Raw genomic sequence first — 107149 nt, forward strand, 5'->3', positions numbered from 1 at the left:
TTTGGGTTTCCCTGGTGGCTTAGTGGTAAAGAATCTGCCTGCCAGTGCAGAAGATGTGGGTTCAATTCCTAGGTCGGGAGGACACCCTGGAGAAGGAAATGGCGGCCCACTCCAGCATCCTTGCCTGGGAAATCTCATGGGTAGAGGAGCCTGGAAGGCTATAGTTCACGGGATCGCAAAGGAATTGGACATGACTTAGTGACTAAACAGCAAAATGGTCTTTGTAAGAGAATTTATGAAGTCTTATGTGAATGAAAGAAGACAGACTGCTTCTGTCTTTGATATGTGAAGGCCACTACCCTTTATTTCTCCATCAGTTCAGTTCAGCCGCTCAGTTGTGTCCGACTCTTTGCAACCCCATGAATCGCAGCACGCCAGGCCTCCCTGTCCATCACCAACTCCCGGAGTTTACACAAACTCATGTCCATCGAGTCGGTGATGCCATTTAGCCATCTCATTCTCTGTCGTCCCCTTCTCCTCCTGCCCCCAATCCTTCCCAGCATCAGGGTCTTTTCCAATGAGTCAACTCTTAGCATGAGTTGGCCAAAGTATTGGAGTTTCAGCTTCAACATCAGTCCTTCCAATGAACACTTAGGACTGATCTCCTTTAGGATGGACTGGTTGGATCTCCTTGCAGTCCAAACGACTCTCAAGAGTCTTCTCCAACACCACAGTTCAAAAGCATCAATTCTTCGGCGCTCAGCTTTCTTCACAGTCCAACTCTCGCATTCATATGTGACTACTGGAAAAACCATAGCCTTGACTAGACAGACCTTTGTTGGCAAAGTAATGTCTCTGCTTTTTAATATGCTATCTATCACAGTATGTTCTTTACTATTATTATTTCTCCATGGATAATGGTAAAGAACATACTGTGATAGAAGAACTACAAACAGCCAACAGATTGTGAAAATCTGTTTAGCCGCACTTAAAATCAAAGAGACACAACACTGAGGTTCTTTTTATTTTTCTATCATGTTAAGCAAAGATAATAAAGCCTGATGAAATCTAGGGTTAGCTGAAGGAGAAACATACTCGGTTGAGTGTCAGTTTAACTGTCCCCTTGGCCAGCGCATTTAGAAATATCAGCACTTACAACATGCCCTCTGAGCCAGCAATACAATTTCTGAGCATTAATCTTAAAGAATTAATAAGACAATGTGCTGATTAATATGGCCACAGCAGTGCTACTCCTTCCATTGAGAGGTAGGGGTCTACTTTCCCCTTCCCTGGAGTCTGGGTTGGCCCCAGGGACTCACTTGACCAACAGAATGTGGTGAGGTGTTGTCTGGGGATGACCCAGGTGAGGTCACAGAGTCTGGCAGCTTCCATCAGAGCCTAGAACTCTCTAGAAGCTCTGGGCTGGAGAGGCCACACTCTAGGTGCTCTGATGCAGGTACCAGTCGAATGCCACCTTCCAGCCGCTCTGGAGATCTCTATTGTATCGCACAGAACAAAACAATAACCCAACTGAGCCTTGCTGGGATGCCTGACTCATAAAAGTCGTGAGCTCCAATAAAATGTTTCTTTTAAACAACTAAATTTACAGGTATATTATGTAGCGGTAGAAAACTAGAACAGACAAATACATACAACTGTATGAACAAATGCTCACCAGAGCATCATTTATGGTAACGAGAAACTGGAAACCATCGAAATATTGTTCCTCTATAGGGAGTCTCTTAAAGTATGGTATAGTAACCCAGTGAAGTATGTCTAGTCACCAGGATGACATAAAACTGAGTAAAACACGAGATGGCTGGATGGCATCACTGACTCAATGGACGTGAGTTTGGGTGAACTCTGGGAGTTGGTGATGGACAGGGTGGCCTGGCATGCTGCAGTCCATGGGGTCACAGAGTCGGACACGACTGAGAGACTGAACTGAACTGAACTGGCCAGAATTTGCGAAGAATATAAAGTTAAAAATGTAAATGGTAGAAAAGTGGACAGTATGACTCACCAGTTAAGAAACCCAACAGCTCAATTTTAAAACTGGGCAGAAAATCTGAACAGACGCCTCACCAAAGAGACATACAGGTGGCAATATGCATGTGAAAAGGTTCCTAACACCGCATGTCATTGTTCAGTCGCTAAATCGTGTCCAACTCTTTGTGACCCCATGGACTGCAGCACGCTAGGCTTTCCAGAATTGGAAATAAAAGGAGATACCACTGCACGTCTTTTGGCATGGCCCAAAACCAAAACACTAACAACACAAAATGCTGGTGAGGATGGGCAGCCACAGGAACTCTCATTCATTGCTGGTGGAAATACAAAATGGTACAGCTCATTCTGGAAGACCGTTTGGCAGTTTCTTACAAGGCTAAACATTACAGTCTGATCCAGCAATTCTAGTTCTTGGTATTTATCCAAAGGAATTGAATTGTGTGCACACAAAAACCTCAACACGTATGATTATAACAGCTTTTTTCCCAACTGACAGAATTTGGACAGACCAGTAGGTGAAGAATAAACTTTGGTACAGACGATGAAATATTCTTTAGCGTTAAGAAATGAGCACGACTTCCCTGGTGGTCCAATGGTTGACAATCTGCCTTGCAATACAAGGGATCTGGGTTCAATCCCTGGTCAAGGAACTAAGATCCCACCTGCTGTGGAGCAACAAAGTCTGCTTCCTGCAACTGCTGAGCCCAAGAGACACAACTAGAGTCTGTGCACCACAACGAAAGGTCACATACGCCGCGACGAAGATTCCGAGTACTGCGATACTTGACACAGTCAAATAAAGACATATTTTAAAAAAAAGTGGCAGCAGCTGTCCGGCCATGAGAAGAAAGGGAGGAAGCTTAAAATGCATATTACTAGGTGAAAGAAGCTAATCTGAAAGGGCTACACATTCTGTGATTTCAACTGTATGACATTCTGGGAAAGCCAGAACTAGAGACAGTGAAAGGATTAGCGTTTGCCAGGGGTTCCAAGGTAGGGAGAAGGGAGACGCAGGTAATTTTTAGGGCAGAGCAACGATTACATTTGATACTGTAATGGGTGCCACTTAACATAAATGTACAACACAGAATGAACCCTAATGTAAACCATGGACTTCTTTTTGTTGTTGTTTAATCGCTGAGTTGCATCCGACTCCTTTGTGACCCTAAGCACTGTAGCCCACCAGGCTCCTCTGTCCATGGGACTTCCCATGGCAAGAATACTGAAGTGGGTTGCCATTTCCTTCTCCAGGGGATCTTCCCGACCCAGGGATCGAAACGGAGTCTCCTGCATTGGCAGGCAGGTTCTTTACCAGAGCCAGCAGGGAAGCCTTAATAATAATGAACCAATACTGTTTCATCAATTGTAGTTAATGTGCCCCTGCCATGGAAAATGTTCATAAGGAAAACTGTTTGTATTCGTGGAAGGGATGTATAAGAACTCCTGTATTTTCTCGTCAATTTTTGTGAAAGCCAAAAACTGTTCTAAAAACACTCGATTAATAAAAACACTTGTCTACTGGAAACAATAGGGGTAGTGTGCAACAGTGCACGCGAGCGTGCGTGTGAATTTTCACACCAAGCATTACATGGAGCGGGGATGTTGCACAGGCACTGGTATCGCTCGGATCAGACGCTCGCAGGCCCGGCCTCCGGGGGTGGGGAAGCTGTGCGCCTCCGCACAGCCTGAGTTTGTATAACGCAGGTAAAGCTTGCAAACCAGTGAACGCGTTTCCCCTTTTACATGTCCGCCCGGGGTTCAGAGCAGGGCTCTCAAGAGGCGGCACGCCTTCAAGCCCGCCTCTTCGGCGACGGAACGCCGGCCCCCGCCCGGCGGCCCCGGGAATCGCAGGCTCTGGGCCCGCGGGCCCCGGAAGTCGCCCCTCCAGGCGCTCGGCGCGCTCCCGGGCCCCCGGCCGAGCCCCTGACCCGCCCGCCTGCCGAGGCCGCCCAGCCCGCCCAGCCCCCGCGCGAGGCCGCGCGCGGCCCGGCCGGAAGCCGAGGCGGGGGCCCCGCCCGGTCGGCGCCCAATCAGCGCGCGCTGCTCATTAATAGTGACTAGCCGGCCCCGCCCCCGGCCCTCGCGGCGCCGCCGCCCGCGCAGACCCGGAGCGCGGCCGCAGACGAAGATGGCGACCGCCATGTACTTGGAGCACTACCTGGACAGTAAGCGCCCCGCGCGCCGCCCCGACCCGCCGCCCGCGCCCCGTCGCCCCCGCCGCTCTTCCCCGAGCGCCGGGCTCCGCGAGCGGGCCCCAGGGCACGCGGGGGCGGCGGGGCGGCCGGGGGGCGGCGGGGGCGGCGGGGGCGCGCGGGGCGGGCGGGGCGGCGAGGGAGGGGCGCGGGGCGGGCGGCGCGGGCCCCCGCCGGCACGGCCGCGCCAATTCCAGGTGCGTCACGGCGGGGCGGGGCCGGCGCCGCGGGGCGGGGCCAGCGCGGCCCGGCCCCGCCCTCCAGGCGGGCACGCCCACCTCCCCTGCAGGCCCCGCCCGCCCCGCCTTGAACCGGGCTTCCTGGGCGGGGCCCCGCCCCTTATCGGCTGGGCTCCGCTCACCTCCCTGTCGGGCCCGCCCTCTCTGGCCAGGCCCCGCCCCTCCGAGCCCCGCCCCGCCCTTCCCGCCCTGTGAGCGGGACTGGCCCACCAAGATGGTTGAGTTCCCATCGCCTGGGACTCTGGGTCGGGTTTGGGGGGCCCAGGGCTTCGGGGTTCTGGGTTTTGTGCCTTCTTATGCTGTGACCTAGCTTGTGCCTCACTTCCAGTCCTCAGTTCGTGCATCTGCAAGGCATGCAGGCGCAGAGGGTCACTGAGGGTACCGGTCCGGGCCCAGGGGCTGGGGGCGCTACTTACTGGCCTGGGTTAGGGTGTTCAAGGCAGGGGTCTTCGTCGTGGGCCGATGTCCCGACGCGTTGCACATGTTGCCCTCTCTGGAGGACTCCTGAGCAGGTGGCTTTTTTCCTCCACATTTCACAGAGCAGGTGATGCTGCCTGCAGAAGCCACGTAGCTTGTTAAGGTCGCTTGCTAGAGAGTGGCCATCCCGCGTTGGAGTCCTGCGTTCTGACTCCAGTCTGGCCCCTCTGGGGCATGGCCTGGGGAGGGTGGGGCTGGTGGGGGTTGGGCCGCATGGCTCTAGAGCACTGTGCTGTACTGGGGATTTTCACAGCCCCCAGACCGCCACGCCACCTGAGATTGTTGAGAGTAGGGATTGAACCTCTGCTCGGGGGAAGACTGTGGGGATCCACAGGGGATCACCCAGTCCTGGCCCAGCCTGAGCACAGATCCTAGGTGGGAGAGCACCCAGGTGCCTGTGGGGGGCACTGCGTTTTACCCTCCTCTTTCCTGGTGCCTGCCTGGTGGGCCCCACGAGGAGAGTCTGAGGAATATGATTCCTGGCCTTTGCAGGGCACCCGCGTGAAGGCTTGGGGATGGAAGCCCCTGCTCACTCCCTAAGCACCTGCTGTGTACCAGGAATTTTGCTGGGATATGCTATCAGATGGGGCAGATGGAGTTTTTAAACGTTCACAGGAGTTTAAAGGTCATGAAGGAGCCTAGCACGTCTGAGAGTGCAGGGGTAGTGCTGCTGTAGGACCCAGGAAGAGGCTGTGAGGGGTCCACTCGCTCTCTGCTGAGCCGGGGAGCCCTGGGGCTTCAGCAGCAGCTTTGTTTGATGAGAGGGGTCCATCCTGGCTGCAGGCAGGGGGCAAGCTTGCCCTGGGCCAGGAGCCTGGCAGTGGGGACAGCAGAGCAGTGTGGTGCAGGGTCATCACTGTGGTGTCCCTCCTGGTCTGTTTGATTTTAAATAAACTCATAAAATGAGAAACTCAGTCCCTCTGTGGTACTGGCCCCATTTCAGGTGCTCAGTAGCTCCACATGGCCAGTGCCGCTGTGTTGGGCAGCTCTGTCTTTGCATCACATTCCCCTACACAGCCTTGGTTGGCACTTCCCGATGCCCCAAGTTCAGAGTAAAGGTGGAAGAGGACCCTGGGGTTTGGGCTTGTTCGTTTGACGGGGTGTCTGCAAGGGAGGAGTGGCCTGGGGTCTGGGGTGGGAGGGTTGCATGGGCGCCCTGTGTCCTCTGTTTGACTCTGACTTCTTGAGTTTCTGACAAGTGCTCAAGCATGTCAGCCTGTACCAGGGTGTGTTCAGTGTTTGGAGCACGTCCCTGGTAAAAGATACCCTGATCCTTCTTGTTTCCGAACCCTAACAAACAGAAGCTGGAGTAGGCTTATCTCCTGTAGTCTTGAGGTGTGAAGCTTGGAAGGTGAGTTTTTGTCCTGCTGTTGAGAAGCACGTTTCTGTGTTTCAGGTATCGAGAACCTTCCCTGTGAGCTTCAGAGGAACTTCCAGCTGATGCGAGAGCTGGACCAGAGGACGGAAGGTGGGTGCTGGCTTTTCAGTGCAGCCAGGGTGGGGAGAGCAGCTCCCCAAGGCAGGACCCTGGGGGTGGTGCTGAGATTTCAGGGACCTGGGGCAGAGGGGCTGCGGGCGTGGGGTGGTGTCTCAGAGAGAGTGCCGGGTCTGTGCAATCAAACTTAGTTCCTGGTGCTCCTACGTTTCATCTTTATAACCCTCATCCGCTCCTTGCAGTTAAAGTGTTTGTTACCTTTTCTTTAAAAGATTTCCTCTTTTCACACTCTGTGTGTAGTTTATACAGTGCTTTTGGATCTTTTGGTATTTAACTCCTTATTTCTAAGCAGCTCATTTTTGCTGCATTTCTTACTTTATTTCCTTTTGGTTTTAGACTTTAGCTGTTCAGTTATTATAGAAAGTGATGATTCACGTCTCTGGTTGCGCCCAGCCAGCTCATGTGCACACAGCCTTCCCTCCATCTCCTGGGCGTTGTGGGCTAGAATTCACATTTACTGATGCTGTGTCCGTCGGGGCCACTGTGTTGGACCATGTGCTGTGCTCGTGTGCCCTCTTTGGACTAACTTTTTCTGGGGGTTCTTAACTGCTTTACTGGTTGCTTTGTTTCCCATGCTTCTTTGTGCGCTGCACCAGGTTGCCTGCCAGTCCTCTGTGTGCTCCCCGTGGAGACCCCTGGAGCTCCCCTGCGGGTCTGCTGGGCGCACCTGACCCTGGGCCTGCCTCTCCCTTCGTGCTCTTCGGGGTGGAGCCCTGTTTGCTAGGTTGTTAAGCATGCCGCATCTTGATTTGCCCCTTTGTTTCAGGGGAGCCTTTTCTCTGGGATCTTCTGGAAAAAAGGGTAGACAGGAAGGTAAATTTGTTGTAATGTTGCATGTCTGAAAACGCAGCAGTGAATAGTTGGCTGGGTATAGAATTCCAGATTGGCAGGCATTTCCCCCAGAACGTGAAAAGTGTTGCTGTGTTGTCTCCCAGTTTCTGCGTTGCTACTGAAAAGGTCAGTGTCGTTTGGATTCCTGATCCTTTGAAAATCGGATCTTTATTTTCACTTTCTTATTTAGAAGCTTTTAGGCTTTTCTCTTTATCTGTGAGGTTTTACATTTGATGATGATGTACTTGGACTTGGACACTTTTTTCACACATCGTGTTAGGCACATATTTTGTGAAATTGGAATAGCTGTGGTTTTTGACTGAGGTACAGCTTTCTGACTAGTGAATACAGAGACTTCTTCTATTGTGAGATACAACACTTAGGTTCAGAAATAAGTGTTCAGTTCAGTCACTCAGTCGTGTCTGACTATTTATGACTCCATGGACTGCAGCATGCCGGGCCTCCCTGTCCATCACCAACTCCTGGAGTTTACTCAAATTCATGTCCATTGAGTCGGTGATGCCATCCAACCATCTCATACTGTGTCGTCCCCTTTTCCTCCCGCCTTCAATCTTTCCCAGCTTCAGGGTCTTTTCCAATGAATCAGTTCTTTGCATCAGGTGGCCAACGTATTGGAGCTTCACCTTCAGCATCAATCCTTCCAATGAACACTCAGGACTGATCTCCTTTAGGACGGACTGGTTGGATCTCCTTGCAGTTCAAGGAACTCTCAAAAGTCTTCTCTAACACCACAGTTGAAAAGCATCAATTCTTTGGCACTCAGCTTTCTTTCTAGTCCAACTCTCACATCCATACATGACTACTGGAAAAACCATAGCCTTGACTAGATGGACCTTTGTTGGCAAAGTAATGTCTCTGCTTTTTAATATGATGTCTAGGTTGGTCATGACTTTTCTTCCAAGGAGTAACCATCTTTTAATTTCATGGCTGCAGTCACCATCCACAGTGATTTTGGAGCCCCCAAGAAATAAAGTCTGCCACTGTTTCCACTGTTTCTCCATCTATTTGCCATGAATTGATGGGACCAGATGCCATGATCTTAGTTTTCTGAATGTTGAGCTTTAAGGCAAATTTTTCACTCTCCTCTTTCACTTTCATCAAGAGGCTCTTTAGTTCTTCTTCACTCTCTGCCATAAGGGTGGTGTCATCTGCATATCTGAGGTTATTGATATTTCTCCCGGCAATCTTGATTCCAGCTTGCAATTCATCCAGCCCAGCATTTCTCATGATGTGCTCTGCATATAAGTTAAATAAGCAGGGTGACAGTATATAGCCTTAATGTACTCCTTTTCCTATTTGGAACCAGTCTGTTGTTCCATGTCCAGTTCTAACTGTTGCTTCCTGACCTGAATACAGGTTTCTCAAGAGGCAGGTCACGTAGTCTGGTATTCCCATCTCTTTAAGAATTTCCAGCTTCTGGTGATCCACACAGTCAAAGGCTTTGGCATAGTCAATAAAGTAGAAATAGATGTTTTTCTGGAACTCTCTTGCTTTTTTGATGATCCGTCGGATGTTGGCAAGTTAATCTCTGTTCCTCTGCCTTTTCTAAATCCAGCTTGAACATCTGGAAGTTCATGGTTCATGTATTGTTGAAGCCTGGCTTGGAGAATTTTGAGCATTACTTTACTAGCATGTGAGATGAGTGCAATTTTGCGGTAGTTTGAGCATTCTTCGGCATTGCCTTTCTTTGGGATTGGAATGAAAATTGACCTTTTCCAGTCCTGTGGCCACTGCTGAGTTTTCCAAATTTGCTGGCATATCGAGTGCAGCACTTGCACAGCATCATCTTTTAGGATGTGAAATAGCTCAACTGGAATTCCATCACCTCCGCTAGCTTTGTTCGTAGTGATGCTTTCTAAGGCCCACTTGACTTCCCATTCCAGGATGTCTGGCTCTAGGTAAGTGATCACACCATTGTGATTATCTGGGTCGTGAAGATCTTTTTTGTACAGTTCTTCTGTGTATTCTTGCCACCTCTTCTTAATATCTTTTGCTTCTATTAGGTCCATACCATTTCTGTCCTTTATTGAGCCCATCTTTGCATGAAATGTGCCCTTGGTATCTCTAATTTTCTTGAAGAGATCTCTAGTCTTTCCCATTCTATTGTTTTCCTCTGTTTCTTTGCATTGATAGCTGAGGAAGGCTTTCTTATCTCTCCCTGCTATTCTTTGGAACTCTGCATTCAAATGGGTATATCTTTCCTTTTCTCCTTTGCTTTTCACTTCTTTTCACAGCTATTTGTAAGGCCTCCTCAGACAGCCATTTTGCTTTTTTGCTTTTCTTTTTCTTGGGGATGGTCTTGATCCCTGTCTCCTGTACAGTGTCACGAACCTCCGTCCATAGTTCATCAGGCACTCTTGTCTATCAGATCTAGTCCCTTAAATCTATTTCTCACTTCCACCTTATAATTGTAAGGGATTTGATTTAGATCATACGTGAATGGTCTAGTGGTTTTCCCTACTTTCTTCAGTTTAAATTTGAATTTGGCAATAAGGAGTTCATGATCTGAGCCACAGTCTGCTCCCGGTCTTGTTTTTGCTGACTGTATAGAGCTTCTCCATCTTTGGCTGCAAAGAATATAATCAATCTGATTTCGGTGTCGACCATCTGGTGATGTCCATGTATAGAGTCTTCTCTTGTGTTATTGGAAGAGGGGGTTTGCTATGACCAGTGTGTTCTCTTGGCAGAACTCGATTAGCGTTTGCCCTGCTTCATTTTGTACTCCAAGGCCAAATTTGCCTGTTACTCCAGGTGTTTCTTGACCTCCTACTTTTGCATTTCAGTCCCCTATAATAAAAAGGATATCTTTTTGGGGTGTTAGTTCTAGAAGGTCTTGTAGGTCTTCATAGAACCGTTCTACTTTAGCTTCTTCGGCATTACTGGTCAGGGCATAGACTTGGATTACCATGATATTGAATGGTTTGCCTTGGAAACAAACAGAGATCGTTCTGTCATTCTTGAGATTGCATCCAAGTACTGCATTTCGGACTCTTGTTGACTATGATGGCTACTCCATTTCTTCTAAGGGATTCCTGCCCACAGTAGTAGACATAATGGTCATCTGAGTTAAATTCACCCATTCCAGTCCATTTTAGTTTACTGATTCCTAGAATGTCGATGTTCACTCTTGCCATCTCCTGTTTGACCACTTCCAGTTTGCCTTGATTCATGGACCTAACATTCGAAGTTCCTGTGCAATATTGCTCTTTACAGCATTGTACCATGCTTCCATCACCAGTCACATCCACAACTGGGTGTTATTTTTGCTTTGGCTCCGTCTCTTCATTCTTTGTGGAGTTATTTCTTCACTGATCTCTGGTAGCATACTGGGCACCTACCGACCTGGGGAGTTCATCTTTCAGTGTCCTATCTTTTTGCCTTTTCATACTGTTCATGGGGTTCTTAAGGCAAGAATACTGAAGTGGTTTAAACATTTATAAATTGCTTAGCAAATAACACCCAGAGACCCTTTCCCCAGAGGGAGAAATACAGCCCCTGTGCTCAGGGCCTGTGAGACTCCTGAGCAGGCCCCCTCCCCCAAGGAGTGCACCCTGAGTATCACCTGCAAGGATGGTCTTTTCGTCTCCCTTAACGGAAGCATTAGCAGCTGCGACTGTTTCCACCATTAATGTCAATGGAATCATCACATTGTGTGTGTTTTCCTTTGCATCGTGCTTTTCTTGGTCAGTGGGATTGAGCGATGTTGTCATGTCTTTTTACTGCTGCAACCCACTCCAGTACTCTTGCCTGGAAAATCCCATGGACGGAGGAGCCTGGTAGGCTGCAGTCCATGGGGTCGCAAAGAGTCGGACACGACTGAGCGACTTCACTTTCACTTTTCACTTTCATGCATTGGAGAAGGAAATGGCAACCCACTCCAGTGTTCTTGCCTGGAGAATCGCAGGGATAGGGGAGCCTGGTGGGCTGCCGTCTATGGGGTCGGACATGACTGAAGCGACTTAGCAGCAGCAGCAGCAGCAGCAGCTTTCTATCCTGTGAATGGACCGCAACTTATTTATCTGTTTTATCCTAGATTGGACGTTTGAGTTGTTCCCTGTTATCTGTAGTTATGAATGTTTTCCCATGTGTATCCTGGCCTCTAAATCTTTAGGGTATGTCCCTGAGAGTAGCATGCCAGGTCATAGGTGAGGTGAGCACGTCATTTATTCAAACAGGGACTCTTGAGAGCCCAGGGAGGCACAGTGAGCCCTTGCCGGGCAGCATCATACCCTGGGTTGTCCTGGGCACACTGCCCCGGTCGGGGTGTCTTGCCTGTGGCCCTGATCCACAGTGTCTGGGAAAGCCGTTCCCCTGCTACCACGGGTGGCCAGCTTGAGCCAACCCCTTCTTTGCCGGAACCTGGCATCATCACGCTTTATTGGTTGCCAGTCTGGTGAGCTTGTCCTGGATCGCACGCAGGAAGTAGCTCTTCACCCATTTCTCTCTCAGATAAGAAAGCTGAGATTGACATCCTGGCTGCGGAGTACATCTCCACCGTGAAGACGCTTTCCTCGGAGCAGCGAGTGCAGCAGCTGCAGAAGATCCAGGGCGCCTACAGCAAGTGCAGGGAGTACAGCGACGACAAGGTGCAGCTGGCCATGCAGACCTACGAGATGGTGAGTGGGGGCGGCCGCAGGGCACGCTGCGCCCCACGCGGCGCGAGATGGTGAGTGGGGGCGGCCCCAGGGCACGCTGCGCCCCACGCGGCGCGAGATGGTGAGTGGGGGCGGCCGCAGGGCACGCTGCGCCCCACGCGGCGCGAGATGGTGAGTGGGGGCGGCCCCAGGGCACGCTGCGCCCCACGCGGCGCGAGATGGTGAGTGGGGGCGGCCCCAGGGCACGCTGCGCCCCACGCGGCGGGGAAGGCTGCCCGGGAACGGCAGGTCAGGTGGAGGTCGGGCTGGGACGGAACGATGCGGTAGAGAAGGTGCGCCGTGGAGGGCTCCTCCTCCTGGGAGCGTTGGTGCAGTCTTGTGTTCTGGCTCTTTCAGCTTGTTCAGTTACATATATATATATATATAATTTTTTTTTTTGTTTTTTTGATGCTTGTTTTTATCAGCTTCACGTGAGGCCCTAGCGCCTGTTCTGTCCACCTCCTTCTCAGGTCGGCCTCCCGTGAGGCTCACGAAGTGTCACACACGGGATCGTGTCGTGAGGTGCCCCATCCTCACCTTCCCCAGTAAAACAACAGTGATTTCTTAAGGCCCGAATTTGGTTGTGTTTGAGAAAGAAGCCTCTCGAAGGACAGCTTGATGCTTTTGTTTGGGATTTTGATACTCTAAAGCACTAAGTCCTTTGAGTAAGCAGCCTGTCTCCCCAAGAGCTAGGTGCGATCAACATCCTTAAGACAGTCCCACTTTCTCTCTGATGTATAACGAAGCTGAGGACTCGGGTTCACTTCCAGACGGGGCCGTGTGGCTCCCGCTTGGGAAGCTGCCACAGGGGGCGTTGGGCGGCTGTCACTACCAGCAGGCGCTTTTCTCGTGATGTCCCTGCAGCTGCTCAGCAGGAGTGTCCCCTCCTGTGTTGTCCTGTGTGGTCACGGGTTGCTGTTGCCACCTCTTACTTCTTCCAGCTCCATCCGGAACCTAAAACTGAAGTCATTTTCTTCTTCATGACCTGTGCGCTCTTCGCATTTTACATTAAGATGCGTTATCTCGCGTCCCCAGCCCTTTCTCCATCACGTCTCACAGCTGTTTCTCATCCCTGCATGGTTTTCTCCCCAGTAGGCTTTATTCTGTTGATGGGTCATATGTGGGGGAAAAAGACCTTTGCATCAACTAGGAAATAGTGGGCCTTGTTCTAGCAGAACTTCGTCAATTCAGGACTCAGCAAAGGGCCAGACAGCGCTTTCTGGCTGACGCTGGGAGCATGTGTGATTCCCGGGGTGTTTTGGTCTGAGAACCACACGGATTGTGTGAGCGTCCTTTCATGCAGGTGGATAAGCACATCCGGAGGCTGGATGCAGACCTGGCTCGCTTTGAGGCAGACCTGAAGGACAAGCTGGAGGGCAGCGACTTCGAGAGCTCTGGAGGACGGGGGCTAAAAAGCAAGTCTGTTAATTTTTCTTCATTCTGTTACCATTAACCATGGAGTTTTGAAGACTTTTGTCTGATAAGTGTATTAGGAATATTACGGTAAATGCCATATTTGGGTAAACCTTGTCCTGCCTCAGGAATTCTGTGAACAAAGTAGGGGTCTTTATTGTTTCAGAAGGTCGAGGTCAGAAAGAAAAGAGGGGCTCCAGGGGTCGCGGCAGGAGGACCTCAGAAGACGACACCCCGAAGAAGAAGAAGCACAAAGGAGGGTGAGAGGTGCTTTTTTCCTTTTTCCCCAGAGAACAGCGTTGGTGTTGGCTCGGGGCGGCAACACCCGTCTCCGCGGAGGCTGCAGACGCGCTCACCTGTGCAGGTGCGCCGAGGCTCCTCCCCCTCACCTGTGCAGGTGCGCCGAGGCTCCTCCCCCTCACCTGTGCAGGTGCGCCGAGGCTCCTCCCCCTCACCTGTGCAGGTGCGCTGAGGCTCCTCCCCCTCACCTGTGCAGGTGCGCCGAGGCTCCTCCCCCCTCACCTGTGCAGGTGCGCCGAGGAGGCTCCTCCCCCTCACCTGTGCAGGTGCGCCGAGGAGGCTCCTCCCCCCTCACCTGTGCAGGTGCGCCGAGGCTCCTCCCCCTCACCTGTGCAGGTGCGCCGAGGAGGCTCCTCCCCCTCACCTGTGCAGGTGCGCCGAGGAGGCTCCTCCCCCCTCACCTGTGCAGGTGCGCCGAGGCTCCTCCCCCTCACCTGTGCAGGTGCGCCGAGGAGGCTCCTCCCCCTCACCTGTGCAGGTGCGCCGAGGCTCCTCCCCCTCACCTGTGCAGGTGCGCCGAGGCTCCTCCCCCTCACCTGTGCAGGTGCGCCGAGGCTCCTCCCCCCTCACCTGTGCAGGTGCGCCGAGGAGGCTCCTCCCCCTCACCTGTGCAGGTGCGCCGAGGAGGCTCCTCCCCCCTCACCTGTGCAGGTGCGCCGAGGCTCCTCCCCCCTCACCTGTGCAGGTGCGCCGACCCGATAGCCCTGTGAGTCTGAGGTTCCACAGCCAAGGGTCACATAATACTGTAGCACATATTTACTGAAAAAAATCGACATATGTAAGTGGAATCACACAGTTCAAACCCATGTTGTTCAAGGGTCAGCTGTTAACTTCATATATTGTCATTTTTGTTCTGGAACATCCATTTGACTCCTGTTTTTACAGATTTAGTTCTGTTTTGAAAAGCTTGCATACATGCATCTCTTACTTAGACTTTCTTCATAACATGTATTTAAAGCCCTTCTTTGTTCCTCTAAACACCTGGTCTTTCTGTGCATCTGCTGCTTTTTGCACACGTTCTTCCTGGTTGGTGGTGGTGGGTTAGTCCCTAAGTCGTGTCTGACTCTCTGCAACCCCATGGACTGTAGCCCGCCAGGCTCTTCTGTTCATGGGATTTCCCAGGCAAGAACCTGCTGACCAGGGATCAAACTTGTGTCTGCTGTGTTGGCAGGCAGATTCTTTACCACTGACCCAGCAGAAAAGCTTTCCTGTTTACCACTCCTGTTTTCTTGCTCTGTTAGGGCACACGGTTTTCTGCTTGTCTGAACTTGCAGGCGCACAGAGATCGTGGAGAGGGCATCACCTGCGCTTCCCAGAGGGCTCGCCCTTGCGCGGTGCAGGTGGACGGAGCCGGGTGGGAGCTGGTGGGAAGGTGGTGAGGCGGTGAGGCCAGAGCACCTGTTTTGCCAGCTGTGGGTGAGGCTCTCCTGCTGCTCCCCCGGTTGGTCATGGGCCTGGGAGCGGCTGGCTGGTTGGAGTCCAGGGGCTGGGCTCTGCAGCCTCTGTGTGGCAGGGTTCAGGAGATGGACCGTGGGTTTGGCTGTGTGCGGGTCCTACAGTGTCAGAGTGGTCCCTGTGGGCAGCGAGGCCTCCGCTGCACCCCCGCCCTCGGGCGCCCGGCCCCGGCCCTCCACAGCCCTCCCGCGTCTGTACCTGTGACTGCAGCCGTGTGCGGGGTTGCTTTCCCCCGTGGCGGCAGGTCTTCCTGCTCAGGGCCTGGGGTCGGGCAGGTGTCCTCTCGTGTCCCTTCGTCTCCACGAGGCCCCTTAGAGGGATGAGGCCCCGGCTTCCTAGTGCAGGGCGCCTCCCTGGGGGCCACGTGCCTGACGGTGCTCAGAGCCCGGGTGACCCCCGTGGCCTCAGCCCCCCTCTGAGGGGCCGCAGCGTTCCCTCGGCCGCTGTCTGCGTCATGGGCCAAAGCGGCAGGTGAGCCGGGGCCGCTCGGGGGTGACGTGGCCGGAGCCCTTGGTGAGCAGGCTGGGCCCGGCAACCCGCCTGAACCGTTTCCTCCCCGCGGCTGCCTGGCCGAGCAGAGGACCACGTGGGCAGGGGAGAGAGCCCCCTGGCCAGCGGGCCTGCCCGAGGCCGTGCTCGAAGCAGTTTGAAAGCACCGGGTTGAAGATACGTTTCTGTAACGTTTACAAGGAGGAAATGCTTCCTCAGAGGCGGAGACAGAGTCCTCACGGAGGCAGGGCCTCAGAGTGGCCCCCGCAGGCACGGGCTGTGCGGGCGTGTCGGGGGGCCGGGTTGCAGCTGACTGAGCGCAGGGCGCGTCTAGGCAGCTGCCCGAGGAAGAGGTGAGCAGTCAGTCCCTCAGGGACCTGGATCCCTTCCATTCACCCGGCCGGTGCGTTCACCTCGCCCGGTCGGCCACTGCCTGTTGGTTTTCCCTGTGCTGCGCTCCTTGCGTAACGTGCTCCTTGTGTAACGTGCTGTTTCTTTGTGTGCTTAGTCGCTCAGTCACGTCTGACTCTTTGCAACCCCGTGGACTGTAGCCCGCCAGGCTGCTCCATCCATGGGATTCCTCAGGCAAGAGTACTGGAGTGGGGTGCCATGCCCTCCTCCAGGGCATGTTCCCAACCCAGGGATTGAACCCAGGTCTCCTGCACTGCATTCACATTCTTTACTGTCTGAGCCACCAGGGAAGCCTGTGTTTCTTTAGCAAATGTAAATTTGAACATGCCTGTAGTTTTCACTTGAGGGGTCGGGGAGGGAGAGTTTCCTCTCTGTACTGGTGGGAAGGCACTGTTCTCCCGAGCCTGAGCTCATGGGGTTTTTTTAGACGACAAACCCATGTGAGTCGATTTCCCCCCGAGCCCCTTCCCTTCCCGCAGCTGCGGCGCCGTGGGCAGCGGTCTTGGGGGTGGTCTGGGTGCTGTGGGGCCTGGGGGTGGTGCAGGGGGCCCTGGTCTGGCGGGGCTGCTCGGGGGGCCCCGCAGCAGCTGCTGGGTGCAGGGTGGTGGGCTGCTTCCCGGGGCAGGTGACGTGGCCCCGCGGACGGGGGTGGCTGTGGTGCTGCTTGGTTCCCAAGAGTCAGAGCCCAGGGGAGGCTAGGGCGCCTGGGACGCCTGCGGTTCTGGGGTGAAGGTGCCAGTGGCATCGGATGGTGGGCAGAGCTGCAGGGCGGGCAGGGCTGCGCAGACACCGGGCTTCCGAGTGGGCTCCGGGTGCTCTCAGGTGTACCGGGTGCCCACTGGCGGGGGTGCCATCTGCCTTGGGGCAGGGGAGGGGCTGCAGCCAGTCCACTCGGGTGGGGGACTGCTCTGGGCACGTGGTGAATGCCTGCCCCACATCAGCCCTCGCCTTTGTGCTGTGTCCTTGCCGGGCGCCCTCGGGGGCAGCTTGTCCCCAACCCCCATGCCTGTCGTCCCCGCAGGTCGGAGTTCACCGACACTATCCTGTCCGTGCACCCCTCCGACGTGCTGGACATGCCCGTGGACCCGAACGAGCCCACCTACTGCCTGTGCCACCAGGTGTCCTACGGGGAGATGATCGGCTGCGACAACCCGGACGTGAGTGTAGGCCGCAAGGCGGGCTGGGTGGCAGGCAGGCGGCACTGACCGCCTCCTCCTCTGGGCGTGAGTGCGGGCCGCGGGGCCGGGTGGACGGTGGGCGGGCAGCACTGACCGCCTCCTCCTCTGGGCGTGAGTGCAGGCCGTGGGGCCGGGTGGACGGCGGGCGGGTGGCACTGACTGCCTCTTCCCTCTCCTTGCAGTGCCCCATCGAGTGGTTTCACTTTGCCTGTGTGGACCTGACCACGAAGCCCAAAGGAAAATGGTCAGTATGGCACCGCTGGCCTTGCTCGTGGGCTGGGCGGGGGGCCTGCTGCTGCGCCAGTCCTCGTGCCCGGGGCTGAGCTGCAGAGGGAACCTGCCCGCCTCACCCAGGGCCGTGGCTTTCATCACCCCTGCGTAACAGTGACCTCGAGTAACGTGGGTTTGAACCACTTACATGCAGGTGTTTCTCAGTGGTAAACGCTACAATACCACGAGCTCCCTGGAGGGCTGAAGCCGCGGAGGCGGAACCCGGGTGTGAGGAACCGTGGGTGGGGACGGCTGGCTGTAAGTCACGTGTGACTTTCGACTGGAAAGTGCCGGCGCCCCCACCCCTGCCTTGTTCAGGGTGCCCTCACCCCGACAGCAGCCGCTCTGGCTCTCGAGGGAGGCAGAGGTGACTGTGGGTCTAGACGAGGCACGAAGGACTCTGCGGGAAAGCTCTGATGGAAGCTGACAGCCAGGCCCAGTCTGGGCGCCCCTGGAGCCGAGGGCGGCCACAGCTTTGCTGTGCCTGAGAACCTGGCCTTGCTGACTGTGCCGAGTGAAGGCTTGGGGACACTGCCCTCCGTGTCTCCACATGCACCCGGTTCCTTCTGGTGACACCGTGTGTGGACACAGGGAGAGCGGGCAGTTCGAGGGACCGTCCGCGTCGTCTGCCTCCAGTGGACGGCAGGGTAGGGGGTGCGTGCGTGTCTCGGAGCCACGTGTCGTCTCCACCCGGCCGGGCCCTGGCAGGCAGAGCCGGTGGAAGCTGGTGGCCAGGAGCAGGCTCAGCGTGGGATGGTGTGGGGTCCTGGGCTGAGCCCCCTGGGAAGAAGGGGCGTGTGGGTGGGCCCTGGGGCGGGAGGCAGGGAGGGCGACTTGGGTTTCATTTTGGACGTGGTGGGTTTGGTTTTGCAGGATTTTTCTGGTAGGTGCTAGAAGATTGTTTCCTTCTGTGTAGACGAGGGCGCGTCCACCACGTGCAGGGAGCAGGGCAGGGTGCGCGGAGGCTGGGCGTCCCCACCCACCTGCCGCTTGACCCCCGGCCTCCCTGTCTCCCTTCGGAGGTGGCAGAGTGCAGGCTGCTTCCCACCTGGTCTGCATCCTGGGCCTGTGTCCAGAGCCTGTGCTCCGCGACCCTAGGTGCAGCGAGGCTCCTGGCCCCCCACCCTAGGGCCCAGCGGGCTGCACTCAGGCCCTGGACCAGGTGCTGGGAGCCGGGGGCCCAGGCGGCTGAGTCGTAGCGCATCAGCCATTCCCGGGAGGGGTCTCGGGAAGCTGCTTGCCCAGGGTCATGAGGCTGCTGAGCCCCCCAGGGCAGGGCAGGGTCTGCGCCTGCCTGCTCAGGCTGCCTGGCACCTCCAGCGCGCCCCCTCGAGTGGTCACTTCCTGTGTGGTCCCAGGGGCCCTGTCCTCGCACAGGGAGTGCCGATGAGCTTGGGCGACAGGAATGCTTGTGTGTATGCGCCGCTCTGCTCGCTGACTCAGGTCTCCCCCAGCCTTAGCACAGACGTCGGGCAGACCTTTCTCCACGGCAGGGCTGCGCTGTCTGCCTCTGGGTCTCCGAGCCGGCGTTGTGGCCGCAGCGTCCCGCTGTCCCAGGAGACTGGAAGTGGGGCCTGGCCTCCTGCCTTTGGGGGCCCCTGACGGCGTCTTTCTCATTGCAGGTTCTGTCCGCGCTGTGTTCAGGAGAGGAGGAAGAAGAAGTAAGGCTGGGGCGGACACTGGACCAGAAGAGCAAGTTAATATATTCCCTCATTCATGTTGCAATATTTTACATTCATTTTAAAACTACCTTGTTCCCGATGATATTTAATAACTCGACGGCCAATTGTCACTCTGGATGTTCCCTGAACACACGAGAAGCCGCCTGAGCCCTCTTGCACAGAGGAGCAATCGTAGGGGACTTGCCACAGCGACTCCATTCTCGTGACTTTCGTATAGACCCCTGGCCTTGAGTGTGGCGGTCCCTCCCTGTGGCCCCAGACTCCGTGGGGTGCGTGGCTGGTGCACTGCCGTCGCGTTGCATCCGGAGCCGTGAGCCCTGGCATCCGGCTGGCTTCCTGGGGCTGCTCACCGAGGTCCCAGTGCCACCGCGGGCACCTCAGCCTTGCCAGGAGTGGGGGCCTATGGGGCCCGGACGTGCCTGGAAGGGCCAGCTCCCCGGGCGGGGGCTCCACCTCGCTGTGCACTGCCTTCGCATTTGGACTGCCTGTTCCCTCCGTGAGGGATTTTCTTTCTGGAGTAAACGACTCGCCACTAGCAAACGGGCTGTCGGTGCCGTGACCGGTACGGATAAGAGACGGCCCAGCGGATGGGCTGATGTTCTGTTTGTCCGGGAATTCCTGACTGTACTGTGAAGATGAGTTACCGTGGCAGCATGAAGATAGTGGTCTGTGAACATGAAGCGAGCCAGGCTGCCGGGAGCTGGTCTGAGCCCTGTTTACTTGCACAGCAGGTCAGCCGCTTAGACTGAGGGGTGACAATTATGTGATGTGATTTGTGAGTCTCTCGTGCCACAGGAGCAGTTCTGCGTGAAGCGAGGAAGCCCGTGTGTCTTTCTGAGCACGCAGCCTTGGACCCACCTTGGCGGTCACAGTTGGGGGTGGTCCAGGCGTGGACCCCCCGCATGACTTCTGCAGGCACCGTCTCCCCTGAGGCCATCCAGGCGCATGTTCGGAAGACGGTGGGCATGGCGGCTCTGCCTCGGGCCCAGAATCCGCGACACAGACTGGAGGCCCAGCTTCCCGGCATGGACGAAGCGCGTTCTGTCTGTGAGGAGGGCCGTCGACCGGGACCCGCCTGCTTTCCCCTGACGGCCGCCCCTCCTGTGCGCTCCCGAGAGGGCAGAGATGGCGGGCAGGAGCTGCAGAGGCTGCGTCCTGTGCGGGAGGTGCCCGCGGGGCAGCTACTGTCTGGCAGGCGATGGGGCGGCCCGCATCCAAGCGTCCCGGCGGGGTGTGGCCTGCGCTGTGTCTGACCCAGTCCTCGCCAGAGGGAGCTGGCGGCGGGGACTTGCTCCGTGGAGACTGCGGGCGGGCTGTGCAGCACGTGTGACCCTCGGGGCTCCCGTGGGGGGGCGCGGGGTCTGGCCGCCGCTGCCCCTCGGCCCCAGGGGTCGTCCTGGCCACACGGCGTTCCTGAGGAAGGGCCCGCTGGCACCCTCAGCCTCTGCCGCAGCCGGAAACCCGGGGGAGTTGGTGTTTAGTAACTTAGGTTTTTGTTAGCACGGATGTTTAAAGATTACGGGGAGTAAATTGTGGGAAAGTTTTTTTTTTTCACTTTTACCAGTTTCTGTGGAGAAGATAGGTAAGTACAGGACGTTTGTGGTGATTCTTCAGAAGCTCATTTCATCTTTGCCCCATTCACACCGCTGTTGCCACGGGAAGGGGGTGATTTGTGGACACAGGTTACAGCCAGCCTGAGCCTCAGCGGGGTGCCCGCAGCCCCAGCTGTTTCGCAGGAGGGTGACTGACTGCCCTGCCGGAAGCTTCTGTTTACAGCTGGATGGTGTTCGCCCCGCTTGTCACCATGTGACGCGCCGCCTCGGGACCTTTTTTGGAAAGTTTCTGTGCTTACGTGTTTTCAGTGTTGACTTTTGCTGGTCACAGTAATGTCACCGAAATAACACGCACACAGCTTTGGAGAAACTGGAAAACACGGGCAGAACAGAGTCCCCGGAACGCTGTTTGGGCCCCAGCTGAACGCGTCCTGACCACGCCGCTGCCCGCGAGGCCGAAGGCGCTGGGGAGGCCCTGTGGTCGGGAGCGGCCCGGCTCGCAGGCCCCCCAGCCCCGTCAGGACGTTCGCTGGTCTCAGGCGCTGGTGCCGGGGGCAGGCCGGCCACTGCCGCAGCATCCCTGAGCCAGCGAGGGCGCAGGCCCCCCAGGGTCCTCAGGGTCTGCTCGTGAGGGCAGAGGTTTCTCGCGCAGAGAGGCAGCGCCGTCCGTTTCCAGTGCTGGCCGTATCGTCGGCGCTGGTTGAAGCAGCCTCTCTGGTTTCCCTCAGGACAGCTCACGCCGCACTAGTAGGAGCAGATGTTAAGCTGGGCCCCCGCCTCTGCGGCTGAGCTCGAGGGGCTCACGGCTGGCACGCAGACGCGAGGCCTGTGTGACTGTCCCTGCCGCGGGCTGGGCCCCTGAGCAGGCGGACGCAATCCTGGTGCCGGCAGGGCCACCTGAGCGGGGTGGCCTCCCGTCTGCCCCGAGGCGGCAGATGCCTGGACGCGGCCCCCAGGCAGTTGCGGGGGCGTGTGGGACACTGGCCGGCTGTGTGTCAGTCCTGCCCCTTGACCCGTCACCTGCAGCCCTCGGCGAGGACTGCTTCGAGCAATAACACTGTCCAGAGAGCAGCTTTCCTGTGGTCACAGCCGGGCACGGCCCTGTGTGGGGCTGGGACCTCTAGGGTTTCAGGCTTTCCTCAGCTTTTTGTGAACAGTGTGGTTGGTCTTCGTTACCTGTGCCGAGAGGAATTTTAAAGTGGGAAGTCTAAGAAAAGTGTTCTCATTCAGGAGAGAGTTCCGTGGAGTTTCCTCCCTGCTAGTATGTCTTTGTGGTTTTCATCTTACCACAGCTCATCCAAAAAGATGATGCAGCTTTAACCTGAATGTTACATTGTGTTTTCAAGGAATAATTATTGATGTTCTCTTTGTAAAAGAAATATTGTAAATCTTTTTATTAAATAATGTAAAGATGTATATCTGTATTTTTGGATCATGTTATAGATGATGGATATATTGTTTAACGAATAAAGTATTTTTTGGAACAAACATTTGAGAATGGATCATTTCTGGAAATAAGACTTCAGCGTTGTGTTGAGAGCTGGGACCGGATCCCATGTGGACTCTTCAAGGGGACATGTGGTGGGCAGAGTGGGTGAGTCACCGCCAGGGCCCTAGGCGGGATCCTGGGCCTCACCTTGGGCCTCAGCTGTGGCATGGCATCAAAAGTCGGTCCCAAGCTCACAAGAAAGACTTGTTAGTGAGGGCACTGGGGGTCGCTTCCTAAGGGCATAAGGTGCCTCCTCTGGACAAGAAGCTTGGCCTTCTAGACCTGCTTGGGTGCCAAGGCCCTGTGGGAACTAAACCTCTCTGAGGACATTTCCTTGACGAGTGCTAACAGTCAGGGTCCAGAAAGCCAGCTCTGTCACCACAGTGAAAGCCTTCAGATAAAGCCCAGTTCCCAGACAGGTCCTTGCTGGAAGGGAGGCTGTGGCTCTGGAGGAGGGCCTGTGACCTGCCTCTGCCCGCACCGTCCCCATGTGCCCAGGGGTGCCTGCCCGGGAGGAGGAGGAGGCCAGGCTCTTTGCTGCAGGGGTGCGGTGCTCAGGTGCATTGCTGCGGGTTCCCAGGGGTCCAGGATGCCACCGCTCTGTGGTGGCCTGTGGGGCCTGTGGCGATCGGGTGATAAGGTGACATTTGTCTGGATGGGTGCCCAGGCCCCTCTCTGGTTACCTCTCCAGTGTCTGTGTCATTAAAAGAGATGGACTTGACCACTGGCAGGATGGCCACGTCGACCTGTGGAGCGAGGGCTGTCACGGTAGGAAGGGCCAGGGGGAAGTCTCTGGAGGCTTCTCTCCCAGCCAGGGCGTAACCCAAAGGCAGGGTGCATCCTAGCGTGCCCCCACTGACTCACTGTGAGGCAGGCAGGTCTTAGGGAAGAAGGTTTACTGGAGAGGTGGTGAGACCCCCACTGCAGCTGCTGTTCCTGACAAGGCATCCTTACCAGAGCAGAACACACGCTCTTGCCAGGTGGCAGGTGGCTGGTGGCTGATCCAGTCCTGGCTCGTGCTCTCTGCCAATCTGCAGGGACCACCAGAATCTCTGTTCTACTTGGCAGAACCTGCAGCGCACCTTTCCAGACCAACCTTGGGCCACGTACACATGCTGTCTGTTGTACCCTCGGCCAGGGGTCATCATCTTAGCGTCCCACAGAACGTCCCTCCTGTCGGCCGCACCGAGGACTCTGGAGCTGGTGAGCCAGACATGTCCTGGAGCCACCTCTGTAGGACACGGGGGCCAGAGGGTGAGAAGAGAACTCTGCTCTGGGTACCAGTGACTGTGTCAGCCAGCAGAGGGTGGATGGAAACCACTGTGAGTATTGTAACCTTTTAATGGAGGATATCAAAGGGCTGAAGAAGCAAAAAGGGACATTGAGGTAGCAATAGTTGGAGGAAGCAGCTGCCACCCCTATGTTGGGAGGGTTGGGGGGACAGAGGGAAGAAGTTGAGTCTGTGGATTTGACAGCTGGGAGGAGGCATGCTGACTGGGATTCAGAGGAGGAGGAGGGCCAGCTGGCTGCATGGCCACCTTGGGTAGCTCGGTCCCAGGAGCCCCGGGAAGGGGAGCTCCACGGAGCTGGGGCTCAGACGTCTGCGGAGACCTGCTGCTCAGCCTCCACTGGCACCCCTGGGGGAGGGGGAGGGGGCTGGGAGCTGGCACCTGGGTGGCTGGGGCGGGGAACACCTGTCAGGCAGGGAGCCCCCCCCCAGCCTGGTGTCCCGGCTGGCAGAGCCTAACAGGCCCACAGAGCATATACCCCAGAGCTGTGGGCGGCAGTCTGGCACCGGGTGGGCACAAACTGGAGGGGCTGGAGGAGGCAGCAGTCCTGAGAGGCAGACTCTGCGTCCCCTGGGGGTGGTCCCGGCCTTCCTGAAGTGGGATCGCCACCCAGCCCAGATCCTTGGCCCCCTCATTTGAGTTATTGGGGTTCTGTTCAAGAAGATGTTTGGGCAGCAGCTTCGGGGAGCCCTCAGGCTCTGCCTGCAGTGCTTTCCTGACCCGCAGGGATGTCTGCCCTTCTGCCAGGGTCGGGGCCAGGGGACCGGGGCTATGGGCGCCAGATTTCCCCGAAGCGCAGAGGGTGCGCTACGGTCTTCTGGGGACCCCCTTAGGAGGACGGAGTTACGTTCTGGGGTCAGGCGGGATGTACACGTGGGCCAGTTCTCGTGGAAGGGGTGGGAGTGTGTGCAGGGACCGCGCTAGACGGTGCCAACGCGGCTCAAGGCCAGCTGTCCTCGCGGTGGAAGCGGGATGAAGCCGAGCACCAAGGCGAAAGGGGCGGGGCCATGGGTGGGCGGAGCCGGGTGGTCAGGCCCGGGGTGGGTGGGGTCCCCGAGGGCCTCCGGCGCAGGCGCAGTTCTGCCCGCTCCGCCCACTCCCCGCGGCGTGGCGAAGCCTGCGGCGGGGACGCGGACGTGAGTGCGTGCGCGCGGTCGCTCGGGGTGTCGGCGGAGGGGTTGAGGGCCACGGGCCGGGGGCGGCGGAAGCGCGCGGTCGCGGCGAAAGCGCGCGGTCGCGGGGCCCTCCGATCCCACCGCCCGGGCCGATCCGGTCACACGATCGCGCAGGCCGCGCGCCCTGGGCCCTCCGGACGAGCCTGGGTGACTCTGCGTGCCCGGGGCGCCGGCGCTTGGTGGGCACCCCCTGGCTGGGCCGAGCGCTCCTGGCCCCCGGTGGTCCCCTGACGGCCGTGACGCCAGGCGCCCGGCCCCCGGCGGGAGTCCGGCCCCGAGCTCGCCGCTCACCTGCCCTGCGCAGCCCTGAACGGGTCGGGGGGAGGCGGGGTCGGCGTCAGTGCCTCCTTTGAGCCTCAGCCCCTCGGTGCGGCGCCTGCTGCCTCCAGGCACCCAGGGGCTCTGGTCGTGTCCTCAAGGTCACTCGGAGGTGTGACCCCGCGGGAGGGCGCTGCCCCTCGTGCCGCCCAGGTGGTCTGAGCGGCAGGTGAGCTGGAAGCAACCAGAACAGCTGTGCGTCACCCCGCTCCCCTCCCCGGGGGCTGCCTGGCAAGTGGGCACACTGCCGAGCCCCCAGGCGGGCGCCCAGAGGGGCTTCCCTCTGCCCACCCCCCCGCTTTTTGTGAACTTGTAGCATATCCACAAACATACAATTTATTATTTTAACCACTTGTTCCCTGGTGGCTCTGTGGTAAATAATCCACCTGCAAATGCAGGAGACACTGGTTCGCTCCCTGGGTCAGGAAGATTCCACGGAGAAGGAAATGGCAACCCCCTCAAGTATTCTTGCCTGGGCAATCCCAGGAACAGAGGAGCCTGGCTGGCTACAGCCCATGGGGTCACAGAGTTGGACAAGACTTAGCGGTTAAACCACCACACGCATGTATGTGTGCGTGCTCAGTCGTGTCCAACTCTGCGACCCCATGAACTGTAGCCCGCCAGGCTCTTCTGTCAGGCAAGAATACTGGAGCGGGTTGCCATTTCCTTCTGCAGGGGATCTTCCTGACCCAGGGATTGAACCCGCGTCTTTTGCATCTCCTGCATTGGCAGGCAGGCTCTTTACTAGCTGAGCCACCAGGGAAATGGCATCTGTCCCTTATAGCACCTTAACTCCTTGTTCCTTGTGAAGAAAGAGGCGCGGTTGTTGCAGATGTTAAAGCTAACATGGGTGAGGGTGGGGGTGGGGTGGCCTGACTCCTGCCGGGGGCGTGCTGTGTCGGCTGAAGGCCTGTGTCCCTTGTCCCCGCCCAGCCCGCCTCTTCCCGGTGGTCCAAACCTCACTGCCACCTCAGCCGCGGAAGCCACTGTGCGTTTCTGGGCCCTTCTGGGCCCTTCTGGGCCTGGGGCCCTGCTGAGCTGTCTCCCCGCCCTGCAGGTGCTTCCCTTGTATCAGCTCCGTGCTGGTCCAGAGTCAGGTCCTATCACTTACTTTGTAGGGCAGGAGTGATGATGCCCCATCTGGTGCCCAAGTGGCCTGCGTGGCTCTTCTGCTGGCGGGCAGTCTGCGTCCAGGGAGCCTCCGTGCGACAGAGGATGTGGGCAGGGCCGTCCAGGATCCCTGGGCTGGGCGGCCCGCGAGGGGCCTCAGGCCCCAGCTCCCTGGTTCGACGCGGCAGCTCCTCGGCCTCCTCCCGCGCTCCTGAGGTGACGCTGACCCCGGAGCGCTACCCTGTGCAGCGGCTGCCCTTCTCCGTAGTGTCTGAGGACGACCTGGCCGCCCTGGAGCACATCGTCCCTGGCAGGGTCATCACAGACCCGGAGGAGCTCGAGGCTCCCAATGTGGACTGGCTGAGGACGGTCCGAGGTGAGTGAGGGGTGTTCACACTTCATACTTGGCGTGGGCAGGGTTGAGGAACAGCCCGAGACTCCATGCAGCCAGCAGTGAGCACTGGGTGCAGGAGCTCTGGGTGGTGTCACAGACGCTTTTCTTATGCAAGACATCTGCAAATTAAGATAAAACAGCTGACCTCCCCCCCCATCCCCGCCTCACCCGCCAGCTGCTCTGAGGTGGGTGTGTGTGTTAACTGCTACTCACTTCCTTGAAACTGTCAGTTCAGTTCAGTTCAGCTCAGTTGCTCTGTCATGTCCAACTCTTTGTGACCCCATGGACTGCAGCACGCCAGGCCTCCCTGCCCATCACCAATTCCCGGAGCTTACTCAAACTCATGTCCATTGAGTCGGTGATGCCATCCAACCATCTCATCCTCTGTCATCCCCTTCTTTTCCTGCCCTCAATCTTTCCCAGCATCAGGGTCATTTCCAATGAGTCAGTTCTTCGCATCAGGTGGACAAAGTATTGGAGTTTCAGCTTCAGCGTCAGTCCTTCCAATGAATATTCAGGACTGATCTCCTTTAGTATGGACTGGTTGGATCTCCTTGCAGTCCAAGGGAGTCTCAAGAGTCTTCTCCAACACCACAGTTGAAAAGCATCAATTCTTTGACACTCAGCTTCCTTTATGGTCCAACTCTCATATCCGTACATGTGTACTGGAAAAACCATAGCTTTCAGTAGACGGACCTTTGTTGGCAAAGTAATGTTTGCTTTTTGATATGCTGTCTAGGTTGGTCATAGCTTTTCTTCCAAGGAGCAAATGTCATTTAATTTCATGGCTGCAGCCCAGCGCCTGGGCTAATATATAACAAGGAACCGCAAGCCGGGCTCCAAGGACTGGAGTGTCTCCTCTCTGTTCTCAGGTGTGGGCAGGGCTCCCTCTAGTGGAGGGCCTTCCTGCCTCTTCCAACTCTGGGGCTCCAGGTGACCTTGGCTTGTGACAACATCATCCAGTCCCTGTCCCTCTTCACATGGCCTCTCTCTGTGTTTCCCTCTCTGTTCTCTTATGAGGACACCTGTTGTTGGATTGGGGGGTCCCACCCTCATCAGGATGATTTCTAGTCAAGATCCTTAACTTAATTACATCTGTAAAGACCCTTTCTCCAAGGAAGGTCATGTTCGTGGGTTCTGCGGGGTGGGGTGTCAACACGTCTTTTTGGGGGCCTGTTGTCCCCTCTGCAGCTCACTTCGGCAGGATGCGGGCCCTGCAAGATGGCCTGGCTGCCCCAGCCTCCCTCTCCTCCCACCACAGCCCCTGCACTAGCTTGGAGATTCTCCTTCTGGACCCAGCTCGCCTTCTTGATAGCAGGTTTCCTAAGGCCCTGTGTTGTCTTCCCTGGTGGCTCAGATGGTAAAGAATCTGCCTGGAATGCAGGAGACCCAGGTTCGATCCCTGGGTCAGGAAGATCCCCTGTAGAAGGGAATGGCAACCTACTCCAGTGTTCTCTCCTGGAGAGTTCCATGGACAGAGGACGCTGACAGTCCATGGGGTCACAAAGAGGCAGACACAACTAACACTGTCACTTTTGTGTTGTCTCCTGAAGTGATTTCAGAGATAACGTGACCTACTTAGTTACAAAAACCAACACGATGTTCTTGCTGCATATTAAGACGATGTGGAAGACAGTTTACTACACGATGAAATATTTAAGCCTGTAATGCCAGGACACGCTGGGTGTCCAGGTCCTCAGGCTGGGCCTGGAGCCAGCACAGTCCAGACTGAAGGTGAGCCCTGGAGGGTGTGCTGGGCTCTTGGCTCAGACACGTCGGGGGCCATGCTGGTGGCAGGAAAGCTGAGTGAAGCTCCAAACTAGAGTGCAATGTCGCGAGCAGGTGAAATTGGGGCGTAGGCGCAGATAACGGACGGCCCTGAACCGTGGGGAGGCTGGAGGCGGTGAACGCCCTTGGGATGGGCTTCTCTACCAGGGTGCCCAGCCCCGCCCCGCCCAGAGCCCCCTGCCCCGCCCTCAGGTAGCCCGCCCCGCCCTCAGGGGCAGCCCCGCCCCACCCAGAGCCCCCTGCCGAGCGCAGGGCAGCGTGATTAATCAGAGACCAGAGACAGGAGGGACGACTCTGAGGAACGTGGGAGGCCTGCAGTCCTGTGGGCAACGTGGATGCTGGGCACAGCTTGTGTGCGGGCCACTGGGCTCGAGGAGGCGGCTCTGAGTCCTGGAGCAGAAAGTCTCCGCGGCCTGCCCAGCAGGCTCCTGCCGAGGGCGGGGCAGGAGGTCTCAGCTCTGCAAGTTCCGGTGGAAGCAGCCCCGAGGCGTTGTCCGCTGACCCCGACGTGCTGTGTGCTGACCCCGAGATCTCTAGACACGGACTTGACTGGGGGACCAAGAGCCAGGAGCACTGCTGGGTTTGTGCGTGGGATGGGGGTGCCTGGATAAGGCCCTGGGGTTAGGAGGGTGCCTCCCGTTCCTCAAGCCCAGAGGTACCTTGAGTGAGAGGGCTGCAGGGGAAGCAGAGCAGGGACAGGAAGGCTCAGCAGCGGTGGGGGCAGCTGCCCCAGGGAGAGTGGGCAGATGGCTGACTGAGAGGACTGGGGGCATACAGCCTCTGGGAAGGCCGGCGGGGGGAGGGTCCGCTGGAGTGAGGCCCTCAGAGCCCTGGGCGTGCTGCTGGCGGGTGGTGGGCAGGGTAGGGAGGGGCTGGATCAAGGATGGCCTGCCTGCAGCACAGCAGGGTGTTCAGAGAGGGAGGGAGGCTGCAGTGGGGGGTGGGGAGGTAGTGGGGGGTGGGGTGGGGGGTGTTGGTGGCGGTGGTACCCCGACCCTGTGCGGCTGGCACTTCTGCCTGTCCCCTCGCCAGCCTCTCCAGGCTGGATGCTCCTTCCCTCCCGTCCTGGGAGTTTCCCCAGAGTTGCCTCCGATGACTTCTGATCTGGGCTTTGCTCTCTTTGTAGCTTCCCCTTATTAACACATTGGACCATTTTCTTATCCTTTTCCTCATTAAAAAGGTAACTCCATGGGGCAGGAGGATTTTGTTTTTCTCTCTGTGCCTGTGCCTGGGCACACGGTGGGTGCTCAGGTCCTGAGAAACATGAGTGAAGGAAACCGGCAGGAGCCTCATGGGCGACAAGGGCCCCTTGACTCTGCTGTCCTGAAGGACCTGGAGGCCTGACAGCCAACCGCCTGGGCAGACACGGTTCATTTGATGAAAAGCAAATGAGAAATGGCTTTCATAATAAGAAAATAAGCTAGAAACTACAGCCCGATCTCAGAGCAGCGTAAAAGTCAGTGACGCACCAGGAAGACATGCGAGACAGCCTCCTGTCCTCCTGCAGCCTTTTAGCTGCTTAAAGCACTTTCTGCAAAACTGAGAGTGTAGAGAGAAACTTGATTGTCTTAGAGGCAGTGGTCAGGAATGCCGACAGATGAGGCCACGACTGGGCATCAAATAACTTGTGATAACCAAGAACTGAGAGTCCACAGCCTGCACCGCTGTGGACAAATAGCCAAGATTATAAATACGCGAGGTGGGGAAGGCCCCTTCCTGGAGCAGGAGGTCAGCTCATGAGTGCGGGTGAATGGGTGCATTTGGAAGCATCCGCCCTGAGAACAGACTCGGGTGAGGATGGTCAACAGACACTGAAGCTCATGGGCGTCCGCAGGGCGTCCGCTAAAGCTCGCAGGGCGCCGGGTGTTCACGTGGCCTCAGGTGTCCCCACATGACACAGGTTACTTCCCGGGGAAACCCAGTCACTTGCAGTGGAGAGGACTCCGGGCCCCTGCCGCTGAGTTCCCCGGGCTCAGCTCCAGCCCACGGGCTGCCCGGGCGGGCCCTCTTCCTCAGCGACTTGGGCTCTAGGCCTGGAGGCTGGCGGGCGTGCTTACCCGGGAGGCGGGACGCCCCTCCTGGGTGACCGTGGCTTCTGTCCCACAGGCTCCAGCAAGGTGCTGCTGAGGCCCCGGACGACCCAGGAGGTGGCACACATCCTCAGGTAGGCGCCCTGCCCGCCCCACTTCCTCGTCACCAGCGCGGGGCGGAGAGCACGCAGGAGGGGACGGGAGGGCGGGGCCGAGCCGGGAGGGCGGGGCCGAGCCGGGAGGGCGGGGCCGAGCAGGGGGGGCGGGGCCGAGCAGGGGGGGCGGGGCGGCGGGAAGGCGGGCCGAGCGGGGGAGGGCGGGGCCGAGCAGGGAAGGCGGGAAGGCGGGCCGAGCAGGGGAGGGCGGGGCCGAGCAGGGAGGGCGGGGCCGAGCAGGCTGAGCGGAGCCGTGGCCTCCAGGGGGCGCCGGGCAGCCTCGACGCCCAGGGCAGCGGCGGGCACAGGCCTTTCTTGAAAAATGCCTGCTTTGATGTTTTCTATCCCTACACGCTCATGTTTACTATAGAAAAATTGGAAAACATACAAAGCCATAAAAAAAAAAAGATTGCAAAAGCAACCAAAATTTTCCTCTCCAAATATAACCACTGATGACATTTTGGTTTGTCAGCTCAGCGTTTTCCTGCATGTGTGTGGGTTGTTAAGCATCATCACATTGTATCTCCCACGGCACGGTCTTTTCCCTTCCATTTGGCAATGCCCGTGGTCTGATTCCTATTCCACGCCACTGTTGATGCGCGGAAGGTGAGCGCCCGTGAGTGCTCTGTCCCCGCCGCCCCATGGAGGTGTGTGCTGGGCTCTGGGACACCTGGTGCTGGGCAGGGCCCCGCCCTGCTCCATCTGAGCTTCGGCTGGGGATGAGGTGCTGCTGGCGACTCTGAATGCCTCTGAAGGGCAATGGGCAGGGGAGTGTGGGCAGCCCAGAATAAAGGGGAGCAGAGATGCGGGGTGGGGGCCGGGAGGGGCCCCGAGTGCCCGGGGCCGAAGCTGTTGAGGTGAGCAGGGAGGGGGGCCGTGGGCTCTCTGTCTGTGCTCAGAGGAGCAGCCTTGGGCGGCCCGGGCCTCGTCCGTGACCTGGGAAGTCGATGGCCGCCTGCTCCCCCCACGGTTTGCGGGGTCACGTGCCCTTCAGACTCCCGTTGTGTGTGGGGATGGAGGAAGCACCCCCTCGAGGCTGTGGCAGGGGGTGGCCCGGCTCGGTGGCGGGAGAGGCTGGGGTCTCACGGCCCTGACGGTGTGCCCCCGGGGTGCTGGCGTGGGAGTCGGAGAGGGCCCTGACCCTGGTCCTTGGCGTGTCCCAGGTACTGTCATGAGCGAAACCTGGCCGTGAACCCACAGGGGGGCAACACGGGCATGGTGGGGGGCAGCACGCCGGTCTTCGACGAGATCATCGTGTCCACCGCCCTCATGAACCAGGTCCTCAGCTTCCACGACGTGTCGGGTAAGGCCAGCCGCCCCCAGGACTTCCCTCTTGGCTGCGGGGCTGGGCCAGGGGGGCCCAGGTCCAGGCTAGGGGGACGAGCAGCCGCCCCTCTGCCTGAGCCAGGTGCCCGGCCCCTTGGTTCTCTGGGTGACTTACAGCCTGGACTTGAGCTGTGCTGCGGCCCCTCCTGGCCACGCAAACCCTTCCTGAGGTCTGTGGGGCGTGGAAGGGGCTCCATGGTTTTGAAGCTCGAGGCCCTGCAACTGTATCAGTGCCTCTCAGGCAGGACCCCTGGGCCGAGCATGCTCTCTGGCCAGGGCACCTGGACATGGGGAGGCTGGGCAGCACCCCAGCCTCCCCCCACTCAATGCCAGCAGCATCTCCAACCCAGATTGTCTCCAGACTTGTCACATGTCCCCTGGGGCAGAATCCCACCTTCACTTGAGGGCCCCAGCCTTGTAGGAACCCCTCTTCACCGCTCCCTGCATAAGCCTGTGTGTGAGCTTTGTTCCCCCCACGTGGCCTCACTGGCCTTTCCTCTTTTCTCATTAAGGCATCTCCTGGGGGAGGGACAGGACACACCCATTTTTCTCCTCACCCTGGTTCCTGGGTGGACGGATGCCCCTCCCGGGGTTTTTGGCCTGCTGGGCCCCCCGGGCTGAGCCTGAGGGCCCCCGTGGGGGCTCTGCTTGCTCGATAGGGGTCCTGGTCTGCCAGGCGGGGTGTGTTTTGGAGGCACTGAGCCAGTACGTGGAGGAGCGGGGCTTCGTCATGCCACTGGACCTCGGGGCGAAGGGCAGCTGCCACATCGGGGGGAACGTGGCCACCAACGCGGGTGGCCTGCGGTTTCTGCGATATGGCTCCCTGCGGGGGACGGTCCTGGGCCTGGAAGTGGTGAGCTGGGGACACTGTTGCCACCGGGCGCTGGCCCTGCTTCCGGGGACCTGGCCGGACCTGCTCCGGTTCCTAGGTTGGTCCCAGGGGGCTGGCCTTTCCCAGTGGTCAGCATGCAAGGTCTCTGGTGAGATCCGCTGGCTCAAAGGTCAGGTGCACCCTTGCTCCCACGCACGGACAGCAGGGGTGGTGCAGGCCCAGCCCTGGTGCCACCCTCTCGGGCCACAGGTGGACAGGGAGGCCACCTCGGGGTGCGGCCTGGTCTCCACTGGGCCCCACCAGGGCCGTGGGGGTTACTCGCAGCACCTCGCTTTCTGGCTTCCCATGAGGCGATGATGCACCTCCTGCCTCCATGAAGGGCTGCTGTGGGAGCTGTTGCCCTGAGCAGGTTCCCGGACCGGTGGCGTTCCGCCTGACGGCTTTCCAGTGGCTCGTGCCTGAGGAGCCCGGTCAGGCCACCGTCACTGCTCCTGGGGGTTTTCTAAAGCCCTATATTTACCCAAGGAGGGAGTCGCTTCCGTCTGATAAATCACAAGGTTCCTGTAGCTTTGTTCTCTGGCTGCAGGTGGTTTTTTTTGTAAGTCACTTGCTCATTTTTGTAAGCTGTTTCACTAAGCTTCTGACTAAATTCACCAAACGAGAGTGAGATGGGATTAGAGAGCATGACCGAGGTGCCTGTGAATGAGGAGTGCAGGGGTGGGGGTGCTGGTGCACTGCCATTCCCTGCCTTCCTGCACCCCGGGCGCTCCCTGCTCCACCCAGGTGCTCCGTGCTCCACCTGAGGTGCTCCCTGCTCCATCCAGGTGCTCCCCACTCCACCCAGGGTGCTCCCCGCTCCACCCAGGTGCTCCGTGCTCCACCTTAGGTGCTCCCCGCTCCATCTAGATGCTCCCCACTCCACCCAGGTGCTCCGTGCTCCACTGAGGTGCTCCCTGTTCCGTCCCGGGTGCTCCCCACTCCACCCAGGATGCTCCCTGCTCCATCTAGGTGCTCCCCTGCTCTGTCCTGGGTCTCCCCACTCTGTCCTCGGTGCTCCCCACTCCATGCTGGGTGCTCTCTGCTCCACTCGAGGTGCTGCCTGCTCTGCCCTGGTGCTCCCCCAACTCCGCCCCGAGTGCTCCCCTGCTGCGCCCCTGGTGCTCCCCGCCTCTGCCGTTGGTGCTCCCCCACTCCCCTCCTCTACCCCGGAGCTCTCTCTCAGGGTGCACAGGGTGGGTTGGCCTCCCCAGGATGGCGTGGGGCCAATGCTGACGCCATCTCTAGGTGCTGGCCGACGGCACCGTCCTGAACTGCCTCACGTCTCTGAGGAAGGACAACACGGGCTACGACCTGAAGCAGCTCTTCATCGGGTCGGAGGGCACCCTGGGGGTCATCACAGCCGTGTCTGTCTTGTGTCCGCCCAAGCCCAGCGCTGTGAATGTGGCCTTCCTCGGTAGGCACCCTCCGTCAGCCTCCTGGGGGGTTCTTGGGCGGCACTGCTTGTGCAAGGGGGCTGCCTGCAGCCACGCGGGCCGCCCTTCCCATCTCTCCCACTTCTTCTCCCCACGGGGCCGGGACCTGGCCTTGGTGCGCACGGTGGGGTCTGGGCAGGGCGCGCTTTATTCTATAAAAAGACTGGGGCTTTGCGTGTCTCATCTGCCCGGTGTTTGTTATTTAAGCAGCTTAGCTATAGGGTAAAGACCAAAAGGAAGCAAAACTAAAAGAAGATAAAACAGGAGAGCTGGGTTTGATCCCTGGGTTGGGACCATCCCCTGGAGAAGGAAATGGCAACCCACTCCAGTATTCTTGCCTGGAGGATCCCATGGACAGAGAAGCCTGGCGGGCTACAGTCCCTGGGGTCACACAGAGTCGGACACGACTGGGCGACTTTCACTCCCTTTCACTCACTCACTCATGCTGTAAGGTTTGCAGGGAAGTGGCGTTTGGCGCCAGGTCCAGGGCCGCGTCTGTTCATCCCGGGACCGTTAGTCCACCTGGTAGGGCCAGCGGCTCTCCACCCCCGCTCCTGGACCACCGTCTCTGCGAGCGCACTGTGTCCCCCTCCAGCCACGCAGCTTCTCTGCGGCCCTGCTGCGGGGCCCGCGCGTGTGCTCTCTGAGCCCCTCCTCCCCAGCCTCCGTCCACCCGCGCCAGGTTCCGGGCCCCGCGGTCTTGTCCCGATTCCATCTGTCCGTCCCTTCCGTCACGCTGATCATCACTGTAACTCCACGTTCGCCCTTCCCTTGCTCCTGCGTCGGGCTCTCCCTGGCCCTGCGCTGGGAACACATCCTCGTTGTTTCTGTTGTGACGCCCGCGGCTGTGGGGTCCCTGTCGAGTCCATGTCGAGTCTGTCCGTCTGGTGTCTCCCGTCCTGTGGGGAGCGGCGCTCCTCACGGCTCCGTGGTTAGCGGTGGCGGGTCGGCCGTCCCCTGTGGCCGCCCTGAGGGGCTGTTTCTCTTTCTTTGGCCGAGGTAAAGGTTTCCTCTGTTCGTTTGGTCTTTTATGGGTCCCTGTGTGTCTCATGTGAGAGTGCATTTCTTTTTCTTTCTGGAACTTCCTAAACCCCCCACTTCCAGAAGCTTCCCTCCGCTCCGTCCTCAGCGGCCATCCCAGCCCCCTCTCCTCCCAGGACAGTGATCAGATGCACGAGAGGACCTTCCGGGCTGTCAGTCTCCCCGTGTCTTAACCGTGCGGGTTTCCCTCCAGTCCCACTCTCTGTTGTGTTCCGGAAGCTTTCCTCCGAGCTGTCTCCAGTTCGCTCACGCTCCCTTCGCCGGGGTTCACAGGCCACCAGGCCGGCGTCACGTCCAGCCCTGCATCCAGCCAGGCCGTCCCCAGCTGCTCTTTAGCCCCAAAGAGTGGGTCCCAGCCCCTGACCCTCCTCCCTGACCTCCCCGGGACCCCTCAGTGCCCCCCCATCCCTGCCCAGAAGGGCTGAGTGCACCCTCGTCCCCACCGGGCTCTTCTGGGCCCACTCTGCCTGCCCACACCCCTCTCTGCCTCAAGCGCCTGGCGGTCGGCCCCAGGTGCTGGGGCAGCGCGGAGAGCTGGGGGCTGGGAAGTGTGCCCTGAATGGCTGTGGGGCCTGGGGTGTCATCAGACACACAGCCGAGTTGCTTCCCCAGGGGCCTGTTTCTGGCCGCGTGTTTGTGGCTTTCCAAGCGGCCGTTGGCAGGATGGGTTGGTTTTGCTGCTTGAAGGGTGGCTTGGGTGGCCTGTGGTGAGGCCCCGTGTCCATGTGCCAGTCCGTCTGTCCTCTTGCCGTGCCCATTGCAGGCTGTCCGGGCTTTGCTGAGGTTCTGCAGACCTTCTGCACCTGCAGAGTGATGCTGGGCGAGATCCTGTCTGCGTTTGAGTTTATGGATGCTGAGTGCATGAAGCTGGTCAGGCTCCACCTTGGTCTCTCCTGCCCCGTGCAAGGTACCGTCCCCGCCTGCGGGCAGTGCCCACCACACCTTTTGCACTGTTTGGTGTGTGGGCTGATGGAAGGTGCTGGGCCTCTGGCCCGTCCGCGGGGTGGGGGCAGCAGGGAGTGCAATGGTTCTGGCGTCCCCGTCGCTGTTGAGGGCAAGGTTCTCCCTGAGATCCCTTTCCCTGCAGTTGGGTCAGATGCTGGCAGTTGTGCCAGAGCCCTGGGGTCTCTGGAACAGCCAGACGCAGTCAGGACCCTTCGCCGGCTCCTCAGCTGGGAGAAGTGTCCCCCCACAATGTGCCGGCCCCCAGAGCTCAGCCAGCTCGTTCTGATAGCCAACGAGCTCGTCACGCCTGGTTCTTGAGTCTGTACTGTGTGCATCTGTGTAAACCCGCACAGCTGCGGGTCCTGGTGTTCTCACTCCTGGAGTTGCCCAGAGGAAGTGCCCTTGTCTCACCCCAGGCCGCCCTCATGGAACCACAGCCCTCAGCACAGGGCACTGATTTCCCCCATCCTGGAGGCTGCAAGTCCAGGACCAGGGCTCCACGGAGGCCTGGGTTCTTGTGAGGGTCCTCACGTGGCATGTGTTCTGTGTGTGAGGGTCTGGAAAAGTGGAGGGTTCCTCGGGGTGGGGGTGGGAAGGTCCCTGGATGGACAGAGGGCCCCCGGGGAGCTATAGACCACGGCAGGCACCACACCTCCGCTCACCCTGCGGTTTGATGAGAGGAGCCCCTCCTCTCCACTGTGCCATCCCGGCCCCAGCAGTCCGCTTTTGCCGTGTCTCCGGGGTACACTGTCTCTCTTAACAGTGAAAGACCTGTTTTTGAGCTGCAGTGGCCAGTGGCTGCTCTGGGGGTGGCCCCGGAGCGTTGGGAGGCGCTGGAGCCCCCTGGCCCCGGTGCTCCTGCCCCGGCCTTCCCCTGACTGCCGCCCCCTATCACCCTGCCTCTGCCCTTCCAGAAAGCCCCTTCTATGTCCTCGTCGAGACCGCGGGCTCCGGGCCGGGGCACGACGCCGAGAAGCTGGGCTGCTTCCTGGAGCAGGTGCTGGATTCGGGGCTGGTGACCGACGGGACCCTGGGCAGCGACGAGAGGAGGATCAAGGTGGGCGATGCCCACCCCACGTGCTGAAGCGGGAGGGGCTGCGGCCGGGCGCGGGGACCCGCCTGCTGGTCGCCTTTCTGGGACGCTCTTGTGTCAGGGCCTGTGGATGGGGGGGCGGCTGGGCAGGGCGTGGGGGGCTCCCCGGGAGGGGCTTCACCAGAGGGTGAGGGTGGGTCTGAGCCGGGGGGAGGCCGCTGTCACCGTGCGGGTGTGGGAGCTGGGGACAGCCGCGGTCACCATGCAGGGGCTGGGGTCTCGGGGCCACGGCCACCCCTCCTGTTCCCACCTGGCCCTCCGGTCTGGGTTCCCGGGAGGCCCTCACCTCCTGAGCCATGATTTCAGTCCTGCTCCCCGTCCTGGCGACCCACCACCCTCCTGTCACGGCTCCCTCTATGCCTTCCCGTGAGGCGGGGCTTGCTGGGCTGAGTCCTGGGCTGAGTCCCCCGCTCCCCAGCGGGGCCCAGTGCTGGGGCTCGCTTCCCGCGTATCCCTTGTTCCCCTTAAACGCGCTCTGTCAGTCGTCTGGGAATCAGGAACCGCTGGAGCCGCGCCCTGCCCGCTCCGGGCACACGACCCGGGCACATGGTCCACGTCTCCTGACGGAGGGCCCAGCTCCAGCAGCCCCAGCTCCATCTGGATGCACGGAGCTCCAGGCTGCTGTGCGGGGCGGGCGGGTGGCCAGAGCAGGTCTCCTGGGCCGTCTGCCGGGGCAGGGCGGGGCGGGGGGGGTCCCACCCCCGGGGTCATGCCGCCTGCCTCGGTGGTGCCCTGTTCTCAAGCGTTGGCGTCCGGGGGCCTGGCGGTGAGGCGGGGCGGGGGCAGGGGTGTTGAGCCTGGATGGGTGGGGGCAGCGTCAGCTGTGCAAGAGCACAGAGGCGTTGCAGACAGAAGGTTCTAGAGAGGGTGGGTTAGGAGCGGTGGGCGGGGTGGCTGGACTCGGGGCCAGCAGACCTGTGGCCGTGCTGGGACGTGAGGGGATTGAGGAGGCTGCGCGGGGTGGGCAGGGCTGCCGGGCTCAGGCCAGCCGGGCAGGGATGTGGCCAGGACCCGGGCGCGGGAGGAGCGTCAGGCCAGGATGATGGTCAGGGCACCGAGGCGTGGGAAGGGCGCGACCCACGGTGTTGAGTGACTGGGGAAACGCAGACGCCCGTTGGGCATCCCGTGCTGGTGAGAGATTGTTCCTTACTCAGGGACGTTAGCGCCCTGTGGGCTTGTTGAAACAGAAACAGAAGAAGCCACGTTTCCCGCCTGGGAAGCTGCCTCCTCTCGAGGTCTCCTGCGGCGTGGAGGAGGCACGTGGGGGATGGGGGGGTGCGAGGCGGGGCAGGCCTGGGGACGCCCTCCCGGGCCGTCTGTGATGGCACAGGATGTCGTGGGGCGCTGGGAAGGGCGCTCAGCCGTGGTGAGGACCCCGCCCCGGTCCCCGCCCACGTCCCCGAGCCCCAGGCCGGGGGCGCCCCTCTGTCCGCCTCGCCCCTCCTCCCGCCCGGCCGGTCCTGGGGTCACAGGGTCAGCACTGATTGTCCCCGAGGGGCCCGCCTGGCCGCGCCCGGGGCCCCCGTCCGGGGTGAGTTCTCGGACGGAAGCCGCGCCCGTCACGACGTGGAATGTTTCTGTCACCGGGGGTTCCCTCCCGACCCCAGGGTCACCCCGCAGCTCTGCCCGCTCAGGGTAACGGTGCCTGTCCCCCCTCCAGATGCTGTGGGCACTCAGGGAGAGGATCACCGAGGCCCTGAGCCGCGATGGCTACGTGTACAAGTACGACCTCTCGCTGCCCCTGGACAGGCTCTACGACCTCGTGGGCGACCTGCGTGCCCGCCTCGGCCCGAGCGCCAAGCACGTGGTGGGCTACGGCCACCTGGGTGAGTGCAGCCTGCGGGGCGGGGAGCGTGCCTGGGGCATGACTGTGGTTTCCCAGGAAGGCCTGCCTGGGAAGCACAGGCTCGGGGCTTGGCTGGGGCCGGGGCCGGCCTGATCACGGGGGTCTCGTGTTGGAGGATGAGCTCTGACCCCACTTTCCCTCCAGATGAAAGGGTCTTAAAACCAGTTCTGGTCATTACTGGTTGCAGAAGAGTCACACATACAAGTTATTGATTCATAGGAAAGAGTGATTTCATCCCCCTCGATTCTCAGCAGCCTTTGGGCCCCGTCTGTTCACGGGTGTGAGGGCCTCTGCCTGGGGCCTCCGCTGTCCTTTGCGTAAGCTGGGCTCAGTTCTGTCTCCCGGGACTGTGTGTGGGGGCCCTGAATGCGTCATGTGGAGGAATTCCACTCTGGAAATTGAGCGTGATTGCTGAATTTGCCGAATGCTCTTTCTGCATCTTCCCGGGTGCCAGGGTCCGGTTTCCCAGTTGACCTCCTGCAGGGCTCATCTCTCTGGACCTGGGGGCGAGTGGGTCTGTGTCTCCGGGTCAGCCCAGCGTGGCCAGGATCCTTTCTGTGTCTCGTCTGATCCCGTTTGCTAACCCCCGTGGAGGACCTCCGCTGTCCTGCCCTGGCAGGTTCCCTTTATCTGTCCAGGCTGGAGGTTGGTCTCAGAGTCATAAAGCGACATGGGGCTCATCTTGGGAAGAGTCTGGCAGGTTGGAATCACCTCCTCCGTGAATGCTGAATACAACTTGCAGGTGAAGGTACTTGGGCCTGAAGTTTGTTCTGGGTTATTTTTTTGGAGGGGGATCGACTACAGAGCAGTTTCTCTAATGGCTACAGGACTCTCCCAGCTTTCCTTTTCTTCAGAATTGACTTTGTTCACTTTTTTTCTGGCCTTTTGTTCATCTCTTCTAAGATTCTGAGTGTTCTGGCATCGCATTGTTCTTATTATTCCTTTGTGCCATGTCCAGCACTTGCGGACAGGGACTGTTTAACTCCTGATTTGGATTGTTTCTTATCTCTGTACAACCTGAAGGTTGTGAGTTCAGTTTTCTTTGGGACCTTACCGAAAGCTCTAGGCGAGGAGCGGGCTCTTGGACGGTGCAGAGGGACTGCTCCCAGAGGCCGGGGAGGAGCCAGGATACATCAGAGCTTCCCGCTGGGGACAGAAAAACCCATGTGGTCAAACAACAAAGTGTTACTGCTCCTCACAAAAGCCAGGCATCCCAAGGTAGTGACCTTACTGCTTTCCGTGCGTGGGGAGGTGCGGGAGTCTGGGCCCGTGGAAACCATTCGTTCCGCGCGGCTCTCCCTTGTCTCGGGCCAGGGTGCTTCCTGGTCTCCGCACAGGGCTGTGGGCGCAGGGGCTGACGGAACAGAGGGGACGGCCCCGTCCACACCTCCTTCTCCCCTGTTCGGGTGTTTATCGAGTTTGCAGCCCCTTCAGAGAGTCAGCGCTGGGCCTTGCTGCCTTTCTGTGTAGGTTTTCCGTTTCGTGCTTTTCTGCTATTTCTTCTCCATTTTCAGGCGTCACCACTGCTTTTCTGACTTTATAATTAAACACGTAGCTCATTGATTTTCAGCTTTTCTGCTCTTCAGTATATTTAAATTTCCCTCCATGTAAGCACACAGGTGCTGTTTGCTGGTTTTAAAAAGTACCTGTTTCTTGTCTCCTCAGACTTGGCACCATCCAGGAGCGCCTGCAGGAGTCACTGGGGCCAGGCCTGGCTCCAGGTCCTGTGTCCTATGACCGAGGCGCTGGCTCTGCACGCCCAGTACTTCAGCCCACTGGCTGGGCGTCCGCTCCCCTGGGTGCTCGATGCCACCCTTCTGCAGGGGAGTGGGTCAGGGACGCCCGGGTGCCCCCCTGGCCCGTCTGTGCCGCTGGCCGGGTGCTCCCCTCGTCTGAGGGCGCTCTCGTCATGTTTCGGTTCTGAATGCTTTCTGACTGCCATCGTCATTGCTTCTTCGACCCTCGAGGTGGGCAGAACTGTGTATTTTAACTTCCAAACATGCGGGAGTTTTCCATCCACTTTGAAGGCCATGGGCTTGTTGTTGACCACATGGTGGGCAGACGACTGGGTGGAACACGACGCTGGTGGAAGTGTGGTCCCTGCCTGCGGCGTGGCCAGTCTCCCCAGCCGTTTGCCGGGTGCTGAGAGCAGACCCTCCCGACCCAGCCTGCCCTCTGTGCCGCCGGTTGCTGGAACCTGCTCGGCTGTCAGCTGCCGAGCGAGCCCCCCGCCCTTGCCTCGGCTGCTGCTGAAGGTGGAGATCTGGGCTCAGCTGAATGCTGAGAGCTCAGCCTCTGTGCCCTGGTGCCAGATGGAATCCCAGAGGCAGAGCTTGGGGCGAAGTAATACAAAGTAGACTCATAGCTTTGCCAGGCAGGGGGTACACAGTGGGCTCCTGCCCCCAAACTGTGTCCCAAGCCGGGAGGATCTGGTGAGGAGTTTATGGGGACGTCTCAGGGTGGAGTTGATGATAGGGAGCAGGGTGTGTTCAGGGCCTGCATTTCTTTATCCTGGCCTCGGGTGTCTCCTGAGCTTCTCCAGATTAGCAAACTGGGATCCTCTCTGGAATGAACAACCTGACATCTTGCACTTATGTGGGCACTTAGTTCTGTAAAGCTCAAAGATACTGTCATATGCGTCCCTTGAGGTTCAGCTGAAACCGCATACCTCAGATTGGGACTTGAACCCACGTGGTGGGGGCAGGGACTCAAACCCGGCCAAAATCCGTGGTCTTTTCTTTCTTGTTTTTTAATTTTTTTTCACATGCGCTATGTGACTTTTGGGTTTCCCCAGTGGCTCAGCGGTAAAGAATCCACCTACAGTGCAGGAGCGGCGGGAGCCACAGGTTCAATCCCTGGGTCAGGAAGATCCCCTGGAGGATGGCTTGGCAACCCACTCCAGTGTTCTCTCCTGGAGAGTCCCAGGGACAGAGGAGCTAAATATAGTCCATGGAGTCCCAAAGAGTTGGACACGACTGAGCAACTAAGCATGCAACATGCGTGTGACGTTTAAAAGCTATTGATTTACGTTTGGCCGCACTAGGTTTTCACTGCCGTGTGGGCTTTCTCCGGGCGTGGGGAGTGGGCTTCTCGCTGCAGTGGCTTCTCTGGTTGCAGAGCACAGCTCTGAGGGTGCCTCCGGAGCGCGCAGGCTCAGGAACCGCGGTGCTTGGTTGCCCTGCAGCATGCGCAATCTTCTTGGACCAGGGATCAAACCCACGTCCCCTGCGTTGGCAGGCAGGTTCTTAACCACTGGAGCACCTGGGAAGTCCACCCATGGTCATGTAACTAAGATTGCACACCTGGTCTCAGGACTTAATGGCGCTCAGGTTCTTGATATCTCATTGCAGAAAGGATTCAGTGGGAGACAAAACGGTTGGTAAGAAGCGGATTTATTTGGAGAGAGACACACTGCACAGTGTGGGCCATCTCGGAAGCTGAGAGTCCCCCATATATGGGGTGGCCAGTGCTTATTAGGCGAGTAATTTCATAAGCTAATGAGTGGGAGGATTATCTCAGCTCTTCTGGGGGAGAGGTGGAGGTTTCCAGGAACTGGATCACGGCCGACTTCTTGGTCTCTGTGGGCTGCCTTGGACCTGCTGGGCTGGTGGATGAGTGCTTGGCGTGCTGACCTGTTACGATGACACATACTGAGGCCCAAGGTCTAGTGGAGGTTGACTCATCGCCATCTTGGGCCCATCTGCCTCTAACTGTTCCAGGCCGTGTCCTTCTTTTAAAAGTTGCGCCCTGCCCCTTTCCCTCTGTTTCACGGCCAGGACCTGCCCAAGGCCGCTCTGTTGTTCTTGGCTGCTCCTCCCTGTCTCTGCACCCCTCCCCTCCCTGATTAGCAACTGTTCCAATCTGCCCTTTGGAGATCAGGGAAGGTCGTGGAGGCTGAACAGAGAGACCCCGCAAGGTCCTGCTCAGTTCCAGGCAGTTCAACTTATAGGGCATCTTAGCAAAGAACAGCACCTCTTTGGAGACAGCATGGATGAAGGAAGAGGACGGGCGTTCAGGGGCAAATTGTGGGAAGGTTTATAAACACACAGGAAACTGGTGGACGTGAGCCTCATGTAGCCCAAGCCCAGAGCTGTCCCGGGTGGTGGCCCTGCCCTTGCCGGGGCCTGGGGACACCTTCACACACTCATGTCCTGCTTCCAGGTGGACGGAGGGCAGGGGCTCCTCTGTCTCTCTTTCTTCTCAGTTGCCTTCAGCTCAAAATAATCCTTATGCCAAAGTGGCCTGTTTTGAGGCCTCATAGTTTGCTGCCCTTCATTTACAGAAACTGTAGTCACTCAGTGACCTGGATTGGTCTGACTTTGGGCCTTCTATTTGTGCCTCATTTCTTCTATTTTTTTACTCTGATTTATTACCTTCTTTGCCAACAAAGGTCTGTCTAGTCAAAGCTATGGTTTTTCCAGTAGTCATGTATGGATGTGAGAGTTGGACTGTAAAGAAAGCTGAGCGCTGAAGAATTGATGCTTTTGAGTTGTGGTGTTGGAGAAGACTCTTGAGAGTCCCTTGGTCTGCAAGGAGATCCAATCATTCAATCCTAAAGGAAATCAACTCTGGATATTCATTGCAAAGACTGATGCTGAAGCTGAAACTCCAATACTTTGGCCATCTGATGCGAAGAACTGACTCATTTGAAAAGACCCTGATGCTGGGAAAGATTGAAGGCGCGAGAAGAAGGGGACGACAGAGGATGAGATGGTTGGATGGTATCACCGACGCTATGGACATGAGTTTGAACAAGCTTCAGGAGTTGGTGATGGACAGGGAAGCCTGGCATGCTGCAGCCCCTGGGGTCACAAAGAGTCGGACGCAACTGAATGACTGAACTGAACTGAACTGAGTTACCTTCTTTTGGTTGGTGTCTTTTCTCATAGAGTTTGTTTCCATTTACTAACAAGAAATTATACCTACCTGCTCTTTCAGCAGTAGCCCTAGAATTGTATCTTTATCAGGGTGGTGGTGTTGTTCAGTTGCTTAGCTGTGTTCTACTCTTTGTGATCCCCTGGACTGCAGCCCGCCAGACTCCTCTGTCCTCCACTATCTTCTGGAGTTTGCTCAAATTCATGTCCTTTGAGTCGGTGATGCCATCCAACCATCTCATCCTCTGCTGCCCCCTTCTCCTTTTGCCTTCAATCCTTCCCAGCATCAGAGTCTTTTCCAATGAGTCAGCTCTTCTCATTAGGTGGCCAAAGTATTGGAGTTTCAACTATAGCATCAGTCCTTCCATTGAATAGTCAGGACTGATTTCCTTTAGGATGAACTGGTTGGATCTCCTTCCAGTTCAAGGGACTCTCAAGAGTCTTCTCCAACACCACAATTTGAAAGCATCAGTTCTTCATCACTCAGCCTTCTTTATGGTCCAGCTCTCCCATCTGTACATGACTAGTGGAAAAACCATACCTTTGACTGTAGGGACTTTGTCAGCAAAATGATCTCTGATCTCTAATACACTGTCTATATTTGTCATAACTTGTCTTCCAAGGAGCAAGCATCTTTTAATTTTATGGCTGCAGTCACCATCTGCAGTGATTTTGGAGCCCAAGAAAATAAAATCTGTCACAGTTTCTACTTTTTCCCCTTCTGTTAGTCATGAAGTGATGGGACCAGACGCCATGATCTTACTGAGTTTCAAGCCAGCTTTTTCACTCCCCTCTTTGACCTTCGTCAAGAGGCTCTTTAGTTCCTCTTCACTTTCTGCCATCAGAATGGTATCATCTGCGTATCTGAGGTTGTTGATATTTCTTCCAGCGAAGTTATCAGGGTAGTCCTACATTAAAAGAGTTGGAGATTAATCAGTATCATGACCCTCTTCCCAAACAGTGTGGTGGCTTGTGTGTCAGCTTAGCTGGGCTGTGTGCCCAGATGCTTGGTCAGACGTCAATCTGGATACTGCTGTAAAGATAGTTTTAAGATGAAATTAGCATTTGAATCCACAGACCTTGAGTAAAAGCAGGTTACCCTCCCCATGTGGGAGGGTCTCGCCTGATCAGTTGAAGGCCCGGGCCACAGGACACAGACGTCCCCCGAGGAAGAGGACTCTTGCCGTGGCCTTTGGACCGGAGCTGCAGCGTCAGCTCATCTCTGGGTGTCTACCTGCTGGTTGGCCCTGCGGGTGCTGGGCTAACCACGTCCCCACAGTCATCTGGGCCAGTTCCTTAAAGTCAGCTCTCTGTCCCCCATCCCCCGGACACCCCCTGCGTCCCTGAGAGCCTGACCGGTCCTCGGAGCAGGGCCCTTGGGGCCTGTCCCTCGGGTGTTCTCATGCGCTCCTGGCCGTGTGCCGTGTCAGAGTGTGTTCCAGTTCCGTGATGTCCCCTAGCCCTAGCGGCAGTACTGTTACTGCCCTGTGAGCTCGGGTTTGACCGGACTCACCCACACTGCTGGGCCGTCTTTGACCTGGTGTCACAGCCCTGCCTTTAGAGTTTCCTCTAGTCTGGGAAGGCAGGCGACAGCACGTCGTGGGTTTTATTAGCCTGAAAATGTATACATTTTGCTCTTCAGTGGTTTCTCCCCAGTGAACTTTGAAACTCTCGTCTGACAGTCCTGTTCTCTGCCAAGTGAAGGCATCACTGCCTGCTGTGCGGGTAGCTGTCAGCCGGTGTTGCTCCACTGAAAGAAATCCGTTTTGTCCTTTTTGTTCCTTTAAGATCTCACCCTTGTCCTCAGGGTTCCTTGGGCTCACTCAGCTTGTTTAGGTGCGTCAGTGTCTGTCACCTGGAGTCCGTGGGCTTTGCGTTCAGACAGTGCTCCCCGTTGTCCCTGCGGATCCTGCCTCCCCCCCGGCCCCCCGGAGCATCCCCCTAGGGCTCGCGATGCCTCCCGCCAGCCGTGGTCCCGGTGCCCTGCGTGCTTGTCTGTTTTCTATTCCGCTACATCTCTCTCTGCTCGTTGACATTTCAGTGACCATCTTTTTCGTTTCTAGAAGATCGACCTGGATATTTAAAAGCTTTCTCTGGTCCGTGTTTTATATTTTTTCTGTCTTATTTCTTTAAACACATGAAGCATTTGTTTTCTGTTCTTGGAAATCACTGGTTGCGGGTCCTTGTGGGTCTTGGCCATCATGGTTTCTTTTCTGTGTGTTTGTAATTTTTGTCTTAGGCTCTGTGTGGTGTGTGTGTGTCTTAGGTTTTCATCTGTGGGAATTGTTGGAGGCTGAGTTGGAGGTAATTTGCGTGTACAAGGGGTAGGGGCGGGCGTGGGCCCCGGGGCCGTGTGGGGAGCTGCTGGTGTGGATGTGATGTGAGTATTAAAGGAGCCCAGCTTCTCTCTCCGCAGTGCTTCCTTTGTTTTCAGAGCCTTCACCCTGGGTGTGTTGTGGGAACCACGTTTGGTGGGAGACGGGTCCCTAGTTTGCTCCCTACATTTGACAGGCGTGCATGGAGGAGGGGACATAAGAAGCCCCAGGTCACAGGGCCAGAGGTCCAAAGTCATTGGGTCCGAGGCTGCAGGTTACCCAGTCAGAGGCCTCCTGGGCGCTGGAGGACCCGGGTCTGCAGCGGCACCGGTGGTCCCGCCGGGCTCGCGCGGGTCGGGCAGACGTTTGTCCGTCTCAGGCGGGGGCCTTCGGGCAGGGGGAGCTGCACGGGTGGGGTGGGGGGCTGGGGAGAACTCAGAGAAAGACGTGTGTGCGGCCAGGGGCGCTGCGGCCCCTGGAGGAGGGGGTGACCACCCCCAGGTCAGCGGTCAGTGGTGTGAAGGGCGGTGGGGCAGGGCTGGGGGCTCTTGGAAGTGGGGGGCCGGGGGAAGGAAGGGGCCTCCCTCAAGGGGCAGAGGAGGCCCTGCTGACCTGCGCGTCCCTGTGCCTCCAGGCGACGGCAACCTGCACCTCAACGTGACCGCCGAGACCTTCAGCGCGTCGCTGCTGGGCGCCCTGGAGCCCTACGTGTACGAGTGGACGGCGGGGCAGCGGGGCAGTGTCAGTGCGGAGCACGGCCTGGGCTTCAAGAAGAAGGACGTCCTTGGCTACAGCAAGCCCCCCGAGGCGCTGCAGCTCATGAGGCAGCTCAAGGTCCTCCTGGACCCCAAGGGCATCCTGAACCCTTATAAGACGCTGCCCACCCACGCCTGATGGCCCCTGCAGCCAGACTTGGGGGCCTCCATCCCATCTTGGCTTTGCCCGTGGGGCGGGCCCGCAGAGCCTCCAACCCGCAGAGCCAGCAGCAGGCTGGACGACTGGCCGCTTGGTCCATGGGCCTGGAGCTGGCCCCGTGAAGCCCAGGACACATGGCTTTCTGGGCAGGAGTCTTCTGGTTCCCTGCTGTTGTGTTGGGTGGGCCAGGTGCAGAGAGCCGTTTGTCCACTATGCCTGCCTGCTTGGCAGACACTCCATGCCTCCGCAGGTCCTGGACAGGCCGGGTGGGCATGCAGTTCTGCTCACTCAGGTCTACCAGGTCACCCCTGCTTGCCTGTGGCCCGTGGGATCCCGCCTTGTGGGGTACATCCCTGAGAGGGGGCATGGACGGTCCTCCCACTGGCCCCCCACTAGGTGCAAGCCTCTGAAGGGCCCCGGGCAGAGGAGATGAACTCCATGTGGGTAACAGGGCACTGAGGCGGGTCCATTCACGCTCTGCCCAGCAGAGCCGAGACCTCGGGCGCTTTCTGGACGACAGATGGTCCCCTTTGAGCCAGAGGGACAGGCGTGCCCTGCCCTGGGTTGTGTCATGTCCCTGTTTTCTAGACGGCCCGGCTGTTCAGAAGCCAGGCATCTGTTTCTCGCACTTGCTGTGACACGTCCATGGAGATGTCTTTCCGGTTCTGCTCTGACCACAAACGTCAGTAATGCCAGGTGAGGAGCCCCACCAGCCACAGGCATCCTGTCATCCCGAATGGGTGCTCCCCTGGGGCAGCTGCCGGGGCTTGGAGACGATCTGAGAGGCTGGACTCGCCTTCTTTCTGGTGCCGTGAGCTTCCAATAAAAGGGTAATTAGCCAGGATCCTCTCCTCCCTTTTGTTCCTAGGGAAGTGACCTCACAAGCTGGGTGAAGGGCCTGTGTACTGCGTTCTTGAGCACTAGAACTTCAGTGCCCTGGGGCCTGACCACCTGTGTGTGGGGGCATCCCTGCCCCTGCCCCTAGCCCCACTCCATCTCCCCTGGCCCTCACTGTGACTGGGAGGACTGCCTCATCAGGCCCCTGAGGTGTGGCCTCTTGTGGCTTCCTAAAGTTGCCAGAGGTGGTCAGGTCCTGTTTGCAATGTGCAGTGGGGGCCTTTGTGGTGCAGAGACCTGCTGTAAGAAGTGTTAGGACTCAGCAAGTTTATTTTGGAGAATTAAAGTAATGCATGAATTATTAAAAGGCTTAACAATTGGAGGCATTTTCTGCTACAGTAAGGGTGGGGCTTTGAGAAGGTGACTTAGTGACTGGGGGTGGGAGGGAGCAAATGGCAAGGGAAACCCCCGCTTCCTTGCAGGACAAAGCTGGCTCGCCCAAATGTCAAACAGTGAAGCGGCAACCACTGGCCCTGCAGTTTGCCACTGGGGCTCATCCTGCAGTGTTGACCTGTGTACGCACACACAGAGCACACGGGCACACACGCGGCACATGTGCACACATGGTGGGCTGTGTCCCCAGGCCGCGCACGGAGCACTGTGTGCAGCTGGGGTCAGTCAGCAGCTGGTCTCTGGCCGTTTGCCTGTTGAGGAGGAGGCGAGTGTGGCCCTCGAGGCCCTCGGGGAGAGGAGGGGACAGAGGGCAGCTCACCACAGCTTCCGAGAAAGGATGCAGACGCTTGCATGCTGGTTCCAACAGAACCCTCCTGCGTGGAGACCGTGGTGGGGACTCACTTTGTGGAGGGTCTGGAGGTGGGGTCCGGTGGGGAGGAGACGTCATTGTCTATACTTTGGGAGGCTTTGCTTTTCTGCCAGGAGCAGGTGCATTCGTATCAAACCTGGACGTGCCAGGCACAGGCTGACTCAGGTCCCGCGGCTCCACTGGGTTGGATGGCTGAGACAGGCCTGGGCTGCAGCCCGCCCTCAGCCTGCTCCGAAGGGGCTACGAGCCCGGCCCCCAGTGCCACGGCTGGCTGGAGGCCTTCTGCTTGGCCAGGGCCCCCTAGCTGTGGAAGGGAAGCGCCCTGGGAGAGATGGGTCTTCTCCTTGGGGGAATCTTGGCTCAGCAGGATTTCAGGGCACAGGCCAGGGGCCCATGTCCAGCCCTCATGCTGAGCCAGGAGGGGGTGTCAGGTCATCTGTGAAAGCCTTCCTGGGCTGGGGGGCCCTCTAGTCTGTCCACGACTGGCCCCTCCTGCTGTCTGCCAGGGTTTAAAACAGTCCCTGCCCCACCGGTTGCTGACTGTTTCCCTACCTGGTCCTGGGGCCTGCCTGGACCGGGGGCTCTGGGCCTCCCTGGGGCTCCTGGGGGCCCTTCTGCCTCACTGGCCCCGGCGGTGGGCTCCTTCCCCTTCCCACCTTCCCGGGCTCGGCACGCGGCCCCGCAGGGCTGCCCGAGTGCCTTGTGGCTGGTCTCTGTCCTCGTCCTCCAAGGCCAGTGGGTGGCCCCTGAAGCCCAGCCTCCGACTCTGGAAGCCAGGCTGCAGGCTGGTGTTTCCCACCTGTTTCAGGGTTGGGGCGGGGGGGCCGGGCAGCTGACCCCCAGGGGAGGAGGTGGCAGAGGCTGCACCCTGGGAGGCAGCTCACATCAGGCATTTCCTGCTGGGACGACCCCGAGGGTGGGGGTGACCCCTAGGGTGGGGGGGCGACCCCGAGGGTGGGAGGGTGACCCCGAGGGTAAGGGGGTGACCCCGAGGGTGGGGGGATGACCCCAAGGGTGGGGGGAGTGACCCCGAGGGTGGGGTGCGACCCTGAGGGTGGGGGTTGACCTTGAGGGTGGGATGCGACCCTGAGGGTGGGGGGGTGACCCTGAGGGTGGAGGGGTGAACCCGAGGGTGTGGTGTGACCCTGAGGGTGGGGGGGTGACCCCGAGGGTAAGGGGGGAAACCCCGAGGGTGGGGGGTGACCTCGAGGGTGGGGTGCGACCCTGAGGGTGGAGGGGTGACCCAAAGGGTGGGGAGGTGACCTTGAGGTTGGGATGTGACCCCGAGGGTGGGGGGTGACCCCGAGGGTGGGAGGGTGATGAAGGTGGGGGTCTTGTTCTAGGACTCACAGCCACTGAGGTGGGGGCTGCCGTCCTTTCTGCCCCCCCGGCTGGTGACGGTTCACTTCTGCCTCTGAGCCCCCCGACTCCTCTCTGCTTTGGGGTGTCTCAGTGGACAGCGTCTTGGAGTTAGTGAAACAAGAGGGAGGGTGCCAGGCAAGCTGGACTGCGAGAGCCGCGCCTTCCAGACCTGATGAAGCCCTGTGTCTGGGGCCGGGCGCGGGAGAGACCCACACACACACCTGTGACTTCCCCGGGATAATCCCTGTAGGTGCCCGGGAGGGGCTGAGAGTGTGTTTGGATTAGAGAGTGCTGATTTTCACCTTAAAACCTCTAAGCTGCAACCTGAGAAGAGGTTATGTAAGAGGAGGGCCCGCTGGAGGGGCCCAGGATGGTGAGGAAGGGGCTGCAGGCGGCCCCCCAGGCGGGAGGAAGCCACAGCCAGCTGGAGAGCCTGGGGGTGCAAGGACTTCTCCCACGCCTCAGCCCCTGGGATGGGGCGTGCCTGGGCGAGAGGCACCCTGCCCAGGCCTGCAGGGGAGCAGAGTCCCCATCGTAAGCTGGACTTACGTTCCAGAGCCCAGAAGCTCGGGGGAGACTGGTGGGGGCCCTGCAGGTGGGCCACCTGAGCGTGTCCATCAGGACGCTGACCCCAGAAAGCCGCAGGTGGCCCTGGTCCCTGACCTCACTCACGCTGGATGCAGGCCCTGGCCTGCCCCCGTCTCTTCCCTGACCTCCACCAGGACCAGGGGTGGCGGCCCACCAGCTCCACTGCTGCCTGGCCCACAGCCTGCCGTCCTAGTCTCCTCCGGTTCACGGGCGGTGGGGACGTAGCCCCTTCTGGGACGGTCGCCCTGGTGAACGCACTCCGGACGGCCCTTGGTGACTCCTGTTGCCCCAGGGAGTGTCAGCCCTCCCCGCCGCCCTGCAGGGACCAGTCCGTCCTGGCAGGCTTCCAGAGCTGCTCCTGGTGCAGGGGTGTGTGAGAAAGCGGCTGCCGGGCATCCCTGGCGGGCCTGTCTCCCCAGGGGCCTCTACCCCTCTCCTCTCCCCTGAGGTGGTCAGACGACGCCCCTATGTTTCTGGGCAGAGTGAGAAGCAGCCGGCTCCTGGGCCGGGGTGTCAGGGCAGTGAGGGAGGGGGTGGCAGGTGGTCGGAGGGTGGCCGGCTGGCTCCGCGGCCCCTGGACTCAGAACCGGAGGGCGGGGCAGGGGTGGGGGGCTGCCCTGCGTGTGACCCGCTCCCGGGGTTCACCAGCCCGAGCCCCGAGGGGCCGCCGGCAGTCAGCTGCCCGGCCCTGGGCTGGCGAGCGGGGTACATCCGTGGTCTCTGTACGGCACACCCCCCTTCTGCCGGCACCTGCAGCCCCCCGCCCTCCCGCCCCTGTTCCGGGCGGAGCCCAGGAGTGGAGCCGCACTCCCAGGCCGCCCTCCCACCTGGGTCCTGCCAGGCGCCGCTCATCCCGCAGGACCCGTGCCCCAGCGAGAGTGTAGGCAGCCCTGGAGGGCCGAGTCCCGCAGGGTTAAACTGCCCCTCGCAGGAGGGGAGCGGACCCCAGGGCGGGGGCACGGCCTCATCCCCGCAGCCCAGAGGCGACCTTTAGCCCTTGGGTGCAGCTCTGCCAGCGGCGCCACTGCACCTGCTCCCCCGCTTTGCTGGAATCATCTTGGAGTCCCGGAGGACCCCAGGGGCCCTCCCGGGGTGTGTGTGTGTGTGTGTGTGTGTGAGCGAGAGCCCTCAGATCCTGGCCTCACGGGCTCCCGCTGTGACTCCCGAGCATGGGCAGCCCCTCCCTGTGTCCCCCCAGCCCAGATATGAGCTGGGGGCACAGCGATTGTCCCTGGGCCGCCCACCTTGACCTGCTCCTCCTGCTCGGATCTGGGTGCTGGGATGCCAGCTGGAGAGCAATGCAACCCCCATCCGTGGGTGCAGGGGCAGGAGAGGGGCTGGGTGGGGAGCGAGCATTCCCCTGAAAGGTGGGGCCGGCCTGAGCCTTCATGCGAGGAATGCAGAGGCCGCTGGGCATGTGAGTGGGAGATGCCCCCGCCAGCAGCACCATGGCCTCCGGATGAGGGAGGAGGTGAGCAGGACAGAGGGGGGGTCCAGCCTTCCCGGGCCGCTGGACACTCCGGGTGACGAGGGCTGTGGCCGCCGGGCCAAGGCCTCTGACGCTAGCGGGGCCAGGCTGTGGGGACCCAGGCCCATGCGCCCCCTGGGCCCCCCTGAGGTGGCCTGTGCCGGGCAGCACGGCTGTCCCCCATCCAGGCCCCGCAGAGTGGGTGCTGGGGCCTGGGCTGCAGCCTCAGGGTTCCGCCCGCAGGGTCGCCAGCACAGGGCAGAGGGCACGCGGAGATGCCCACCTCCGCGGGGGCCCCACAGCCCCCTAACCAGAGCTCCCAAGTCCTCGGGGTGGCCCAGGGCTGTGCTGCCCAGGGACCCTCGTCCTGTCCCTGAGGTCAGAGGAGGGCTGTCTCAGGAGACCGAGAGCCCCAGTCACGGGTGGGGGGTTCACAGGGCCCAAGATGGGCCCCTGATGATGGGAGGCCGGGAAGGGGGACAAGGGGCTCCTAGCCGTCCTCCAGGACCCCGACCCTGAGGGGCTGTGATGAGGGTGGGGCGCTCAGTGAAGGGACCTGGCGCGGAGTCTGCAGAAGCCGCGAGCGGCGAGGCCAGGGTGATGGAGGGTCTCTCTGGCGCAGACAAGCCACTCCCCACCCGTCTCTGTGGGGGCTGGGTTTGCTCTGGAGAAAGGAGGCCCAAGTCCCCACTGCCCTGCAAGGTCGGCACCCAGCCACCCAGACCCCAGTTCCCCAGCCCCCCAGGCCCCCAAGGCCAACACCCGGCCCCCAGGCTGGCACCTGGCCCCCCACCCCCCAGCCTCCAGCCCTCCCCCACAGCGGCCGGGTCGGCCTTGCGTGTGGCGGTGTCCACTCCCTACCCCGTCTGGCTCCCTGTCCAGGCTGCTTGCGGGCATCTCCCCTCCCAGAGGTTCCTCCCGCTCTGGCCCTGTGGCCGGTACTCTCCCTCCTCATGGCTCCTGATGGCTGACCCCTGAGACGCCCTGATGATGGCCGGGCCCGCTGTCCACTCCTCCTCTCTGCTTCTGGCCGTGCCATCAAGACCTGCTGGGGGGCTCCTGCCTTTGACAGCAGACGCTGACCGCTGTGGCTGTGGGCTCCAGCAGCCTCGCCCTGAACTGGGGGTGCAGCCGTTGACCCTGCCTGGCGTCTGGCCCCCCTCACCTGGAGCCAACACCCCAGGACCTGGCTGTGCCTACAGGGTGGTCTCTGTCCCCACAGATGGGGTCCCAGAGGACCCTCGGGGTCTCTGCTCAGTAGCCCATCCCCCCAGGTCCATCACCGAGCACCTGGGGTACGTTTGGAGGAGAGCAAACATTTGTAGCAACAACAAAGCCTGAGGCCCCGGTGGGTAGGAGAGTGAGCGGTCTGCTCCGAGACCTTCGAGACCTCCTCACGTGTGGCCCTTAGCATTCCCCGCCCCCGGCCAGAGGTGGGGCTCCTCACCCTGGGGGCGATCAGGGTGGATTCCCCTTCCCCTGGAGCCACGTGCCGCCTTGCTGCGGGAGGAATGGGCCTCCGAAGCTGGAGCTGGTGATGGCTGTTTACCTGCCCGGCCCCGACCCGGAGGAACCGGGCAGACAGCTGTCTCCTGACCTAGCGAGGGGCCCTGAGAAAGTCAAAGAGACCCTCAGGCCCGCACCATGGGGAGGACCAGCTGTCCCAGCAAACCAGGGCCTCCTGTGCCAGGAGGGCACTGCCCAGGGCTTCGGGGACAGAGGGCAGCTTCAGACAGACGGTGCCCTGCCTTCCAACCTTGAGCTGGGCTGTGTGGCTCCGCTGGCAGTGAGGTGTGCGGGGCAGCAGTCTGTCAGGTGAGGCGAGCCCACCCGTGACCCCGGGAGTCCTGGCAGCCAGGCCCTGGAGCCTCCAGGTGGTTGGTCTGGTGTCCGGTGCTGCAGGCGGGGCTTGCCGGTGAGGTTGGGGCCGGGAGCACAGCGCTTCCGTTCTGTCTTTATCTCTTTTCATCCCCCACTTCCCCGCAGAAACGAGGTACACGGTGCGCAGAAACGAGGTACACGGTGCGGGGCTTCAGCTCCCCCAAGGAAGGCCCTCCCGGAATCCCCACTGGGCAGGGAGGCAGGGCCCCAGCCTTCTCCCCACCCTTTCAGCTGAGTGTTTTTTTTTCGAGTGCTGGCCCCCTGAACTCCGCCCCTGCCCCCCAAGCTCTGCTGGGTCCGAGGCGCCATCGCAGAGAAAGTGAGTGTGCCCCCGAGGCCTCTCCACCAGCTCGCCAGAGAGGCCTGGGAGGGTTCTGAGGACACGTCTGCCCACCCTCCACGACCAGTCAGACCAGGCTGGGGAGGGGGCTGTGGACAGGCAGCCCCAAAGTGCCCAGCCACATAGCAGCCCCAGCACCCACGCAGCCAAAGACCCTGGGCTGGCTGGGGCTGGGGTGCTTCACAGTGCCATGGGGGATTTTGTCTTTCCTTATGGACCTAACGTTTGGTTAAAATGCTGCAAATATTTTCCTCAGTCTGTTGTCTTTCAATTGTATTTACTTCCAAAAAAAAGACGTGTACTTACATGGAGTAAAATCTACTAAATTTAAGATTTTGTACCGGAATGTCCTCTTTTGAAAGTTCTTTTCCAGTCCAAGATGTAAATAACAGTTGAGTTTTCTCCTGGGTTGAAGCTTTGAGAAGGAGAAAAAGGAGAAAAGCTGTTGACTTTGGCTCCTGCTTTCTTCCTTGTCTTCAGAGCCATCCACCAACCCTCACCAAGATCTGAGTCTTGCCCTGAGTTCTGGACCCAGAGGACTTGTCGCCACCCGCCGCTCCCTCCAGGCCCCCTGGGCTGACCTACCCTGCACGGGGGCAGGGTGCGCGGGCACAGCCTCGCGGGCGTGTGCTAGGCGCCGACCTCCTCCGGGAAGGCCCGGGCTCGGGTGCGGGTGCAGGGCGTGGCCTCACCCCAGGCTGGCAGGTGCGTGCCTCGAGTTCCCACCCTGCCCAGCGTCACACCCCGCCCGCTGCCTGTGCTCTGCGGCCGCCAGCCCAGGTGGGGCAAGGGGCCAGGCCGGATCACCAGCATGCTGTCGTCTCTAGGGGGCTTGCAGAGGTAAGCGGGGGCTGTGCCATCACGGAGCCAAATTCCTTCTTCAGTCCTGGGGCCTGAGCGCCTGATGAACCAAGTCCTCCTGGGGCATTGCCCTGGACTGGGCATTCGCCCTGAGCTCACCCTCGTGGGCTTCATTTCAGGCAGTGGGGAGCCCCCCCTCTCCTGCCAGGCGCGGCCTTGTCCTGGGCCTTGTCCTGGGCCTGGTAAGAGGGATGCGGGGCAGAGGAGACGGGGATCTGGTGTCTGGCCTGAAGGCCTGGGTGGGCGGCTGCTGGGGGTTGGGCTCTGCTGGCCTCAGTCCTGCGGTCACCTTCTGGGGGGCTGGCCATGTCCCCCGCCCAGCTCTGGCACTTCAGGGCCAATCACCCGCCTGTGCATTTTAGGGTGCTGGCCTGGCCCTGAGCCCTAGAGCCCGCCCGTGCTGTGGAGGTCAGTAAGGGAGGGGCCTGGCATCTGCAAGCGCCCTCTGTCCTCCCCTGGCCCGCGGGGGATGCTGTGCCTCCGGGGCCCCCCTCTCCTCAGCCCACCGCCACCACTTCCCGAGGGTGGGGGGACATGACCAGCCTCTTCCCAGGGCCTCCCCGGAGGGCCGGCTGGGGGGATGTCGCTCCGCTATGGTCCCGCAAGCTGTCTGGGTCCTGAGTGAAGGGTGGGTCCCTGAGCGGCCGCTGTGCATGTCCCAGGCTCGCAGGTGTAGTGCAGAGCCTCGGAGGGAAGGGCAGTGTGCAGGCTCACACTCTGCGGCCCTGAAGGCTTGGAACCTCAGGTAGGCTTTCCCTGACTTTTGGAAACGCCTGGGGCCCATCTTGCTTGGTCAGCGCCCTGGGCCTGTGGGCAGACAGGCCACCTGCCGCCCAGGACAGGATACTGGCAGGCTCGGCCTTGCTGCACGTCTGCACGCCACGGGGACCGAGGGGACGAGCCTGGGCTGGGGGAGCCTGGGGGTCCACGGGGATGGAGAGGGGACGGGCATGGGCCGGGGGAGCCCAGGGGTCCACGGGGAGGAGGGGACGAGCGTGCGCTGGGGGAGCCCAGGGGTCCACGGGGAGGAGGGGGTGATCGTGGGCCGGGGGAGCCCAGGGGTCCATGGGGACAGAGGAGGCGATCGTGGGCCGGGGGAGCCCAGGGGTCCACGGGGAGGAGGGGGTGATCGTGGGCCGGGGGAGCCCAGGGGTCCACGGGGAGGAGGGGACGAGCGTGCGCTGGGGGAGCCCAGGGGTCCACGGGGAGGAGGGGGCGATCGTGGGCCGGGGGAGCCCAGGGGTCCATGGGGACAGAGGGGGCGATCGTGGGCCGGGGGAGCCCAGGGGTCCACGGGGAGGAGGGGGCGATCGTGGGCCGGGGGAGCCCAGGGGTCCACGGGGAGGAGGGGACGAGCGTGGGCTGGGGGAGCCCAGTGGCCTGTTTGGCCAGACTAGCCGCCTGGAGCGGAGACGAGACCTCTTCCACTGGGCGGGGTGAGAGGTCTGGGTGAGGCTCCTGGCCTCAGATGCTGGGGCATCAATCTCCCTGACTGTATGGGAGCCGCTGGATGGTCCCCCAAGTCCATGCCTTGGCTTCAGGTCCTTGGAAAGTTGTGTTTCTGCTTGTTTGAGGTTAGCTTCTCAGGACAAAAATCTTCTGCGGTGATGGGACCAGAGAGTGGCTGTGGGGAGCCATGTGACCCCATGGGGGTCTGTGTGACCCTCTGAGGGGCTGTGTGACCCCGGGGGGACTGTGTGACCCTGTGGGGACTGTGTGGCCCCGTGGGGGCTGTGTGACTCCGTGGGGGCTGTGTGACCCCGTGGGGACTGTGTGACCCCGTGGGAGGCTATGTGACCCCGGGGGGGCTGTGTGACCCCGTGGGGTGTGTGTGACCCCAGGGGGGCCGTGTGATCCTCTGAGGGGCTGTGTGACCCCGGGGGGACTGTGTGACCCCGTGGGGACTGTGTGACCCTCTGAGGGGCTGTGTGACCCTCTGAGGGGCTGTGTGACCCCGTGGGGTGTGTGTGACCCCGTGGGGGCTGTGTGACCCCGTGGGGACTGTGTGGCCCCGTGGGGGCTGTGTGACCCCGTGGGGTGTGTGTGACCCCGTGGGGGCTGTGTGACCCCGTGGGGGCTGTGTGACCCCGTGGGGTGTGTGTGACCCCGTGGGGGCTGTGTGACCCCGTGGGGTGTGTGTGACCCCGTGGGGGCTGTGTGACCCCGTGGGGACTGTGTGACCCCGTGGGGGCTGTGTGACCCCGTGGGGTGTGTGTGACCCCGTGGGGGCTGTGTGACCCCGTGGGGACTGTGTGACCCCGTGGGGTGTGTGTGACCCCAGGGGGGCTGTGTGACCCCTTGGGGGCTATGTGACCTTGCGGGGACTGTGTGACCCTGTGGGAGGCTGTGTGACCCCGGGTGGACTATGTGACCCCGTGGGGGCTGTGTGACCCTCTGAGGGGCTGTGTGACCCCGTGGGGTGTGTGTGACCCCGGGGGGGCTGTGTGACCCCGTGGGGACTGTGTGGCCCCGTGGGGGCTGTGTGACCCTCTGAGGGTCTGCGTGACCCTCTGAGGGGCTGTGTGACCCCGTGGGGGCTGTGTGACCCTGTGGGAGGCTATGTGACCCCGGGGGGGCTGTGTGACCCCGTGGGGGCTGTGTGACCCTCTGAGGGGCTGTGTGACCCCGTGGGGTGTGTGTGACCCCGGGGGGGCTGTGTGACCCCGTGGGGACTGTGTGGCCCCGTGGGGGCTGCGTGACCCTCTGAGGGGCTGTGTGACCCCGTGGGGGCTGTGTGACCCTGTGGGAGGCTATGTGACCCCGGGGGGGCTGTGTGACCCCATGCAGCTGTGTGATTTGTGGGGGACTGTGTGGACCCTGTTGGGGGCTGTGTGCCCCATGGGGTGTTGTGTGACTCTCCTGGCCTCAGGCCAGCTCTTAGGGTGGGTAAACAGTACACGTAGGAGTGCAGGCAGGGAGGGGACAGGGCAGGGTGTCTGGCAACATTCTGTTGCTGCACAGCTGTGGTGGCCACGTGTGGGCTGGATGGGGGCCAGAAACAGTCCAGAGGGGGGCCGCTTTTCAGTGGACAAGGGGACGCTTTGGCCTGAGCATGAGATGACAGAGGCAGGATGGCAACTGAATGATGAGGAAGAGTGGACCTGTTTCCATGGTGACCAGGCAGAAGAGTAGACCTGTTTCCATGGTAACCCGGGGGAGTAAAGCACGCAACATCGCTGTCTGGGACACACTTGAATCTCCGTGTGCCGTGTCTGTCTGACACCCGTCTCCCCACAGCCATACTGCCTCCCACGCTCTCAAATACTGTCTAGTCTGCATTTTTCATTCTTTGCCAGTCTGTATTTGGGTCTTCTCAGGTGGCGCAGTGGTTAAAGAATCGCCTCCAATGCAGGAGGATCAAGAAACCCGGGTTTGATCCCTGGGTGAGGAAGATCCCCTGGAGAAGGGAATGGCAGCCCACTCCAGTGTTCTTGCCTGGGAATCCCATGGACAGAGGAGCCTGGTGGGCGACAGTCCATGGGGTTGCAAAGAGAGTCGGACACAACTTACCGACTAAACAGTCTGTTTATTGCCTCTGTATCTACTCTATTCTGTATCTACATCTATTCTATTCTACGTCTCTCCTTTTCTTTCTGTTCTGTTTGGTTCTATTTCACACTATTCTCTACGAGTGCTGGCTGCAACCTCCAGCCCTCATGGTGTGACCCACTGAACTGACTTCAAGGCAAATGTGGTGCCACTCGGAGGTGAGGAGACACCCCCAGGCTGTAGAGCCGGAAGCAGTCCCCTTTGGGGGAAGGACTCAGAGGGCCCTGTTGGCGGGTGGGAACATGGGCCACCCTGGGCTCTCCTCTTATCAGCAGCCTTGTAAGCAGCCACCAGAGACCCGGCTGTGCCAGGCAATGCTGACCTATCTCTCGGGCTGTGTCCCCCGTGGTGACGCCCCGCCCCACTAGGGGCTGTGCCCAGCTGGATGGCTGCGGGGCTGGAAGGCCCTGGCCACCTCTTGCTCCCGGGTCTCGGATGCGGCATCTCGGTTCCCCTCCTGGAAGGTGGCACAACAGCTTCCTGGGGGGTGCCGTCCCAGGACACTGTTGAAGGAATAGAAGCAGAAGTTGCAAGGTTCTTCCTGCCAGCCTCAGATTCCGGCCAAAGCAAGGTCCAGTCATACCCGATTCGCTGGGCGGTGACAGATGCGGACGGAGGACAGGTGACTTGGCCACGTTTCTTCTCTGTTGCACCCTGAAGGCAGCGGCATAGTGACTTTCCTTTCTGATTTAGCAGGATCCCCTGGGTGGAGGGTGCCCCTACTCTTTCCCTCTATTTGGGGGATGTTGAGTTTGGACATCTGGGCCCCTGTTCCTGTTTCTTTTTGGTTTGATCTTTGTACAGATGGCTGTGTGCCCTGGACTCACTGGACCACGGCCTCACCTATCCTGATCACAGGGTCCCCAGGTTCAAGGAGACCTTGGGCAGCCCTGTGCCAGGTCTCCTGCTGATGCATCTGGAGGTGGGGGGTGGGGACCGGGGGCCAGCACCTCCTTGTTCTTCTCAAACAGCTGAGCCGGGGCAGGGGGGCAGGGCCTAGTTTCCCGAGGATGCAGCCTTCCTGGCCAAGGGCTTATCTGTGAGGAAGGAGCCTTGAGTAACTGTTCAGCCTTATCCTTGGCCCCTGCTAATTAAATGCTGCCACTGCACCCACCCCCTTGGCTTGGCCCCACACCCAACAGGGCATTTGGGGCTCAACAAGGGCCAGGTGAAGGAATGATGGACGGACAGACCGGTGGGGACCACTGTGGGTGTTTATCTGGCCACTTTGGATCCTACACAGGAGCCCTGGATTGGGCCCTTGGGTCGGCCAAGGGAGATAAGTGCTTATCTTACAAAAGGTTTTCTGCTAGTCAAGAGGAGCTGAGGTCACCATGAAGGGATTTAGTGATTTCTCGAGATGAGGAGATGCAAGGCTTGGGCTCATAAAATCAGTTTCTGAAAATATCTATGTAAAGACCTGTTCCACCAGTTTTCCTGGAGCACAGAGTGCCTCATTTCAGGGAGTGTCCAAGGTCAACAGCTGCAGCCATACAGGATTCCATTCCTGAAGACAGATGGCAAATGCCCGGGACCCTGCCTCCCTGCTGGGCAGAATATCCCTCCTGTTACCAGCCCCGGAAGTGGCTCCCTGAGCACGGGTCCTGCTGGGCGGACCACACAGCCCATCCCACACCCACACCCTGCTGCCCCCACGGGTGATGGGAACAGAGGGTCTTCTGCAAAGGAAGAGCCTCTCCTTAGAAATGAGAGATTTCTCTGAAGACATTATTGTTCTTGGGCAACTATTGTTGCCACCAAAAATCTTGGATTCTCTGCCCACCGAAGCCAAATAAAAAAATATAGAGACAGGGTTTGGAGGAAATAGAAAGGTAGCTTTAATCCTCAACCAGCGAGGGGAGACAGAACAGAACAGGCTCGTGCCTCAAGGACTGTGCCCTCTTCCTTGAGGAGTCGAGGATCCCATAGATGAGGGCTCGCAGTTGGAGTGGTGATGAGGGACAAGGACGTCAGGATCTCGTATTCTTCCTCCTGCATTGTTTTGGAAGCAGTCATAGGCTGGTGTTGGGGAGTTGGGTCCATTGCCTTTTGTGTATTGTACTTCGGTCTTCTTTCTGAATGCAAAAAAACGAGGAAAACTACAAGGGGTGGTCTGCAGAGAGAGCGCGCGCAGTAAAGGTGAGCACCAGATACAGGATGTGTTACATAGAGTTAAAAGATAATAGGTGCAGAAATAGCTAGTACAGAGTCAGAGGGCGAAAAGCAAACTAAGTTACAGACTACGGATCGCTGCTGTTCAGTCGCTCAGTCGTGTCCGACTCTGTGACCCCATGGACTGCAGCACGCCAGGCCTCCCTGTCCATCACCAACTTCCGGAGTTTGCTCAAACTCATGTTCATAGAGTCAGTGATGACATCCAGCCATCTCATCCTCTGTCCTCCCCTTCTCCTCCTGCCTTCAATCTCTCCCAGCATCAGGGTCTTTTCCAATGAGTCAGCTCTTCAAATCAGGTGGCCAGAGTATTGGAGCTTCAGCTTCAGCATAAATCCTTCCAATGAATATTCAGGGTTGATTTTCTTTAGGATTGATTGGTTGGATCTCCTTGCAGTCCTAGGGGCTCTCAAGAGTCTTCTCCAACACCACTGTTCAAAAGCATCATTCTTCAGCTCTTAGCTTTCTTTATGGTCAAACTCTCACATCCACACATGACTACTGGAAAAACCATAGCTTTGACTGTGTGGACCTTTGTCAGCAAAGTAATGACTCTGTTTTTTAATATGCTGTCTAGGTTGGTCATAGCTTTCCTTCCAAGGAGCAAGCATCTTTTAATTTCATGGCTGCAATCACTATCCACAGTGATTTTGGAACCCCAAAAAATAAAGTCAGCCACTGTTTCCACTGTTTCCCCATCTATTTGCCATGAAGTGATGGGACCGGATGCCATGATCTTCATTTTTTGAATGTTGACTGCAGATTAGGAGCAGTTAACGTGAAAACTAGGAAAATAGTAAAATAGTAAAAACTGCTCACTATTCTCTGTATCTTTGTTCTCAGGGAAGGAAAGAAAAACTCCTTCCTCTTTTCTCCTTTTCAGTGCAATTCTGTGGAGAACTTGTTCTCCTAAGGCCAAAGGGGTTATTGTAAATGTGATAGCAGAAATTTCCAAGAGGTGATCAGTGCAGCTCCTCTGAAGGGGCCAGCAAACACCCAGTGTTTGCTGAAGGGAGTTTTATGTGTCAGAACAAAGTCAGGCCTGGGGCAGACTGAGGGGAAAAGCTAGGCCCGTTAACGTCCCAGGAGGGCCTCGTCCAGCTGGGGTTAAACTCTAACTATATGGGATGATAAAACCCTATGTAAAGTAGATAGCCAGTGGGAACTTGCCGTAGGATACAGGGAACATAAAGCCAGTGCTCCGTGACAACCTAGAGGGGTGGGATGAGGGAGGAGGTGGGAGGGAGGTTCACAAGAGGGGGGACGTGTATCCCTGTGGCTGATTCATGTTGATGTACCGCAGAAACCAATATTGTAAAGCAATTATCCTCCAATTAAAAAAAACGAAACCAAACCAGTCAGGCTCCAGTGACAAGCTGCCCTCCCCGGAGGGTCTCGTGAGCTTGGCAGACGTGACTCCACTGCGGTGCGGGAACCCCGTGACCACAGCGTGGCCTTCCAGAAGTGCACCCCTTTGGGTTTGGGGGAAGGTGTGCAGCGAGCAGACCCTGGGGCCCGGCTCCTGGGCTGCCGCACCGTCTCTCACTGCCTCTGCGGCCGCCCTCTTGGGGCCTGTGGGCTGGGCCGTGACTGCGGGCTATCGTGGGCATCTTTCCCCGGCAGCCGCGCCCTGCGTGTGAGCACACTGCACCTGGTCCGCCGTAGTCCTGAGCTGACGGAGGCTCAGCCCATCCACCTCCTGGCTCCTGGGAGTCTCTCTCAGCTGGATCTCAAGCCCTTTGTCACCAGGGCTTGAGGGAGCGTTAGGCGGCTAGGGGTTGGAGAAGCTCACATCATGTCTGGAAACCCAAGTATGGTAGGAGATACAAGCGGTGCAGCAAGGGACTTCCCTGATGGTCCAGTGGTAAACAATCCACCTCCCAAAGCAGGGGACTCAGGTTGGATCCCTGGTTGGGGAACTGAGATCCCATATACCGCACCTACAGATCTCGTGGGACACAGCTGCTGAGCCTGGGCTCTGGAGCCCATGCTCTGCAACGTAAGATCCCATGTCCGCAACAAAGACCTGATAGGCCAAATAAGTAAATATAAAAAAGGGGTGGAGGGAGGGCGAAGCATGTGCCACAATGGCTTGACCTTAAGGAGGTGGAGAGCAGAAAGTGATGGCAGGGGCTCAAATTCTCCCAGCTTGTGTCTGAGACTAGGCTCCGGTGGAAGAGAGGAGATAGTAAGCAGTAGGAAGAGGGTCATTGAGAAGCTGTGATCACTCACCTAGAGCCAGACATCCTGGAATGCAAAGTCAAGTGGGCCTTAGGAAGCATCACTATGAACAAAGCTAGTGGAGGTGATGGAATTCCAGCTGAACTATTTCAAATCCTAAATGGTGATGCCATTAAACTGCTGCACTCAATATGCCAGCAAATTTGGAAAACTCAGCAGTGGCCACAGGACTGGAAAGGGTCAGTTTTCATTCCAATCCCAAAGAAAGGCAATGTCAAAGAATGCTCAAACTACCACACAATTGCACTCATCTCACACGCTAGTAAAGTAATGCTCAAAATTCTCCAAGCCAGGCTTCAATAGTATGTGAACCGTGAACTTCCAGAAAAGGCAGAGGAACCAGAGATCAAATTGCCAACATCTGTTGGATCATCAAAAAAGTGAGACAGTTCCAGAAAAACATCGACTTCTGCTTTATTGACTACTAAAACCTTTGACTGTGTGGATCGCAACAAACTGTGGAAAATCCTTAAAGAGATGAGAATACCAGACCACCTTACCTGCCTCCTGAGAAACCTGTTCAAAATAGGGAAAGGAGTACATCAAGGCTGTATATTATCACCATGTTTATTTAACATATGCAGGGTACATCATGCAAAATGCTGGACTGGGTGAAACAGAAACTGGATTCAAGATTGCCGGGAGAAATATCAATAACCTTAGATACGCAGATGATACCATCCTAATGGCAGCAAGTGAAGAGGAACTAAAGAGCCTCTTGATGAAGGTGAAAGAGGAGAGTGAAAAAGTTGGCTTAAATCTCAACATTCAGAAAATTAAGATCATGGCATCTGGTCCCATCACTTCATGGTAAATAGATGGGAATACAATGGAAACAGTGACAGACTTTATTTTCTTGGGATCCAAAATCTTGTGGAGAGTGGCAGCAGCCATAAAATCAAAAGATGCCTGCTCCTTGGAAGAAAATCTATGACAAACCTAGACAGTATATTAAAAAGCAGAGACATCACTTTGCCAACAAAAGTCTGTATAGTCAAAGCTATGGTTTTTCCAGTGGTCATGTATGGATGTGAGAGTTGGACCATAAAGGACGCTGAGCACAGAAGAACTCATACTTTCAAATTGTGGTGCTGGAGAGCCCCTTGGCCTGCAAGGAGATGAAACCAGTCTACCCTGAGGGAAATCAGTCCCGAACATCCATTGCAAGAACTGATGCTGAAGCTAAAGCTCTAATACTTTGGTCACCTGATGAGAAGAGTCTACTGATTGGAAAAGGCCCTGATGCTGGGAAGGACTGAAGGCAGGAGAAGAAGGGGATGACAGAGGATGAGATGGCTGGATGGCATCACTGACTCAATGGACACGACTTTCAGCAAAGTCCAGGAGGCAGTGAAGGACAGGGAAGCCTGGTGTGCTGCAGTCCATTGGGTCGCAGAGCTGGACGTGACTGAGCGATTGAGCACCACCAAAGTGTGGCGTGAGAGCTGGCCGTGTGGGTGTGAACTCGGGGAGTTCCCAGCTGTGTCCGCTGAGAGGACCCAGCGACTGACAACTTCCCAGAGCAGCGAGCACCCCCAGCCCCCAGGCTGCCGTCCCTAAAGACCATTTCTTTTCTTTCTTTTAAGCCCATTTCTTTCCAACGAGACCTGAGGCCTCTTGGCAATGTGGCTGGTCACAGGCCAGCGGGCAAGTGTACAGGGCGAGCCGGGCAGTGCCCCGTCACACCAGACAGCAGAACGCTAGCGTTCGGCTACAAAAGGCATGTAAAGTGGCTGGAACTGACTGGATACAAGGCACATTTTTTTTTTTTTTTTAACAAAGCTTTTTCTACTCTGGTGATAAGGACCAAGAAATGGAATGTGAACAAACATCCGTTTACAACGGCAATAAAAACCAGAGACTGAAAGAAACACAAGGGCCCAGGGTCGAGGTAATGACAGGACAGAGCGCTGTTGAGAGCCTGCAGAGGAAACAGCCCCGCGCACACCGACTGGCACTTCCCGGGGAGGCGACGCTGGGCCCAGACCCACCCGGCGCCCCCTCCCCTCCCTGCCACGGGGCTGCCGCTCCTGCCTGGTTCTCCCTGGACCTGTCCCGCCTTCGCCCCGGATCCCGTGCCCCGGCTGGTTTCCCTGCCCTGGCTCATGGGGAGGCCGCCAGCCCACGGCTGCTTCTGTTTACTCCCCGGCTGGACCGGCCGCGGGGAGCACTGCGTGAACCCCGGGCTTCCTCACTGTGTCCTAGCACGTGGGGACTCCCTGCCATGTGTGTGTCCAGATCAAGGAACCTGGGGTGGCAGCGGGGTGAGTCCCTGGACACATCCATGCTGGGCAGGGGCTCTGAGGACCGCCCGGCCGTGCCCGGCCTGCTGCGATCACGGCTCTGAGCAGTTTCCTCCGATGGACGGAGCCAGCTGGGAATCCCGCGGCGGCCTGTCCGTGGTTGGCTGGCCGCTCGCTGCCCCAGACGGCATCAGACGCCCTCCCTGCCCTCAAGTCCCCTCCCTTCCTAGCACCCGGCAGGCCCCTGCTCCCTGACAGCATTGAGAATTGTCTTGCTATTACTGTACGATGTGCTTCCATGGGAAGTTGAGAATTGACTTCTGAGTTAAAAACTCTCTTTGGGGGATGACGTGAAGCTTCGAGACTGTTTGCTGCGGGGTTCGGCTGCCTCCTTGCCCCAGAGCAGAGTGAGGGGTGGGGACCTGCCCCCCGCTTGGGGCCAGGGGGCCAGAGGGGTCTCATGGGGCGGCCCTGCAGCCAGTGTGAGTCCACTTCTGAGTTTCCGTCTGGGGGGGCGTCAAGAGGTTCCTGTGAGGCCAAGGTCTGGCTTCCCCGCTGTCCGGCATCACCCGCCCCGATGGAGCAGCCGTGCTCTGCCCTTTCCTCCCGGGCTCCTCCCCCGCGTGCCCCCTGCTCCTCACACGCCCCGTCCCCGCAGAGCCCCGTGGAGAGGTCCCCGGGGCAGTCGGGAAGCTCCGACCCGGCTCCGCTCCCTGTGCTGGGCCCCGAGTGCAGGCACGTCACCCGGCCCCCTCATCTGTGATCTCATCGCCTGCACTGAGCGGCCCCTTGGCCCCTCCAGCCCCGCCGGGCCCTCCACTCCCCCCGGGGGCCTTCCTGGTCCCAGCCGCTGCCGCTCCACGTCACTGGAGCCCAAAGAACTGGTTGCCCTGGGGGCACAGGCCGTGTGGAGACGCGGGCCCAGAGGTTCCAGGAGGGACCTTCTCCTCCCGACGTGGGGACACCTGGAACTCACCCTCTGACCTCGGATCTGCCCGAGGGGAGGCCTCGGAGCCGGCCCTGACACCAGCAGGGGGCGGGTGGTGAGGAGGGTGCTCAGGGGAAGGGCCGTGAGCCTCAGAACCAACCTGGGAAGGGCAGTCGTGAAGCCTCCCGGCGCCTGGGGGCAGGTGGTTGGCGCTGATCCGTCCTGGGGGCAGGGGTCTCAGCAGAGGCCACAGAGCCCCGCCTCCCCAGCTAGCTCCTGTCTGCAAGAAGGAAAGGAGTGGGTGACATGTAGGGGGTGGTGTGCTGGCCAAGTGAGGGGTCCCGGTGGGCCCCTGCCTGGCAGCATACAGCAGCCAGGAAAATCAGGGCCAAAGCACCTGGATGCAAGTGGATGCCTGCACTGTACACAGGCTGCGGTGAACACCCGGAAACAACCCAGGCCCTGGAGACGGTGGCTTTGCCAACACCCTGCTGAGGCCACAGGAGGCAGGCAGGGCCAGGGCCACTGGCTGTGAATTCTGTATCAGATGTCCAGGAAGAGCCTGCAGCCCAAGCATCAGGACTAAACAGGGGCCTGACTGGGGGGCTGTTCTTGCTGCAGACTGGGCCACCTGGATCCAGGACCACGGCCGGGCTGTAGGCTAGAAGCTCACTTGTATTTCAGAGATGTGCCTGCCTCCATGGGCAAACCTAGCTAGGCCCAGGTTGCAGCCCACCGTTTCCATGGATTTATACAAACACAGTTGAGGCTAGCAGCCACCACCTTCTCCTTGTGCCCGCCAGGACAGAGGCTGTGAACACTAAAGGAAGCTTCCTCAGCACTCCCTTGCAGTTGGGGGCGGGCGGTGACCATGTGACTGCATTTTGGCCAAGAAGATGGAGGAGGAGGTTTGTTAGAGGCTTCTAAAAGGCTTTTGGGTCCTTATTATGGCTGGTCCTGTCCCTTCTGCTTTCTTGCTGATGCAAATGTTTATGTGATGTCTGGAGCTTGGCAGCCATATTGTGACTATCAGGTCATGAGCATGGGGAGAGAGACGTCAGTTTTCTCAGTGTGATGGGCTGAGTCTGCCAGAGCCAGCAGTTTCCCTCCCAAGCTTCTAGATTGGTGAGGGGAGTCTGCCGTTGTTTTCTGATTCCTGCTGCTGAGGTTCCAAGTCACATGGGTTTTTACTGTTGCTGTTGTTCAGTTACCCAGTTGTGTCTGACTCCTCGTGACCTCGTGGACCGCAGCACGCCAGGCCTTTTTATGCTGATGTGCAGATGTGTGTCCTGGCTCTAGCAAGTCCTTAAGCTCCAGACTCCTTTTTCAGCCACTGCCGGGCACCTCCTCTTGGTGTCTCAGGACATTTCACACTCAACAGATTTGCTTCAGATCTTGTTCCCACCCCGTGGTTTCCCCTCCCTCGGCACCCCATGCCAACTCAAACCAGGAGGTCTGTGGTGGGGAGTGGGACGTGTGCTTGGCTTCACTCACTCACTCAGCACACAGGAGCCGAGCACTATGCACGTGCCAGCTGCCCTTCCAGAAACCGAGGAGCTTACCCCATAGTGGGCAGAGCTGCGCTGTGTGCTCAGTCGCTCAGTCCTGCCCAACTCTTCGAGACCCCATGGACTGTAGCCTGCCAGGCGCCTCTGTCCATGGGTATCCTCCAGGCAAGAATACTGGAGTGGGTTGAGGAAATGGCAACCCACTCCAGTATTCTTGCCTGGAGAATTCCATGGACAAAGGAGCGACTATCACCTCCAGGGGATCTTCCCAACCCAGGGATCAAACCCAGGTCTCCGCAGTGTAGGAGGATTCTTGACCCTCAGCCACCAGGGAATCCCAGGGGGCAGTACAGACTACAAAGGGGCCAATGCAAGTGCGACACCCTCAGGTGGCAGTGAGATATGAGGGGCGGGGTGAGCTGCAGGAGGTTGGGAGACCCCCTGCCCACAGCCCAGAGAAGTGGAGGTGGGGGAGCGGCTCATGCAGAAACTGGGTAGACAGCCTGCTGCTGAAGCCTCGTGAGCGCAGAGGTCCTGAGGCTGGGTGTTTGAGGAACACAAGGAAGCAGAATGGCTGGAGCGTAGGGGTGGAGTGGGGGGCTGGGGACCGGCTGGGAAGACTTGCACTTTTCTGAAAGGTTTAGCAAAGGAGGCTCTTCAATACATCATGAGAAACACTGGGCTGGAGGAAGCACAAGCTAGAATCAAGATTGCCGGGAGAAATATCAATAACCTCAGATATGCAGATGACACCACCCTTATGGCAGAGAGTGAAGAAGAACTAAAGAGCCTCTTGATGAAAGTGAAAGAGGAGAGTGAAAAAGTTGGCTTAAAGCTCAACATTCAGAAAACTAAGATCATGGCATCTGGTCCCATCACTTCATGGCAAATAGATGGGGAAACAGTGGAAACAGTGGCTGACTTTATTTTTCTGGGCTCCAAAATCACTGCAGATGGTGACTGCAGCCATGAAATTAGAAGACAGTTACTCCTTGACAGGAAAGTTATGACCAAACTAGATAGCATATTGAAAAGCAGAGACATTACTTTGTCAACAAAGGTCCGTCTAGTCAAGGCTACGGGAGAAGGCAATGGCAACCCACTCTGGTACTCTTGCCTGGGAAATCCCATAGACGGAGGAGCCTGGTGGGTTACAGTCCGTGGGGTCACGAAGAGTCGGACACGACTGAGCAACTTCACTTTCACTTTTCACTTTCATGCACTGGAGAAGGAAGTGGCAACCCACTCCAGTATTCTTGCCTGGAGAATCCCAGGGACAGGAGCCTGGTGGGCTGCCATCTATGGGGTCACACAGAGTCGGACACGACTGACGTGACTTAGCAGCAGCAGCAGCAGTCAAGGCTGTGGTTTTTCCAGTAGTCATGTATGGATGTTGAGAGTTGAACTATAAAGAAAACTGAGCGCCGAAGAATTGATGCTTTTGAACTGTGGTGTTGACTCTTCAGAGTCCCTTGCACTGCAAGGAGATCCAACCAGTCCATCCTAAAGGAGATCAGTCCTGGGTGTTCATTGGTGGGACTGATGTTGAAGCTGAAACTCCAATACTTTGGCCACCTGATGCGAAGAGCTGACTCATTTGAGAAGACCCTGATACTGGGAAAGATTGAGGGCGGGAGGAGAAGGGGATGACAGAGGATGAGATGGCTGGAAGGCATCATCGACTCAATGGACATGAGTTTGGGTGAACTCCGGGAGGTGGTGATGGACAGGGAGGCCTGGCGTGCTGTGGTTCATGGGATCGCAAAGAGTCGGACACGACTGAACGGCTGAACTGAACTGAACTGAATCAAGGGTTTGAGCCTGTTGAAAGAAAATGAAAGTGTTAGTCACCCAGTTGTGTCCAACTCTTTGAGACTCCATGGACTGTAACCTGCCAGGCTCCTCTGTCCATGGGATTCTCCAGGGAAGAACACTGGAGTGGGTTGCCATGCCCTCCTCCAGGGGATCTTCCTGACCCAGGGATCGAACCTGCATTGCAGGCCGATTCTTTACCATCTGAACCACCAGAGAAGACTTTGAGCAGTTCAGATTTTTTAATAAAAGGGTCTTTTGGGCTGCTGAGGGGGAATGAACCACGGGGCAGGGACACAGAAGGGGGTAACCAGGCCACCAGGGTTTGGGAGAAGTGTGGACCAGGACAGAAGGTGGGGGGAGGGAAACAGGACCAGAGCAGGGGAAGGAGCTGCTGTCCCTGGGGGTGGGCTGGGTTTGGAGGGCAGAGTTGGAGCCAGTCCAGACCTTGGAGGCTGTGATGCCTCTGCACACCCCAGTGGGGGTTTGGGGCGAGCCCAGGCTGGGGTGTAAGTGTGGGGCAGCCTGCAGATGGTGACCAGAGCTGAGATTGGCTGGGCCTCCTCCCCCTTCTCAGTACAAAGTGGCCCTCCGGGTGGTGCGGCGCAGGGAGCCCCTCATGGCCGAGCCACTGCAGCTTCTTTGTCCGGGGGTGGCGGGACAGGAAATCCCTGCCTGTCTCTCCTGATCTGCTCACAGCCTCTCCCTCGTGTGTTCTGGCCCAGGACCCCTGCTGGCACAACCTTCAGCTCCTGCACCCGGGTGGGCCCCCCCGGGTGGGCACCCCGCCCTCACGGGCCCTGGGCTGGAACTCAGGGATCTCAGTCAGGCCCATCTCTCAGGGGGCCCTGCTCAGGGTTGAGGGTCGCCAGGCCTGTTTGCACCTCTGACTGCCTCGGGAGTGGGCCCCCCTCTTGGCTTCTCCCAGCTTCTGAGCAGTGGACGGTGCAGGGGAGCCAAGTGTGGGTGGTGTCTGATGACTCAGGCCCATCCTGGGCTTCGTCCCCCCCACCCCAGGGCCCCCATGGGCCAGCACACAGTAGGTGCTGGACACAAGCTGTTACACGGATGCCAGGGAGATGGAGGGGGTAGGGAAGGGGGTGGGCAGCAGAGGCTCCTCCCGGGCGCCTGACTCAGTGCTGAAGGGGTCCTCTGTCCACAGGTGCTTCTGGGCCGTGCTCCTCCTCCTGGCCCTGGCTGTGCTCCTGCTGGCCTGCGTCATGCACGTGGACGTTGGGCTGCTCATGCCGTGAGTCCTCCCCTGGGTGGCCTGAGGTCTGGGCACTGCCCCCTCCCCAAGTAGTACTGGGACCCCAGCGTGCCCAACTCCAGGTGGCACCCAGCGCTGGCTGTGACTGTGGCGGGCCACACCTCCCTTCCAGGCCTCCCCTCTGCACTGGAGGACGGGCTCTTCCTGTGGTCACCCAGCTGGGGGGCCTCCCAGTGTCTCCCATGGGCAGTAAGCTGCCCAGCACTTCAGGCAGGGATACGGGAGGGTTGAATCTGGGCCAGGTTGGCGGTGACCTGGGCAGAGTTGCTGTGTGCAGAGGGTGACCGGGAGGCAGGGCTGGAGTGGTTAGAACCATCTAGTGGTCTGGGGGTCAGGACCCCTGCTCCCCTGCTGGTTGGTGCTGTGGCCTCTGTGAAGTCCAGGGTCCTCCCGATGGCTACCCCGTCCCAGTGGTTTAGCCTGGCTGCTGGGAGGGCCCTCCAGCCCCGGGCCTAGCTGATCTCCACAAGAGAGGGGCAGTGCTAAAGCTCCTGGGTATCCTTGCTTACCCCCCAGGCCTGGCACTAGCCTCTGGATCCTGTCCCCACCATCCTGGGTCACTCTCACCAGCCCTGTTGGGGCAGGGTGGGCACCTGTAGCTCCAGGCTGGCGTCCACAACTGGGTGGGTGCCACCCTGAGATCACAGGAGTGGGCACCAGCGTCCAGTCTTGCTTGGCAGTGAGTCAGCCCGTCTCAGAATGAGGGGCCAGCCAAGCACCGCTGGCCATATGGCCTGGGTCACAGGGCAGAGCATGCTGGGCACCCTCAGAGCCAGGCAGGAGGTTGGAAAGCAGAGGGGTGCAGGGTCTGGGAAGGCAGCCTGCAGTATGTGGGGGCAGGCGGTGCAACCACTGGAAGGGCACAGCCAGGGCGGGGTCTCAGGTAAGGGGGCACAGTGGCGGGGCTGGGCTGAGGTGTTGCCAGCTCAGGGAGTGTGGGTCAGGGAAGCGTGCAAGGGGAGGCGGCTTTGCGGGCCTCCAGGTTCAGGGGTCGCGGGGCTGGGATCTCTCCGGCTGGGCAAGCGCGAGGATCCCCGGCCCACGGCGCTGCACTCTTCCCCCAGCCAACTCGGGGACCAGGCTGACGGGCCTCCCGTCACCAACGTCATGTTTCTTAAGACGCACAAGACGGCCAGCAGCACGGTGCTCAACATCCTCTTCCGCTTCGCCGAGACGCACAACCTGTCTGCGGCGCTGCCCGCCGGCGGCCGCTTCCACCTCGGCTACCCTTGGCTCTTCCTGGCGCGCTACGTGGAGGGCGTGGAGCACGGGGGCCCCGGGCGGCGCTTCAACATCATGTGCAACCACTTGAGGTTCAACCCGCCAGAGGTGCGCGGGGCGGGGCCTCCGGGGCGGGGCTCCTGGGGGCGAGGCTCCGGGAGGGGCTTCAACATCTCGAGCAACCACCTGAGGTTCAACCCGCCAGAGGTGCTCTGGGGCGGGGCTCCGGGGGCGGGGCTCCCGGCGGGGTCCCGGAGCTCCCGCGGACGATGCTCTCCGAGTCAGCGGCGGGCACCCGGCGTCTGCTGCCCTCTCCCTCTTCTCCGCCTCCTCCTGGTTCCCAGACCCACCAGCTCGTCCCTCCGCAGGCCCTTTTCACGTGTTCACAGCTCCTTCTCTGGGTCATTCGGATCTTAGCTTAGAGGGTATCTCCTCCCGAGGGCTTCACTGACCTCCTCCCTAAAGGCTTAGTGAGGGTGACGGGGAAGGGTAATGGGGGCTGGGGCGTGGCCAGGCTCAGGGGCTTTCGGGTCGTTCTGGATGCTGGTGGAGCCTGGCAGGCAGAGGAGCCAGGTGGCCTGGACTGAATGCAGGGGACTGGGTGCGGGGGGCGGGGGCCCAGGGGCCGGGGGCAGGTGTGCTGCGGGGTGGGGGCAAGGGAGGAGGCATCACTTGCCCCCGGGACCACGCCCGAAGGAGCCCAGAGGGTCACCAGCCCTTCCCGTTCTGTCTCCCAACAGGTGCAGAAAGTCATGCCCAACGACACCTTCTACTTTTCCATCCTCAGAAACCCTGTCTTCCAGCTGGAGTCCTCCTTCATCTACTACAAGAGCCACGTCCCCGCCTTCAGGAACGTCGCCAGCCTGGACGCCTTCTTGGCCTCGCCATGGACCTACTACAACCAGAGCCTGGGCCTGAGCAACGTCTACGCCCGGAATAGCATGTGGTTCGACCTGGGTTTCGACAACGACGCGCCGCCCGAGGAGGGCTACGTGCGCGCGCGTCTGCTCGACGTGGAGCGGCGCTTCCAGCTGCTGCTCATCGCTGAGCACTTCGACGAGTCCATGGTGCTCCTCCGGCGCCTGCTGCGCTGGCGGCTGGACGATGTGGTGGCCTTCAGGCTCAACTCTCGCAGTCGGCACAGCGTCACCAGCTTGTCGCCCGCAGGCCAGGAGCGCGCCAAGCACTGGTGCGCCCTGGACTGGCGCCTCTACCAGCACTTCAACCGCACCTTCTGGGCCCGGCTGCGCGCAGAGCTGAGCCCGCGGCGTCTGCGCTCCGAGGTGGCGCGGCTGCGCGAGCGGCGGCGCGAGCTGGCCACCCTGTGTCTGCAGGATGGCGCGCCCAAGAACCAGTCGCAGATCACCGATCTCCGACTGCGCCCCTACCAGTCGGGCAGGGCCGACATCCTGGGCTACAACCTCAGGCCGAGCCTGGACAACCAGACGCTGCAGACGTGTCAGCGGATGGTCATGCCCGAGCTCCAGTACATGGCCCACCTGTACACCCTGCAGTTCCCCGACAAAGCCCCCAAGAACATTGCCTTCCTGGAGGCCTAGAGAGATGGCACCTGGGACTCTGGCTGGGCCCTCTCCTGTTGTCCCTGGAAGGCTTTGGGCGCCGCCTCAGGCTCCGAGAGGTCTCCTGGGGGCACCTGGGGGACCCAGGCCCTGCCAGACCACCAGTCCTCAGGGCGAACACGCCAGTGAAGAGACACCCATGATCCATCCTCTCGGAGGTGACCACTCCACTGAGGACCCGAAATATAGGACACCAGCGCACCTGGACTGAGGATGTGAGCCTGCTTATCAGATAGAAACGTCTTACCAGGTTGGGAAGTGAGGGATCTTCCATCAGATGAAAGGAATCTGGAGCTCAGAGCGGCTTGCCCTACTTTGCCAGCCATGGGGACATGACCCTGGTCACCGAGACACTGTCAGCACCCCACACTCTGGAGGTGGGCCTGGGGACCTGGGTCTGGAAGGGTCTGGAATGCTCACTTTCCCATCTTGGGCTGTATGAGGCTTATTTCCAACTGAAGAACGGTTTTGGATTGAGAAATGTTAGAACTGCTTACAAGGTAAATGGTTTAGCTGGAGCACAGGTTGAAGGCCAATGCGACATCTCTGAGCTGCGACAACCCCCCTCCCCCCAAAAGATGAGTGGAGGAGGAGACCTGCTGGAGAGCCGGGAGGGGACCGCTGTACCCTTGGTTGCCGTGGAGACAGCACTGGATGAAACCCCAGAGGAAGGTGGCTTCCAGGCCCCCCTTCTTGTGGTTTGTGCGGAGGGAGTGAGGATGCCTGCCTGGCAGAACGTGATCCCTGGCTGCTTGGGGGCCCAGTAGTTAGTGGGGTGCACACACCCAGAACCACGTGCCCTATGCCTGAGAAAAGTGGGCTACCTGGAGCACACAAGAAACAGAGCTGCTCTTTCACACTCAGCTGAGAGGCTCAGCCCGGCCTGTCCGTCTGGCTCTGGGGTCCCCTTCCTTCCATGTGAGGCCCTCAGCCCTGAGGACCCCGGCACCTGCTCAGGTGCCCCTGGGTCCAGACATGTCCACACTTTTCAGGGAAATCAGCACTTCAAAGAAAAGAGGAACTCTCACCCACAGAACAGGCAGCAGCTCACTTGGACACAATGTAATGGAGGGACTTTATGAAGAATGAATTTTCAGTAGGAATATGGGATATACTGCAGCAAATTTGAGCATAAATGACAATATTTAGAAACAGAAAAAAATGAACAGAGTCCCTGCAGGATGGACCAGAGATCCAGGTCGGCAGGAAATGCCCCTCCCCCCCCCCACCCGCTGGGAGGTTCCTCCATCCTGCACCCAGAGGAAAATGCATAGAAGGAAATTGCAAGGGAGAGAGGAGACAGGGAATCAGATCCTGGACGAGCCAACCCGACAGGAGTCCGGGAAGGGGTGTACGGGCCATGGATGAGAGCCGATTGCCAAACAAAGAATGGGAAAAATGACCCTGATTTAAAGAAAGCCTCGAGCTTCCCTGGTGGTCCAGTGGTAAAACCTGCCAATTCAGGAGACGAGGGTTTGATCCTGACCCAGGAGGATCCTGTATGCCACAGGACAACAAAACCCAGGCACTACAACTACTGAGCCTGTGCTCTAGAGCCTGGGGGCTGCAACTACCGAGCTCACGAGCTGCAGCTACTGAAGCCTGCGGGTCCCTGCACCTGTGCTCTGCAACAAGCAGAGCCACTGCGATGGGAAACTTGTGTACTGCAATTAGAGTAGCTTGTGCAGCAGTGAAGACCCAGCACAGTTCAGCTCAGTTCAGTTCAGTTGCTCAGTCATGTCCGACTCTTTGCGACCCCATGAATTGCAGCATGCCAGGCCTCTCTGTCCATCACCAACTCCCAGAGTCTATCCAAACCCATGTCCATTGAGTCAGTGATGCCATCCAACCATCTCATCCTCTGTCTTCCCCTTCTCCTCTTGCCCCCAATCCTACCCGGCAACAGACAAACATAAATAAATAATAAATAAAAATAGACATTAAAAAAGGCCCAGTGCAGCCAAAAATAGATAAACTAAAATAAAAATAAAGACTCAAATCCCATCACTGCCCTGAGCCTCAGGCAAATCTGCCAACTGCCAGAGAAAACACGATCCCTGCTCAGCTGATGTGAGCAAGCGAGTGAATCTAGGATAAGCAGCAAGTGTGGAGGCCTCTTAATACAGAGTGAACGGGTATTTATCACAACGTAAAGTGTACGTGGTTTGTAACAGACAACTTTGGAAACAGTTTGTCTGCTTGTCTGTCCAGAAGAGTGTTTAACGTGCAGAGTCCGCCGCCACCAATAAAGCTGGCGCCACGGACGCTGTGGGTCTCCTTTCCGGAGGGGCTCTGGCCCTGTGTTGTTGGAGGCGGGGCTGGTGGGCGGGGCTGCGGCTGACTTGAGCGAGTGTGCACGGGAAGCTGGGGAGACAGGCTGGTTTTTCAAGGGAAGCAGGTTCTTATGTGAGATCTCCATGTTTTAAAAAGCTGGCATCTAACTAAAACATTAAAACACCTGAGAGAGGGACCAGGGCGTGTGTGTGTGTGTGCGTGCACGTGTGTGTGTGCGTGCATGTGTGTGTGTGCGTGCACGTGTGTGTGTATGTGGGGTGGGGGACGGCCTCCTTCCATGGCCCGCAGGAGCCCTGCCCCGTGGGGCCGCCCAACGGGCATCGCAGAGGCTTGGAGGCCCATATCCCTGGGCCTGGGTTCTCCGAGGGGGCTGAGGGATGGGGATAGAGCTGCGCCCTCCCTTCTGGTTCGGATGGGCTCTAGAGACGCCCAGCTGTGCTAACCCTTCCTTCACACCTGTCTTCCCTCTCCGCTCACCGCAGACCCTTGGGCTTTTATGTGGGCGCCAGCTGCCCGCTGGGGACATACCGGGGCACCTGGAGCAGGCAGAGTGATGTGCGCCAGGTCTCAGCCCGCTCTGCGGCATCACAGTGCCACCCCCACCCCTCCTCGGGCCGTGGGGGCCTGGCTCTGGTGAGCCGCCGTGGCCGTCGGGGGGAGAAGGCAGCCCAGACACAGGGGCAGGATGGGGGGCTGCAGCTGGTGAGGGCCAAAGGGGCGGGCACCCTGGGGGCCGGGGGTGGGAGGGCTTAAGGACCACAGAGGACTCACTCGCCTCCTCATGGGAGGCGTCTCTGGGCCGCCACACCGAGCCCCCCAGGGAGATCAGCCGTGGCCCCGCACAGCCTTGTTGGAGAGTGAGCACCCAGGGGGAGGCTGGTCGGTCAGCAGAGGGGTCCCCGGGATGCCTTGTCCTGACGCGGCCCCTCACGCGGGCCCTTTTGCCCCCCGCCCCGTCTCTGCTGTGCCAAACCCACACAGTTGGCGGGACGGTCCTGGGCCCTGACGTAGCCCTGGGCCGTGGCCAGCGCCCGGCTCCTGGCCACACAGCAGGCTCTGTCTCTGTCTGGGAGCGGGTCGGAGAGGCAGGCGCTCCCGTGGCCACCCCACAGCCGGTCTGCCATCCTGGTGAGTCCCTCTCCACTCACCTATATCCTGGCCCTGGGGCTCGGGACCTGCCCCTCTTTGGGGTGAGGGCGATGGGCTTGTGGATGTAGCTCCCCCCCCGCCATGGGACGATTTCCTGAAGGGCCCCCAGGTAGGTTTAGAGGATGGGATGGGTGTCGACTGGGTGTCGGGACCCAGCGAGCGTTGCTGCTCACATTGCTGCTCACATGGCCTGTAGGTGACACTCCAGCAGGCAGGAGTGTCTGTAACTGAGGCCTCACCCTGGACAGGGCACGGGACACCTGGGGTAGGCTGGAGACCCATCCTGAGGGGACAGCCAGGTCTGCCTGTCTTGTGCAAAGGGCCTGTGACCTTCTCCTGTGAGTGTTTTCTTGCCGGCAGGCCCAAAGGACAAGTGTGCTGGCCTGGAGGGTGTGGGCAGGGGTCCGGGCTGGCTCGAGCTCCAGGATGGGGCCCAGACAGGATGGGCTGCTGGACTGCAGGGCGGGCCCTGCCTGGACACCATGACCCCCAGGGGCTCCCAGTCCCTGGGGTCCAGGGCCAGGGGACCAGACTGTCTTGGAGGTCCCTTCTCCTCCCCAGGCCTTGTCTCCCCCTCTGTGATGCATCGCCCCTGGGGAGGTTCACGCTGGGGAGGGTGGATGGGTGCTGTCTCCCCTGAACGCCGGGGCACAGCCATCCTGGTGGAGCCACATGCCTGGAGCCTGCCGCACTTGCCCAACTAGGCAGGGTTGTGAGCTGGAGGGCCTGCTCCTCTGCCTAGATTGAGGGGTCCCCCCCTGAGACTCTGGGGCTCTGCAGGGACCCAGGGCCTGGCCCGGGAGCGGGGGCCCTGGGTGTCCTGCAGCACCGCCTGCTTTGGCCAGCGGGCCCTTGGACCCTCCATTCCCGCTGCCTGGGCCCGCAGCGGGGGCGGGGCCCGCGCCTCCTGCTTCTGCTGGCACCGGCTCCGCGGGGTCCCCAGGGGAGAGAATGTCCCCTTGTGTCCATGCAGCCTGCGGGGCACGCGGCACCGGCACCTGTTTCCTGCTGGGGCACAATCGCCCTTTAGATACAGAGTGGGGTGGCTCGGGGCTTCCAGGACGCAGAAAGCCGCTCCTCTGGCACCGCCCCCAGGCGAGGGGTGGGCGGACCTGGAGTGAGGCGGAGTCTGCAGGGCTGAGTGGGGGCGGGGTCTGCAGGGCTCAGTGGGGGCGGGGCGGGGCGGGGCCGACTGCCCCTGAGCCTCCCAGGGGCAGGCGGTCCTGGGCAGAGGCGGACCGGGGTGGACGCGTGTGTCTGCCTGGGGGACCGCAGGCATGGAAGTGTGTGCGTTCGTCCTGGTCGCCCCACTCTCCATCCCGACTGTGTCCTTGGATGCGCCGGCCTCGCTGTGCTGGGACTGCCTCCCCTCCGCACCTGGTCTGGTCACTGCTGAGTGTCTGGCCCTCAGCCCTCCACTGCTCAGACACCTCTCGCTCCCTTCGCAGCCCCAGGACCCCTCTGTGCTGCGGAGAGGGGAGCGGACTCCGTCCTGACACTGCGTGCGGCCCGCCCCCCCAGCTCTGTTCAGGAAGCCAGATCCCGTGTGGCCCAGGGCAGCCCACCCGAGGGCCCGCCCTCACGAATCTCCTTCAGGTGCCTCCTCCTGGGAGGGGGAAGCCCCCTGCAAAGGCTGCCCAGGCCACGCTGTCACCCCTGCAGGAACCTGGCCTGTGGCGAGCAGGGCTGGGAGACCAGCCAAGGTTTAGGGGTTCAGGCTTCGTGGGGCTGGGGGCCCAGGGCAGGAGCCGGTGGGGCCTGGGCTGCGGTCAGACGGCCTTGCGGAAGGGGCCCTCTGTATGGTGGCTGAACCCAGAAACGCTCCCTCCTGAGACGCCCAGTGCCCGGGGCAGCAGTCTCCCCTGCCCCTCCCCTCTGGGCTTCAGCTCTGGGAGGCCCCCCTTTCTCCACCGCACTCCCAGCCTGGCTTCTCCCCTGAGTGTGCTCCCGCTTCTGGGGCATGGATCTTCCTCCATCCCTGTGTGGGAGCTGCTGCTTTTCAAGTTCAAAGCCCTGCCCCTGAGGGCAGACCATCAACTCCACCTTGATTCCTTTCTGCCTGGAGCGGGCAGGGCAGGGCCGCAATGTGGTGACCTCTCTGGCTTCCTTGGGGTCCCTCTCACTACCCCGGCTAGCCTGTACCGCCCCTAGCTCTCTTGCCGGTACACGTGTGAGCTATTTGGGGTGCCTATTGGTAGGCGCATCTCTGCTGGGCCTCCCTTACCCCCAGCATTGCTCAGGAGCCTAAGGGGCGGGTGGCAGGTCCCCTCCCCCGCTGGGGCCTGGAGTGCGGGACTTTTATGTGCAGGAGACAAGCTGGGGCCCCTTCTTGGGTCAGCAGGCTGCCCCTACCTCTCTTGGCCACTCCCCCGAGTCCCCTGACCCCGCGGACCCCCAGGTCTGAGAGCAGCAGCGTGGCTGTCTTCCTCCAGAAAGCCTCGGCAGGCGTGTGGAGCAGGTGAACAAGCTTCGTGTCCCTTCGCAGCCTCTTCTGCATGTGGTGTCTGCACGGCTCCTGTGGTCAAGGGGCCTCTGTCTCGGGACGCTGCGCCCCTCCTTATCCAAAACCTTGAGGCCTGACTGTCCCCTTAGCAGCCTCCTGCTGGGCGGGCACTGTGATGGAGTCAAGCACGTGGCTGGGCAGGGTCCAGGGGCTCTGACACCAGCCAGTTCCCTCCCCCTGGGTGATGCTGAGGAGAGGACGACATTTGAGCTGCAGTGTCCTCGGGGAGGGGCTGGACTGGGGTGAGGAGGCCTGGGACAGGGCGGTCTCTGGGGTGGGGGCGGAAGGTGGGTAGGACACTGGCACCCGTAGAAAACCCTCGCCCATCCGGAGGGACCAGCGGAGAGCCTGGAGGACTCCCCCGCCGCTGACCCACTGACCCCGGGTCCTCGCCCCTGCCCGCAGAACATGGGGACCCTGCGTGTCCCCGCGCGGACCGTCCTCTTCCAGCGCGAGCGGACGGGCCTGACCTACCGCGTGCCCGCGCTGCTGCCCGTGCCCCCTGGGCCCACCCTGCTGGCCTTCGCGGAGCAGAGGCTCAGTCCCGACGACGCCCATGCCCACCGTCTGGTGCAGAGGACCGGCACGCTGGCCGGGGGCTCCGTGCGGGTGAGCGCGCTGGGGGGCGGGTTCGGGGGGTGCGCGAACGGATGTGGGACTGAGGCTCGGCCCCTCCCCGCAGTGGGGTGCCCCGCGCGTGTTGGGGACGGCGGCCCTGGATGAGCACCGCTCCATGAACCCCTGCCCGGTACACGACGCTCGCACGGCCACGGTCTTCCTCTTCTTCATCGCCGTGCGTGGCCGCACCCCCGAGGCCACGCAGATTGCTGCCGGCAGGAACGCCGCGCGCCTCTGCTGCGTGACCAGCCGGGACTCTGGGCGCAGCTGGGGCAGCGCGCGAGACCTCACGGCGGAGGCGGTGGGCAGCGCCGAGCAGGGTAGGTGGGTGCGGCCGGGCCTGCAAAGGGGCGGGATGTCTGAGTGGGGAGGGGGCAGAGTGTGCAGCCGGGGCTAGTGGAGGGGTGCTGGGCTGGAGGACCCGCCTCGTCCCGCTCCCAGCCCCAGAGCCGCCCACACCGCCTGCTCCGCTGTCCCGGCCTGTGCCTGGGACCCTCAGCCCCGCGCCCCTCAGCCCCGCGCCCAGCGGGCTCGTGGCCTTCCTGAGCCTCGGTCCGGGCGCTGAGCCTGCTGGCCCCAAGCCCCCGGATGTTCACTCTTTTACGCTTCCTCCTCTTCCTTCTTGGCCCACCCCGGCCCACCTAGGGTTGCAGCCGGGTAGGTTGGCTTGACCCCAAAGCTTTCCTGTATTCTTGCTGTCAGTTTCCTGAGGGCTGACCACCCATTGCCCTCTGGGGCCACCCTTCCCCTGGCTTGTGGGTGCTGACCCAGGGGTCACTCACACTCTGGCCGGTGGGAGCTCTCTGCTGGTGTGGACCCCACCCCAGAGGACTCAATCCCATTGCTAGGAGGGGCTGCCTAGACCTTTCAGCCCTCAGCTGCCCCTCTACCTGGGCACGCTGGGTCACCCGGCACCACCAGTGGCCATACATCTGTGCTCAGGGACGGGCCACCTGCTGACCCACTGAGAGCCCAGCCCGGGGCCGCCTAGGCTCGCAGCTCCTGATGATGACCCGAGAGGCTTGTTCAGCCTTGGGGGAGCGGGCCCAGATTAGCGGAGGGTGGGGGCTTCCTCCCGAGCTGTCCCCTCATTAGAGGCCCTGGCCCCCCATCCTCCCCGTCCCCCAGGGTGGTGGTGCTGCCTGCCTGTGGCCACAGCCGTCCCCTCCTGGGGTGACCCATGGACCCCGTTTCCTGCAGACTGGGCCACGTTTGCTGTCGGGCCCGGCCACGGCGTGCAGCTGCGCTCCGGCCGCCTGCTGGTGCCGGCCTACACCTACCATGTGGTCCGGCGGGAGTGCTTCGGCCGCATCTGCAGGACCCGCCCCCAGTCATTCGCCTTCTACAGCGACGACCATGGCCACACCTGGCAGCGTGGGGGCCTCGTGCCCAGCCTGCGCTCGGGCGAGTGCCAGCTGGCTGCAGTGGACGGCGGGCGGGCTGGTGGCGTCCTCTACTGCAACGCTCGGAGCCCCCTGGGCAGCCGCGTGCAGGCCCTCAGTGTGGACGAGGGCACTTCCTTCTTGCCCGGGGAGCTGGTACCCGCCCTGGCCGAGACTGCCCGGGGCTGCCAGGGCAGCATCGTGGGCTTCTCGGCCCCGCCTGCCAGCAGGTGGAAGGATGAGGGGTGGTCCGCGGGCACCGGCAACCCCGTCCGCCTCCCGCGCCTCTGTCCTGGGGCCCAGGAGGGCCCACAGGAGGCCACTGGAGACACCCGAGGGGGCGGGGGGCCGGGTGGGGCCGAGGGCTGTGGTGACGGCCTCGGGGAGCCTGGTGAGGACAGGGGCTCCTGGGCCTCGGAGCCCCCGGGACCTCCTGCAGCCTTGTCGCAGAGCCCCACGTGGCTGCTGTATTCCCACCCGGTGGGGCGCAGGGCTCGACTCCACATGGGCGTCCACCTGAGCCGGTCTCCGCTGGACCCCCACAGCTGGACGGAGCCCTGGGTCATCCACGAGGGCCCCAGTGGCTACTCAGACCTGGCATCCATCGGGCCCGCCCCTGGGGGCACCCCGACCTTCGCCTGTCTGTTCGAGAGTGGGGCCAGGGTCTCCTACGAGGAGATCTCCTTCTGCATGTTTTCCCTACGGGAGGTCCTGGAGAACGTGAAGCTGGGCAGGGGGTACCCCAGTCTTGGAGACAAGCCTGTGGGGCACTGCCAGCCCTCCTGACGGGCCCCTGGCTGGGCCCGGCCCTGGTGCCCAGGAGGGGCAGGGCGGAGGATGGGGCGGTGGCCGCTGGGAGGCGGGGGCAGAGGTCCCGTGGACAGGGTGGGGAGCTACCCCCAGGTGACCCACGCTGGCCCCTTCCCAAGGATGACCGCGGGCTGGGGCCCCGGGGTGGGAGGGGGCACCGGGACCCTTAGTGGAGCACACGGGGCTCCCTTGTCGTTACCGTCTTCCTCTTTTAATCTTGCTTGGCTCATGACTTTCTGGCTTATGAACAAGAAATAAGGGGATCCTGCGTGTCTGTCCAGGGGCATCTCTCCTCAGTTCTTTCTACTTCGAAGCCTGGGGAGGGTCCCCAGGGCTCTAGACACCCCCGATCCCATTGCGGGGTCTGCCCGCCTTCGCCAAAGTCCCCCGAGCCAGCCAGAGTGGCCTGGAGGGGCAGAGGCGGGGCGGGGCCACTGCCCAGCCTGGCTAGGTCCCCGCCAGCACCTCTCTGTCTCCTCTTCTTTGTAACATCTTCCTTTCTGGGGTCGCCCCTGGGCTCCAGGCAGCGGTGGGATGGGGGTCAGGGCCCCTCACAGCGCTGAGCGTGTGCACCCAGTGACCCCCACCCCCAAGCAGCCTCAGCCTCCCTGGAAGGACAGCCCTTCTACCTGGTGCTTTGGGGCAGTGGCTTGAGGCCACCTTTCTGTTTTCAAGTTTAAGCCCCAGAAGGCAGCAAGGAGGGCAGGTGGGGCTTTCTGGAGGCCCAGGTGGCTGGTGTCCTGCACTCCCCTCTGCACCAATTCATGCCCCCGGAGCCCCCCTGAAGCTCAGCTTGTGACTTGTTTGGCAGCAGGAGGGTGTGTGCAGATGCAGCTGAGATCAGGACTGAGAGGAGGTTGGCAGGAGCGAGCCCCCTCATGGAGGGAGAGGACAGTCAGGGGAGCCCCCTCACGGGGGGAGAGGACGGTCGGGGGAGCCCCCTCAGGGGGGGAGAGGACGGTCGGGGGAGCCCCCTCACGGGGGGAGGACGGTCCGGGGAGCCCCCTCACGGGGGGGAAGGACGGTCCGGGGAGCCCCCTCACGGGGGGAGAGGACGGTCGGGGGAGCCCCCTCACGGCGGGGAGAGGACGGTCCGGGGGAGCCTTGTGGGGATGAGGCCGGCGCTGCAGCGGGCTGGACGCAGGAGCTCGGATGCCCGAAGCCCCCCAGCGGTGAGGGGCAGGGGGACCCTCCCTGGAGCCTCAAGAGGGAGCGCAGCTCTGGGCCACCTGATGGGGACCTTCTGGCTCCAGAACTGGGGCGATTGACACCCACTGCTCATGTAAAACTGCTGCCATCCCGCCGGGGTGCCCGGGGCAGGCCCTGACCATCCCGCCTCTGAGTCCCGGCCCAGTGGCCCAGCTGGTCTCGCAGGCTCTCGGCCAGCCTCCTGCTCCTGCTCCTGGGTGAGCCCTCCACCTACGTAGGCTAGCCAGGGCAAGAGGCCTCCCAAGCGGGCAGAGCTGGCCCGCAGTGACCCAGCCGTCCCGGAGCTGTGACTCCCTTGGCTGGCACCGTCCTGGCTCCCTGAGGTCCAAGCTGTTGCTGTGGGCTCTGGGTTACGGTGTGATGCCCTTGGGCAGGGAGACAGGCTGTGGGGAGAGTCCCTGGGCTCAGGATGGGCGGACCCCCCCAAAGCTCCCTCTGCATTGAGGCCTGCCGCTGCCTGAGCCCGGTCTGTCTGGTGCCCAGGGCTTGAGGCCCTGCTGTCGGGGCAGCTCATCCGGGCCGGGCTCGCCCTGCTCTCCGGGCCTGGGTCCCTCTGTCGGCTTGTGGGGGGTCGTGTGGGGCCTTGGTCCTGCTCGCGGATGCCGGGTGACTGTCCCGAGGGGAGTGCCCACTCCCCATTCCCCAGGGCCCCCGGTCCTCAGGAGTTGCCCCTCTGCTCCCTGCCCGCTGCCCTGCACCCCCAGGCTGCTCCCACCCCAGGCCCTTCTGGGATGGCCCTGCACTCTGTGAGCTTCCTCCTTCCTCTGCCGGACTCGATGGACTGGCCCCTGGGCCCGATTGGGCTCCGCCGCGGCCGCGGTGCGGTCCCCAGGCGGGGTCGGGCCTCGCTGGGCTTCCAGTGAAGACCATCTGTTTCATTGTTTCTCGCCTGGTGTTGTTCCTTCCGTTTCCCTTCCTGGTCTCACCGGACCAGCAGGACCTCCAACCTGAAACAGGCATAAGGTCCGCGCTTCCCCAGGCATCAGTGTCCTCACCCTGGAACCTGTGATCTTTGTGACAAAGGGACCCCATGATCGAGACTAAGGGCCTTGAGATGGGGGTTACCCTGGGTTGACGGGTGGGCTGGCTGTTAACCCCAGGGGCTCTGAGACGGTGGAGGGGCAGCAGGTCTGTGTTGCTGGGTTTGCAGTGGAGCCAGGGCTGCAGTGGCCCCTGGGACCTGGGAAAAGCCGCGAGTAGATTTCCTTCTGGGGCCTCAAGAGGGATGGACAGAGGACGCTCCATCTCTACCCAGCGGGACCCAGAGCTGTGCCATTGCGGGTTCGTCCCAGCGGCTGCAGGAAACCCGGACAGGCGCTGGTGGGTGCCTGGTTCCGCTGCAGCGCTTCCGGGGCCTAAGGGCCTGAATGTGGCCCTGCTTGTGGACGCATCTGACTCTCTGCCGTGTGTTCTCCATCCTTTTCTGTCTCTGTGCTTCATTCTGGTTAGTTTCTCTTGACTTTTCTTCCCACTCACTAGTTCTGTCTCTGCTCTGATTAACTGGCTGGAAGCTACTGCCTCCCGCCCTTTCTGTGGGGCTTCCCTGGTGGCTCAGATGATAAAGAATCCGCCTGCCATGTGGGAGACCCAGGTTTGATCCCTAGCTTGGGAAGATTCTCTGGAGAAGGGAAAGGCTACCCACTCCTGTATTCTTGCCAAGGACAGAAGAGCCTGGCAGGTCGCAGAGTCGGGCCCAGCGGAACAACTGACACCCTCTCTGTCTGCCTTCTCCCTGCACCTCTCCTCCCCCCTCCCCGTCTCTGTCTGTCTCTCTGTCTGTCTCCCCCTCGGTCTTGCTGGGCTTCAGTGCTGTGCTCCTTTTCCGTGTGTGCACAGAGGGGAAAGGAGAAAAGATCTGCAAGTTTTCCCGTGTGTTACATGCATTGTATGTTCCATTCCATTTAATAATAAAATCAAAGCCCCATGTGAAGTGGGTATTATTTCCATTTTCCAGATGTGGAAATTGAGGCTCAGTGGCTTGTGATGACCTCACAGGTTGGGGTAGAAACCAGCTTGCTGTCCATTTGGTGGTTCCCACATGGTTCTTTTTTGAATGTTTTCCACTGCGTATGATTAAAACAATTTCAATGGCCACGAGTGCTTGTTTTAATCAGTCAACTCAGAGTCTCTCCCCACTCCTTTCTGCTCTTAAGATGATGGCAGCCCGCTCCCCTCCTGAGGCTCACACAAGAGGGAGTAAACTGGAAGATCACAGAGGTGTTTCTCTTTGCAGCCTACTGGAGTGCTTGCGTGTCTGTGGTGTGGTAGCTGACGGCCCTCGTGCAGTGGTGCTGGGCCGGGCCGTGTGCCCGGTGCACAGGGCCCATCCCTGCGGTCTGGTGCTGGCGCGGGGTCACTTCCCTCGCCCGTAGACCTCCATCCTGCGTCCGTTTCCTGTGGAGACCAGACAGCAGCACAGACTCACATCCTGGCTCCTGCGTTCTCAGTGCTGGCTCTACAGGCTCAAGAGCAGGGCCGTGCCCTGGGCTAGCCCGTTTCCTGCTGGGGCATGCAGAGGGGGACAATCACATGTTGTTGTGATTATTATGGCTGCTGCAGACAAAGCTGCAGTGCGCCCCTTTGAACGTCTGTCTTTACAAACCGAGACTCTCGTTTCTGCAGGAAGGGTTCTCAACTGTGGGGGTGACTGAGCAAAAATCTCTGTAGTTTTTTATTTTAATAGATAATAGCAGACTGTTTTCTTAAAAGGAGCAGTAGTTCACATGCTGTTCCTACAAATGAGAAGGCTGTCATCTGGCACATTCTTTTCCTTGTTCCCATTTGGTGGGTACACCCTGGCCCATCCTGCCCTTCCCAGGTGACCGTGACCTTGTGCTTGCCCTTGTCCCAGCGTGGATCTGTGGGGGAGGGGAGCGTGCGCCTTCCCTTCTGTCTTCTCTGCAGGCTTCCCTCCATCATGCCTGGAGGGAGGCCAGGAAGCAGTCTCTGGACTGCTTTCTAAACCGAGACCGTCCCCCTCGGGCACTAACTCCCCCACTTCATCCCCAGCTGTTGGCACCTCCCAGTCTGCTTTAGGTCTTTATGGCTTGGCTGCTCTGAGCATTGCAGGTGAGCGAGTTGTAGGTGTCCATCCCCTTCCCTCTGGCCTATTTCACTGAGCATTGTGTCCTCAGGCTCCATCCACAGTTAGCATGTCTCAGAACTTCCTTCCTGTTTCGGCAGAATAATACTCCGTGGCGTGGACGGACCACACTCTGTTTATCCTTCACCAGTCGGGACACCTAGGTTGCTTCCATCTGTGTCTACTGTGAACAACGCTGCTGTGAATGTGGGTGGACAGAAGTTAAAATTAATTAATGTTTTAAATGACTAGATAATAGAATTTGATAGTTTGTTTTTGAAATTCAGACTGATATGAAAACATAGAAATAGAAGACAATCGTGGATTTTGCCACTGTGGGTTGGGGGGATAGTGGTCCAGCTGTACCTAAGGCAGGGACCCCAAAGGGGACCCCCTCCCACGCCCAGACCACATCCTCAGGTCGGCCACGTCTTGCCTGAAGGACCAGTAGGAGCTGAGTCTAGGGGAGCTGGGACCCGAGCTGGGACCCTGGCTGGGACTCTGGCTGGGTTGTTAAGGGACCTGGGGATGCTGGTGTTTGGCTCCCGTGGCCACCGGACAGGCCACCAGGGGCTGGTGTCTCCGGGGCCGTCGAGAGGCTGGGGGCCACCTGCCTGGACGTGTGGTCAGCACCACCGGGGCCTCTTCCTGCCTGGGGAGCGGGCTGCTTAGTGCCTCGTGATGCTCAGATGACCGGGCCTGAGGTGCAGGGCTGAGGGGTGACACGTCAGAGGTGGCCTTGACCTGCGGTGGGCCCAGGGTGCCCCAGACCACAGTGGGGGGGCTCCGGGATCACGAACACGGGCCCCCCGTCAGCGATGGGGCAGCCCATCTGGGTCGAGGTACAGGGCGGCAGGAAGGGTCCCCCACACCGCCCTGTCTGCCTTCCAGGAGGGTCCCCACATTCTGAAGCCTCCAAACTCATAGGAACCTCACCCAGACCGCAGGCACCTCCCTCCATCCACACCAGACCACAGATTGCAGGGGCCTCCGTCCACACGGGACCACAGACTGCAGGGGCCTCTGTCCACACCAGACCACCCACCCACTACGCTGAAGGTCCAGGCCCCGCCCCCAGGGCAGCCTCGCCTCAGTGGCCGAGGCTGGGTTCCTTTGGAGACCCTGGGCCACAGCCCCATCCTCCCCCAGCAGGCACCAGGGAACCTGGGGCTCCTCTGCTGAGGAGTCTGGCTGCCCCCTCAGCCCCACAGACTGGGCCAGGAGGGCGCAGGTGGCTGGGGGGGGTGCGGGGGGTGTCCAGCCAGGGAGGTCTCCAGCGGGGAGCGGGGAGCCCCAAGGCCCCCCTTCCCCCCCCCCCCCGCCGCCTCCCGCGGCTCTGGAGCCGTGCAGACGCCACTGCAGGGACAGGCCCTCTGGGCCGCGTGGGTGGGGGTGGGCGCGGTGCCGGGCGCTGGGGCGAGCAGGGACGGAAAAAGTGAGTGGGGCGCGGGGCCGCGTTACGGGAAGGCGGATGCGCAGCGCTGAGCGCCGCTCTAGGTCTCGCTGAGCTGGGCGAGGCTGCCAGGCTCCGAATCTGCCCGCCCGCAGCCGGGCCACTTCCGGCCCCCTGCTGCCCATTCTTTTGTCTTTGAAATCTTTCTAGTATCAGTATGAACGTGTGGTCTTTAATCCTGCTCAGAGTGTGTGAATCAGGGAGATGTTCAGTGTTCACTGTGGCGTGGCGTCTCTGACGCCCAGGCGGCCCCCAAGGCTCCTGACCCTGCTCCAGCCCGCTCTGCACCCTGGACTGGGTCCCCCCTGCACACGGCCTCCCGGAGCCAGTATACCCAGAGTCCAGGCCTGGGAGCCCCTGCCCCTGCCGCCCCACCATCTGCCCTCAGCACGGTGAACCTCTGGGGCTGAATAGCAGCCTTTCTCCACCCGCGACACCAGGGCCTCTTCCCGGCATAGTTGCCCGGGGTGTGAGCAAGCTCTCCGCATTGGCTGGTTCACAGGTGTGGTTGTGATCTGCAGTTTTCTTATTCTGAGTGAAAACCAGCATCCTTTCCCTGTGTGCACATGTGTACATGCGACAGCGCGTGGCTGGCGTGTGTGTGTCCTTTGCTCCCCTACTGTCCCCTGTATCTTTGACCTTGCTGTCTCCCTGATTTGGGGTCTTTCTGCGGAGTATTAGCCTCCTGCATGATATTCAAATACTGTCCCTGGTCTGCTGGTGATGATGTTTCTCCCATGCTGCAGGGTTTCCCCCAATTTACACTTGAATTTCCCCATCTTCTCTTCCCCGCACCTTGGGAAGCCATCTCTGCCCTCCCTGTGAAGTTCTGGCAGGTTTTCCTCCTGCGTCCAACAGGACTGGGGACTGATGGAAGCCCAGGGCGAGAGAGACCGGCCCACCTTACAACTTTCCAGACCACCTGAAGGAGCTCGAAGCTCCCCGCGGGCCGTATTCCTGCCTTTTCAGGTGCTGACGCCACTGCTTTAAGGAGCCCGAGTTTCAGATCTGATAACCCTGCTCTTCTTTCACTTTCCTTTCCTGGTTTTCTCGGCTGTGACTCGCTTGTTTGTTTTTCCAAGTGAACCTTACAGTTGCAGAAATGTGGGTTTTACTGGGATCGTGTTAAATTCAGAGGAACTGAAGTCTCAGACAGTGCCACGCCTGTGCTCCGCGCTGCCCTTGCGGCTTCGCGCTTTTCTCGTGAAAGCTACGCCTGGGTGCTGTTGTCGACAGAATATTCTCTATCACTTTTTCTTCAGAGCGGTTCTTGCTGGGTGTATGAAAGCTACGTCACAGCTGCCATGGACTAGGTTCTCCTGTTGCCAGAGTAGTTTCCCCGCAGAACTTGCCGGGTTTTCCAGGCGAAGCTTCCCAGGCAGTGTTCCCGCTGGGGTCCTGGCCGGGTTTCTTACCCCCCGCGGCAGGCACAGGGTTGGAGGTGTCTGTCCTGTTGGTCAGGGGCATCCCCCGCCATACGGGCTTCACGTGGGGCCCGTGGGGCTGCAGCAGGACATTCAGGCCCAGCCGCTTGGTTGGGGCGTGCGGGGGGTGCTGGTGGGGGGTGGGGCAGGCTGACGGCAGGGGGTCGGGGTCAGGGCCCTGGAGGCTGGAAGGGGGTCTGGGGGAGGGCTTTCACTCACGGGCTGGGCTGCGGTGTGAGTGTGGGGGCTCCTGGGAGGGCCGGTGTGCTCCTGGGGTAGTGAGGCAGGGACGCTGTGTCCTCCACCTTCTGGCGAGTCTGCAGCCCTGCCCAGCCCCTCACAGCCCCTCCCCGCTCCTCCCCCAAAAGCAAGCAGGGAAACTCTGGGCCTTTCCTGGAGTGTTCTCACTCTTTAATTACAGTGTAACAGAGTAGGGCACTGCGTATGAACCCCTGCATGGGACACATGCCCCCCACCCAGGCCAGGCTGACCCTGGCCACATGGCCCGGAGTGCGTGTGCAGGCCTCGGGAGGGGGACCTGCCCCAGCACCCTGAGGGAGCCTGGCTGAGAGCCCCCTGAGTAGCACCGTGAATGGGTGAATGGGCGACAAGGAGACGTGCAGATGCATGGAGATCCCGGGCTGCCAGGAGGGTTTCAGCGGGTGACTGCAACTCTGCCAGCTCCCTTCTTTGCCTGTTTTCCTGGGCTGCGTGAAGGCCTGGCGTGTGTGTGGGCAGAGGGCCCACTGCCACCCTGGCTCTCTCTGGGCCTGGGGGAGCCAGAGGCCCTGGGGAATCCTGACCTCATGCATGTCCCCATGCGCCCCTCGAGGGACCCGAGTGCTGGGTCTACCGGCCTGCCCCAGGGCACAGTCACCAGGCCCCAGGCTCCCCTGGGAGGCAGTGGGCATGTGTAAGGGGGGCTCCAGGCAGCTCAGTCTAGGGCTGGGCCTGGGGTCCTGGGCGAGGGCCCTTCCTTGCCCTTAGGAACAGTGATGCTTCCTGCCCCTGGGTCACTGCAAGCATTGAAAGGGGAGCCAGGCAGGGCTGGCGGGCTCTGGCAGGTGCGGGGAGGTCCCCTGTGGGCCAGGCTCAAGCCCTCGGTGGCCCACCGCTCTCCTCTCCACCGCATGCCTCTCCAGGGAAGGCGGCCAGCTGTGGCTCTCGGCGGAGAGTCTGAAGGACTCTGCCCAGCTGATGAAGCCGGTCAGAGGGGCCAGGAGCAGTGTCCATCCTCTGTCCTCAGCGGCCAGGGCCCCTGAGGGCTGTCGGCGGACGCCCTGCGGCTTGGGAAGACGATGGTGGCATACTCGGTCTGCTCGGGGACGCAGGGGGCCGCGGGCTCCGGGGTCTTCTCCCGCCACTGGAAGTCCAGCTCCCCGTAGTCCACTGTGACAGCCGGCACAGAGGGGGAGCCCTCCTTCTAGGGGAGAGAGGGAGGGACCGGTCATCAGTCTCTGAAGGCAGACACGTGCGCGCGTGCATGCGAGCACACACACGCCCCCCTCCTGGGACAGGCACTGGTGTTGGGTGAGGGGCATGGCTATTCTGAGGCCACCTTGCCCCGAGTGCGGCACCGCCTGGTTGACCGGTTGACCGCGGTGCAAAGGGAAGGACACTCACCGGAGGCTGGTCTTGGCTCCTGCGGGCGCAGCCCCCTGCAGAGAAGTACGCCAGTCAGGGAGCCCCAGGGCCCTGCAGTTGTGAGCTGGGGCTTCGGGGGTCCCTGGGCCCGGGGTCCTCCAGCCTCCCCACTAGTCCCGCAGGGCCCCCTTGGGACCTGAGCCGTCTAAGCTCCAGGGCCCGGCGGGCTCCCGGGTGTCCCGTGTGGCCCAGCCCAGCGGCCCTCCACCGGCTGCCACAGGGCGCACAGTGGGCACATCATCAGTGGTCCCCGCACGTCCCCACACACATCTGAGGGAGGGAGGCGTGGTGCCCTGGTGAGACGACACCCACGTGGGCGCGTCACTGTGGCTGTCACCTTGGGTGCTTGGTGGTTAGAAGAGCTCAGTGTCCTGGCTGAGGTCCAGCCCGAGTGACGGCCGTGGTGGGGGCTGCCTTCCCTCCCCCCCTCCTTCCTGAGAGCAGGCCTGGGGAGGGGCAGCACCGGGGCTTCTGAGGGGACCCCCGACCCTGGAGGCCCAGTCCAGCCCCTCCCTGAGAGGGGACACAGAGGGGATAGGAACGGGGCAGGAGGCAAGGGAGGGGGCAGTGGGCAGTGCCTTCGGGGACTCGTCACCTCGAGTGGCCCCGAGGAAGACCGCGACCAGGACCCAGGTCAGCAGCAGCAGCAGCAGGACCCCCAGGAGGACGCTGGTGACGCCGATGACCAGGCTCTGCAACTGGCTTTCAGACCTGGGCTGGGGGCTGGGGGGCTCCGTGGGTGGCTCCAAGACCCCCTCTGCAGGGCCGGAGGACAGGGGTCAGAGCTGGACACCCAGGGCCCCGCTCCTCCAAGTCCTAGGCCCGCACATGTGGTCTCCAAGCCTGCCCCTGGGCAGGGCTTCTGAGCGCAAGGTCACCCCCAGAGGCCCCGCCGCCAGCACCCTTCCTCAAGGACAGGTGGGTCTGGGGGTGCTTCCAGCCAAGGAGGGCGAGGGAGGGGGTCACCGCGGTCCTGGGAGTGGGACGCAGGCCCGGCAGGGAGCTTGGCGACCCTGAGGCCACCCTGCCCTGGCGGCTCCCACCCCAGCCCCGTGCCCCGCGCTCGGGTCTCTGGTGCCCACACCTGTCACCGTGAGCTCTGCGGGGTGGCTCTCGTTGATCTGCGTCCGGGGCGGCAGGTAGATGGCCCCACAGAAGTAGACGCCACTGTCGTTGCGCCGGGCAGCCACGATGCTCATGTGGAAGCGTTGCCCGTCGGGCAGCGGTGTGACGCGGAAGCGCCGGTCACGGCCGGGCTGGCTGCGGTCCTCGGGGAAGGCGGCCAGCTTGTCCGTCTGGTTGCTGGGGCTCATGCGGTACCAGTTGAGGACAAAGTGCTCCGGCTTACTGGAGAAGCTGCAGGTGAAGGTGGCGTTCGCCCCCTCGGGCACAACCAGCCGGGCAGGGGAGAAGGTGAGGGCGCTCCAGGGCCTGCTGGAGGCCTCTGTGGGGAGAGCGGGCGTGAGGTGGGCAGGGATAGCCCCTCCGACCCGGACCCTCACCTTCCCTCAGCTCCGCGAACGAGGAGGCTCTGCCACGTGCTTCTGTCCCCACGCCCTGCTCGCCCCCGGGGACAGGACGCTCGCCCCCGGGGACAGGATGCTCACCTCTCACCGACAGCTCCATAGTGGGATGCTGTCCTCTGACTATGCTGACCTGGGGCTGGCTCTGACCTTCAGGCCCTCATTTCTGCCCCCCCAGGTGGTAAGGGCCTCCACTGTCTCCCTTGCTGAACCCCAGTTGCCAGTCCCTGCAGGTCCAACCGGCACGGTCCCAGCTCCAGCACCCTGGGTCCTGCCTGCTCTGAGCGGGTTGAGGGTAACCGCTAGGGGCGTCCCGTGGAGGGGAGGAAGCTCCATATCAGGAAAAGCTCATTGTTGGAACCCCCCACACCCCACGGAGAGTGCTGCTGACCAGGTGGCGAGCAAGAGACCCTCTGTATCTTCTGCCTACTGGTGCTCAGAGGCGAGCGGGGTCATCGCTCATCTGAGGATGGATCTGAGCTCTGCCCGAACGCCCCCAAACCAGGCCAGCCACGGCCTGCCAGGGCCCACTGGGGGACGCTCAGGGACCTGCTCGCTGACATACGCACACATGCATGCTCCCACATGCCTGCGTGGGTGTGCACGCCCTCACAGGCTCACACCCACTTGCTGGCTGGGGGTGGGGGGATGACACCTCTGCTAGCAGATGTCCGCCGCACCGCACTCGGGGTCGAGGTTGACGTGGTGCCCCCTTCACAGGGAGGGGCCCCTGTGGCTGGAGGGTGCAGCGTGGCTCCTGATTTGCACATGGGACCCTGAGGCCCACGGAGGGGAGCGGCAGGCCTGAGGCTGCCCTGTCTGGACCCAGCTCTCCGTCTGTGGACAGCCCCTGTGGAGGACCCACCCCTACCTGCACCTGCACCCCCCACCCCTCCCTGCTGCCTTACGTACAAGCTGAGTGCAGATCCGGTCAAAGCCGTGCGGTGGTGGGGTACCGGACCCGAGAACACTGGTCTGGTTCCGCTGGCCCAGCCCCTCCCTGCTCTGCACGTGGCCCTTGGTCGCTGCCCCTTGACTCCCAGTTGCGGCCAGCCTGAGTCTGGGGCCTCACAGACACCCCAGGAGCCCCGTTCTGGGTGGCACTCCCAGACTGCCAACCCTACCACCACCACCACGCCCATCTCTGGTCCTACCCGCTGAGGCCTTGAGTGAGCCCCCTCCTGCGTGGCATCCCCAGCAGGCCCCCCCTGCTCTGAGCCCCTGTGTGGACATTTGCTGGCGGGCCCTCTGTCTGGGGGGGGCTGGCCCGCCTTCAGGTCAGGCCCTCAGCAGCACCCCCGGCCTGAATCGGCGACCATCTGTTTGCTCTTTGTGGGGCCTCATGGAGTCGGAACTGGATGAGCTGGACCCTGGGCTGTGGCCTTTCCTCTACACAGCTGCCCTCATCCTACTCAGGCCTCGGACTGCAGGTCCCTGCTGTGGCTGACAAGGCCCCACTCCGTCTGGACCCTGTGGACCCCGCCACCTCTCAGACCCTCCCCCGGCACAACCCTGCCTCTGCCCGGATGCCCACCTTGCCCCTACCGGGCCTCACCCTGCAGCTGGAGGCCAGGGCTGGAGGCTGCTGTCTGGCCTGAGGCCTGGTCAAGGGTGGAGCCCATGGGGCAGTGAGGGCTGGAGGCCAGGACTCCCTGGAGCTGCAGGGCCTTGGCTGTCAGGGGCCCCCAGGGGCCAGGCCGGGATGTGGGGGGTCACAGAGGGGACCCTCACGGGGTACCTGGAGGCCCCCCAAAGGGAGAAAGATGGGCTCCTCCGAGCAAGAGTCCAGAAAAGGGGCAGAGCAGACGGAGGATGGGGCGGGAGCCCAGGGCGGCGGTACAGCCGGGGGCCCTGGGTCCTGTGACGCTCGCGTCCCTGTTCAGTGACGCACGCGTCCCTGTTCAGCCTCAGCCTGCGAGGCGGTACCCGAGCTTCCTCCCGACTCTGGGGTGGGTGCCTCACTTTATCCCTGCAGTAGGAACACTTGTGAAATCGGCTCTTATATTGTTTATAAATTGAAAATTTAAATGTTGTCTATTTCTGTAACAATGGAATGTCAACGAGGGGCCCCCAGGCTTTTTTTTCCTCTTTGAGAAGAGGGTTGAGGAGAAAGCTGAGCCCTAGCAGGGTCAGCGGGGTGAGAACCTTGGGGGGACTGGGTGGAGGTCAGGCTGTGAGCCTTGAGGTGGGCTCAGATTGCCCTCAGAGATCGCATCTCACAGCTGCCATCTGATGCTTGATTTGGGCGACACCCACCGGCGGTGCTGAAAGCATTGCTCACGGATTGTGGGGTCCCTGCCTCGGGTCTCCAATTCATCCCAGAGGGAAAGGTGCGCCTTCCTCTCCTTTGCAGTGGACCTGGAGGGCATGACCCCATCGTGGGGTCCCCAACAGGTGCCCCAAGAAGGGCCAGCATGTCTGTGACCTCCTACAGGTGAATGACAGCCACGCCCTACCCGGGTCCTTCAGAAATGCCAGCACCTGCAGCACAAGCCAAAATAGACACGTGGGGCTGCATCAAACTAGAGAGCTCTGCTCAGCAAAGGACACCATCAAAAACTGAAAGGAGAAAATACTTGCAAATCATACATCTGATAAGGGATTAATACCCAGAGCATATAAAATATTCTTAAAACAATAGCAAAAAAACAAACAATCTGATTAAAAAATGGGCAGAGGACCTGAGGAGACATTTTCCCCAAGAAGAGGTGCAGATGGGCCACAGGGACATGGAAAGGCACTCAGCACCACTGATCATCAGGAATCAGGAATACACCCAGAAACCGCAGTGAGCTGGCGCCTCACACCTGCTAGAACGGCCGTCATCCAAAGACTGGACATGGCAAGCGGTGAAGAGGATGTGGACAAAACTGGAGACTGCTGCGAGTATGAAGGCTCCTTGAAAACTAAAAATAAAACTACCATATGCTCCACCAATTTCACTTGGTTTTTATCTGAAGAAAACTAAAACACTCATTTAGGAGATACGTAGACCTCAATGTTCACAGCAGCATCGTTTGCAAGAGCCAAGACATGAAAACAGCCCTAACCCATTGACAGTGGAATGGATAGAGAAGGTATGGCACATTTATACAGTGGAATACTACTCAGCCTCAAAAAAGATTGCAATCTTGTCACTTGTGACAACATGGATGGGCCTGGAGAATATCATACTTAGTGAAGTAAGTCGCACAGAGAAAGACAAATGCTGTTTGATTTTACTTATATGTGGAATCTAAACAAAGAAACAAAAAAACCCCCAAACAAAACAAGATAAAAACCGAGCTCATAGGTATAAAGAACAGACCGGCATTTGCCAGAGGTGCATGCTCAGTTGCTTCAGGCATGTCTGACTCTTGCGACCCCATGGACTGTAGCCTTCCAGGCTCCTCTGTCCATGGGACTTCCCAGGCAGGAATACTGGAGTGGGTTGCCATTTCCTCCTCCAGAGGATCTTCCCAACCCAAGGATGGGACCAGCGTCTCCTATGTCTCCTGCGTTGGTAAGCAGGTTCTTTACCGCTGAGCCACCAAGGATGACCATTGCCAGAGGTTGAGGTGGGGAGAATGGGCGAAGGCGGTCAAAAGGTACAAACTGCCAGGTATAAATAAGTTCTTGGGATGTGATCTGCAGCACGGGGCCCAGGGTTAATAATACTGTGCTGCATATTTGAAAGTAGCTAGGAGAATAGATCTTGAAAGTCCTCCTTACAGGAAAAAACTGGTACCTGTATATGGTGATGATATTAGCAGACCCACTCTGATGATCATTTTGGAATATATACAAGTGTCAAATCATTACATGGTATACCTGAAACAAATATGATGAGGCATGCCAATTATACCTCAAAACATCCTAATTCTAAGGATTTCCATGTCTAAATAAAATAGAGATTTGATAAAAACAGAAAAGAAGAATGCCGGGCCTGACAAAGCCAGAGAGAGGGAGCCCTGCAGATGTCTGAGGAGAGGGGGGTTCCTTGACTCAGCTCATCAGGGAAGGGGCCAGGCAGAGGGCAAGCTCGGGATGCAGGGGCATCTGAACAGTGGGCCTGTAGTAGGGCCACCGCCCTGGGCGTTAGGGGAGTCTGTGACTGCTGTGTGTGGACCGAGAGGGCTGTGGGCTGTGCTGGCCCCAGATACAGGCGTTCAGCTGCCCCCCAGAATGCTGCCCTACGGGAAACAGGGTCTTTGCTGGCAGGATCGGTCGAGATGAGGTGTTGGTCTGTGGCCCCTAACCTGCCGTGACAGTGTCCTTCCTGGGGAAAAGACATGGACAGGCCTGCACACGGAGCAGAGCCGGGGTGGTGTGTCCACAGGCTGAGGGACACCCAGCATCCCTACCACTGCCCAGGGCTGGGAGGGGGCCTCGGGAGGAGGGGACCCTGCGACCCCGCGGACCCTCCGACTTCCCGCCTCCAGAGCCACCGGCCCACAGTCTCCTGAGGTCCATGTGGCTGGCCTGGGGTGGGCTCACTGCAGCAGCCCCAGCAGACTGACCCAGGAAGCTGAGCGGCCAGGGTCATCCGCTGGCCACTCTGGGTGCAGGGTGTTCACTGCTGTGTTTTTGTAACTTTTCTATATCTTTCAAATACTTTTCAAGATTGTAAATTGAAGAAAATAAAGAATCTGACTTAGAAAAAGTATGTCATAGGCAGAGGCAGATAGTTCTTACAAGACAGAATTCTCATGACACTATACAGTAGGCATTTTATCCCAAAACTGCAGGTGGGAAAATTTCTGCTCAGAAAGGTTAAGGAAGCTGTCCCAAGCTCCCCAGCGCCGATCCCTTTAATGTTCTGATCCTTCACTTCTTTGGGAAGGGACCCTGGAGGGGATTAGGTCACCAGAGGCAAGTCACCCCCACCCCAGCCTCGGCCCTTCTTCCCAGATGACACGCACCCAGTCTCCACCACTCCCCATGCTGTCCCTGGATCCCCATGGCTCCCCACGGGGCACCTTTTGACCATGGGCTCTTGGACCACTGACCACAACCTTGAGTTTTGCTCTGTCCACCTTGAGCAAGGCCAGGTGAGGAAGGAGAGCAGGGAGGCCTGGCTGCCCGCCCCCTGCTGCTGGCCAGGCCCGGGCTGGGCACAGACGACTGAGGGCCTCTGGGCACTGGAGTCCAGGACGGCGGCCAGGGGGTCAAGGGCCGCCCCACCTCTCCTTGGCCCTTCCAAAGCCCTGGCCCCCTGAGCCCAGTGAGGTCCAGAGGAACGGCCCCTTCCCCGGTGTTCCCATCCAGGCAGGAGCTGGCGCGGCGGCCGAGGGCAACAGGAGCCAGGAGGGGTGCCTCCCTGACCACGAGGCTCTGGCCGTGGGCCTGCAGGGCCCCCCGGGGGCAGCCTGTACAAGGTGCTGGGGGGCAGGCCCCTTCTGGAAGCCCTGCGAAGCTCCTGGCCCTGTGCCCCAGGGTGCCTTGTCCAGAGACCCAGTGTGGCACAGCCCAGGCCCACGAGTGGGTGGGGGCTGATCAGGCTTTACTGGAGCCGGGGCCCTGCTGACATAATTGGAGAAACACCGTCAGGCCGTCCAGCCTGTACCCTCACGGAAACGGCCAGTCCATTTTCCCGCAGGAAAACACGAGTGGGCCAAGGGTCTCGGGCTCTGGCAGCCCAGCGCTGTCATCCCTCAGGCCTCCCAGCGAGAGCGGGCACCCTCCTGCCTGCTCCCCAGCGAGGACGGGGCCTACCCTGGGGCGAGGACGGCAGCTGAGTAGTCGGAGCCCAGAGAGGGCCCTTCACCGGTCCAAGGCCACACAGCGCCCTGCCAGGAGCTGTGCTGGGCCTCGGGGGCCCGGTCCCACCGGCCAGAGACTGTGAAGGGGAGGCCCGGCCCGGCCCTGGCCCTGCACCGCCCAGCCCCAGCCTACCTACCTAGGAGCCATCCTGGCCAGCAGCCCAGCTGCAGCACGGCCCAGATGAGTGGCCACGGTGCCCGCGGGGTCCCCATGCCCAGGGCGCCTGCCTGCCGGCATGCCGCTCACAGCCTCCACTGCCGCAGGAGAGGAGAGGAAGCTGTCCCGGGCCAGTCGGAGGGCCCCGCCCCCAGCCCACCCCCTCTTCCTGGTGGGAGAGACAGAGACAGACAGACAGGGAGAGAAGCAGAGATACAGGCAGGAGGAGGAGGAGGTGGGTCTGCCCCCCATCCCTGGGAGGCTCTCGGCTCTTTCTGTGTTGCTGCCCCTTCCTGAGGCTGGGCGCCCCCTGGGCTGGGGGAGGGTCTCCCGTCCCCCCGCCCTCCCCCCGGCCAGCCCTGCCTTCTCTGGCTCAGGTCCCAGTGTCACAGTGCTTGAACCACCACCTGCCGGACCCCGCTCTGCTGGGGGCTGGTGAGTGCGGGGCTGGCCCCTGCCCTGTCCGGGGTCTCTCCTCCAAGCCCGCCTGCGACCCGTGCCTCCTGTCCTACCCAGGGCACTGGGACCCTCCCCACCCCCTCGGTGGTCCCGCTGGCCTCGGACGGGGCTTCCGGGCCCGGCTCTCAGGAGGCCCCAGGTGGGGGGCGGCCTCATTGCCACCTCTTTCCACCAGCAGAAGCTTCCCGAGCCCGTTGGTGCTGAGGGTAGTCCTGGGGTTTCCAGGAGCCCAGCCTGGCTGCCCAGCCCGACGTTTGTTAAGTCACTGGGTCATTCACCACATTTCGCTCTAAGCATTTTGTTCTAATGAATGGAAAACAGGAAAAACGAAACTGCTGATATTAGCGGTGCGGTGCGTAGGTCTCGTCAGCTAAGATGACAGAGACAGAAACTGCCTGACAGCTGGCGCTCAGCCCCGGCTCTGACACCCGGGGTTTGCTGTGAAGGGAAAACATTAAAGAAAACTGAAGCGGTGGAAAAAGAGCATCAAAGACGCCATCTCCGGCGAAGTGAGGCGCCGGGCGGAGGAGGCTCCGTGGTGAACAGAGGGCCACTCCCAGGCACCAGCCCCGAGGAGGCCGCGGGGGCAGCATGGAGGGCGGGAGGGGTCCTTGCTGACCCCGGCTCCAGGAGGCACATGGGCGCTCACAGCAGGCCTGGGGCTCTGTGTGTGGGGCGCTGTGTCCCCTGAGGACCAGGCTGCAGTGGGGGTGCGGGGAGGGGGTTGCTGTCAGACCCTGGGGCCTCCTCACCACCCGTCACCTCCGCTCCACTGTGAGAGCCCGGAGGGTGCCTCCATCTTCCTCTCGCCCACTTCCTTTCCTCCCTACCTCCTGACGGGCCCTGCCTCCCAGCCTCTTGCCCCCACCTTTCACTGATGTCCCCAGGCAGTGGGCTGGGTGGGCGGCCCAGACTCGGCAGGCTGAAAGGGGCCCTTGAACTGCAGGAGGGTCGGGGTGAGAGGGGACCGAGGGATGAAGGCAGCACAGACACTGTGGAGGCAGGGAGGGGGTGCCCAGAGCCTGGGGAGGGCAAGACCAGCAGGACAACTGGGCCAGAGCCTGGGGAGGGGCCCCGGCCAGTGGGGGAAGGGGCAGGAATCCCAGGGCCTCTGGGTGCCGCCCTCACAGGCCAGCTCCCGCTGCGTGTCAACAAGCTGGCCCCAAACACACACCGTCCCCCATCGTTCCCCCACACCATCCACCCGTACGGTTCCCCGTATTGTTCCCACCACACACACTGTCCCCTGCCACCGTCCTCCCACACAGCGTCCCCACAAAGCGTCCCCACACACACGGTCCCCACACACCGTCCCCCCACACATACCGTCCCCCCCACACACACAGCGTCCCCACACACACCCTCCCCGCACACACTGTCCCCACACACACCGTCCCCCCACACACACCGTCCCCCCACACACCGTCCCCCCACACACACCGTCCCCCCACTGTCCCCACACACACCGTCCCCCCACACACACCATACCCCCACTGTCCCCACACACACTGTCCCCCCCACACACCGTCCCCCCACTGTCCCCACACACACCGTCCCCACACACACCGTCCCCCCCCACACACCGTCCCCCCACTGTCCCCACACACACCGTCCCCCCACTGTCCCCACACACACCGTCCCCCCACACACACCGTCCCCCCACACACCGTCCCCCCACACACCGTCCCCACACACACCGTCCCCACACACTGTCCCCACACACACCATCCCCACACACACCGTCCCCACACACCGTTCCCACACACCATCCCCACACACACCGTCCCCACACACTGTCCCCACACACACCGTCCCCCCACACACACCGTCCCCCCACTGTCCCCACACACACTGTTCCCCCACACACACCGTCCCCCCACTGTTCCCACACACACCGTCCCCCCACACACCGTCCCCACACACACCATCCCCACACACACCGTACCCACACACTGTCCCCACACACACCGTCCCCACACACACCATCCCCACACACCGTCCCCACACACCGTCCCCACACACACCGTCCCCACACACACCGTCCCCACACACCGTCCCCACACACCCTCCCCACACACACCGTCCCCACACACACCCTCCCCACACACCGTCCCCACACACACCGTCCCCCCACACACACCGTCCCCCCCCACACACCGTCCCCACACACCGTCCCCACACACACCATCCCCTCACACACACCGTCCCCCCACACACACCATCCCCCCACTGTCCCCACACACACTGTCCCCCCACACACACCATCCCCCCACTGTCCCCACACACACCGTCCCCCCACACACCGTCCCCCCACACACCATCCCCACACACACCGTCCCCACACACTGTCCCCACACACACCGTCCCCACACACACCGTCCCCCCACTGTCCCCACACACACCGTCCCCACACACACACCGTCCCCACACACCGTCCCCCCACACCCCATCCCCCCACACACCGTCCTCACACACACCGTCCCCCCACACACACCATCCCCCCACACACACCGTCCCCACACACTGTCCCCCCACACCCCATCCCCCCACACACCATCCTCACACACACCTTCCCCCCACACACACCGTCCCCCCACTGTCCCCACACACACCGTCCCCCCACACACACCGTCCCCACACACCATCCCCACACACACCGTCCTCACACACCATCCCCACACACACCGTCCCCCCACACACACCGTCCCCCCACACACACCATCCCCCCCCACACACCGTCCCCACACTCTGTCCCCCCACACCCCATCCCCCCACACACCATCCTCACACACACCTTCCCCCCACACACACCGTCCCCCCACTGTCCCCACACACACCGTCCCCCCACACACACCGTCCCCACACACCATCCCCACACACACCGTCCCCACACACCATCCCCACACATACCGTCCCCCCACACACACCGTCCCCCCACTGTCCCCACACACACCGTCCCCCCACACACAGTGTCCCCACACCCCGTCCCCCCACACCCCGTCCCCCCACACACCGTCCTCACACACACCGTCCCCACACACACCGTCCCCACACACCGTTCCCCCACTGTCCCCACTGCACAGTGTGTCCCGCCTGTCCCTCCCCCCACACTTCACTGGGACAGATCAGCTTCCCTGGGCGGAGGGAGGAGGGATGGTCAGGGCTCCATCTGTCCCTCCCTGCGGCCCGGCCTGTCCTCTCGGCCTTGTGTCCTGGTCTCACCCCTTCAGGTTTGGGACATTTCAGTCGGGGTCACAGCCGGGGCTGACCGTCCCTGACCCCACATGTGACCCTCTCATGCCCAGGTGTGGGGCTGGGACCATCAGGCCCACACGGGGCCCCCAGTGCAGCGGGCCCTCCGGGGAGGCAGTCACTGCAGGAGTGCTCCAGGCGTGACGGTAGCAGGGCCGGCCCTGCACAGGGGCCAGACCTTCTCAGGGACAGCATCACGCACAGCCGCCCGCTGGTACAACCAGGACTGTCATGGCTGCGGCCCACCGAGGGGGTGCGGAGGGTCCTGGTTTAGATCACGGGCCCGCGTGTGTGTTTAGTGCTGTACTATGTACCCGTGACGGCCTGCCTCTGGCCCCCTGAGATGACGCTGGCTCTGCCATCACGGGACCCCCTGTGCCTCTCAGAGCCACTCCCAGCTCTCTCCTTTCTCACACTGCACCCACCTGTCCATCCTCCAGCATCTGCTTTATCTCCACAAAGTACACGGTGGGGTGGCCTGTGCTGCAGGACCCCATGGAGAGTGGTCCGCACGTCCATGCGTCCCTGCTGGGCTCCTCACCGTGCCTCGTGGCAGGTGGGCACGCTTGGCTCTTCTCTGCTGAGGTCCACCTAGGCGGATCCAGCTGGGGGTCCAGCAGGGAGGAGCTGGTGGGCAGGGCCTGGTGAGCAGCCCTGGTCCCCGCAGTCCCTGCTGCCGTGGGGTGTGTGCTGTGTTGGCAGGTCTGTCTGGCTGCTGGTTGCTTCCTGCTGGACTGATCACAGGAGCCCAGGGACCAGTAGTGAAGGAAGTGAAAGGGCCCACAGGGTTCTCAGCGAGGCGGGCACTGGGCCCCCATCTTTCGGCCTTGACGGGACCTAGGGTTTCCAAGGTGCGCCCGGCCTGGCTGAGGTGACACTGGAGGAGGACTGGGGTGGAGAGAAAGTGGGGAAGAGGGGATCCCCAAGCTCCTGAGAGGCCGCTGGGGCTGGAGGGACATTTCCATCACGGGGGAAACACAGGAGGCAGGGGGGTCACTTGAAACTGCTTCTGAGTAGCCAGAGGATGGTGATGTCAGTGACCCCTGACCCATACTTGGGGGGGAAATCATACCCCAAACCGGGAGGGTGGTGAGTTCACAGCCAGTCTGAGGTTAGAACAGGAAATGGTTAATAGTGTTTGCAAATAAAAACTTTCTGCTCTATCCTATTTTTGAAGCATTTCCCAGAAGTTAAAAAAGAATACCGAATTTATCTGCCCAATTTAAGAATCAAATTAAAAAATGAAGATGAAACATTTTTATCGTTTATTATGCACAAGACTAAAGACAGCTGGGGTATCTGTTAGTGTGGTGGGGTCCCCCTCATTTCTGAACTTGCCAGAATGCTGTTAGGAGTTTAAATGAAAATTCATATTTAAAATTTCCCAAAATGTGTATTTGTGTGTATGTATTCATGGTTTTGTATGTGTGTGGGCATGCATGTGTTCATGGGCAGGTATGTGTACGTAGTGTGTGTTTATGTGTGTACAGGTTCACATGAATGTGTTTTGTGTGGTGTTTTTATGTGTAGCTGCGTGTGGTGTGTTTGCATGTATGTGTGCAGAGTGCAGGTATGTGTGTGTTGTGTGTTTATGGGTGTGTGTGCAGTTCTCACATGCATGTGTGTGCCTGTGTGTGCACCTCTGGCCTCTCTCACTGGCCAGTCGCCCAGGCGGCTGATGGGCAGCCCACTAGGTTCTGGAGCCAGACTGCCTGGGGGGACATGGAGGCGCCACCCCCTGGATGGGCCGGGTGCTCTCACTCAGAGGTGCCCTGCCCACTGCCCCTGGGCCCCTTGTCCTCCTCTGTTGCTTGATGTCCTGGCTCCTTTGGGGTCTGGCAGAGGTGCCAGCCCCTCGCTTGGCAGCAGCTGGACTGGGTGCTGAGACTTGGACGTTGGGAAACACCGTTGGGACGGAACAGCTGGACGGGGCTGCGGCGCCAGCTGCCGGCCGAGACCCCACCTGCCCCCTGCGGTCCCTGTGTATGCACCTCGACTGTGTGTTGGGGCTCGGGCCCTCGGGTGGGCCATAGGGCCCCTCTGCGGAGGTGTGGGGGCACGGGGAGCCCGGCACGCACTGAGACAGGCTCTGCCCCCCGCTCTCTTCTTGGTTGTCTGTCTGTCCTAACCCCTCTGCTGCCCATGCTCAACGTTGGTGGAGCAAAGCGTCAGCTGGCTGGCCTCCGGCGGACCCTGTAACTCCCGACCCTGAGCTGGCGGCCAGGTCTGTTGCCTCCCTGCTGGGCTGTCTTGCCTCCTCCACTCCCACCCCTGCCCAAAGCGGGCTATTGTCTGGCCCAGGGTCATGCTGGGGGCTTCGGGGAGCCAGCCAGGTCCAGGCGGGGGCAGGTGCTCCTGCAGGGGGCTCACCTGGACTGCAGGAGGTCTGCGTTCTCAGGCTCCACCAGAGGCCCCCATGTGGGGGCTGCCCCTGCGCTCTGGCTGGGGGGCGAGTGTAGGTGAGGAGGAGGCCAGAGCGTGTCCACCGGGAGAGCGGCCCTCGCTGCTTCCCTTGGGGGGTGATCGTGTGGAACGGTACCTGGTTTTCTGACGCTTCTCTCCACCCCCCATCCGAGCTGGTCTGGAGTCGTCAGGGCCTCGGGGAGGCTGGTCCTAGGGCAGAGGGTGGAGGGCGGAGGACAGAGGGAGTGGCCGCTGACCCTGCTGTGGGAGCCCGTCCTTAGAGACACTCACTCAGGAGGGGCCTCTCTGCCCCTCCTTCAGGCTGGACCCACACAGACCCTGGCTCCAGAGCACGTCTCCCGTGCGGAGCGACGCTGCCTTCTCTCTCTCCCCTCGTTTCTCTGCCGAGAGGAAGAGATGTTTATGGCTGATGGATCTGTTAGCAGACCCTGTAAGCAGCTTTTGTGGGGGGCTGGGCTTGTGGGTTTGGGGGGCAGATAAACGGGCAGCCAGATAAAGGCATGTGAAGGCTGACATCCCCACCATCTGCACCTCTGGGATAGGCTGAGGGGGTCCTGAGCGGAAGGTCGGAGGTGGCTGGCTCCTCACATCACCACCCAAAGGTTATTTTCTGGGACAGAGTGGTGAGTCATGATTGCTAGACTCTCCCCCAGAGTCAGAGACAGCTGGTGGTCTCTGGAGAGGAGGGGCCTGTGGGTGGCCTGGGGTGGTCCAGTCTTGGCAGCATGAGGGGCCAACACCCAGCACAGGGCAGGCACAGCCGGGGCCACTGTGCCTGGAGGGGCCACTGGGAGGGGGAGAGCTCACACACAGACAGCACAGCCCAGACTGACCAGCAAAACTCAGGATCTTAGAATTGCAATGATTGGCTGGGTGATAACCAAAAATTTCCCAGGAAAAGCTGCCCTAAGGTAACATACACAGATGACACCATCCTAATGGCAGAGAGCGAAGAGGAACTAAAGAGCCTCTTGATGAGGGTGAAAGAAGAGAGTGAAGAAGCTGGCTTAAAACTCAATATTCAAAAAACTAAGATCATGGCATCCATTCCCATCACTTCACAGCGAATAGATGGGGAAAAAGTGGAAACAATGACAGATTTTATTTTCTTGGGCTCCAAAATCACTGTAGACAGTGACTGCAGCCACAAAATTAAAAGATGCCTTCTCCTTGGAAGAAAAGCTACGACAGACCTATATCCCATATTAAAAAGCAGACATATCACTTTGCAGACAAACATCCGTATAATTAAAGCTATGGTTTTTCCAGTAGTCTTGTATGGATGTGAGAATTGGACTATAAAGAAAGCTGAGCGCCGAAGAATTGATGCTTCTGAACTGTGGTGTTGGAGAAGACTCTTGAGAGTCCCTTGAACTGCAAGGAGATCCAACCAGTCCATCCTAAAGGAGATCAGTCCTGGGTGTTCATTGGAAGGACTGATGCTGAAGCTGAAGCCCCAATACTTTGGCCACCTGATGCAAAGAACCAACTCATTAGAAAAGACCCTGAAGCTGGGAAAGATTGAAGGCAGGAGAAGGGGACGGCAGAGGATCAGATGATTGGATGGCATAACCAACTCGATGGACATGAGTTTGAGCGAGCTCTGGGAGATCGTGAAGGACAGGGAGGCCTGGCGTGCTGCAGTCCATGGGGTCACAAAGAGTTGGACATGACTTAGTGACTGAACAACAACAAAGATAACAGTGACTACTAGAAGTTCATTTCTCTCTTAAAGAAGAAATCCAGGGGTAGGCGATCCTAAAGTGGTGTCAGGACTCCAACTGCCCTCAAGGATCCAGGGTCTCTCTTTGCTGCTTCCTCAGCAGTGGCTTCTATCTGCAAGGTCACCTTGTTGTCTAAGGTGGCTGCAGGAGTGCCAGCCATCATGTCATCATCTCTGCATTGGTGAGCAGAGAAGGTGAAAGTGGAATGGGAAAAGCAGGACTTTCCCCGGTTACCTGGTCCAGTATTATGGAACCTTCCCTGAGGCACATCCCAATACTTTCCTGCTGTATCTCACTCTCACACTTAGCTGCAAGGCAGACACATGTCACCCAATTGAAAGAGAGTTTGTTGAGAAACAAGCCACTTGACAGGGTCAGCTGTAGGCTGGACACAGACGAGGGAGAAAAATGAGAAGAAACTGTTTGGCATTCGGGGTAGAGGCAGAGTTGCGGGTGGGAGGCCCCTGTGGAGCTGAGCGGGCCTCGTGCAAAGCACTCCCTGGTCAAAGGGAGCGTCAGCCCTGACCTGCTGTGGCGAGGTCTGCACACAGGACAGGGCACAGCTCAAGGGCTGTGGGCTCCTCTTCCAGGAGGCTCCCCGGTGTCCCCGATGGGCTGC

General features: G+C 60.1%; 5 protein-coding genes across 20 annotated transcripts; 4 read left to right on the forward strand and 1 right to left on the reverse strand.

Moving 5' to 3' along the window:
* Nucleotides 1–1359: 1359 nt before the first annotated feature.
* On the forward strand, nucleotides 1360–22078 carry ING5 (inhibitor of growth family member 5). 9 transcript variants are annotated; one of them, XM_081490630.1, is made up of 8 exons: nucleotides 1360–1549; nucleotides 6255–6326; nucleotides 11655–11821; nucleotides 13143–13254; nucleotides 13419–13512; nucleotides 16929–17064; nucleotides 17268–17329; nucleotides 18978–22078. In XM_081490630.1, exons 2-8 carry the CDS (start codon nucleotides 6299–6301, stop codon nucleotides 19018–19020), a joined length of 642 nt encoding a protein of 213 aa, XP_081346756.1. In that variant the 5' UTR covers nucleotides 1360–1549; nucleotides 6255–6298; the 3' UTR covers nucleotides 19021–22078. The 9 variants fall into 9 exon arrangements, with proteins under 9 accessions (XP_081346756.1, XP_081346758.1, XP_081346750.1 ...); XM_081490632.1 differs by having other exon boundaries at nucleotides 1374–1549; nucleotides 13422–13512; XM_081490624.1 differs by lacking the exon at nucleotides 1360–1549 and adding an exon at nucleotides 4050–4115 and having other exon boundaries at nucleotides 17268–17333.
* A 2394-nt stretch (nucleotides 22079–24472) lies between these two features.
* On the forward strand, nucleotides 24473–48201 carry D2HGDH (D-2-hydroxyglutarate dehydrogenase). Of its 5 annotated transcripts, XR_014053743.1 has the most exons (12): nucleotides 24473–24504; nucleotides 24963–25030; nucleotides 25980–26347; nucleotides 30260–30317; nucleotides 31502–31641; nucleotides 32324–32517; nucleotides 33781–33949; nucleotides 35773–35916; nucleotides 36869–37011; nucleotides 38708–38873; nucleotides 46717–47693; nucleotides 47866–48201. XR_014053743.1 is itself a non-coding variant. In XM_081490639.1 (11 exons), the coding sequence occupies exons 3-11, from the start codon at nucleotides 25990–25992 to the stop codon at nucleotides 46974–46976; spliced, it is 1632 nt and encodes a 543-aa protein (XP_081346765.1). In that variant the 5' UTR covers nucleotides 24473–24504; nucleotides 24963–25030; nucleotides 25980–25989; the 3' UTR covers nucleotides 46977–47841. The 5 variants fall into 5 exon arrangements, 3 of the variants coding, with proteins under 3 accessions (XP_081346765.1, XP_081346766.1, XP_081346764.1); XR_014053742.1 differs by lacking the exon at nucleotides 24963–25030; XM_081490639.1 differs by lacking the exon at nucleotides 47866–48201 and having other exon boundaries at nucleotides 46717–47841.
* A 16812-nt stretch (nucleotides 48202–65013) lies between these two features.
* Nucleotides 65014–75615, forward strand: GAL3ST2 (galactose-3-O-sulfotransferase 2). The gene is made up of 6 exons (XM_081487032.1): nucleotides 65014–65327; nucleotides 66021–66269; nucleotides 70336–70386; nucleotides 70773–70859; nucleotides 71945–72209; nucleotides 72842–75615. The coding sequence occupies exons 1-6, from the start codon at nucleotides 65014–65016 to the stop codon at nucleotides 73658–73660; spliced, it is 1785 nt and encodes a 594-aa protein (XP_081343158.1). The 3' UTR covers nucleotides 73661–75615.
* A 4421-nt stretch (nucleotides 75616–80036) lies between these two features.
* NEU4 (neuraminidase 4) lies at nucleotides 80037–82414 on the forward strand. The gene is made up of 3 exons (XM_081485751.1): nucleotides 80037–80237; nucleotides 80311–80566; nucleotides 81447–82414. The coding sequence occupies exons 1-3, from the start codon at nucleotides 80037–80039 to the stop codon at nucleotides 82412–82414; spliced, it is 1425 nt and encodes a 474-aa protein (XP_081341877.1).
* Nucleotides 82415–90000: 7586 nt separating this feature from the next.
* On the reverse strand, nucleotides 90001–98774 carry PDCD1 (programmed cell death 1). 4 transcript variants are annotated; one of them, XM_081486020.1, is made up of 5 exons: nucleotides 98652–98774; nucleotides 92335–92694; nucleotides 91846–92007; nucleotides 91230–91264; nucleotides 90001–91026 (listed from the first exon to the last, which is right to left on the reverse strand). In XM_081486020.1, the coding sequence occupies exons 1-5, from the start codon at nucleotides 98725–98727 to the stop codon at nucleotides 90814–90816; spliced, it is 846 nt and encodes a 281-aa protein (XP_081342146.1). In that variant the 5' UTR covers nucleotides 98728–98774; the 3' UTR covers nucleotides 90001–90813. The 4 variants fall into 4 exon arrangements, with proteins under 4 accessions (XP_081342146.1, XP_081342145.1, XP_081342147.1 ...); XM_081486019.1 differs by having other exon boundaries at nucleotides 90001–91029; XM_081486021.1 differs by lacking the exon at nucleotides 98652–98774 and adding an exon at nucleotides 95030–95257 and having other exon boundaries at nucleotides 90001–91029.
* Nucleotides 98775–107149: the final 8375 nt, after the last annotated feature.

This window comes from Giraffa tippelskirchi, chromosome 5 (genome assembly GCF_054371585.1).
Source record: "Giraffa tippelskirchi isolate mGirTip1 chromosome 5, T2T-mGirTip1v1.2.pri, whole genome shotgun sequence".
Lineage (NCBI taxonomy): Eukaryota > Metazoa > Chordata > Mammalia > Artiodactyla > Giraffidae > Giraffa > Giraffa tippelskirchi.

What these genes read in the sequence shown, in the direction of transcription:
- NEU4 (XM_081485751.1), top strand. Translation starts at nt 80,037, where the DNA reads ATGGGGACCCTGCGTGTCCCCGCGCGGACCGTCCTCTTCCAGCGCGAG. An exon ending in TGGCCGGGGGCTCCGTGCGG is followed by an intron (nt 80,238 to 80,310) that starts GTGAGCGCGCTG and finishes CCCTCCCCGCAG; the next exon opens with TGGGGTGCCCCGCGCGTGTT. An exon ending in GGTGGGCAGCGCCGAGCAGG is followed by an intron (nt 80,567 to 81,446) that starts GTAGGTGGGTGC and finishes CGTTTCCTGCAG; the next exon opens with ACTGGGCCACGTTTGCTGTC.
- PDCD1 (XM_081486021.1), bottom strand. Translation starts at nt 95,189, where the DNA reads ATGCTGGCCCTTCTTGGGGCACCTGTTGGGGACCCCACGATGGGGTCA. An exon ending in CAATGCTTTCAGCACCGCCG is followed by an intron (nt 92,695 to 95,029) that starts GTGGGTGTCGCC and finishes CTCTCCCCACAG; the next exon opens with AGGCCTCCAGCAGGCCCTGG. An exon ending in CGCAGAGCTCACGGTGACAG is followed by an intron (nt 92,008 to 92,334) that starts GTGTGGGCACCA and finishes CCGGCCCTGCAG; the next exon opens with AGGGGGTCTTGGAGCCACCC.
- D2HGDH (XM_081490640.1), top strand. Translation starts at nt 25,990, where the DNA reads ATGATGCCCCATCTGGTGCCCAAGTGGCCTGCGTGGCTCTTCTGCTGG. An exon ending in GCGACGAGAGGAGGATCAAG is followed by an intron (nt 37,012 to 38,707) that starts GTGGGCGATGCC and finishes TCCCCCCTCCAG; the next exon opens with ATGCTGTGGGCACTCAGGGA. An exon ending in GGTGGGCTACGGCCACCTGG is followed by an intron (nt 38,874 to 46,716) that starts GTGAGTGCAGCC and finishes CTGTGCCTCCAG; the next exon opens with GCGACGGCAACCTGCACCTC.
- ING5 (XM_081490624.1), top strand. Translation starts at nt 4,079, where the DNA reads ATGGCGACCGCCATGTACTTGGAGCACTACCTGGACA. An exon ending in CTTGGAGCACTACCTGGACA is followed by an intron (nt 4,116 to 6,254) that starts GTAAGCGCCCCG and finishes TCTGTGTTTCAG; the next exon opens with GTATCGAGAACCTTCCCTGT. An exon ending in AAGAAGAAGCACAAAGGAGG is followed by an intron (nt 13,513 to 16,928) that starts GTGAGAGGTGCT and finishes TCGTCCCCGCAG; the next exon opens with GTCGGAGTTCACCGACACTA.
- GAL3ST2 (XM_081487032.1), top strand. Translation starts at nt 65,014, where the DNA reads ATGACAGGACAGAGCGCTGTTGAGAGCCTGCAGAGGAAACAGCCCCGC. An exon ending in GCCCTGGGGGCACAGGCCGT is followed by an intron (nt 66,270 to 70,335) that starts GTGGAGACGCGG and finishes GTTCTGGCCCAG; the next exon opens with GACCCCTGCTGGCACAACCT. An exon ending in GACGTTGGGCTGCTCATGCC is followed by an intron (nt 70,860 to 71,944) that starts GTGAGTCCTCCC and finishes CTCTTCCCCCAG; the next exon opens with CCAACTCGGGGACCAGGCTG.